The sequence below is a fragment of the Glandiceps talaboti genome, chromosome 2 (genome assembly GCF_964340395.1).
Source record: "Glandiceps talaboti chromosome 2, keGlaTala1.1, whole genome shotgun sequence".
Classification (NCBI taxonomy): domain Eukaryota; kingdom Metazoa; phylum Hemichordata; class Enteropneusta; family Spengelidae; genus Glandiceps; species Glandiceps talaboti.
Genome location: NC_135550.1, coordinates 32,763,104 through 32,882,544, shown reverse-complemented (window position 1 = coordinate 32,882,544; position 119,441 = coordinate 32,763,104). Strand labels below are relative to the sequence as shown.

Genomic DNA, 119,441 nt, shown 5'->3' with positions numbered 1-119,441 from the left:
CATCTGCTGTCTTTGTTCTTTGCCTTTATATTGTCTGCACGTTTTTTTAATCTGAAACATTCTATGCAAACCCTGACAAATCTCTGACTGACCAGTCAGAGTATCAGGTACAAATCCTGCATTTACCGGTATTAATCTTAGGAACAAAAGATGATTATTATGACAGCCAATGGAGTATAAAATTTGAGTTGCCACTATATTTATACTTTGTGTTATGCCATAGTTAACCTATTACTGTGGAAAGCAAGATACAAGCTATTACTAAGATAGACACAAACTAAAACTATTGTTGTTCAATGTGGTAGATTACATTGGGTGATAATAGTGTCCTGGTCATGTGGATATAATCACCCCATAATCAAGATGTATAGTGTTGAATGTGTGACCTCTTGCCATCAGAGATGACATATTAAAGAGCATATCTGACATTAATGTTCATTTCCTAGCTTGTTTCAATATGTTGTAAAAATTAATAGTTTGTGTTAGCTTTCCAATATCTGTCGACATCACTACATATATTGACATTACATCATGTGTAAAACATACCAAAATCCAAAACACTGCTGCTACCAAAGTGGCAAAACTCATCAGATGTACCTTAACCATGTACCTGTATATTAGCTAGATTTAGATCTTAGGCACATTTTCAATAGATTTTAAAATTCCACAAACATGTTCATTGCTTTGAGGTAGGTTGTGATTTCACCCATATGTTTAGATACAAATGATGTTATGACAGTCGACCTTCATATTCTTACTTCATTTTCCATCAACCTGCTTTGTCAGATGACATCAATTAAGAGAGACAAGCTGTGTATGACAGGTGTTTGTACCATCCCTATCCTATAACTAAACAATATCCTAGTAGGGGTTACAGCACTGAAAAGTGGGTGGCTTATTACTTGTAAATATGGTGAATGGTGTACATGAAACAGTAAACCTGAAACACAGCAGATAAAAATCTACCAAGTCATTTTTCTCCAGAAATGTTTAATCCTGTTATTTTTCCAACTCATAGCAATGGTATTTCACAATCACAATGCAAACTTGTACATGAAAGTATACACTCAAATCTTTGTGACTTGTACAAGGAGCTTATAGGAATAAGTTTATAAACTTATTACTGTTTTGAGTTGCGAGTAGAACTCTGCTACTTACTGGCCTGTAAAACAACAATCCACATTGCACTTTTAGTGATGGTAACATTGATTAGCATCAGTTTTTATGTCATCTCTAATTTCATCTCTACCATAAGGACTCCTTTCTTTGCACAGTCATAATTTTACCATGGAGATGGGAATTAGTTTCAAACATGTCACTCAAATCAAAGACAATGGAGGACGCCCTCTATTGTCTAATCGCAAATATGGTAATGATCACTCTACTCCAGTTTTGCATTTTGAATACCCTGACAAAACAGACTATTACAAACTAACTGCCATGAAATTTGTCCTACTCTCTGTAGAAGGAAAAATAATATTTAATATTAAAGGAAAAGTAATATTTAAATTGATATGAATAGAAATTTGTCTACAATTATTGCATAGAAGTATAGCACAGGTAAATTTTATGATGAAAACAAGATTTCACTGCACAATTTTTTTTACCATATTCACAAAATATTCACTCATAAAGTACAACACTATCAGTAAGATTCTGTTAGCTAGAGTATATGAATTCCAGGTATACCCAAATAGTTTTCTATATAGAAGTTTTACAATTACAAAAATAAACTAGATGGCCCTTAACCTTTGACCTGAGTTAATTCAGAGACTACATGTACTGGTATGGTATAACTTGTATTGTTGTGTTTTTTTCTTCAATTATTTAGTAACACTCTATGATCTGTACAGAAATGTACTAAATTACAATACTTCAAAATCCCACATAGTTACATTCAATAACACATCATTACATATTTTACATCAAAGACTTAGCACACTAAACCTTGATAAGACACCTCTATTGCAAAATACATTCCTAGATTTTTACTCAAATTTTTCAATTTTATTTATTTTGTAGAACTTTTTTCTGTGGTTACTTCAATCAAATATTCCTACCCAGCAAATTATCAAGTTTGTCATTGCTCATCTACTAATTATTGACACGTTTCGGTTTGTATCAAAAACTTACAATAACAATACCTTTCAACTATTTTGATGTTCAAATTCAATGACTTTGTTGACAACTCCCCTTTCCCCAACTTTCTCATCTGTCCACAACTCCTCCTCCCCCATTTCTCATCTGTCCACAACTCCTCCTCCCCCATTTCTCATCTGTCCACAACTCCTCCACTTTCTCCATCTGTCCACAACTACCCCTCCCTCATTTCTCATCTGTCTACAACTCCTCCCCCACTTTCTCATCTGTCCACAACTACACATCCACTTTATTTATTAAATATATTGTCCGTTATTCATGTATGTAACCACCAATAACACTGCTAGTAGATTAATTCTCTTTCCTCTGCCAAAAATTGACATGGCTGACAGTAAACTGATTTTTCCTTGCAGTTTCCATAATAAGAAATGGCATATCTGTCTCCTTAATCAAGTCAAAATTTGGTCCAAGTACATCCTTCAGTGTTTCAAAGGCAATTACTTCTCTGCCATCATCATCCACATAACCACCTACCCAGTTTTTCTATAAAAAAAGAAGACGAGTCGGGTTACAATTGATTACAATATGACGATAAATGTGCTCATGGTATTAAATAATGTTATGTTGGAACATGTCACTTTTAGATAAGTTGGCTATGTACATTAAAAGAGGGTTTAATATATTTCTCCACATCTTAATAAAGAAAATTTCATATTTTCCACTGTGTTCATGGATTCTTGTACTTTATGAATCAATAATGATGTCATATTAAAAATGTGTAATTCTTAGATAAGTCTGCTATGTAGAATTGAAAGAGTATTATTACTACCCTATATTTTAACCAAAGGAAAATATAAGTAATTGATGGTACTTTACCTTTGGAGTAAACTCTTCTAAGAAAGTATATGGTGAGGCAATGACTAGGAGCCCTCCTGGAGCAACTAGAGATTCAAGTCGACCCAGAAAGTCAAAGGGGTTTGGAAGTCTGCATATAAGATTAGAGGCAAGAACCAAACCAAACTGTCCAATATCCAGTGGTAGATTACAGGCGTCCCCTTGTTGAAATATACATCTACTTCTATCCTGCAATGTCAATAGCAAACTATTGTATCAATGTATTTGTTAAGGGTGGTGGTACTGAAGAAAGTAAACCTACCCAAATTCACCAGTCATTTTACCAGAGTTCCTACTAAAACTATCGTACAATGCGTGGATAAAATAACAGGCTTAGCTGATTTCCTTCTTCCTGTTACCATGGTTGACAAACATGAGCAAAAACACTAAGAACAAATGTGATTCAGATTTCTACAACAAGGTTAAACACAAACCATGTGCATACACTAAGAAGTATGATGAAGTATTCATATGAAATATATTTCTAAGTCTTTGTTAAAAAGTAAAATAGCACTGACTGTCAATATAATACAAAGTATGCACCATATGGCTGACTAATTGGAGAGAGAGAGAGAGAGAGAGAGAGAGAGAGAGAGAGAGAGAGAGAGAGAGAGAGAGAGAGAGAGAGAGAGAGAGAGGGGGGGGGGAGAGAGGGGGGAGGGAGGGAGGGGAGATAGAGAGAGAGGGGGAGGGAGGGGAGAGAGAGAGACAGAGTGTGTGTGTGTGTGTGTGTGATTTTTGTATGTATATGTATGTGAGATTTTCATGTGTGACATTTTGTGTATGTGTACGTAGTTGGTGTAACTGGATTTACAATGGCTTATCGAGTCTGCTAAAATGTGGAACATTCAGTTCAATTTGCAATCCAAACATATTTACTTTGCAGTCAATGTTCCATGGTGTATTTATAACTATGTTAATTATATAAAAAAAAGAAGCACTGGAGTTTATGTTAACTAAACAAATGAAATAAACTCACAATATCTGGGGCTACTTGTGCTTTCAACTGAGTGGTAAGGTGTCCTTGATCAACAACTTCATAGTCCATATGTCCATCTTCCCTGATCTGATTACAGGCATCAACAAAATTCTGACTAAAGTCAATGCCAACTACTCGTTGGAATTTACGAGCAAGTTCAAAGGTAGACCGCCCAACTCCACATCCAATATCCAGGGCAGAACTTGGAATACCTTCCTGCAAGACAATAGCATGAAATTATATAAAGTATGCTGCTTGTCCATACCTATGCTAGGTATGTCATATCTGTAACATCTAAACTAAAATGACATTCTAAGACTAACTACCACATTAATCAAAAGTTAATAACAGTAGGCAGAAAATGAAATGTTTTTTTTTTTTAATTTCAAACACTGTCAATAAATAGATATACTCAACAATGCAGAAAGTCAATTTACTTATCATAATCAACATAACATAATATTCACAAAAACAACAAATATTTGATGCATGATGTATACATGTAGATGTTTCAAACATTGTAAAAATTGCTGATTTGACTGATGCATACAAGTTTTAACACACTAGACATGAAGTTTGACGCAAACAAAAGAAAAAATAATTACTGAAGATTTATAATTTTGACACCAAGCCATAAACACACCAACATTCTGAAGTCTGCTCAGAGATTAGATTATTGATTTGTATCATTATATCCATTAGTGGACCTTCAACTGATGTTACAATTTACATGCTGAACAAAAATAAAAGAGGTTTTTGAGCTCTATTCTCAGTCTTAGTTTTTTTCTATTACATTTCAGACATTGAAGTGTATTTAAGATAGTGACAATTTTGTGTTTATTTCTGTAGCAAATTATAATTTATGGACACGATGAAGCATTATAGGTTGTGGTAAAGTTATGTTCTTTTCCAAATTGACACATTTCTGCATCTGATACCTCAACCCACATTCATTTAATTTACCAGCCATATTTATAGATCTTTTATTTATTTTTTGTTTGTTAAAATTGCAAGTGATTCTGGCATAATCACAAACATGGCAGATTGCCAAGGAATGCATATATTGGTTTGTTTCTTGCAGATTTATTTTTAATTTTTTAGTTTCCATGGATCCTAAAGAACAATAAAAACGTTAGCTGGACAAAGTTTGTCACTGACCCATCCTGTGTACTGTTGATAAATAATGTCCCTGAACAGCCATATGAGTGACACTGATATTACATGGTAAGGGCCTCTAGCCCACGGTACATGGGGTCATTCTAGCCGATAAAGTAAGGTGAATGTCCTGTGATGTAATAATCACTGATACGTTTTATGTTATTTCATGGGTAAAAATAAACCAAGTAAATATGACAATCCTAGTTCTTAAACTCCAAAATGCAAAAATATGCCATGGTGACACATAACCCATTCTCTCTGTCTTTAGCGAGAAATCATTTTAGCATTCACACGTGTGACAATTTTATGCGGTGTCATGCACATTTCCAAACTGGATATGTCAGGCAGGGGATCGGCCGCGACTGTATACTATGCTAAACTACATTTTGGTGTAGGGTCTAAAGCTAAACTTACTGTACCTTATCTTGAAATGTTGCTAGACATTCTTCTGCAACACGTCGTGGATAATCAAGTGCATCCTTCGGTGTAAATTCCCATCGAAAAACTCCGTCCGATTGTTGGAAGTGGAAAGCAAGGTATTCGTTCAGGATTTTCTGTGATTCGTACACATTTTCCCTCTGTTTTTTCTCTTTATCATAATTTAGCAGTTTATAAGTACTATATACCGAAACTCCTGCGCTCGCAGCAAATGCGGCAGCAACAAAAAAGTGACGATTGTCCCAAGTGAAGCTAGCTAATGCACTCATCATCATGAAATGCCGGTTGATGAACTTCGCCGGTATGGTCTCGTCGACTAGTAGTCTGTCTGTCGCAACGCGTGCTGTATGTGACCCGAATGACGCCCCCAAGAGGCAACCTGTCAAATGTGTCCTTCATTGGCCGTGAGATTATATATTAATCAGTATTGAACATCACAGTGTAACATGTATGTAGTACACGATTAGCTAGTACACTTTAATTCGACAAATCAGAAATATCAATGAGCTACACAGTTTTCTGCTAAGAAATCATAATACTAGTATCGATAATCATAAAGGTGACGTGATTGTAATTTATGCTATGCTTGAACAACACCAGGACCGTCAAACAAGAGTTATTTGACAAGGAAAGAAATCAACGGGTAAATTTATTGACAATGAATGGAGACTAGTATGGTCTTATTTAATTGAAGTGTAAGTTTGTCTTTTTTTCTACTAGATATTTCAATGAAACACTGGAAATCGATCATTGTACGTGTGATTTTTCCTTTAAAGTCCAAAACAAGAAAATAACATTAAACAATGCAACGGTAAGTATATACCAAAATGTTGTACGATTTATTTTCGCTCCTTAACTAGACTTTCGCACAGTCCCCGGCGCTTCGCATGATTAGCTAAAACTTGTGTTGTTTTGTATGTATCGATATCTACTACATAATTGTACTCGAACATTGTACTTATCCCTGTACTGTGCGCCCTCATCGATCAAATAGGGCTAACCTTTCGTTGACGTGTTAGTGCGACGCTCCGTGTTAACGCGAAGCCCTGGAGAGACGGTCTAGTTTCTTAACGTACTAATACCATGAAAACCATTTTAGGAATAATGTTCAGCGATGTCATATTTAATACTACATATGTAGATACCAATCATAATTGTATTTAGACATGGGTTTGGATTATAAAGGGAAAAGATGAAAAGGGGCCTTTGGCTGGGGGTAAGAATTTATTGCGGGGGGGGGGGGTCCTTGGGTGAAATGGGGGGGGGGGAGATAAAAATTAGGGTTCAAAGGAGGGGGGGGGGGCATGAAAATTCTGATGGTCTGAAAGGGGGTTGGGTCCAGAAATGTTTTGTTCACGATTCGAAAAGAAAATTTAAACCTCGGGAGCGGTCGTTTATCGAGTAAATTAAAAAAAAATTCTCTCCTTCTAAAACCTATATTCAGTGATGACTTGGGTGACAGCCATGCGAATGTATTTGTGTATGCCTTACTCTGTCGTCTGTCTGTCTGTCTGTCTGTCTGTCTGTCTGTCTGTCTGTCTGTCTCTCTCTCTCTCTCTCTCTCTCTCTCGCTCTCTCTCTATCTCTGCACACAGATTATAACAGGGTTTGAACATGAATAGATGTTTCCTTAAAGATAAAGGAGATGTAGCAAGTTTGATGACTCAAATCACATGGACATTAAACATTAAAAAGAAACCAAAGTTTTATTTTGTATGAAAATAAAGAGACATATACCAATTGTAAAATGCAATAACCTATACATGTAAGCCTCACATCATCACAGCCATTTATATTATTAATTCCCCCTCCGAGTCCTTTCATTCATCTCGTCAGTCAGTGTTTCGTATTGAAAAGCAAATTTAAAACACACACGAGACTGTGACCCCATGTGAAATCCAGATACAAACTAGGAGAAACATTAACTGCTTTCTTGATCGTACTTTATTTAAAAATAATATTTTTTATTGTAAAATCACAGACAAGGAAAGTCTGTGATAACAATAACATTATGATGGGTTTTCACACACCTGAGATGTCAAGGATGCATGTTTTTTTTGTGATGTTATGTCAGTGTGGGACAAGTTACATGCAAATGCGAGGGATAGGCCTGAATCATGCGCTTTCTCTCATATACTCACCTTTATTCGAACGATTTCCTGTTTGATTTATATTAAGGAGTGTGACCCTAAAACGTCGGCCCAAAGTGGCCCTACTACCACACCCCATACCTGACAACGCCCTCTATAAAGTGGCTAACTATGCTTGGTATGCATTGGTTTTTCGGCGGCCATATTGACAAAGCGCTACGATGACAAGGGACCGATGTCTTTTGCGATGTGGCGTTTCCCGCTTGAATAGGGACTGAATTCACAAGTATTTCGAGTGGAGGTTACCAGTCCCGCAACAGGACAGACTGGGACGAATGTCTGTGAGGTTTCTTAATGCACGAAAGACAAATTGTGGAGAAAGACTACTGAATTACGCAAAGTATTTTACCGCGACTCTCGAGTGCGTTCACCCGCCCAGCTTATCAGCCTGACGTGTGTACAGCGGCGTAGAACGGAAGGCAGGTGTTTCTCTCGCTATAACGGATAGCGCGTAACAGGTATGACTTTTTAAAGCCCTGATTTTAACGGCTTCATTTGGAAGATTAACATTCCTTTCTGTATTTCAGATATTTCTTATTTTTGTTCCTTAGAAGCTTCTTAAAGTATATGATGCACTTCCGGGTTGATGGCCAAGATGTCATCGAAGCAGAACTTCTCTTGGTCCTCTTTACACACATTCTTCCCTCCATTGTTATTTCAATGACTTCTAATGTTTTATGGATTTCCTTTTCAAGTAAACGCCAACTACTTTAAGAAGGTAAAACTTCAAGGATTTCAGTGGACGTGCGAATTCGTACGTGACATTTATCAGTGACACTCAATGTGGCCGGCATTTCGTACCTTCCACGTTTTGACGTAGTGCCGAGAAAATGGTTTTCTTCAAAACAGAAAAGAGCGGTGCCGTCACCACGCCTTTTGAACCTTCTATTTGCTAGGCTAAGTTGTGACAATAGACACACCTCTGAAAGACGTTTCGTTACACAACAAAAGAGTACATGTTGATCAATAGTGGATTCCATGCTGGCCCTGGCCATGTTGTCAATAATTGTGGTAAACTCGCTCAGTTCGCAAATAATGCATCTCCACCAGTATACCAGTTTTGTTGGTGTGGAATTAAGTGTTAACTTCAACCTAATGCAAATATATAAAGATAGGTACCTTGGTATCAAACCATTTTATCTCAGTCTCAAGTTTACATATCAACAAAACTATGTTGTAGAAATTCCAGCCAAACCATAAATGCTATAAATTCGTGTTTCATGCAACCCCTGCCCCCAACTTATTGATTGAGCTAATGAACCAGAATGTGTATGTTGGGGGATAAGTCAAAAACACTCAGCAGAGCAAAATTTTCAACAATCAAATTGATGATAGTTGCTGAATATTTTTGATAGGTTTTGATGAAAGGAAAAATAAAAGTAATGTAAACAGACTCTTGTATACATAATATCTTACAACCAATTCATGAACTGCACCCCCCCCCCCATAGAGAATGAAATCCTTTAAATTTTAATCCTTTTAAAGTCGACATCAGTAAGGCTATTTGATTATAGAAATACATTCACTTACAGAGTAAATTCAAAGAATAGAGTGGGACAGCTAAATTGATGGAAAATGGGTTTTAACAGGTTTCTGATATGACTGCATTTACAGTCTTTTTAATATGTGATTTAGGAGTGAGGTGATAATAGGTATAGCAAGGCTACTGTTAGGTAATGATTGAAGCAACATTCTTTGCATCTCAATTAACTCACAGGGATAAAATCTAAATGGCCTTGAAGTATTCACAAATGTAAAAGAAAAGTAAAATCAGCAAGTAGCTTTTGTAGGCAATCTACAATTTACTTGAACAGTTCTACTTCAACTTGTGTTCAAGTCAAGAACCATTTCTAGCTAAGGAAACAAATACATTTATATGTTGCAATTGTATGTGAAATTCCAAAGTTTTATGTTGTGAATTATTACGAACCACTACTGAAGAGCGTACTCAATTTGAATTGTTAAATTCCAATGTGACAAGTTGCTAGTAATAATATTGTCAATCATTTGTATGAAGTTTAGTACAGTTGCATTATGATATGAGTAGTGTGAAACCCTTGGCATTGTCCACAGAAAGGTTCAACCACTTGTTTTGTATTGTTTGCCTTTGATAGTTAACATCAGCTTTTAGCCTCACCCCCAAATGTCAACAATAAACACCCAGTCAAGACTGCACATTACTTGAAATAGTAGACCTTCTAAACTACTTCACACCACTCAACTGCTGCTGAGTATGTCTGAAAAATTGGGTTGGGTATCAGCAGAATTTATTTGAACTACAATTTATGCCCATTGAAGTGAAACTAAACTGAGTGTATCTGTTTGGTTTAGAAGTTGATTTCAGTTCTCTATTTGATAACAATTTTTTTAAATCCAACTTTATGCTAAGCCAATAATTTTTATCCCACTATACGAACCTTGACTTGACAGACCAAATCTTAGAGAGTACCATTATCAGCTTTTTTAATGCTCCCTCTCATAGTTTTACGTACCATGGACTTTGCTAATGATTTTGAAATTCCAGTTCAGTGCACAGGTATTTGATGTTGGAGTGTTTGGTGTTCTTGAGGGTTTCACAAATCATAGGTCATATCAAGTAGACAGGTGATGTTGCCATAAACCTTGACACCCAAATACCATAAACTAATGAATACAGGAAGTATTCATTTCATGATAGGAAGTCACTGTCCTTCTCTATGTCTTTGTCTAGAAGACTGTCAACATGTGTACATCTATAGAAAATAAGGTGCTATGCTTTTTTATGATATCAGAAAATGTGTATTGATATCCGTCATTGCATTAGTGACATTCCTTTAACGCCATAGTTTGAAGGCCCAACCTAGTCAGATGCTAAACTGTACAAGGTAGAAAAACCAAGTGAAAAGTAAACAGAAAGTAAAATGTATACTGTAAAATTGTAGAGGCATGATGTTAGTGGTACTAGAAGTGTTAATGATTGCAGAATAGTGTGGTTGCTAGGATACTTGACTGGGACTCACCTGTGTGAAATGTGTGAGGGTTTAGAATGAACAGATGAGAGTAAGTACGTGGCATTCTTTCTATGATGAAGGATCTGACATCCAGTCAAACTTACCACAGTCACTACAGCTATAATGAACAATAGATAGTTCACTTTAAAAGTCCTTTTAGTCACCATCAACTCCTTGGCCAAGCCAGTCAACAATGTTGTTGCAAATTGCCAATGGGAAGCAGGACAAGACCTCTGTACTTTCAACAGTGCATTTGACTTATTTTAGGCAGTTTAATATGATAAATGTTAAGTAAATGAAGCAGAAGTTCATGCAGTCAAATTCTGAGATTTTATTGTTGGGTGTATCATAACTTGCAGTAACTGTAAGTATTAGTGCACAGGTACTCTGTGTCAAGTTCATGTTGGTACTCAGTGTTTTTGCTAATGTTTGGGAACCCCGGTAACAGAAAGGGGGAAAGAGGTAAAACTGGTAGTGCTTCCCATGCAATGTATCATAGTTTAGGTGGGGAACCCCGGTAAAATGATGTGGGAACCCCGGTAGATTTTACCTACTTACCGCCCTTAAATAAAACACTGGTACCGTACAGTACTTGTCAACTAATGAAATTGTATGAGATTATGAAATTCCAAAATGATAAGATAATGATTAGGAGAGATAACAGAAAACACACAGTATCAGGGACCTATGTAATAAGTTAGTCAGTGTCAGGGACTTTATATGAATGTTGGGTACAAGCCCAGGTTTATAATATGATTGGTGGGTACAAGCCCAGGTTTATAATATGAATGTTGGGTACAAGCCCAGGTTTATAATTTGAATGGTTGGTACAGGCCCAGGTTTATAATTTGAATGGTGGGTACAATTACAAGCCCAGGTTTATATTTTGATTGGTGGGTACAAGCCCAGGTTTATAATATGAATGGTTGGTACAAGCCCAGGATTATAATATGAATGGTGGGTACAATTACAAGCCCAGGTTTATAATATGAATGGAGGGTACAAGCCCAGGTTTATATTTTGATTGGTGGGTACAAGCCCAGGTTTATATTTTGATTGGTGGGTACAAGCCCAGGTTTATAATATGAATGGAGGGTACAAGCCCAGGTTTATAGTATGAATGGTTGGTACAAGCCCAGGTTTATAATTTGAATGGTGGGTACAAGCCCAGGTTTATAATATGAATTGTGGGTACAAGCCCAGGTTTATAATTTGAATGGTGGGTACAAGCCCAGGTTTATAATGTGAATGGTGGGTACAAGCCCAGGTTTATAATGTGAATGGTGGGTACAAGCCCAGGTTTATAATTTAAATGGTGGGTACAAGCCCAGGTTTATAATTTGAATGGTGGGTACAAGCCCAGGTTTATAATTTGAATGGTGGGTACAAGCCCAGGTTTATAATTTGAATGGTGGGTACAATTACAAGCCCAGGTTTGTAATTTGAATGGTGGGTACAGCCCGGTTTATCTCTAGGATAGAATAAATTCCAGACTGGTATATTATGACACATATCCAGGTCTGTACTGTAGTCTATTTTTTTCTGTATTAATGTCAGTTGCTATTTACAGCCACAATATATTGTATTCAGCCAGCTGGTCCCTAAAAATAGGAATGAGTTTATGCTATGACTGATTTATAAACTAGTCTCTTTAATTGCTGGAAGGTAATAGTATACCAGCATTGAGTATAGTACTGAGTGTATTAGAACAAGGGATGAAATTATTCATTGTCTTGAGCATATTTTGTAAATGTGTGATCTCGCTGTACTTTTACTGATGCAAACACCTGTAGGAGTTAACTAGAGTGGTAATGACTTTTCATGTGTGGATCAGTGAATGATCAATGATGGCTGTAAACTTGAACATTACACAGTTGTTAGGTCAAGGTCACACAGCATAGAAGTCAGAAATACCAGCTTTGCAGTCACTGTGTCAACATAGTGACTCAGTCTGCGACTCAGTCTGCCACATATCTACTAAGACACTGGGTGTCCAGACACCCTGTCCTGTAAAACTCATTTATGACTTCAGGGATTTGACTAGATCAGGTACTGTGGAGGTCAGGGAGCATGAGGAATAGTTGTAGGCATGTGCCATTTGTAATTTGGTTTATAACAGGTATATGTATCTTTGATAGTCTACTTTATATGAAGGACTTTGTAATGTAAACACCAATGAAAGTAAATTCTTTGGTGATGTCCTAACCTACAAATGTATTCTGTGTTTAATGACTGTTTCTTAGTGTACCTTATAGATAAACTGTGAAGCAAGGTCAAACTGCATTTACAAGTCAGGAATGTGTGTGTGTGTGTGCGTGTGTGCGTGCGTGCGTGCGTGTGTGTATTTTGAAAGCTTTGTGTTTTGAATGACCCTGCCAAGGCACACACTTTGTACAAGAACTTTTAATTTCTATTGTTTTGAAGTTTCTTGTGTCAATCAGTCTTTGTTAGATTTTGATCAGTCTAAACATGTTTACATATACAAATGTAGATTGAATAACCATACATAGCCTAGCATAGCCAGCATTTACATGAGTAATCTTTTACATGACTTTGACAGCGTATATTTTATATCATACAGTTTAGTGGTCTCTTACATGACTTTGACAGACTATATTTCCTTAGGAAATTCCACAAAGACCTAAAGTTGTGCTTAGTTTCGATATTATTTTGTCACTTTTCATTTTGATGTCAGACTTTGATTTGGTAAATTCACATCACAAGCAACTAACAAACCATACCCGACATTAATATTTAGGTCATCATATTGAAGTGTCCAGTACAGTACCCCAGAATGTCAGGGCTCTGAGAAAAGTATAGGGTTACAACTACTGTGTGACTCCCTATAGTATGTGCAGTTTCACTGTAGTCAGTGATCCATTGTCTGCTTACAGATTGCATCTACTATTATTGCCACATTGTATGGAAAAAATGAAAACAAATACTCCATATATCATGAGAAAAACTCATTAATCATCACATGTGTGACTTTATAATATAAAGTGATTTCATTTTTTTTGAAAGTTTGTCATCAGAACTAGGAATTTTATGGCCAAGAATTGGTCAAGCTCTTTAATTTACTTGAGTGCAGTGAGATTTTGCACACAGATGAAAGTAGACTTTGTGTTGTAACTGGGATATATGGAAGTGTATATTTACCTGTACAGCTGAAAAGTTTACAAAAGTTGTGAGCTGAAACATTTATCAATAGAGTGTACTTTAGATTGGACAAAAAAAAATCATGAAAGATATACAATGTAGAGACAGGGTAGTAGCTCCAATTTTTGATGTGACCTACCTCACAGTCAAAGGAATTAAACACAGACAAAAAACTTAGGTGAATACAGAGGTCAGAGGTTGAAAAAAATGGCAACCCCTGTCAAATTGATAGATGTGTATATAACCCATGGGACCACTTGTAATGCTCCAGGGTGTGAGAATGTAGGCATCAGGACACCAGTTTGAGGTCAGTTGATTCAAAGTATGTGCATGTACCATAGGGATATGTTTTAAACACTGACTGATATTTATAGGGGTGAATTTCCATACATTTTGACTCCAAATGACCATCATGGGAATGATCCACAGTATAAATGGCATATTGTAATAGATATAATTGAAAAACAAGAATTTCAGGTCAAGAGTAAGTTAGGTATGTCATTGACTTGTGTCTTGGTGACCTGATGAAGGTGAAGGTCAACTATACTGTCAGTGTCATGTTCAGCGTATTCAATACATTTCCTATTTCTATTGTTATCTTTGTCTTCTTGGACTCTGTCTGCACTGTCATAAGCACACGTTGTGATTAATGTAGTCAGACAGCATACAACAAATCATAACTATGATAAATATGTTTGAATAGGAATAGTAATCAAACATTGTGTAATTATTGAAATAAGTGAAAGTGAATTAATAATGCAACGTGATGTTGTCATGGTAGATCAGTATCATCCGTGTGTCTTTATGCCACCTCAGGGATATTGTGTTTTCTCTCACACACAAAATTAGTTCCCAATATAAAGTTAAATTTTCCAGTCCAGTTGTGCATGAAAGTACGTGGTGATTGATAGCTAAATACAAGAAACACCTCAAGTGAAAACTCAGATAAAGTTGTAACTGTTGGGACCATGGAAAGTTGCTTTGTTTTGAGGATTGTATAGCCTGGAGGGATAGCGGCATTCTGTTAGGTCAGGGCTGCTTTTTGTTCGCACTGTTAGGATAACTTTCAAAATGAGATTTGATATGTTTATCAAGATTGATCACATCATCTACTTAATATTGAGAAAATTTGATGAAATTAGACAGATGGCTTGATGTGATAAATGATAGTAATTTTCACAATTTTTATGGCTTTATATAGCAAGATGAATTCTTGGATTGTAAATTTCTAGTCAATATGTATAGTGACCCTTGAAACATGCACCTGCTACAATATTTATGTTCTAACTTTGATGTTATTTCATTTTACAGCATCACAGTAATCATTGTCAACAATTGCTTTAATGATGATGTGAAAAAAGCGCATATCTGTTGTATGGATGACATGCTTGAATTGTTACGACCACAATACAGAAACAGAATAAACCAAGTTTCACTTTATTTTTTTCAGTTCTTTGTCATTTAATTTCATCCATAATGGATTATATTCCAGATGTATTCATTAACAGTTAAAAAAATTCTTCCCGAACAGTTTCCAGTAGCTGTGGACTGAAGAAAGAGTTGAAACTTTGTTTTATTTCAATAGTGCATCTCAGCTACTAGGTTCATGGAGTCATTCCTACACACAATACATGCCCTATTTTGTAGTCTGTATGACATTCCGTTGTTGTGAAGTCAGTGAAAGTCTATATTCTGGTAGAGTGAGACTACAGTTGTAGAATGTCACGGTCCAGTAAATGTAAACAGTAACTTACATTAGCATTATACTTACAGACCTGACTGTACAAGTTATGGTATGGTGTACGCTGCTGGCAGTTGGCAAGGTTGCTGCTAGAATATTGACAGATATTACTAGTCTGAGGAACACATCTTTCCTATTACAAACTGTCACACCCACATGTACATTCAGACACAAATATGTCAACTATTTTAATGTGCTTTTGCATTTCTTTCAGATTTGATGATAACAATTGTAGAACCTGTCAGAACCTGATGTTTTGTTTTGTTTTGATACTGAATACAATAATTTGACTACTATAAAATATGCGTTATTCCATGAACAATTGTGTATATTATGTCTGTGTTTGTATACCTGTGGTCAAAGTGGCCTGTGAAAGTTAAGTATCATGTCCACAAATATGTAGTGCATTTATCAGAAAAAACTAATTTAACGCCTATTCTCAAAATCCCACTTTAATCATATCATACATAACTGCCTTCTGGCAATGAGTTGATATCACCAACTGTCACTACAGACACAGTAGATAAATGTACAGCTTTCCTCCAATCAAGTGGCAATATTCATTAGATCTTGTGTGTTATCTTTGTTTAATGTAATGCTCCTTTACATCACAATATCTTTTGTGTTTGTTTGAGTCAGATTGGTAATTTTATATAAGTATATAATGAATTGACAGTGTATCACTTGATTGGTTGCCTTACAGTGGGCAAGGGTGTTGCCTTTATAGTTGCTTCTGTTTCCGCGCATACGCTGTCTGGGAATAGGAAAAAGCCAAAATGGCTAATGAGATCAGGTATGTTGGTCTATATAGCATGAAATTTGTACTGACCCAAATCTAACTGCTACCACCACCACTACTACCAGTAACTGTAGATAAAAACTGTAAACATAATAAGTGTGTAACTGACTAATTGTATCAGATAGAGATAACACTTAGGTTCTTCCTGTAGTCCTAGATCATTGTTATAGTATTTATCTGTGTCTGAATCTATTTTAGATTGAAATTGTATGTACTTAATTCCTTTTAGTTGTGTGTATTCTAGCAACTCCAAATATGTTTTAAAAAATTGCATTCTAATTAACAACACAATAATTAGTACTAAGAACTCTTACATGTATTTAATGGGGTAGGCATGTTAACTTTGAAACCCAGTAGTTACAGTTAATTCTAGAACTAAAATTGTAAATGTAGAGATATGTACTAAGCTTTGTAACCTTACCTTAGTAAAACAATTGATGCCATGTTTATGTATGCAGAGCCTATACTTTCCCTTTTGCAATTGTCAATATTTGTCTGTTTCAAATTACGTGTAGAAATACTTGTTTTTTAATACTCTTAAGTTTTGTACCCAACTGTAACAGCAAAGATTGCATTCTGCAGAAACGGGTGTCGTACATAATAAAATGACTAAAATTGGGAAATTTTATTTCAAATATTAGTAAATGTATACATTGGCAGTGAGTTGGTAAGTCATTGGTATTTTGTTCAGAGAGTTAAAATTAAGGATGAAAGGGATGTTTAATTTAGGAATTTGCATGACAAAGATCAATTTACATGACAATAGTAACAACAATGCTTAGTAAAGCATGTTATGTTGTGGTTTGAAGAGCTCTATATCCCATGAATAATGCATTGCAGGGCATTGTTGTGGAATTTTTTGACAGGAAAGGCAATTTAGAGTGCTTTTCTCAGCACAGCATGTCAGTCTGTGAATATGTTTTTTTGGCAATCTCCACACCAGCCTTAATCATTATTCTCTCCCCTAAACTAACACTGAAAACTTCTAATTTGATTACTACTAAGTAAACATTCAGAGTTTTATAGCCGGAATTGAATTTTTTCTCTTTCAATTTAATTACTTGAAAATCTATAAAATATGAAAATGGTATTACCTTGAGTGACCTCACTTGATAATAAACTTATACTAATTGAAAATAATGTAGTTAATGAAAATTGGATTTTGTGCTCCCTTTTCATCAGATTATGCAGCTTTATTTATTATGCTATATTTGCCCTCAAACACCAGGATTTCGTATTGATTTGGAATGATTGTGCAGTCATTTATTTTGTATTTGTATTTGGAATAGTAGGCAAGGTATAATGATCATCAAATCCCCATGGCGTTTCATGGCATGGTACTTGTATTGTTAGGTCCTGACACACACACGTGTTCAATTCTCACAATCTGTCTGACATGAAGGCTTCAGTTATGATAGCTGCTAGTCTGATTGGTTTATGCTGTATACCATGGGAAGGGCTAGTAATAATTGCATGATGGCAAACAGTTAGTTTGGGAGGATTTGTGAAATATCAATCAAGATTTTACGGATTTAAATCTGACTGACTTCAGAAAAACTGTAGTCAGGATTTCTATTTTGTAGTACTAGTATACAAAGACAATGTATAATGCTTGCCACCATTCACATCTATTTACATAGTTTCCACAGCTTTGTCAATGAATGGAATTATGCACATACCATATCAGTATACAAAGCATCTAAACAGAATGAGAAAAATAGCTTGATTATCTAGTACTATTTTGGAATGTTTAAATGAGGCAGTAGGATTTAATATGATGCTGTAATGAGACAAAACGTCCACTGACATCCTGTCGCTTGTTGACAGCAAAAAACTGATTTAGTACAAATACCACCGTGAGAGATACAAGTAGTATAGTATCAGTTGATTGCAGTGAATACTTAGTTGGTGTACTTTTTGACCTCACAACATGAAAAGATACAAATTACAATGTCTTGATTATGGCAGACAGTTGTAATATTGTTGGATGTGTTGTATTAATATGGTGGACGTGTTTAGTACACTGTGTAGATTGTATTCACAGTAGTAGTGATACATATACCATTCTTGCAGGACGGCACATTTTGGATGGTGTTGTAAAAGAGGCTGTGGTTTTCAACGATGTGATATACCAGTATCTGATGTGGTACTGTTAGTACATGATTTGTGTATGTCCATTCCATGAGGGGTTGTTGTTATGTTTATGGAAGCCCTTCATCAATTCATCAGTTCTGGTGTATTTGATATTCTAATTTGATTGTAACTCCTCATATCTTAGCATAGTGCATCAACATGCAAACACAATATGAATAGCAAATGTCTGTTTGTTTGCATCATTGGTAATTGTAGAATGTATTGTTATTGTAGACCAGGACAGCAAGGATTCCATGCTATAGATAGCTTAATAGACTTTAATTTAGTGTAAAGATGCATTGTGTTGTTCAGCCCTAATTAACCCTTGCTTTGGCAGCATGACATGGCATACTGTACAGACAAGAGAGATTAATAGGGAAAAGAGTTCCTTACAACCTCAGACAACAATAAATGTGAGTAAAGGGTCAAAGAAAGGTGTCTTTACAGTTTTTGTAATATCTGTACAAAGTTGATGTAATCTATTCAGTATTTAATCTGTAAAGTGTACATGTAATGTTGACTTTAAAGATAAAGTAAACAGTTCCAGCATCAGTTATGTACTTCTAACAACTTCCCATCAAATCAGCTGTAGCTACTTTTATTCCTGGAAGTGAATACTGTGATATATTAAAATGTAGATACCATTATAAAATGTTATTAATAATTGAATGTCAGGAAGCAATGTACACCTCGTTGAAAGGAAGTGAAAAAGATTGCAAGTCACGATTTTACTTGCAGAAGATTTGTATTTTGTTGTTTTCATTTGTAACTTTGCTGAGAAGACTGGATTCCTAGTCCATGTTAGCATATAACAGTACAATGGGGATTAAAATGGTGTGTGTGTGTGTGTGTGTGTGTGTGTGTGTGTGTGTGTGTGAGTTGGGGGGGGGGGTGTTGGGTGAAATGTCCAGAATTTGGCCGAGAAAATGCACCCTGTCTTGCTGCAAAGTATTTTTGAAATTCCCTAAATTTAGCATAGGTTCAATTTAGAAAAGGGGAAATGAAATGTCTAGATCATAGGAATAGATTTAAGGCTACCTTGGGTAGGACGCCAGTAAATGATTCATTCAGTAACTTGATAATATGTTAGGTATTCCAGACTTTGCCTGTGTGGAAGCCAAAGATGATGTGACCTTTGGAAGTAAGGGTTAGTGATCTGTACCACCAATGTCCCCAAAAACCTCAGAATGCATTAAGTTTCAATATTTGCAATATGCCTCAAAGAGATAGGTCTGATGTAGATCATAAGTAAACCCCCCCCCCCCCCCCCCTACATAGACTATATATTAGTGAAAAAAAAATGGCACCCAAAACTGTCCTTTAATGGGGAGATTTTGCTGGACATGGCAAAATCCACCTTTCAACAAGGTGTGTCACAGGTTATGGTGCAAGTTATGACAAACTAATAACATGCTACAGAAAGCATTCTTTCCATAGCATTACACATCTACTACATGTATGATAAAAGTGTCTATCTAACACCATTATCTGATATAGCCAGCCTATAAGATATATGACATTAGATTGATAGATGTACTCATTATATCTGAGTATCAGCCCTCTTATATCATTTTAAATGTGTTAACAAACCTTTGTCTGATTGGCTGCTGATTGGCTGCACTTGCTGTAATTTTATCAACTGAAGCCCTACATGAGTGTACCTCTTCACTCATAAGAATTTATTATGACTCTGTAAGATTTCATAGTGATAAATCATTTCATAAAAACTATGACATGTGTAACTTAGTTTAACTTTGTAGAATTTTTTTATGTGCTTGGTTTAATTTATTCATCAGTGTAAATAAAGTGACAGACATACACTCAGTCAACTGCACTTTTTCCTTTGTTCGTTCCATTCTCAAGTGGCTGTAGGGGTGTTTCATTGTTGTGGTCAATTCTTTGTTGATACATTGGTTTCACTCTGTGAATTATGGTGAATAATTAAAAGTCATGAAAAAGATCAAGGTATTAGTAATTAAGAGAATAAAAATGTGAAGATACTGATAATAAAAAGTGAAGAGATATGCTGACCTGTTTTCATTGACAGTATATTGCAAACAGTGTATTTGTGTTTGTAACTACTTGCAGGTTGACCAGCTGCAGGCTATGGATATAGTGGAAACAATGTCAGTTTGCATTTACAGCCAGGCATACTATGTAATCGGGGACTCATAGATATTAATATCTCATAAATTATAGTGTTTGCCACATCACAATCCACCGTTTAGGTCACCGTTTTTTCTCAATTTTTGGCCGAAACCAGATAATGTAGAATAATAGCAGTAGAATGATACATCCTTTCATTTAGTCAGTGTTTTGAATAACACAATACAAATCAAAAGTAAATAGTTTTTAGTCAATGACGACAAAGGGTACCAGTTTTCCTGCTATTTGCCGTATAGATGGTATACAAATACTTAATGTGCCTGTATAAGCAAATAGTTCTGGTGGCTTTTGATGGAACTAGCAGTATAATACATTCCTATCACCATGGCAACACATGAGGGGTCTTTTGATCAATTGAATATCATATAATTTTATTTAGAATTTGTTTTCGTTGTGTTTTGAAATTCCATGGTGTACAGCTCTGAATGCCGGCAATGTATGTACCATTAAAAATGAATATTTAGAATGAATGTCCCACATGACGGAGTTCATGCTGTGATATGATTTGAATAACAATGAACTTTAATTTGCATTCATTTTTTATTGATGATAATTTATAAATTAAGAGCCACCCCTAGTAATCCTTGCAGCCCAAAACAGCAGAAGGTACAAGTGGATGTATGTATATATATATAGAAATGAAAGAAATACCACTTTGTGAACTGCTGGTCTGTTATAGTTCAAGTGGATTGTGTGTCATCAGTTTGTGAATCATGGTGGCCTACATTGTACACACCTAAGTACATTTATAACATAGAATGGTGAAATAGAATCAAGGTAGCAGTTGTTACTGGATATTGGACGTACTTAATTCACAGAGTTGCTCACTCACTTCATCCAGTAAAAATGCCGCGGTATGTACATTGTATATCATATATTAATTCATACATGATTAATAATTTTTTTAACCATTGAATAATTAACTATTTCAGATTAAAAAGTTACTGGGTGATATTTATTTGGTGTGTTTTGAGAGATAAAATGTCACATTTGGTGTCAGTACAGATGTTTTTTATTAACCTTGGTTGTTGTTGTGGTAGAATGTACGTTCTGTGGCTTACGCCATTTCCCGCCAAATTGCTCCACAGGCAAAGTGCTTTTTTTAATAGAATAATTACTGTAAATTTAATAATATTTTGGCAAATCACACTACATTTACTTTATAGAATTTCTATCAGATTATTTCAAATTATTGTCGTTATATAATAATTTTCACTATTTTTTTTCTCTGTTTTCATAGTAAATACTACTATTCAAACAAAGTTTCATGTCACAGAAAATTATTTGGCTGTCTATACCATCATGATAGACATGTCTTTTGTATAGTTATTTTCTAAATTCTTCAATTCATAGAGGTATCTAAATCTATCAAGTAGTCCGTGTTGAGAGTGAACCCAGTTTTTCTTCTTTAATACTGTTGTGATTCATAGAGGTATCTAAATCTATCAAGTAGTCCATGTTGAGAGTGAACCCAGTTTTTCTTCTTTAATACTGTTGTGATTTGAATATTTATGTCACTTGTATCCTACAATACACACCAACACACATCTGAGTACAACCAGACTAGGTAACCAAAGTGAGATGCAGTTTGTTACACCATGCTATTCAACCATGCACCCACCCTACTCATTTTCTGAAGAAACTTTTATATGATTTTGTTGTTGTTGAGTATTTCGATAAGTTCTACCGTACACAATGTCGTTCTTTCTCTGTTTATGTTTCTACCCACTTCTGATATAATGACATTTGTCATATACAAAACAAGCAATATTTTCAGTTCTAAGACTAAAGCTAATCCTTTATTACTCAGTCCTAATAATACAGTAGTATACATATAGAATTAACTTAGAGCATTTGAAAAGATTGCACGTTTCATAAACTGAATCTATTTCATTGGAGAACATGTCTACAAATTTAATTCAATTAGTTCCTTTTGAAGACCACCTGTTCAATAAATTGTGCTTGAAGAGCATATGGCCTCCATCTATTGAAGCATTCCGTGCAAAATAGTAATAATTCAGTATTATACGATATTTTGTGATGATGAAAGTATAATGATCTCAAATCGAGTTGTGTTTGAAAGATTTTGAACAAAGTGTTTTGAACAAATTTTGAGTATTCATCTCCTTGTATGGTGTAAACTGTGTAAAATATTGACTAGATACCATGCTGGCACATGTTTTCAAATTCTACTTATGTGATGATCCGGTTTCGTGAACTCTGTATGGATGGCAAATGTCAAACTGTAATCAAACACATTTTTCATATCTCTAGTAGCGTCTACTCTGTTAGAGTCTACTCAGTTGAAGCATGTGCAGGGCCAGGGCTGTGTACTGTAGACAGGAATATTATGTGTTGTGTTTTATTCTGGTATTTGGTTTATTCATCATTCAATGGATATACACCCTGTGCAAACATTAATATGTGGCAGTATACATATTATTTCATTCCATAGTTTAAGTCCATGTATTATATATTAAAACACTTAGTGAAAGTCCTGGATCCAAATTTGAAAAAAGTATTGTCCATGTCAAAATTGAAATATTTACATAAGGATGAAGGTATGTTTGATGTACCTCATAAGTTCCACAGACCAGTTTAGATCTAATGAAGATAATAAGGTCATATTTACATTATGAAATTAGGCTTCAGTAATTGTAGAGTACATTTTTTCACAACCAGGTTTCAGTTTTACTACTTTGTGTGATCCATGACAATTGTATGGTTACAACTCTAACAGATACGTATTGGCAAAACAAGAAAGTCGTGTGTAATATGCAAAAGTAGTTGCAAACACTTCTAATTTGATTACCTTACAAGAATAAAAAAAACATGGTAATCACTTTGTAAGCAAATGTAAATTTACATAAGACCATTTGATGTAGGCATAGATAAGTGAAGGAATGGAGATGTGTAAATTTCAATTGTCAGAAAACTTGTCCTGACAGTGCAGTCAAGTGGAGTGATGGGAGGAGCTACAACTTAGCGTGTGTTTATTAATTCAAACCAGAAGTATTTACCCTGTAATTCTGTGCTCTGAGCATGTTAGTTTCTATTTGGAGTAAACCACCCTTGTAATTATAGACAACATACTAATATTAGCATGCAGTTAAAACTTAACCAGGGAATCATTATCATGTGGAGTGTTACCTGTGTTGTGGCTGGAGGGAAATAGACAGGTATATGTTACAGTGTGAAATATTACATACCTTTGAAGGGAGTAATTAACATCAATACTATAAATTGTAAGTATATATACATTGTATTATTAAAATTAATCATGTTAATTTGTACTGTGAGTGTCATTTTGACATGTACATGTTGTAGTCAGCAGGTTTGAACACAATGGCCTTAACCCAAAACAGACTGGCAGGTGGATAGGAAAATGCTACACTGCTACCACTGATGTGGGTGTCTAGTGGTAGTAAATGTCTAAACTAGACTAGTAGTGTTTGTTGACTTGATATATTATTGCATTTACTGCCTGGATTAATGATTATTGTTGTAATATAGCTGCTATGCTATGTAAGGGCTTTTGAACAGTGTTCACTGTTATGTGTGCACACAGGCTACTGTGTACATAGCTACTTAGATGAAGCCATGGTGGTAGATACCTGTAGTGCATGTAGTGGTGATACAATACACTGCATGCTTGTGCCCTACCCACTACCTAGCCATTACACAGAACATGGAACTGTACACTGCATGCATATGCCCTACCCATTCCCGATGTCCCAGCCACAGAATATGCAAACTCAGGTGTTTCTGCTACAATGACTTTAGGAGTCAGTCTGAAAACTATGCAGTATGGTTGTAAAGGTCAAGTCAAACAATTGACAAGTTTGATAGATTTAGGTCAGTGTAAAGACATTGGTATGTCTGGTATGCCTGTTAAAGCATACAATAGCCATACATTGTGATTACCTACCTGCTATTCATAAATGGTAACAGCCCACCTGAAATACTTCATGTTAAAGGATGCAATTTAAGTTACCTCATTATCCCTGTCTTCTGTGATATCTTTCTGCTATCAGATATCTCTCCCTTTCACATTATTATAAATGTAGTATGTTTTTACTGTAGTTGATTTTTATTCAAAAAATCAGTGTTGGTGTGACCATAGACCCTCCACCTGGGTGGGGAGGGTCTATGGTGTGACTTTATGAACTTTGTTCACTTGGCATGTATATTATTAGTAATTTATGACTTGTTTAGCTTCAAAAGGGAGAAAAACAAAGTTGTCATGTAAAACTAAGACTGATGAGACTAAATAACTTTCATCATAAAACATTGGGTGGAATCTTAGTTTAGAATTGATGGTAGGATCTTGTTGTGTTATTTTGCGGTTCATTTGTCATTTATTCCGATGAAGACATATTACCTGTGTATATCACTTCATGAATATGATGTGTTGGAATGGTGGATATCAACAATGGACCTGTAAATAACACTTTAGGTGTCAAGAATAAGGTAAAATTGTAGACTACATACTAATCCAGTAATGTTTTCATTACAGGGAGCTCATCTCAACAACAACCCCCACCCCCCTCCCACCTGACCTACCCCCCCCCCCCCACCCGACCTACTCCCACCCGACCTCCCAACTAAAGACTCTGATCTCCTTTTAACATAGATCTGTCCAAGCATGTAATTTGACCACAGCTTATAAAACCCATTTCACTTTATTAACGCTTGACTTTTTTCCTAATACAGGATGTATGTTTTATCATTTAGCATTATTTTGTCATTTTTCGTAGTTTTACATTTAGAGTTTTACTTACATTTAAATTGTAATATACCATATTGCTTGTAGACCCAAATGAGAATTAATCATAACCACTATTCTTGCTTAATTTTATTGATCATAAATTTTGATATTCATGACGTCCAAAATCTGTCTGTACCAATGGAAAGTGATTTGAAAGATACATGGAAATTGAGATTAATGTTTCATGAAATGAATAGCTTGATTTTCTCATGTTGTTTTTCGTGTATTTTATGTTTGACTTCACAACAGTGACGATTGGGAAATGGCGGCCAAACAGACCAACGAGTTCGAGGTGAACCGTATCAAGGCTCTGAGGGAAGAGCGTATGGCCATACAGAAAAAGACTTTTACAAAATGGATGAATCAATTTTTAGAAAAGGTGAGGTTCTTTCTTACTCTCCCCTCTATCTCTGGGAATTGCACAACTCTGTGCAAGGCAAAATTGGTTATAATGTAAGTGTCCTTGTAAGAGTAATGTGGCATTGATTTGAAAGTTGTTTTATACTGAAATGCACACACTTGTACACTTCAAGATTAGCAGCAAATTCTTACACATTGCCAGTTGAAAGGCTTAATTCGTTCTTGCATTTCATTTTCTGATGCGAGATCTTGGTAAATGACCATTATCATTGACAATGGCAGCTGATACTAAATTATTACAACAAAGTTGGTAAACAGTGTAATCTAAGTTACTAATCCTCATACATTTGATATCAGGCCTAGAAAAAAATGGCTTGGTTCCGGGTTACCTGACCCCACCTAGTTTTGTACTACCGACCCTAAATTTGTTTACATATTCGAGAAAAAAATGATAAAATCCGCAAAAATTATGAAGTCTTGACAGAAATAGTGAATGCGGAAACTGACATCAACTTAAAAAGACAATAAAAAACTTTTTCCAATCTGTAATGGCTGTACATCTGATAGGAAGAAATAAACAACACAGAAACCATTTGGAAAACAATGGAAAACCTGACACTCACACACAAAAAAGATGTAATTAAATAAAATAAAAAATCTACCGACCTATTCTAAAATTGAATGTAATCGGAACCACACAATTTTTTTTACTAGGCCTCATTTCTGAAGTGAAAAAATAACAATATAATACAATACAAACAACATCTCACTCGTCTCAGCTAAGAATTTGAAGCGTAGCCCCTGTAGTATACTAGCTAATTCATTTAAGTTTGTACATGTACTTCTGGTTACATGCTATACAATGGTGACTGGAATTGCATCACAAATAGTACAAACTGTTTACAAACGGTACAATAGTACAAACTGTTTACAAACAGTACAATAGTACAAACTGTTTACAAACAGTACAATAGTACAAACTGTTTACAAACGGTACAATAGTACAAACTGTTTACAAACGGTACAATAGTACAAACTGTTTACAAACAGTACAATAGTACAAACTGTTTACAAACGGTACAATAGTACAAACTGTTTACAAACGGTACAATAGTACAAACTGTTTACAAACAGTACAATAGTACAAACTGTTTACAAACGGTACAATAGTACAAACTGTTTACAAACAGTACAATAGTACAAACTGTTTACAAATGGTACAATAGTACAAACTGTTTACAAATGGTACAATAGTACAAACTGTTTACAAACAGTGCAATAGTACAAACTGTTTACAAACGGTACAATAGTACAAACTGTTTACAAACGGTACAATAGTACAAACTGTTTACAAACGGTACAATAGTACAAACTGTTTACAAACGGTACAATAGTACAAACTGTTTACAAACGGTACAATAGTACAAACTGTTTACAAACGGTACAATAGTACAAACTGTTTACAAACAGTACAATAGTACAAACTGTTTACAAACGGTACAATAGTACAAACTGTTTACAAACGGTACAATAGTACAAACTGTTTACAAACGGTACAATAGTACAAACTGTTTACAAACGGTACAATAGTACAAACTGTTTACAAACGGTACAATAGTACAAACTGTTTACAAACGGTACAATAGTACAAACTGTTTACAAACGGTACAATAGTACAAACTGTTTACAAATGGTACAATAGTACAAACTGTTTAGAAACAGTACAATAGTACAAACTGTTTACAAACGGTACAATAGTACAAACTGTTTACAAACGGTACAATAGTACAAACTGTTTACAAACGGTAAAATAGTACAAACTTTAATAGTACAAACTGATTACAAACATAATTTATGCATGTGTCAAACTCAAATCGGCCCAGCTATATTTGATTTTCATAATGATATTCAGATATAAAGTTTCCCAAACTGTGAATTCACGGAAAGAGCAGACAATGGCATTGTGGAATTATCCTGCACAAGGAACACTTATCCCAGTTGCATATAGTCTAGTGCTATCCGTGGCATCAAATCTCTTTACGGATGAAGAGATGATTTGATAATAAGTTTCATACATCAGGATTCACTCTGCAATTTGACATGATTTGATTAAAATTAAGTGTATGACTAGTTTTCCTTGTGCACAGAATCTGATTAAGGTTATTGCTTTTGATAAAAAGATCTTGTGCATTTACAGAACAAAAATCTGCTATGATGAGTGAAGGGTCACAGGGATAGGATAGCAATTGTTTGGATGACAACATTGTACAGTGAGTTGTCATGACAAGCAACAAAAATGTCAACATCTCATACCAATGTACTACGATTCATCATGTAAACAACATTCAGAATGGCTTTTTCTGAGATTACCTACAGTACACTGTAAAGCAGCATATAAATAGGAACCTGTGCAAAAATATGCACAAATATGTGAAGTGTGACCTGTACATAAATGAAGGAGTTGTGTAGAATACCTGCACGTTCTCATAAAGGCAGGTGTATTGTTTACCAAGCTGATAAATATCTGTAAAGAATTTTTGAACAAATATAGTGTCATTCATTGTATTTTCACATTTGTTGTTTGATGACATAATTTGTCACCTATCTTGAGTTCCAGGTAAGAAAATGCTACCAAGTAGTTTGCTTTGTTTGATGGCAGCAGAATGCAAACATCTTATACGAGTTGACCTTTGACCTTGGAGTGTAGAAATAAAAAAATGTCCTTTTTTTTTGCTTTCTAGGCCAATCTTCATGTAAATGATCTTTACAAAGACCTAGAAGATGGCAAGATGTTAATGAAATTATTAGAAATCATATCTGGTGAAAAACTTGGAAAACCAAATAGGGGGATACTCAGAGTACAGAAAATAGAAAATCTCAACAGATGTTTAGCATTTCTTGCAACAAAGGTAAGTTTATTTTAGAAACTGATCGGAGTGAATCTAACTAAGCATTTGACAGTCACAGCTGAACTTAATTTAACAATAAAATCAGTGGTTACATTCCTACTAAAGAAAGGCCAAAAAGTCCCTTTTTCTATATTCCTAAATATTTGTACATGTAACATGTAATATATTAACTTGAAAATTTCAATTCCTCATTTGTTAGATTATGTGTAGTCCTATAACATTATCATATTCCTAGTCAGCTACAACTTACAAGGTAGAAAGATGCTGTTTCCTCAAGGAAGAGAAACAAAAGGACTGGGACTGATAAACATATCATTGGCCATTCGGCGAAGTTCTTTAACATACCTGAAAACAGGCACCTGTGACAGCCAAATTGTAATGCAAGGCTAGGAATCTTGTAGCCTAGAGGGCAATTGACTGGCATCTATTTTAGTATGTGTTGTAGTTTTATTTATAGTTACCTCTCCCTGATTGATGGAGGTACACATGCATTATGCAATGTTTAAGGCCTGTCTTACTGGTAGAACATAGAGAAAGATATGTGCAATAGCAGTGAAACTAGTGTCTACATCCACTTTATTGCTACATGATAAAATGTACCACTAAATGTCACAGGATATCTTAAGTGCAATACACATTCCACAGAGCACAGAATTAACTTCAAAATGAGATCCAATAAAACCAACACCCAACATTAGATTACAGTGGAACTTTGCCACCAATGTTTTTTAGTCCAGAGACATAGCTATCTGGCATGAAAATGCCATATACCATATGAAAATGCCATATACCATATGAAATTGCCATATACCATATGAAAATGCCATATACCATATGAAAATGCCATATACCATATGAAAATGCCATATACCATATGAAAATGCCATATACCGTATGAAAATGCCATATACCGTATGAAAATGCCATATACCATATGAAAATGTCATATACCGTATGAAAATGCCATATACCGTATGAAAATGCCATATACCACATGAAAATGCCATATACCATATGAAAATGCCATATACCATAGGAAAATGCCATATACCATAGGAAAATGCCATATACCATATGAAAATGCCATATACCACTTTAATGTATATAATGTATATTTTTATCTTGACATTGTGTGAGAAGAGCCTTTGGCTCAACATTCTATCGAGTTTAAAGAAAGTCAAATAATAAAATAATAAATAATAAGTATGTTGAGTCAGATAGCCAAGTCCCTGGGCTACCACTTTTCGGCATATTTTATTCTCCTTGATGTAAATAACTTGCAAATTTGAGGTGAAAAGGTGACTCTTATTAGAGATCCGTACTATTGCTATCCTAGCTATTTTTAAGTGTTTATTTGTTTACAACACATTGTATTATATTATTTTATGATTTGCTGTATAGATTGACGATTATTTAGAACTGACAAAGCTTAGGATATGATTGGATATAATGATTACTGAACTGATAAAAAAAGACAATGTTTAAAAACTGTTTGTATACATTTATATTATAATCTAATGAAATAGTTTTGTCACTAGTCTTGATCTGAATGTGGTACCATTTGTGTAAGCATAATAAAACAAGTAATCAAAGAAGTTGATTGTGTTACAGTACTTAGCCAAATAGTTTGAATTTTCATAATATTAAATGTAAGCACAATGTATTTAACTTGGCTACTGTACTCAACTATTAACTAAGTCCTGGTATCTTACAAATTTAACTTCAAAGCCTAATTAGCAAACCTGGGATTATTGGCATTAAAATGAGTAAGGTTTGGTTTTAGTCAATAAATAACTAAATACTGATATATCATATGGTATCTATCACAGCCTAACTACTCTGGTATACATAAGTCCTGATATATCAAATCTATCACAGCCTAACTACTCTGGTATACATAAGTCCTGATTTGTGGTATCTATCACAGCCTAACTACTCTGGTATACATAAGTCCTGATATATCAAATCTATCACAGCCTAACTACTCTGCTGTACATAAGTCCTGATATATGGTATCTATCACAGCCTAACTACTCTGGTATACATAAGTCCTGATATATCAAATCTATCACAGCCTAACTACTCTGGTATACATAAGTCCTGATTTGTGGTATCTATCACAGCCTAACTACTCTGGTATACATAAGTCCTGATATATCGAATCTATCACAGCCTAACTACTCTGGTATACATAAGTCCTGAAATATCGAAACTATCACAGCCTAACTACTCTGGTATACATAAGTCCTGATATATCGAAACTATCACAGCCTAACTACTCTGTTATACATAAGTCCTGATTTGTGGTATCTATCACAGCCTAACTACTCTGGTATACATAAGTCCTGATATATGGTATCTATCACAGCCTAACTACTCTGGTATACATAAGTCCTGATATATGGTATCTATCACAGCCTAACTACTCTGGTATACATAAGTCCTGATATGTGGTATCTATCACAGCCTAACTACTCTGCTGTACATAAGTCCTGATATGTGGTATCTATCACAGCCTAACTACTCTGTTATACATAAGTCTTGATATGTGGTATCTATCACAGCCTAACTACTCTGGTATACATAAGTCCTGATATGTGGTATCTATCACAGCCTAACTACTCTGACGTACATAAGTCCTGATATATGGTATCTATCACAGCCTAACTACTCTGCTGTACATAAGTCCTGATATATCGAATCTATCACAGCCTAACTACTCTGGTATACATAAGTCCTGATATATGGTATCTATCACAGCCTAACTACTCTGGTATACATAAGTCCTGATATATGGTATCTATCACAGCCTAACTACTCTGGTATACATAAGTCCTGATATATCGAATCTATCACAGCCTAACTACTCTGCTGTACATAAGTCCTGATATATCGAAACTATCACAGCCTAACTACTCTGGTATACATAAGTCTTGATATGTGGTATCTATCACAGCCTAACTACTCTGTTATACATAAGTCTTGATATGTGGTATCTATCACAGCCTAACTACTCTGTTATACATAAGTCCTGATATGTGGTATCTATCACAGCCTAACTACTCTGCTGTACATAAGTCCTGATATGTGGTATCTATCACAGCCTAACTACTCTGGTATACATAAGTCCTGATATATCAAATCTATCACAGCCTAACTACTCTGGTATACATAAGTCCTGATTTGTGGTATCTATCACAGCCTAACTACTCTGTTATACATAAGTCTTGATATGTGGTATCTATCACAGCCTAACTACTCTGTTATACATAAGTCCTGATATGTGGTATCTATCACAGTCTAACTACTCTGTTATACATAAGTCCTGATATATGGTATCTATCACAGCCTAACTACTCTGTTGTACATAAGTCCTGATATATGGTATCTATCACAGCCTAACTACTCTGGTATACATAAGTCCTGATATATGGTATCTATCACAGCCTAACTACTCTGGTGTACAGAAGTCTTGATATGTGGTATCTATCACAGCCTAACTACTCTGGTATACATAAGTCCTGATATATGGTATCTATCACAGCCTAACTACTCTGGTGTACAGAAGTCTTGATATGTGGTATCTATCACAGCCTAACTACTCTGGTATACATAAGTCCTGATATATGGTATCTATCACAGCCTAACTACTCTGGTATACATAAGTCTTGATATGTGGTATCTATCACAGCCTAACTACTCTGGTATACAGAAGTCTTGATATATGGTATCTATCACAGCCTAACTACTCTGTTATACATAAGTCCTGATATATCAAATCTATCACAGCCTAACTACTCTGTTATACATAAGTCCTGATATGTGGTATCTATCACAGCCTAACTACTCTGCTGTACATAAGTCCTGATATATGGTATCTATCACAGCCTAACTACTCTGGTGTACATAAGTCCTGATATATGGTATCTATCACAGCCTAACTACTCTGGTATACATAAGTCTTGATATATGGTATCTATCACAGCCTAACTACTCTGCTGTACATAAGTCCTGATATGTCGAATCTATCACAGCCTAACTACTCTGGTATACATAAGTCCTGATATATCGAATCTATCACAGCCTAACTACTCTGGTGTACATAAGTCCTGATATTTGGTATCTATCACAGCCTAACTACTCTGGTATACATAAGTCCTGATATGTGGTATCTATCACAGCCTAACTACTCTGGTATACATAAGTCCTGATATATGGTATCTATCACAGCCTAACTACTCTGGTATACATAAGTCCTGATATATGGTATCTATCACAGCCTAACTACTCTGGTGTACATAAGTCCTGATATGTGGTATCTATCACAGCCTAACTACTCTGTTATACATAAGTCCTGATATATGGTATCTATCACAGCCTAACTACTCTGGTATACATAAGTCCTGATATGTGGTATCTATCACAGCCTAACTACTCTGGTGTACATAAGTCTTGATATGTGGTATCTATCACAGCCTAACTACTCTGGTGTACATAAGTCAAGATATATCGAATCTATCACAGCCTAACTACTCTGTTATACATAAGTCCTGATATATGGTATCTATCACAGCCTAACTACTCTGGTGTACATAAGTCTTGATTTGTGGTATCTATCACAGCCTAACTACTCTGTTATACATAAGTCCTGATATATGGTATCTATCACAGCCTAACTACTCTGGTATACATAAGTCCTGATATATCGAATCTATCACAGCCTAACTACTCTGGTGTACATAAGTCTTGATATGTGGTATCTATCACAGCCTAACTACTCTGGTGTACATAAGTCCTGATATATGGTATCTATCACAGCCTAACTACTCTGGTATACATAAGTCCTGATATGTGGTATCTATCACAGCCTAACTACTCTGGTATACATAAGTCCTGATATATGGTATCTATCACAGCCTAACTACTCTGGTATACATAAGTCTTGATATATCGAATCTATCACAGCCTAACTACTCTGGTATACATAAGTCCTGATATATCGAATCTATCACAGCCTAACTACTCTGGTATACATAAGTCCTGATATATCGAATCTATCACAGCCTAACTACTCTGGTATACATAAGTCTTGATATGTGGTATCTATCACAGCCTAACTACTCTGGTATACATAAGTCTTGATATGTGGTATCTATCACAGCCTAACTACTCTGGTATACATAAGTCTTGATATGTGGTATCTATCACAGCCTAACTACTCTGGTATACATAAGTCCTGATATATGGTATCTATCACAGCCTAACTACTCTGGTATACATAAGTCCTGATATATGGTATCTATCACAGCCTAACTACTCTGGTATACATAAGTCTTGATATGTGGTATCTATCACAGCCTAACTACTCTGTTATACATAAGTCCTGATATATCGAATCTATCACAGCCTAACTACTCTGGTATACATAAGTCCTGATATATCGAATCTATCACAGCCTAACTACTCTGGTATACATAAGTCCTGATATATCGAATCTATCACAGCCTAACTACTCTGCTGTACATAAGTCTTGATATGTGGTATCTATCACAGCCTAACTACTCTGGTATACATAAGTCTTGATATGTGGTATCTATCACAGCCTAACTACTCTGTTATACATAAGTCCTGATTTGTGGTATCTATCACAGCCTAACTACTCTGTTATACATAAGTCTTGATATATCAAATCTATCACAGCCTAACTACTCTGCTGTACATAAGTCCTGATATATCGAATCTATCACAGCCTAACTACTCTGGTATACATAAGTCCTGATATATGGTATCTATCACAGCCTAACTACTCTGGTATACATAAGTCCTGATATGTGGTATCTATCACAGCCTAACTACTCTGGTATACATAAGTCCTGATATATTGCATTGCAATACAATAGACCATTGAAATCCAAAATACACTACAAGAATGTTATTCTCTATAGAAGTTCATTTTGATTAAATACAGGTGGACATGTGTAATAACTACTAAATTAGTCATTAGATGGTGGCAAAACAACAGGTGTCTTTGTAGCCATGGCCTGGCTAGCAAGAATGTGGTATCCTGGAATATACTGCTACTCCTAAAGATACATATTTTGCTGATGGCTGATCTATCATAGGTTATCAGAGTACATTTAATTCAGTCTGTGTTTTATTTGTATTTTAAAATGACATACCAGCCATCATTTTGTAACTGTGAAATATACTAAGTCAAAAAGTTAACTCCCTACTAAAGCAACGTCTACACTACAGGTATAATGCATTTTGAAACCTGTAAAAGAGAAGTCCACATGCATGGTGGGCCATTTGTGGCTTTACATTTTTGAAAACTGCCAAATATCTGTGTATTTAATACATTAGAGTGACTTCTTTGATGTATACAGTAACATAAGGGGGGGGGGGTTCCCTTAGAGAAGGTCAAATACATAGTGGCTGTTCAATGATCAATGTCACATGCACTCATGATATCATGGTTGCTATTTATAGATGCAAAGGTGAAGTGGTTGCTGTGCTGGTATCTTATCATTGTATTTGATAACCTAGTAAAATAATAAGTAACCATGACTTATGGTAACATTGAAATGCAAAGTAAAATCACCTAGACTAGGACCTTTAACCTGTGTAGTTCTCAAACTGGTCCTATGATATGATGACAGGTTAATAGAGGTTCAACTGAAGTACAAATTCAATAGTCCATGCAGTTGAAAAGTCATTACCATGCCATGTCATGACCTTTGTAAAACGTGTATCATACTAGTAAAGCACTATCTAAGCTATCTGATACAGACACTCTCCTACACCATCTGTTGTTGATTTTATAAACTCTCAAAACTGATGAACCACTGAGATAGGCTACCCTGGTCAACATGGATACCAAAAGCCAAACTCACAGGCCATGAGATGATCAAAGCATTCCTGCCAGTATCCTGTTGTATCATTTTTTACCCTGTGATAGAATGACTGTTGAAATGTTTGACCCCATCTCAAAGCAAAGTTAATAAACAGATTAAAGAAGACTCAATTTGATCAGCAAATGATAGGAAAATAATTAGCATAATAATCAACATATTAAGTAGTCAGTTGGCAAAAATAATCAACAAATTAAGTAGTCAGTTGGCAAAAATCAGTAGCAAGACAATTAACCTACTCTTGCCCTGTCTTGACAGCAAGTATAGAGGTCAGAGGTCATAATAAACTGTCTTTATGACTTTTTCTAGAAATGTACAATCTGACAAAAAAAAGAATATCAGTGACAAGTGACTTTAGACAAGTTTCATTTTAAATTGGATTATTATATCCTCGTTTTATTTGATTACACTTTAGGTACGATTAGAAAGTATCGGTGCTGAAGATATCTGTGATGGCAATCCTATACTTATACTAGGTTTGATTTGGACTATTATTCTAAGATTTCAAATTCAAGAAGTTGAACTTGATGATGATGTAAGTATCATATTTCTATTTATCTTACTTCTCACACTTCATAAACTTTTGAAAAATCACCAAATCACTTTTTTATTGCAGTTTGAATCGTAACTCTCCACTTTCAATCTTCTGCTGACATGCCAAAATTGTTGTTTATTTTACCTCAATCTGATTGAAATCCGATGTAGTGTATCTCTTTGGCTGTTGCGTTTACTGTCGTTTGTTCTTTTGTGAGCGCTCATTACATACATCTGACACAATACCATAGACTTTCTCGAACCCAATCTTATACTTTCAAGCCAACCAGAATCCGTCTTACGATATAACACACAGCATTTGAAATTGAAACAAAGAGAATGACCAAACAGTAACAATAACATCGTTGTCTGCACTCTGTGCTCATGTTCTTTTTGAACAGAGTGCTCCAAAGTACTGTACCTGTATGTTTTGGTGCATTACATGTTTTCATTCGTTGAGTGAATTCACTCGGTGCTCTCATGTAGCACGGGAAAACGTATGGTATTGTGTCAGATATATGTTATGAGCACTTACAAAAGAACAAACGACAGTAAACGTAACAGCCAAAAATAAATTGCACCATGTACACTACATCAGATTTTAATCAGATTGATAACTACCTTAAATGTAATGACTAATGGGTACAGCAAGAGAAAGAATTAAACTATCTGTTTCAATTACATGCAGTAAAATTAATCATAATGCATATTTTTGTCAAGTTTAGAAAAGACATCATCTTTAATTCTTAGTACATTTATTTGTATATTCAGAATAACATTGTGATGCTACAAATAAATAGTGATTGTTTGTTTACAGACTTGACTGTAATATTTGAATAAAAAAATCCTATTCTCAGCTGTTATTTTTCAGTACCATTAATGATACAAATATCTTTCTAATTGTAGGAGACAGCTGGCCAGAGATCTGCTAAGGACTCCCTGCTTATATGGTGCCAGAGGAAAACAGCTGGGTATGTATTTTGTTGTTCAAGTCCTCTGTATTATATGCTAATACTTTACTTTGCTATTAGTTGTCCTTGTTGTCAAGGTTACTTGGGTGTTGGTCACACACTGACTATGTTGACAATGGTTGTAAAATTCATTTCATAAAAAATATGTTAGTACTCTCTGTTTGCTTATAAAATGTACCCAGCCCAAAACTACCTAAATTTTACCTAAATGCAATAAATAATGAATTGTCTATTCTACAGGAGATAAATGTATAAATATTGAACCTGAAACTTCCATCCAGACAGAGAAATTCATCAAATTGTAATGTTTTCTGTTTTCCTTTGTTGTTTCTATGCAATGTTAGGTATCCTAATGTTGATGTCCACAACTTTACATCAAGTTGGCGAGATGGCCTGGCATTTAATGCTCTCATTCATTCTCACAGGTAAGAAACAGCCAGGTAGATTCTAAGAAATAATGGCATTAAGTTTGTAGATAATGGTGAAATATTGGCAGTTAGTTTGTAGATAATGGGTTAGGAGAGTAGATATGTCTGGAATTTTGAAGTGAAAGTCTGGTATAAGATTCTCTTGACTGTCATTCTAAAATTTACAATCAAAATAGTATACAGGGTTGATCCTGTCTTACAATAAACAAAAACATCAAATGTTGTACGATATCAAGTCAGTCTTTGTGTTATTAAATCTTTGCATAATTTGAACAAAAGTGAAGATTTTTCAATGATTTTTGAGATTTTTTCTTTCAATTTTTGTTTTAGGCCGGATCTGATCAGATTCAACAGACTCAACCCAAAAGATGCAATTGGAAATCTAAACAATGCATTTGATGTTGCTGAGGAAAAACTTGGCATTGCACGGCTCTTGGATGCTGAAGGTAATGAGATGTTTCTGTGTATAGTATTTAGGCTTGTACAAGTTAACATTTGAATTAGTTAACTACATCTAACTTGAAATGGGTTGAAGGTACATTATGAGGATTATTTTGCTCTTTTTTAGAATCATGTCTTGAGAAAAATGTCGATTATTAGACAATATGTACTAAAATGTGTGTAAGAAATTGTAGGTTTATGTTGTTGGGGGCAGGGTTGTGGAATGTATCAAAGAGTCTGGTGCCAGAAAGAGAGATGAACATTCAGTCATGCATACTTTTATGAAATTGTTTGGCAATTTTTTTGTGCATTTATAAAAATTAAGATATTCATATATGTTGAAAAAAGCCAGTCATAGTTAGGCTAACCAAGTTGATAAATGTACAAATTTTATTACAGATATTGCCGTGCCAAGACCTGATGAGAAATCAATCATGACATATGTAGTAGCATACTATCATTGCTTTGCCAAAATGAAAGAAGAACAGAAAGGAAGTAAAAGAATTGGAAAGGTATTGTCAATTGTTTGACCTACGGTTACCATTTTATGTCTGTGTTTACATCTTGTTTGACCTACGGTTACCATTTTATGTCTGTGCTTACATCTTGTTTGACCTACGGTTACCATTTTATGTCAGTGTTTACATCTTGTTTGACAACCTCACCATTTTATGTCTGTGTTTACATCTTGTTTGACCATTTTTGACCTTACCATTTTATATGTGTGTTTTTAGATTGTAGATGATTTGATGGATGTTGAAAACAAAGAAGATGAATATGAAGCATTGACCTCTGACCTCCTGACATGGATCCAGGGGAAAATCTTAGAATTAAATGATAGAAACTTTCCCAACTCTTTAGATGGCATTCAAGGTGAAATGTTGAAGTTTAAGGAATACAGAACAGAACAAAAACCACCGAAGTAAGTCAAAGTTACACTGTTGATAGACCATCTTAAACATCCAACTTTTCAAATAAATGAATATATGAGACTATACAAAAACATTCTCATCATAATCAGCTGAACATCTAAGAATTTCTGCCATAATGTTATTGCGTTTACCACAGATTTGACATGTTATTCAATTTCAACCTGTCTGTAGGTATGCAGAAAGGGCTGAAATTGAAGCCTTGTTCTTTGAGATTCAGACCAAAGTGAGAGCTAAGAATCTACAGAGAGGATATGTGCCTCCAGAGGGCAAACTTCTCAATGATATTGAGAAGGCTTGGGATGCACTGGAAGGTGCTGAACATGGCAGAGAAAGAGCTCTGAGGGAAGAACTCATGAGACAAGAAAGATTGGAGCAGCTAGCAGAAAAGTTTGAGAGAAAAGTAAGCCCAGAGAAATATTATATTTTAAATAACTTGTAGTTTTTAGACAATAAGTGATAATTTGTATGAATATGTCAGATTTTCTTCTGATATATTGTAGCATTGTAACTATGGTTACTGTATTGTAGAACTCAACTAATTTGTGGCTAATTTTGAGGAATTAATGAGTTTTGTTTGTTTTTCTCCAAGGCTATGCTTCGTAATTCCTGGTTATCAGATATGTGTCAAGTTGTAGATGAATCATCCAAGGAATTAGATGCTGAGTCTGTAGATGCTGCCACCAAGAAACATGAAGCCATCATAGCTGATGTTGATGCCAGGGTAAGCATCATTAGGATCAGTGAGACAACTCTAGTGATCAGATTTATATGTTATTACAACAACAACAACAACAACAACAACAACAACAACAACAACAACAACAACAACAACAACAGCAGCAGCTTTATATACTCAACAATAATTAAAAATAAGAATTAAACGAAGAGAAGTGTGTGCTCTAAAATTTATGTTTACTTTGTTACAATTGAAAGGATTGCAAGATAATAAGAGACTTCAAACTTTTGAATTATTTTAACCTCGTGGTTTTCTTTTTTTTTCCTTCATGCAGAAAGACAGATTTGAGAATTTATCAAAGATGGCTGATGAACTGGTGATGGAGAATTACCATGGTAAAGAAGACGTGATTAGCAGAGAACAACAAATAAATAATAAATGGGGAGACTTACTGATAGATCTAGACCAGAGAAAGAAACAACTACAGGGAATTGCTGATTTGATTGGTATGTTTAGAGAGGTTGATAACATTCATGCAGAAATCAAAGAAATTGAGGTAAGCACAATATTGAGTATGTGTCTGTTTTGTACAAGTACCTATCTTTGTATGTAGACTGTATAGTCTGTATTGTCTATGCCAGACTAGTAATTGGTGGTTTCTTACTTGTATTGCATTGCTGCATATTCTATCAGGTGGAGATATGAACTGTTGATAAATTTAACATTCGGAGCTATCTTGTTTTATCCTTTTACTGGCTTTTTTAAAGAGTTATTAGTTATTCTTGCTTCTTCATGTGTGTGTGTGTGTGTGTGTGTGTGTGTGTGTGTGTGTGTGTGTGTGTGTGTGTGTGTGTGTGTGTGTGTGTGTGTGTGTGTGTGTGTGTGTGTGTGTGTGTGTGTGTGTGTGTGTGTGTGTGTGTGTGTGTGCGCGTGTGCACGTGTGCTGGTGTGTGTGTGTGCATGAGTGAGTGCATATGTGTAGGCCATCTGTTTCTCTCTGTTTCATCTTAATGTTTATCTTAACATATTTATTAAAACCATTGTCTGTATGATGTGCTGATACAATAATACTACTTGCATAGTGGTGTTAACGCTAAGACAGTAATCCAGTTAAAGGTGATGGAGTCATATGGTAGTACATATTGTCCATACACTTACAAGTGACAGTTGGTGTTTTCCTCAGGACAGCCACATTGTACACCTTGTAATTTGATGTGACAACATTGTACACCTTGTAATTTGATGTGACAACATTGTGTTATGACAGTTAATTTATATTGATGTCATAAAATATTACCATAGGATCACTTTTAGTTTTATTCAGCAATGATCCTGAGACCAACACCCACTATCAACACAATGTCTTGTTATCTATGTATTCTCTTGTTCTGTGTATTATGTTTCAGTATTTAGTGACTCAGTCATAGTGTCATCTTTGTCTATGTTGTAGAGTTCATGTGTTTTAACAAGGATGTCTTTTCTTTCACTGATATATACCTCCCATTATTTAGGATAAGATGAAGGTTGGTTTAACTGCTTTCCCTATAAGTCTAGCCCGCAGGTCTTTTTATTTCTTTGTGAGTTTCTTCTGCTGTAAGTCTTGCATCTCATGCCTGCCTTGGTCATGATGTAGGCTAGTAATCAACTTGCAATGCCTCATAATACAAAGTCTGTTTGATGTCTGAAAAAAAGTACATAAATTATATACCAGGAACTTTATGATGTGACACAAAAAATACTTGCACTGATACACATAATCTATATACTTGTCATCAGTAGTGACTTTATCTACACTAATGTGAACATGTTGTCAAAGTTTAACAACTTTATCTACACCTAAGGGAACTTATCGTGACATTTTTACACTAATGTTCCCAAAGTTTAACAACTTTATCTACACCAAAGGGAACCTGTTGTCAAAATATAGTGACATTTTGTACACTAATTTGAACATGTTGTCAAAATGTAACGACTTTATCTAAACTAAAGGGAACTTGTCAAAATATAGTGACACTTTGTACACTAATGTGAAAGTTTATTTGAGCATAAATATGGAGGACATTGGACAATAATGATTGTGCATTGTTTATAACGCTACATTAGTAACCCTTTTATCAGTCTGACCCTGTCTGTTAATATCCAACCCTAATGCCACAGTCTTAGTCTCATTCAATTCTATTCAATATAGTTTATAGTAAACCATCAATGCAAAGGACCCCTGTTTCATAACCTTCCTTCAGGGCTAACAAACAGATAAAATATCTAATGTACACTATTTAGAAAAAAACACATAATTTGATCTGATCAGTTGTATTCTTCATATCTGGTTAACTAAATTTTGACAAAATGGAATTCAGAGAGTTCTTCTTTTGTAAAAAATTAAACCTATATAACAAACATCTCCAGTCTAACATTACAGATGTTATACTAATAAATATTGCCATACACAGTGATGAATAAATTTGGCATCAATAATCAATTCTGTCATTGACAAATATTATGTTCATTTTAATAGTTGACATGTCATTTGCAGTCTATTCAACAGTTGTGTATTTTTAAAAACAAAAGACAAACTTTTGTTGAAATTTGACAGTTAAACAGACTATTGTGTAAAAGGCATTGTTGTCCTCAGACTTATTTGTAGACCACAAATTGATTGGACTAACCCCATGTACATTGCTCTTGCATTTCAAAATTCCAGCCACAAACAATTCAATAATCAGTAATAAAAAAGGATGTCATGTCAATGTCTCATCAAATCACATACCTTTAAAATTCTTTATTCTTTCATCAACAAATTTTATACCAATATTTCTCTTTAAAGTAATTCATGGATTTTCAGTAAGAGCAGTGTCTAAAACTTAGATATTTTAGTTGCCATGGATACTGATGTACTTACATCACCCAAATTTACCCTGAAGTATTGTTGTAGTGACTGTATTGCACGCATACAGGTGTAGTGAATGTATTACACGCATACAGGTGTAGTGACTGTATAATACACAAACACAGCTGCAGTGAATGTAGTATTGGCAGACAGCTTGTATGTTTTACAAGTAAATGGTGTATGGGATCTTTATGCATTATTGTGTTGTTGCAGAATTTTGTTCAATTTATTTTCATGCTGTGACTTGCAGTATTTTGTATTCATTGCTTCACATGTACATTGTTGTAAAGGTCAAATATGTGACCTTTGACACGACATGAGAAGCAATATTTATGCCTCTGACAAAAAATGATAATGTTGGTTTCTATGGTGATATAGGCAATAAACTAAAGACACTATGATTTGACATATATTAGTATTTCTGAATTATGAAATTATGAACTAAAAGTGCCATGTTTATATTGTGTTCTGACTTTGTTCATTTTTATCAGAAAGTGAATTATGTACATGGTTACAGGTAGTAGACAAATATTGTTGATAATATATGACATTTTACTATTCAGGAAATAGCCTTATTTAGAAAACCAACAAATCATTTGTCTGTTGGTAAAATTTTATGTTTTGTACATGTATTACTAGTAGTTGCTGCTTGTCATCATTTACATGTACTCTACCCATTCCATTACAAGCCATTTCTCTATGATCAGTTCATAGTCTTAAGCAGTGTAATGTTTTATATAAGTGTTAAGTATACTTCCCCCCCCCCCCCCTCCCCACCTCACCTCTTCCCATCAACAAGACTAAAATATATCAAATTGGAATGAATATTTAAAAAATCAACCAATCTTGGGCAGTTGGCTTGTACTTGAATGGGTATGGTAGTTGTGAATTGCTTGATTCAATTCTGCTTACTTGGTAAGTTGTATATGTTAACCACAAATACCGATATGTTGGTAACTTAGAATTAACCATTATGTGTGGACATGACTGTATTTGATGCTAGCCTAGAATCAAGTTGTGTTGGGATTTGGATTATTGTCTCCCCTCTCGCCTAACATTTCGGTAACCACTGTGTATGAAACCTAAAATTAGACACAGCCACATTCATAATATGGTAATCATGTTTATCTGTACTGATCCTTTCTCCTCATTGGTTCAAATCACATCACATGGTAAATACGATGACATCAACCCACTGAAAGCAAATTAAAAACCCAACACAAATTCAAATGAATGCCAGCTTTAAAAGAAACTAGGTGAAAAAGGAGACAATAGTCAAAAATCCCCATATGACTTGACTCAAGGCTAATATAAAGTTGATGTCAGCTGAATGTGAACACTAATATGCCATCACCATTGACAACGAACACTGCAGACAGAATTGAGACTGATGTACTTGTATATCCATAATAGACCATTGAAAGATAGCTTAGGGGTATAATTGCCCAGAGGGAAAAGTTGAGGAGATATTGATGGGGAGAAGTTTGCCTCCTCTCAACATCATCAAATCTATTTATATTACAGATAGATTATTTGAACTTTTGTTTCAAGGCTTTGGAAAGATTGAACCTGAAATAACTACAAAAGTCTCAATTTATCGTCAGCAATGACCCGTTGTTTTCACTTGATATTCCTAATATGGCAGATTTAAGTCTGACCTATGTGAAAGATATACATATAAAAACTATTTTGGATCGGTTCATACACACCAGGTTGGTTTGAAATCTGAAGATTATGGAAAACACTTGTTTGGTGTAGAAGATCTTCTTCAGAGACACAGTCTTGTGGAAACATTGATTGGGTCATTGGGTCATAGGTTAAAGAAGGTCAATGACACAGCAGAGAAGTTCCTAGATGATGATCACAGTGAGGCAGACACAATACGAGTCAAAGTTGAGGAGTTGAACAATGCCTACAAAATGTGAGTAGTTTTGATAAACACAATCTAGTATACTATTTGTAGAAGTGACTTAGTCTACTTTGAATATTTGATATACTGTAGTTGGAGCTTGATGGCAAGAACAGGCAACTCCGAATTGTACTACAAAAACTAAACAATCTGAGCATGAAAAGAATTATTCTCTTCTCTTACCTTATTGCTTTTGGAATGCTGAAAATATTATTTACTTTGCTCAAAAGATTTTTTCCCTATATATGATTTATATTTCATTATAATAATTTTAATTTTTGATTGTTTTTATTTTTTGTACCTGTGTAAGTCTTTTATTAATGTGTTTATATCATAATATTATAATGCCATTGTTTGACAACAAATTGATGTACTTTTATAATATTTATCCCATTTAATATATTTCTGTATTAATTTGTGTATCCCAAGTTCCCCCAAATAGAACTAACCAGCAATAAACTTTGTTAATATATTTGTTGTAATAAAATTAACAAGCCTTTCCTACTTTCACAGTAATGACTAAACTAACTGTATCTTACAGAGTCTTTTGTGATTACTGGAACTTAGATGATTATGACCCACAAGCGTGAGTTGTATTAACAACTGTGGCAGATTCAAATTCCCAATTTTGAAGTTGCTTTTTTATTCTGTTAGAAGTGCAGAGGCATAGACATATAAATTTGCTGTGTCATAAACAATCAATCCCATAAATCGACATTATTAAAGATAAAACTGCTGGCTTTCACTTTCTCAAAAGCTTTCTAATTGCGTTAAAAGTTAACTTTTCATATTTATCCTTCATACGTCATATTGAGAGCTTGATCAAGTGAGGGCGCTGTCTGCAGATAGTAATTTGCATGTGACTGAGTCATTACCCTTATCCCATCAGGATTCATATAGAGCTGCTTTGTCCAATCAGAATGTTCCGTTTTCTTGTCCCATCCAATCAAAATGTGTTGTTGTACCTTCCAATTTCCAAAGTACAGTGAATTCATTATTATTATTTGACTGTTTCTTTGTCTGAAAAATTGTCTTTTGGTATACTAGGAGTAGATAGTGAATGCTGTCATAGAATTGTAACCTGCTTGATGTTCACAAAAAAAGGGTTCATTGTAGTCAGTGAATAAAGGGTTGTACTCAGTCATGTGACAAAGTGGAATTTTGCTGATAGTCCTACCTGGAGGTGTATTACAGTAAGCTGATAATGTTACCATGACAACCACAGCACTATCATACCATTGTGTGTTTAGCTGCTACACTCAGTACTAACCATTGTTTTATATTATACAAGTGATTTTATTTTGAAATGAAAGAAATTAGGATAATAACGGCATGAAATGAGTTGTCATGCTGAAAGACATTTGAGGGTTTTATAAAACACATTTTTATAAAACACATTTTTATAAAACACATTAGATCATAGATGTAAACAGTTTGTCAATAATGACAGCTGAGAATGTATGCCTGAAGAATAAAAAAAGATCACTGTTATGTTTCTTTTCTTTAAACTCTAAAACCATCAACATCATGGAATAAATCTCCACATTTAGAAAGAAAAGTCTTGTATCTCTCCACTTTTGCTCTATTGATGTCACACAAGATGTTCAATCTACTTCTAAAATCCCTTCCTTAGTTTGAATTCTATTCAATTTTTGCACCTTACTCTTATTGCCATGTGTCAGTTTGGTGTAAGTGACATATTTTACCAAATTGAAGAAAGTTCAGGAGAATTTATTTTTCTCAAAGGTCACAGGTGCCCCTGTATATACTTTGGGAGGTGGATGGGGAGGAGGGATGGGGGTGGTTGGTTGGTTGGTGGGGTTAGACTGAGTAGGCAGCTTTTTCCATAGTAATGAATCACGTATTAATATTCATCCATGTTCATTCATTTTGAATTTCCATTTCAGAGATTGATAAAGAACACAGATGTATGTCTGTATTGCCCATGGTCAACACAGAAAACATTACATATATATATATATATCATGCAGTAAAAGCAGCTTTGTTTTGACAGTTTGCTCAGCGACAGATTCTGGAAATTAAGTTTTTTTCAACAGAAATATTCTATTATTGTCTTAATAGGCTGACTGATCTGAGTAATGCAAGGAAAGCCAGGTTAGAAGAATCCATGAAATTCTATCAGTTCCTCAGAGATAGTGAGGAAGAGGAAGCCTGGTTGATGGAAAAACAACGGATTGCCAAATCTATGGTGACTGGAAAGGATCTGCGTAGTGTAATCTCTATGCAACAGAAGCATCAGGTGAGGCTAGACTCATTGAAATAAGGCATTTTGAGACTACTATGTTGGCAGAGTTGGATTTGGGCAGGTCTGCAATGAAGTGAAAGACATGGTAATATGACACTGTGGATATGAACCAGCTGTGCCAGGGAACTAATTCACTATTAAATGGGTGTTGACGATAGAATACAAAAGATTATGTACATCATGTAGTCATCAGAAAGCTGTGATTCACATGTCTTTGTTGGAGATAAACAGAACTATTCATATTACAGAAAATAAAACGACTCTTTTCAAAATGTAATCAGAGTAAGCTATATCAATGATTTGTACCAGATTGTCATGAACTGTTTTTGTCTTCTGGCCCTTCATTTCTGTGACATTAATAACAGTATGTTATAATGTAAGGCCTATGTCTACATTGATAACATAAAATAAAATAATGAGAGCTGTATTTTTTTAAACTTGTCTTTATTACAAGTTCAAAGAAAGAAAGTGAATACATTTACCAAGAAAAAAGCAGAAAAAAGCATCCGGTAAATAAAAAAAGGAAAAAAAAGAACCAGACATTGAGAGCTATTTACAGAAGATGAATTTTGCATTTCATTATTGTACAATGAAATATGGTAATATAGAATGTATCAACAATGACAACTTGTTTGATATATGCTATCATGAAATAGGAAATGTACTTATGTTAAATCTATATGACTAGAAAACCAAGCTGATGAATCTGTTTGGATATATGAATACATTCTTTTGTTTTCAAGTCTCACTGTCATCTTTAAAATTCAAATCATTGCTTTGTGCACAGGCTCTAGAAGCAGAAATGGTTGCTAGGGAACGAATCTGTGATGCTGTGTGTGACACTGGTACAGAGTTGATAGATGCAAATCACTATGCTAGTAAAGATATACATCTAAGAATTGACAGTCTCAAAGAAAAATGGTGCAAACTCAAAGAATATGCTGAGAAGAGGAGATTTAGGCTGGAAGATGCTATCCAAGCACATCAGGTAAATATAAAAAGCTGCGTTTTTTATGCATTCATATGAATTTATGATAACATCTTTTTAAGTAAACAGTCACATTCTAAAGTCAATGAAAAATTCTCTATTTTAGAAAATGTCAGTAACTTGTGCTGTATTGGAATTTGAAATTTATGGAATTTTATATAATGCCTCATCCTTGTCCATATGACAAGTGAACAACCATGACAATACAGCATTACTGTATTCTAATATTATGATATCAGGGGTGTGACTTCCATTGTTACTACTTACAGTATTCTAGTATTATGATATCAGGGGTGTGACTTCCATTGTTACTACTTAGTATTATGATATCAGGGGTGTGACTTCCATTGTTACTACTTAGTATTATGATATTAGGGGTGTGACTTCCATTGTTACTACTTAGTATTATGATATCAGGGGTGTGACTTCCATTGTTACTACTTACAGTATTATGATATCAGGGGTGTGACTTCCATTGTTACTACTTAGTATTATGATATCAGGGGTGTGACTTCCATTGTTACTACTTAGTATTATGATATCAGGGGTGGGACTTCCATTGTTACTACTTAGTATTATGATATCAGGGGTGTGACTTCCATTGTTACTACATACAGTATTCTAGTATTATGATATGAGGGGTGTGACTTCCATTGTTACTACTTACCAAGTATTTGTTAAACAGCAAGCATGTTTTCAATATTTGTACATAGTCAAGTAAATATCAATTTGTTTTTCAAACATCAATAACTGAAATATCCTATTATTTGCAGTATTATACTGATGCCAATGAAGCGGAGTCATGGATGAGAGAAAAAATGCCACTGGTATGTAGTGATGACTACGGCAAAAGTACAGGAGGTGCCAAGGCTTTGTTGGTCAAACATGAACGATTGGAAGAAGAGATAGCAGCATATGAGGATGACATCAAACGACTTGGTGAACAGGCACAGTTAATGATTTCAGCTGATGCTGCCAATGTAAGTAACATTTGACAGTAACATGAGAACTGAGTATGTACTTGTATGTGGGGGTGGGGAGGGGTGGGGGTTATGTTTTTAAAAAAAGTGATTGTTTCATCTCTAATCCAATACACAAATAATTACTGCTCTGAAGGCTTTAGCAGATATGCTCTAGGTGTTGTATCTTTCACTGATTTTACAGTGTTTATACCTTCATATCAATATATAAACCCCTGGTCAATTGCAATCTCTTTCATACATTAAATTGTGTATGATTAGTGGTATTTCTTCACTGTGTTGTACAGTTATTCAAATAGGTTTAATCCATCTGTGTCATAATCTCTCTTGTCCTGGGTGCTTATAAACAAATACCAGACATAGTACTCCCAGGTGTCAACAACCAACTTTACATTAAATCTGTAGTTACTACACACAACTTATTGTTTCACCATGCTATTAGTATGTACATGTAATAAGAATTTTTGACAGTAGTCAAAGTAGCCATTAGTCTAAAACGATTTGTAAAGAGTTCTTTGAAAACTGAATTCACTTATTGTTTCAGGCTAAACTTATGTCCCCAACCAAAGATGATGATGAATATGTAACAGAATTAGTGGATATTCCATATGATGTTGAGGAAACACATATCATTGAAAAAGAGGTAATGAAAGAGTTCATTGAAGAAAAGAAGTTCCCTCAAGTGAAGGCTATGTATGCGTACAAAGGACAAGGCATGGAGGTACCTAAAGGAGAGGTAAGGAACAATGAAACAATGAAAATGTTCAGTGTTCTGAATTATGTGTAACAGATAGAAATCTTTTTAGAGTACAGTTAATCTCTTTAGGGTATATATTGGTTGTATCATTGACATTATGAAGTCTTTGACTAAAGTTCACAGGGTTCATGAAAGAGTTTGGCATAGTAGGAACAATGCAATACATATAGATGATTTGTAGGTCAGTGAAGCATTTACAATGATGAGGTCAGGATTTGAACCCTGTTTTAGTTCAGTATTCAAAAAAACGCTATTGGCAATCTGAGGAGCCAGTAGCAATGTCCAAAGGGTACTACTTTGTTGTATTCCTGCTTTTGTTTACATGTACATCTGTGCAAGTATGATAATGCTCTAGATTCATATCCAGTGTAATTTTTGGGTTTGCAATAGTGGGAAAGAGAGATGAATATTATGATAAAACTAGAAACCTGGGGAGATGTTGTTTGTGGTTGCCAATCAGTTAGATCATATGCCCATTGCCACTGTCTCTGTCTGTCTCTGTCTGTCTGTCTGTCTGTCTCTATGTCTCTGTCTGTCTGGCTGTCTCTGTCTCTATCTCTGTCTCTGTCTCTGTCTCTGTCTGTCTGTCTGTCTGTCTCTCTGTCTCTCTGCCTGTCTGTATGTCTGTACCATACATGTACATACATACTTATGAAGGCTATTATTCAATTAAAACAGTGAAGTATTGTCCTGTGTAGGGTTCTTGGTTTCTTTCTGATTTAACCCTAGTTAAAGTGCTGCTGAGTACGCATGCGTACTCATTGCACCGCAATGCATCCTTGGGTAAAACCACCCAAAAGAAATTGCGTAGTATATAGGACGTGCATGTGTACTAGTCATTGAGCTGGAAGCAGCCATAGTGCGAGCTATTAATCAGAAGATATGCTAAGAGGTGATAAGCTTGGATGGAGTAAGAGGAACATGTCTTCACAAAAAGCTTACTCTGCATAATTTTTAAAAAAACTAGAAGCCCATACCTATGTCACTTGTTTCATTCCAATTTATTAGGTAATGTTGCTGGTTTCAAAGACTAACAAAGACTGGTGGAATGTAAGAAGAGTCAATGGCCAAGAAGGATTTGTACCTGCCAATTATATCAAAATTATTGAACCTAAAGTCATTCAGAAGAAAGTGCAAAGAAAAATAAAAGTTCCAGAGAAAGTGAAAGTTAAGAAAACTAAATTCAAGCAGGAATTGGTGAAGAAGAGGAAAGCAGGAACCTCTCTTGCTAGATCATCAAGTTGTAAGTGGAATTTACTGTTACTGTAGTAGGCATATGAATAATGTATATGTTTAGTACATGAATAAACTCAGTGATCAGTTAGTCAAAATTATTAATGATGTCACATTTACCAAATATGGAGATGTTGCATTACCCACCAAACATGGAGGTGTTATATTTACCAAATATGGAAGTGCCACATTTACCAAATATGGAGGATTTGTGGATACAGGTTTAGTTCATATTAACAACCTATTCAGATTACCAAACAGTTTGTCTAAGCAAAGAGTACAGAGAATTGTGTTTACATCAAATATGATATGTTTTCAAAATCACCACATTATTGCATTGTCAGTTTATCCAACTACCAGTGCTAGCCAATTTAGAATAGTGCAACTATCAAACTTTTGCCATTTCCTCATCAAATCTGTAGAAAACAAATATTAAGTAACCACCATGTTTTGTTTTCAGTCCGCAGAGAGAAGGCAGCTCACTTTGACAAAGACAATGTTGAGATGAGACAACTGACCATCAACAACACATACAAGAGATTATGCAAATTAAGTAAAGCCAGACACCGATATTTGGAGGATGCCATTAAACTATACTCCTTCTACAGAGAGTGTGATGAGTTTGAGGATTGGATGAAAGAAAAGGTAAACACAATTCAAATATAACACTGCATTTCTTGTAAAAATCACAACTAAAAATACTAATCAAGCAGAAACTTTGCCAAAGCTCAGCAAACACTAGCAAATAGCTGCCATTACATCAATTTTCATCAAATTTTAATTATTTCTGTTATAGGATGATATTAAAGGCAAAAAGTGAATGAATAATTGTTAGAGTGTAGATTATATAAATCGTAGTGTAAAAAATAGTAGTTGGTGATGGGTAATCACAGTAGTAGAATTTAATAGTATAGTAAAGGTAGCATTAGCATATAATAAATATTAATAGATATTAATAAACTAATAACATAAAAGTTAAAATGTGCACGTTAACCACTAATGTGTGTTTGTGTTGTTTTTAGCAAACCTTTAAAGTTGCCATGAAAATGAAGGTAAATCCAGATGTAGTAAGACAGTCATGGTTCATCTTGTATCATGTTATGCATTGTTCTACAAAACCCACTTAATCTCAGCAAAAGATCCCTTTCATTTCATTAAAATCATGTACTCATGAAAATGGGCAATGGTGTAGGTGACGTCAGGAAATCTATTAAATGATTATGATATTAATGCCTTGCCAACTGCTTGCCAATCGTACTTCTATCTCTGACTAATCACTTTTTCTATCTTTTAAATTAATTGTCTATAGTATAATTAATTTTTTGGTATTTTCACTCAGTTCTCTTTCAGTAGTGATCTAAGTTCAATGTATTTTATGTCAAACACAAACTTCATTTAGTTTTGGTATTTTGATAATTGGTAGTCTGTGTCATTTAAGTTTATGTTTAATATCTTCAGTTTTGTTGTAATTTTATGTTTAATACCTTCAGTTTTGTTGTAATTTTATGTTTAATACCTTCAGTTTTGTTGTAATTTTATGTTTTAATACCTTCCGTTTTGTTGTAATTTTGTTTCTAATGTGTCACATGATATGAAATCTGTTATTGTTGTTTCATTTATTCCCCCTTCCCTCATTTTTACGTCACAAACCTAATATTGTAATTTGTATAAATATGTTTATAACATTGTATTGCCTGATGGGTGACATATTTCATATTTCTGACAACTCTGGTACTTCTTTAATGACTACCCAATACCTGCACATAAAATATGGTAGGCATTGTCGTTTCTTTTACTTTTCAAATTAACATATGTATATCTTATGACTGTTCTATCTATGATGACACCCGCTCCCCAACCCTCCTTGCCCCAGGTAGGAAATGCAGGTGACGGTATACAGAATGCATTCTAAGCATGAAAGTAAGAACATAATGCATTGGAATTCCTGGACTGTGTAGAAAGATGATACATGCATGTTAAATAATTATTGAAAGTCATTTGCCTAACTTTCTAACAACTTGGGACTTTCAGGAGAAAGCTCTTAAAAAGGATGAATCTTTCTCTGAGAAAATGGAGACAACAAAGAGGAAATTTGCATATCTGTTGACTGACCTGGCAGCTAACACTCCAAGGATGGAGAAAATCAACAACATGGCTGACGAGTTTGTGGAAACCAGGCATAGTAAGCAACAAGAAGTCAGGGATAGGCAGAAGGAAATACAGGAAAGATGGGAAAAATTAAACCAGCTGAAGGATAGTAAGGAAAGGATGATGGAAGGTGCCTCAAGGTAAGCATGAATAAAAAATACTTGTATCTTACACAGATAGTATTGTGAGTGTGAATGGGGGAGAGGTTTACCAAAAGCAGCAAACCTTCTAGGGGGAACACTGTTGCCTTCCTTTATTTTAAATATTGCCATCAGTATTGATGAGACTATACACTGATCAAGATTTTCTATGTGCAAGGAACTAGTAAGGTAGGAAATGTTTTCTGTTAATAAACTAAAAACCCAAAACTATAAAAGTTGTATCAAAATAAATGCTTTAATATTGTAGCAAATATTGTGTCTATACGTTATGGAAGTGTATTTGACTAATGTGTAATTTGTGTTGTAGCATTGAGCTGTACAATCAGACATGGGATGAAACTAAAGACTGGATATTGGAGAAAATGGCAGGACTTTCTAGCAACGATGACATTGACATGGTCAAAGAACAAAGTGCTGTAGAAGCATTACTCAGAAAACATCAGAATTTAGAAAGAGAGTTAGCTCCAGTGGAAGATAAGATGAGTAAACTTGGAGTCCTGGCTACAGCGTGAGTTGTTTAGTTTAATACTTCAGATATTCCACCCACAGGCAAATATATGTTATCATGAATGAGTTAACAAGGAAGACTATTTTTGGTTATACAGAGATATCCACAGATTTGTCCATCATCAATTAATGCCCTGTGTACTTAACACTATCAACTATAGCCAACTTTGTTTTCAAATATACACATATACATAGACTTTTCAATTTATCCAGAGCAACAAAAATCAAATGTGTATTAAGATTTTTTCAAACAAATTCTTTGATAACCCTATGGATGTAGATGACACTTCACATAGGCTGTCATTGCCTCTCCAGTTACTAACTACATAGAACTTACTTTGTTTACAAATATACACATACATAAATTTGTCAGTGACTTTTTCGTATATCTAGAGCAACAAGAATTTACTGTATATTTGAAATTTTCCAGACTGATTCTCTAACAACCTGATGTACTCAGTCATTACCTCTCAACTTTACTGTGGTACACTTTTACAAGTGATGCCATGCTATTTATGATAAGATTGTCTATGTAGTAGTAGTAGTAGTAGTAGTAGTAGTGGTAGTGGTAGTAGTAGTAGTAGTAGTAGTAGTAGTAGTAGTAGTAGTAGCAGTAGCAGTAGCAGTAGCAGTAGCGGTAGCGGTAGCGGTAGCGGTAGTAGTAGCAGTAGTAGTAGTTGTAGTTGTAGTTGTAGTTGTTGTTGTTGTTGTTGTTGTTGTTGTTGTTGTTGTTGTTGTTGTTGTTGTTGATAGTGACCAAATATTTGTCTTGTCTCTATCTTTGCTCAGTGTGAGGACTTCTTATCCAAGGGAATCTGACATCATAGCTACCAAACAGAAGGAAATCAATGAATTATGGGAAGCCTTGCAAGACAGAGTGGCAGATAGGAAGGCTAGACTAGATGCAGCACATGACATCAGTAAATTTCATGCAGATGCCAAGGATCTGGTAAGTTATTGAATTGACTAAATGTTTGGTTGTTGAATAAACTTTATTTCACCAGATACAGATTTATACGTGATGCTGATTTTATAGTTACTATTCAAGTTCTGGTGAGGACCATTGATAAATATAGTTGACAGCAAACTAATTCATAGATTTTCAACATGTTGATAATATAGAAGAGATGCTATTATTTTTTTGCATTTTGTTATGTCTGAATCTAGATACTAAATAGTTAATCCTAGTTATCACTTTTGTCTTGAAAAGCCTTAAAGTGCAGGTCAAGAGTCATAGCGCCACCACTGGCAAAACTGTGATAACTTTCGTTTGTAGACGCCATTGCAGACTATGATATTATGTGGTAGAATATCATCTGGTTACATTCAGATTATAGATATTTATGAAAAAAAGTCCACTGAACTAGTTGAGGATGCAACCTATATTTGTACTTATTTACTGCTGAAATTTACATTTTCCAAAATTAGTTTGTAAATTTTTGGTTCAGTCTTGAAATAATTTTGATGATATCACATTCAGAGCATTCAAAGTTTAAAGGTAGGCAAGAATTTGTAGTCTGCAGAATCATATGAGGTTTTCATTCTGAAGTTATTGATCTGCCCTGTTTGACATCACACAGGTGAAGATTTACACGTATTTATGTGATAATATGGCTAATACTGTGAATGTCTGATGTTACTTTACAGCAAATGTGGTGTAATAACAATGCCATCAAGTTATCAAACACAGAACTTGCCAGAGACATACCAACAACGGAGGACTTGATCCAACAACACAGTGAAATCAAAGATGATATGAATGCCCATGAAGATAAGTAAGTAAACATTTTAATAAGTGTAGAGTTTGTCGACAAAAAGTAGTGAACTTTGATTTTAAAAGGAAAAGTTGTGATTGTCGAGTGGTGAGTTTCATTGAACAGACTCAACACTGTTTTGTCGGTATTATTAGTACAAGTCCCAAGTAATACCCTTATCATGTCTTCTACTACTGTGCAAAACACCTCAAGTGGTTATCAATGTTCATTCCATTATGCATGACATGACTATGTGAAGTTATAACATATTTATTCTGTGTGTTCTTTCAGTTTCCACAATCTGAATGAGTTGGGATATAGAGTTCTCAAAGTTTCTCCAGAGTCTGCCACAGTGAGGCATAAAATGAACAAATTACATGATGACAAACGCAAGATGGAGGAAGATTGGAACAGGAGAAATAAACAGTTACAGGACAGTCTTGAACTTGCTGTAAGTTGTATTCTGTTACATTACCATGGCTATATGACCTAAAAGTAATGAGGTTCAGACGTAGGTTTGTGGAATTTTTCTCAGATGAAGCCCAGCACTAGAATAAAATGATTTAAAATTTTTTTCCAATCTAATTAGATTAGAATTCAGTTTCACCATAGCAAGTCCCAAGGTAAATTTCAACTAAGATTTGATGTTACAAATATGTAAGGTATAGTACTAATGAAATAACTATGGATACATGACAATTGAAGAGATCATGTGTTCTAATACTGTTCTTGTGTAACTATGGTAACTCTTCTGCGTCTGGTTATACATGTAATTCAAAAACATGATTACCATAAGCAAGATGCTGGTCTCCTAAAAGCCTTACCACTGAATGTCCTGATAGTAAACTTGACACTTGACACAGTACATGTAGACTCAACAGGTAAATGTACTGTAAGATACTGACTGGTTATCTGTGTCAGTTTCAGTGGACAAGAAGTTTGAAGGGGTTTTAGCTAAATCCACATTATTTTCCATTTCTAGCAATTCAACAGAGAAGCAGATCATATTGATGCTATCACAAGTGGACATGAAGCATTCCTGGAATACAATGATCTTGGTGTAAGTCTCAAATTTTGCAAGCTATTGAAAACTTTTATACATGTACTTTTAGTCTGAGTGGTACTAGAATTATTTCTCTATTTACCACAACACTCAATAATGTCATGTTTTGGATAAGTATACTGAGTTTACATTTACTTGGCAAATCTTGTCCATCTTATTTCTTCAATCTAACAGTGTAAAGTGATTTTGAAGTAAGTACTAAAAATTAAACCAATACACACAACATAATATGATAAGCTGAGAGCTTTTGATTTTAAACCGTAAGGCTTGTTCACTTTGTGATAGGTGGTGCTGTTTATTATGATCCTGTCACAAAGTGATTTTGTTCTACTTGCCCACCTGTTGAAGTGTATTCCATTGAAGTAGTGTGTTCGATTACAATAAAGAAAGCATGATATAATATAATTAATTATGTTTTGTAGAGTACTGTTGAAGATGTAGAAGGCCTTCTCAAGAGACATGATGGTTTTGAAAACACATTAGCTGTACAAGATGAGAGAATCAATTCCTTGAAAGACATGGCAGACAAATTACAGAAAGCTGACCATTATGCTGCACCACGGTAAGTTTTATCAGAGTAGATCACAGCAAGCAACTTCAGAAAGTGCTTTGCTGTTGCTGCACCACGGTAAGTTTTATCAGAGTAGATCACAGCAAGCAACTTCAGAAAGTGCTTTGCTGTTGCTGCACCACGGTAAGTTTTATCAGAGTAGATCACAGCAAGCAACTTCAGAGAGTGCTTTGCTGTTGCTGCACCACGGTAAGTTTTATCAGAGTAGATCACAGCAAGCAACTTCAGAGAGTGCTTTGCTGTTGCTACACCACGGTAAGTTTTATCAGAGTAGATCACAGCAAGCAACTTCAGAGAGTGCTTTGCTGTTGCTGCACCACGGTAAGTTTTATCAGAGTAGATCACAGCAAGCTACTTCAGAGAGTGCTTTGCTGTTGCTGCACCACAGTAAGTTTTATCAGAGTAGATCACAGCAAGCAACTTCAGAGAGTGCTTTGCTGTTGAAGACAATAATGATTGGTCAAAGGAAGATTCTGTGTGATTGGTCAAAGGAAGATTCTGTATGATTGGTCAAAGGAAGATTCTGTATGATTGGTCAAAGGAAGATTCTGTATGATTGGTCAAAGGAAGATTCTGTATGATTGGTCAAAGGAAGATTCTGTATGATTGGTCAAAGGAAGATTCTGTATGATTGGTCAAAGGAAGATTCTGTATGATTGGTCAAAGGAAGATTCTGTGTGATTGGTCAAAGGAAGATTCTGTATGATTGGTCAAAGGAAGATTCTGTATGATTGGTCAAAGGAAGATTCTGTATGATTGGTCAAAGGAAGATTCTGTGTGATTGGTCAAAGGGATTTGTAATAAAAGTATACTATATTGATATGGCTGTCAGTGAAGTATGATTTATTGGGTGCCTGATTTTCAATCAGGAATTTCATCAAAACTATTTTACATCATTACTTTGTTCATGTTTTGTGGCCAGTAAGCTGCATTATTAGAACACGGTTATTATACACAAACTTAAGACTTTTATGGAATGATTTGAATGGCATAATAATTTTGTATTACTTTTCAACAGCATTGCCAGTAGAACTGATGAAGTGGTGACCAGAAGACAGAAAGTGAAAGATAAAAGTAAACAAAGACGAAATATGTTGGACAAATCATTGGCCTACCATGAATTTTGTCGTGATGCTGAGGAGGTATGCTAATTTTTATAATATATGAATTTGTTCTTTGTGTATAACATGTATTTGTATGTTATAAAAAATTTTATTCAATAAATAATATTGTGCTCCATAGTATAATGAATATGTTTAAACAGTTTGCATTCCAGATTTCACAATCTGATAGACAATATTGTAGACTTAGAACATGAATGGTCTTTAAAATATCAACAGATGGAAGGAGTCCATTAACAATTGTTGACAACATACCAGTTTGCTACCAATAGGAAGGACACTGATAGCCATTGAAGAAATCACTTTCCCAATTCTACAAATATTTCTTGGATTCTTTATTTTAACAACAGCTGAATATTCACATAATCTTGTTTGTTTCATAGCTTGTATCCTGGATGGAGGAAAAGAAGCAGTTAGCCACGGATGAATCGTTCAAAGATCTGAGTAATCTACAAAGTCAGTTACAAAGACACCAAGCTTTGGAAGCTGAAATAGCTGCTAATAAAGATGAAGTAGCTAAGATTAATAAGGTCAGTGACCTCTTCACAGGAATTGTCAATTCAGCTGATCATAATGCTAATGTATAGAGTATCTGATTTGTAGTTGTCATGAATGTTTAGATGAATTTCAATTCACAGCAGTTACAGAAGTCTTGGGCTATAAGACACAGTGTGGTAGTAATGATATGTGTTTCTATTCATTCCTTGTCTTTTGAAAGAATGGACTAACACTCACGCATTGTCCATGATTGATATCATCCAAGGTTTTCAAATGTAAAGGTGGCAACTGTTAGCTATATGCTGCCTACTCACACACTGTCAATGATTTACATTTACAGGAAGGACAACAACTGATAGATGACAAACATTATGCATCAGATGACATCCAGAGACGCCTTGATGAAATTAATGAGAAATGGGCAGCCTTGTATTCAGACTCCTCTGACAAGAGTGAGAAGCTGGACCAAGCCACTAAACAAGATTTACTCAATAAATTGTTAGAAGATACAGGACTTAGTCTGGAAGAATTAGAAGCCTTGCTGGCATCTGATGATTTGGGTCATGATTTAAGAAGTGTGAAAAATCTACTCAAGAAGCATCATGTAAGTAGTTATAGTTACTGCACTTTTGTCATTTTATCACCACTACAATTCCTACACAGTTTTATGATTGGTTTACTCTAAATTTGTAAATAGTTGATGAACAAACAAGAGTATAAAAAAACCCCACTTTTTAGTATCAAATCTAAACATGAACGCTTGTGGAATACCTTCCCACTGTGAGTGAACATAAGTCAAATCACCAATCAAAACTTTTACTGCTAGGGACAGCTATCATTTATCATAAAAGTTGAAATGTGAATCCAGTGTTGGTTCCTTATAGCAAAGTATATGAAATACAAAATATTTGTAAAGGTTCTTTTTGCTGTCATTTTTGAAAATGTTCACTTTGTGATTTGTTGTGTAGATGTTAGAAGGTGACATGGCAATCCAGAAACAGAAAATTGATGATCTGAATGCCCAAGCACACAACCTGGCTGATGAAGGCCATTATGATGCTGACAGAATTCTACAGAATACTGCTGAGCTCTCTGACAGGTATGACAAGTCATATCAATTCATATCAATGCCAAGTTATCATGTGATAGAATCATGTATAAGTTTTGATGCAATGTGTAGAATTGTTTCATTATATTGTACAAGTTTGTTTTTTGTCTCAATGTAGATGAATTAATTGTAATTCAAGTAGATCTACAGACTTTATCCCTAACATTCACATCTTACATTGAATACAGTAAGATAAAGAAGATAGACAGAGATAAATTGATCTCTTTTTAAAACAAAGCAGACTATATTTTAATATAAACAATGAGTGCATCGTCAATATTTCTCAGTCTGGTGATTTACCATCTCCACCGTCCAGGGGTATTCATTGAATGTAGCATTGTACTAAGGCTATCTTTGTATTTCATTCGACAGATACGATAACTTACTGGATCCTGCTGCCAGACGTAAAGCACAGTTAGAGGATGCACTCAAACTACAACAGTTTTATCATGATATAGATGCTGAGAAACAATGGATCAAGGAACATGTGCCGTTTGCATCAGCAACTGACCATGGTAAAACATTACATGCTGCAGAGACTCTACACAAAAAACACCAGGTATGTTTTCTTAGTTTCTGATAACATTAATACCTGGGGTATTACTTGGTAGATCCAAACACTTGTATCAATATCTTATATTAATACTATCTATTTTAATGATCAAAAAGTCATAACAAGTTTTTAATTACTAACATGAAAACTTTGAAGAGTTTATTTATTTTGAAGATCACAGAATGTGGTGGAAAAAAGTTGCAATGCAGCCCAATGTATTGTGATGGATCTATACATTGTATTTCAGAAACTGGAGTTGGAAATGGTTGGCCATCAACCTATGATTGATAAGACTTTGGCAGCTGGTCAAGGTTTGGTTGATGGTGATCACTTTGCCAAGGAAGACATCAAACAACAATGTGCTGAACTATCTGATGACTGGGACAATCTTTTTGGTCTAGCTAGAGCAAGAAGAAATAGTCTGGATCAATCTCTTGAGGCACAAAGAGTTAGTAATATATATTGACTTCTACATAATTCTGATGTTTATTACATACAATAGCCTATCTACTGTTTACAGCTGTTTATAAACGTTCTTGTCATTATGGTCAGAAAAGAATTCAAATATGGAATATGCATAACTGAATGTAGAATAACCCACACAAAGATAAAAACAAAAACACCAAACTGAATATTATTTAAAGCATGGAAATGTTCACTATTTCATTTGCATAGTCACATAATAATAATAGTAATAATAATAATAATAAAGCAAATTTATAATGCGCCTATCCTCCGAAGAGCTCCAGGCACAGATACAGAACTATTAACCAAAACGAGAGGATACAGAGAAAGAATTTGAAAACATAGGAAGGATGCAGAGAGAATCAATGGTTCAATGACATCAATGGCTACAGTGCTACGAGATATTTCACTTGCAATGTTCTTCTAAGACTATTGAAGTGTTCTGGTAATGTTTTTATTCATTGTTCACTCGTACATCTTTTTCTGCAGTACTTTGCCAATGCTAATGATATAGAAGCCTTGATGGCAGAGAAAGCTGACTTGGCTGCCAACACAGACTATGGTAAAGATGAAGATGCTGCTGAAAAGGCACTTGCTAAACAAAAGGTAATGTCATAAATTTAGTTTATGTTTTAAATCGCATGTTTCTTTGTCATTCTGGAAAATTGAAGACAATGGATATTTTGAAGGAGTCAGTACAGAAATAAATGATCAACACCAAAATATTCAAAATGTTCAAAAGATTCATGTAAAAATAATCATTGGTCACTAGCCTGAGACAGTGGAAATGAAAACCAGTGCACTTGATTTTTAGAGTTTAACTTGTTTTCTGTTCAGTTTGGTAGTTTGATAGTTGACATCTAAATCTTGTACTTCTATCTGCAGGCCTTGGAACATGACATTGACACGTACTATGCTACAGTGAGTGATTTGAATGCAGAAGCACAGAAGATGATTGAAAATGGTAATAATGATGCTAAAGCCATTGCAGAAAGACAGGTATGTGTTATTGTAAATTGTCATGACTTTGCTATTGCAGAAAGACAGGTATGTGTTATTCTAAATTGTCATGACTTTGCTATTGCAGAAAGCCAGGTATGTGTTATTCTAAATTGTCATGACTTTGCTATTGCAGAAAGCCAGGTATGTGTTATTCTAAATTGTCATGGATGGTTTTCTGATCAATATTACCTGAGGTGAACTGTTGTTTTAATCACAAGTGTTGCTTTGTACTTTGAACTCATCTTTGTCTTGAAGAGTAGATTCATGTACATCAAAGTCAACAATCCATCACTTACTTCCAATGTAGGAAAATATGACATTCCACCAATCTGCAGTGACATCATCACAGAAGGTTGACAGTTAGATGTACATAAACTGACAATTACTTTGACACCTCAATTTACATATATTGAAGCTAACCTTTTCACACCTCTGGTTACTCAACACCTCAATCAAATTTGGATCATTCTGTCAGATCCAGTTAGACACCAAAGAAGGACAAGTGATTTGTTCAAAACATGTATGTTTCTCAATCAATAGTGGAAGAAGCAAACTTGTGTATGGATGAACAGTAGAGTTGTACAGTTTTACATTAATGATTTATTGACATTGTAAATAAGCTAATGGCATCTTGTGTGATTTTGATATTCAATTTCTACAAAATATTTTATCATTTACTACCATCTTGGCTCAATGGAATAACTTTTATTTACTTTACAAATATATGGAAAGGGACAGTATAGTTTACAAAGTTTGAAGAAAAGAATTCCTGTATAGGAGGGAAACTATTCACATTGAAAGAATGACACCATTTCAACTGTTTTTTTCAATTAACCCATACAGGAGGAACTACAGAAACAGCTTGCTGACTTGGCCAAGGCTGCTGCTATCAGGAGAGCTAAGTTGGAAGAATCCAAGAGGTTTCATGAATATGCCAGGGAAAGTGATGACTTGGCAGAATGGATTGCTGACCAAGATCAAATTGCAACTGCTGAAGACTTTGGACAAGACTATGAGCATTTGCTGGTAGGTTTTCATATACATATGATTACCATTAGAAAAGAAGGGAGAAGGGAGTGAAAATAGTTGTTGAGAAATACTAGAATTTCAAGATGTAATGCACAGCTGTATGGTTGCCTTTACATAATGCATTAAGTTTTTATAAGATCTTTGATTAAAATGTGAACTGTGTAAATATAATTAAAATAATGTAAATCTAAGTGTTATTTCTATCAAAAGAAATATCTGAAAATAAATCAAAGCTTAATTTTAGTTATGGCAATATTTTGTGGTATTATTTTGCCCATTTTTAGTGGCAGTTCATGAAATGTTCATTTTGATTGGCTTTCTAGGCTCTGGAAAAGAAATTTGATGATTTCAAGAGGAACGTTGATGCTGGATCAGAGAGATATGCCCAATGTGAAGAGCTAGCAAGACAGCTGATAGAAGACCAACATCCTGAGACTCCAATTATTGCTGAGAAACAAGATGCCCTCAAGTAAGCATAATGTCTACAGTTGCTGTGTCTGCACAGGAATGTATTCTACTCAACTTTCATATGGAGAAAATCAAGTGATGTCTCTACTAAATAGTTTCAAAATATTTTGTTACAATTTCCACAGTGTGTCCTTTTTGTAATAGATTCTAGGAAAAGATAGTCAATTTGACAAACATTATATCCAATACATTGGTAAGGAATTTGATTTAATATATGACATTTTAGGTTTCATTCATGACAATTATTAATCATGTCTTAATGTAGTATTTCGTTTATGATATTATTGTGTGTGTACAGGGCTGGTTATCAGACTTTATTGTCTATGTACAGGGCTGGTTATCAGACTTTATTTTAACATGATATGATATTATTGTCTATGTACAGGGCTGGTTATCAGACTTTGTTGGAGCATATTGACAGTAGAGACGGAGGATTACAGGCTGCTGCTGAAATCCACCGATTCAATAGAGATGTAGCTGATGCTTTGGCTAGAATACAGGTACATGTCACCATCAATCATTTACTTTTATCCTGTCATTCTTATTATCAAGACTATTACATGTAGGATGTGGGTGTCATTTCTCACAACTTTTGATTGACACTGCATTGACTGTTTTCTTTATAATTTCTGTTTTGATATTTAAACACCTGGCAATAACCAGCACAACAGGTGGTTAAAATCATATAGCTGCTACCAATTAGTGACTGCTCTCCAGATAACAACATTCACTTAGGCTATCGGATTTAGGATGTACAGAGTTGGAATTCTCTGATTGGTCAAGAGTCTAACATGTCCAAATAAAGCTATTTCTACTGTAGAATTGTTCAGATCCCCAAATAACTGATTAATGTTTTTTATTTTTATGACAACAGGAGAAAGAAGCTGCAATCCCTGAGGATCTCGGCAAAGACTTGAACAGTGTGAATGGATTGATAAAGAAACATGAAGTGTATGAAAGTGATTTGGTGGCTCTAGAGGGACAGGTAGGCTGTAGTTGTTGAAAAAAGCCAAGCAATACAATGTAGTCATGCAAGATAGTGAGAAATCATTTCTAAGTACCATTATTAGTGTGCAATATTAGCAAGACATTATGTAAATGTGAAGATGAATATTGAAATAATAGAGTAATTTACAATATAAAGGTTATCAGACCATACTTATATTGTCTCAGATCAGAAGCAATCATGTATAGTTTGAGGAAACATTTCCTTCTTTGTGCCTTTATAAATTATGAGAGGCGTCATCATAGTCAGGAAGGGATGTGATTTCATAGCTGTTGTTTTATGTTTCTTGTAGTTACAAGTTCTGCTTGATGACTCAGCCAGACTACAGGAGGCTTATCCCGGTGAACATGCTGAACATATAGCAGAACAGCAGGAAGCAGTGTTAGCTGCCTGGAATGACTTACAAGACAAGGCACAGAAAAGAAAAGATTTACTGATGGCTTCACAGGATTTCCAGAAATTCCTTGCTGCGGTAAGTGTTTTATTGAGATAATACTTTCCTATCTATTTATCTATCTAACAAACTTATATGGTGACAAATATCAAAACTTACACAATGTTCCGTGGTGCTTAGAGTTAGAGTTCTACCACTTATCAATAGCTAAGTTTGGAGGAGGAAGGACAAGCCAAGTACAATGATAACTACTCAATAGAGAAACTTGAAGAGTGTGTTGATGTAATCAACAGTGATAAAGAAAGGAGACACATACTGATTTTACTTCAAAAACAGAATCAAGAAAAATGATCAACAAAAACATGGAGAGAAGTTATGGAATAGGAAATTATGTAAATCACTTGACTTTTATAATTTCCATTTCAGTGTCGTGACCTAAGTGCATGGTGTGAGGAGATCAACAGAGAAATCATGACAGAGGAACCAGTCAGAGATGTGACCAGTGTTAAAGATTTGGTCAACAATAATGACCAACTGAAAGCTGAGATTGATGCCAGAGAAGACAGTTTTGGTGCAGTAGTGCAGACTGGTGAAATGTTGATAGACCAACAACATTATGCAAGTGATGAGGTAAACTGGTCAACATTGTTTAGATGTAATAATAGTTAACATTCTGTCTGTTAGCAGACACATCTCAACTAGTGGTTGTAACTTTGTTGCTACATTTAGAGATATGACAGCATATAGTAAATAGTATGTAGTGCACATTATGTATGTTGGAGAATGGACTCGGTGTATGTTAAATCTAGACCTATTTCATATTCATGTGTTGATGACACCTAGTATGAAATATATCAAACTTCTTTTCAGTAAGTCAGATCAGTAATTGTCTGAATAGTATCAGCTACATGTTTAATTACATGATCTTGATATTTTGAAAAATCAGTGTTTAACTCTGTTGATAAATATATATCAAAAAACCATATTTCTTCAAATCTTGGATATATTTTGTGTAGCTGCATGTGTATCAGATGACATGAAGTTTGAAAATACAGCTGAGCAATTACTGTGTTTTGATATATGTGCCATGTTCTCATGTATTCCAAGTTATTTCTAGCTCCTTGCATTCACTATCTGTACTTCATCAACAGATCAAAGAGAAGCTAGATGCTGTCTTACAAGACCGTGAGCAGCTACATGCTAATTGGCAGCAAAAGAAAGATGACTTGGATCAAATGTATGACTATCAATTATTCATGAGAGATGCCAAACAGTTAGACACACTCAGTAGTCAACAGGAGGTGAGATGACATATATGTTATAGTATACTAGACTATGGTACAATATAAGGGGCACTGTCTTCACATTTCAACTCCTTTGACTGTAGATTAAATTCAAATCCAAGCATTGACTGTTATAAATCAGGTTGGATAAGGCGCTGACAAAAGTTTCATGATGCTGATAGCTGATAGTGCACATGATGTGTTGGCTAAACGTTGTCCAGTTTCCATCAACCAGTAGTTGACTAACTGTTTGCCGAGTGAAAAGGTGATTGGCTAAACATCATTTCTGTATATTGCGACCACAGACAAAATGTACATATTTACAAAAACAGGACTGGATATGTGAATCTAGTATACATGTTGATTTATTGAATAATGATAGGTATTCTTTTAGATTGTATTTAGAATTATTGCATTTCTTTTCCCATATTGAATCCATTGACTTATTTTTAGGTGTATCTTGCAAGCAGTGACTTTAATAATAATCATCATTATTTTTTAGGTGTATCTTGCAAGCAGTGACTTCGGTAATACAGTTGACCAAGTGGAAGCTTTACAAAGGAAACATGAAGCTTTTGAGAAGTTACTCGTCACTCAGGATGAAAAGGTACATAAATAATACAGAAACTTTGATGCCATCAGGTTGATATTTTCAACATGTTTGGAGGATGTCTCCCAAGTTATGAAACATTTCTCCATTTACTATATTGATGTCAACACTACTGTCAATCAAAAGTTAAGTAATTCATATATGTATAGTTATTAGTAAAAACGTTGATGGTATTTCTTTTTTTGATTTTTGTAAGTTTTTATAAAAACAAGGATTGTAAAAGTTACACAAGGAAACAGTGATTGTATCTGATTTTTGTCTTTTTATGTAATTGATTATACAGCTAGCAGCACTGGAGGATACAGCTTACAAACTAACAGTTGAGAATCACATGCAGGCACCAGCTATCAATGACAGACTACAAGAAGTTAAAGACAGGTATGACTTTGTCAGAATTTGTATGTTTTTAGTTTCAATAAAAAAACATATAAAAATTGCACAATGCTACCCTCATTTCATGAAGGTTACAGCATTTATTGTTTCTACACTCTCGTACTAGTTTGCATTTATGTGACAATATTTGTGATTTGTATTTTGTAGGCGAGAAAAAATCAAAGAGGATAGTGCCAAAAGGAAGCAGAAACTTGAAGATAATATGCTGTATGCACAGTTTAATATTGATGTGATTGAGGTAAGGTTTATAGGTTTATTGCTGGAAATACTTACAATATATGCAGCACTTTAATGTTAGTATTGTATGTCAGAAAAACAAAGTCGGAAAAACAGAAAGAAATTACTTGATACTGGAACATAATATTATGTAAATTATATAATAATAATAATATGATATGGTATAATTCATAAAGTATATACTAAGAATCACTCAGCTTAACAGTAATATTTGTCTGTCTATCCTTTTACAGATGAAGTCATGGATAGATGACAAACTGAAAATTGCCAAGGATGAGTCTTACAAGGATGTCACTGATATTCAAGAGAAGATGAAGAGACTACAGCGCCACCAAGCACTGGAAGCAGAAATTGTGGCTAATAAGAACAAAATTAAAGAAATTAAGGAGGTAGGTATTATCTTTACCACCACCCCCCACCCCCGCCATAGTTATTGAGTCTAATCATAGCTGTTTGTTTTCTCGATTGCATTATTACCTGTGTGTAAAATATACAGAAATGAAAGAAGCATTATGTTGACATAAGTTTGTGGTTACACTGTGTGAGATAAGGGGGTGGTGTGTGTGTGGGGGGGGGGGTGGGGGGGTGGGGGGTAATTGATGGAAAATGTTGAGTGTATATGTCACATGATTTGATGGCCAATATTTGGTGTAGTGCTATGGCCACTTCTACTTCTACGTTTTAAGTGAAATGTTGGTTTGTTTTTATTAATTGGTGACTACATGTAATTCATTAAATGAGGAAAACAGTCTTTAATAGTCGTATTGAGTGTATATCTGTTTGGTCCTAAGGCTGGTGATGCACTTATTGAAAAGGAACATGAGAACTCAGAAGACATTCTACACAGAATGCAGGAATTGCTAAAACACTGGAATGAGTTGGTGAAGGCATCAGCCAACAGAGGAAAATTCCTGGAAGAAGCTAAAGATATCCTGGAATTTAACAGACAAGTTGATATTGTAGAAACATGGATGAGAGAAAAGGTATGTAGTCAGATTGTAGTTGGATTCATAGTTGAGTGTGATGTCACAAATAAGGACATGATAGGGGTCAGACATCTTCCCACAGAACTGATTATTTGTAGATGTAGATAAAATGATCAATATCTTTATTTTCTTACTGCAAATATTGTGAAATTAGGTGTCCAGAGTTTAAAATACATTTATTATTGATGTTTGGCAATCCAATCTTCTCTTTGTTGAAGGTTTCTTTGAATTAGTGAACTGAGGGTGCAATGTTTTGTTTACTCAAAACTTTTGAAATGGAAGCAAAATGAAGGAAACATTGACTTCAACAATACAGAGGTTGGAAAACAAATCAAGGTTGCTAATAATGGTCAATTATGCATTTTTGGTGTTATAATACTTTGAAGGTTGGGCACATTGACTTAACACATGATAGATATTACAGTACCATCCAACCAGTACTACGTGAATTTAGTCTTTCTAAATGAAGCCAATCTCCTTGGTATGACCGCTATTATTCAGGTATATCATCACTACACATTACATGTAAGATTTTATATGTCTGATACCCAGCCTCTACATCACAACTTAGAGTATAGACTTTTCACACATTCATTTAGTAGTAATACATTTGTTCACTAGGTGTGGCCAATTTACGCAGTCCGTATGTATGCAAATAAGGTGGGTTAGGCTGACATGACGTATTGTCATCAGGCTGACAATTCAAAATAAAAGAACTGCATGATTCAAAATCAGGCTTTCTATGCCATCAGGTTGAATGGGTTGCTATGGAAACTCTATAACAGATTTTTTTATTTCAGGTTGTCTGATTCAGAACTATCAATCTCTTTACTGTTATGTCATGCATCTTGGCAAATATTTTGTTTGCAATAGTATTGAGTTATTAGTTATGATTTCTATTTTTAATGAGTGAGTCTAAAAAGTTGATTAAACCATGCAATTGTACTTGCATCTTTCTAAAAAGTAATGATTGAAATATATTTTGTTTATATATATCATTACAAAAGTCGTAGAATGCACAAAAAAACATTGTATAGCTTAATCAACTCTCTACTTGAAGCTCAGTGTGGATGTAATATCTCCCCTTGTATCTCTCTAGTATGTGAATGTTGTAGAAAGTTTTACAGTATGGTTATTCTGGTAAACTCTGTATGGTAACAGTTAGAATATTGTACTGGTGAAATCAATGCATTCACTCCACTTTTGAAATGAAACTTTGCTACCATTAGCCAAGAAATGACTTCAGAACTTTACCAAGTCTATGCTTTTGTGGTTTCTTACTGTCATCAAATCTGATTGTTTTTTTTTGTATCCATATATTAAGTATTCTCTATGTCAAGATATTTACATATATTTAGATATCGGTATTATTGAAATGTAATGTCTAATGTGTCAATGAATGTAATCATAACTAGAATTACTACAATGGTAAAAATGATTGTATTTTATTTTGTATTGAATCCTGAAGTAAAGGTGATTGGATTCTTTATAGCTCAATTCCCAATTGAAGCAGTGCATGTTTCTTTGAATGCTTAGAACTTATAATCAAATGCAGAGACCAAGACCAATATGTTTGTGTTCTTATTGATTGTCAGGAAATGATGATAGCTGCTGGTGAACTTGGACGTGACTATGAACATTGTATGGAGTTACACAAGAAATTAGATGACTTTGGAACTGTACGTACCTCCATTTGTGTATACTAAGATTAGACAGTTGTATGGAAAACCTTTGATATTTTAGCAATATGTTGTTGTAATGCTAACTTTTGATATCATACTGTGTAATGAAGGAGACGGTCTTTGAAAACATCAAATGTGTATTTGAATTATACCTATGATGTTAGGTATTTTGTTACATGTTGGTATATGTTGTTGTAAGAAAACTATTAAAGACATTTGCCTGTGAGAAAGTTTAAGATCAAGGTCATTGTGTATTTATCAAATTTCTGCAGTGATGAGTCATTGGTAAATTTTGAACAAAGTCAAGGTGATCACGAAATACTTGTGTTTTGTATAACAGAGTATGACAGTGGATGAGTCTAGAATCCAACTCATCAATGATCTAGCTGATAAATTAGTCAGAGATAGAAGTACTGATGCTGATGCTGATGCTGTGGAGGAGAAGAGACAAGAAATTAATGACAGGTGTGTGTCTTCACTTTGTTTTCTATCCTTGCTATTGTAAGTTTAGAGACAAAATAAGCACTGAGATGATAAATACTAGTAACTTGATAGAACTGATAATAGTAATAAATGTTAAAGTAGCAATACTCGTGTTTATTACTCAAAATATAATCCAAACTTACACATATATAGAGTTTATTACCCATATAGAAAGAAAATTATAGTTCGTGCTATGAAGTAAACAAAAGTTGGTTATTAGGTAATGGGAGTCAGAAAAATAGCATAATGCTAGTCGAGTCTGACCCCCACAGACACTGGAATGTTACCCAGTATAGTTATATATTTCAAAGAATGGCATCTTCGTGTTGGCCAACACATATTTTTAACAATACATGCTAACTTTATGTTTTATGTTTGAATAGACACAAACATGTGAATTTATTGTCAGCCCCAGGCAATTGAACAGGTATGCTGAGAATGTTACTCTAACCCAAAGTTATGTACATTAGATATCTTTACTGCACACATACCATTGGTAATGTTGAAGTTTATTTGAATGAGGATTTCTGTTCTTGTAGTGGAGTACATATTTCTGCTTGAAAGTGTACAGACAATATATAAATAACAAAAACAAAATGAATAACAAAATCTGTAGTACAGAGAAGCATAGAGTCATGCCTATGTGATGTGTGTGATAATACAGTGATAGACTACAGCTGATAGTTGATGAGTGTTCATGTTGTTGACTGTTGATAGATGGTACAAGATACAAGATGGTTTACAAGACTACAGAGCTAGGCTGGCTGTGGCACAAGAGATCCATTCATTCAATAGAGATGTGGATGAAACCAATGATAGAATCAATGAAAAGGTAACCAACACATTGTGACTTCGTAAAGTCATGGTACCTACTCCATGACACAACATTACTTTAGTTCATACATAGTGTAAAGTCATGGTACCTACTACATGACACAGCATCAAAGGTGTGCTTACCTTTTTAGTTTTCGGACATTGATGAGTATGTTAGTAGAAAATGTTATTGCAAACTTAGAATTGGTAACTGTAATTTGAAAAGTTGTTGTACCCACTGTATACAATATATAGTTGCCTTTCAATTTTAGTGTATGGCTGTGTCCATTGATGACTATGGTAAGGACTTACCGGCTGTGGAATCTCTACAGAGGAGACACGATGACTTGGAAAGAGATATGATTGCTATTGCACACAAAATACAGGTAAGAAAGATTTGTTGCCAAATAGTTGTATTTGTTGATTATGTTCATCAAGCTGGTGCTTTCATCTATGCACCAAAGAAGGTTACAGTACTTAAATAGTAGAAAATTATTTTATTATTTTTTGTTATTTTCTTTATTATATGTTCCCAGTGATATAACGTCTTATAAGGTTTATTGTATGAAATGAAATCTCAATAGTGTATTTATCATCTTTTCTACTCAGGATCTAGACAAGACTGGTACTGACCTTAAGAGGAGATACCCACAGAATGCTACAGCTATTCAAGGCAAGCAACATGAAGTCCATGACAACTGGGATAGACTGAATGAACAAGCTAATGCCAGGAAGGGAAAACTTGGTGATTCTTATAACCTACAGAAATTCTACAAGGAAGATAGAGACTTGGTAGGGCCACAGACAATCGTTATTCTGTTCCTTAATAATGTTATGGCTGATTTCTTAGTGCCATTTTTGTTAGCAATTATGATGTAGAAAGTATTTAGAGGAAGATATTCATATTGACTACAAGGTAACCAATTCAGTTTTTGTAGAACGCATTTAAGGACTGCTGTGAAACAGATCATAAATTTTGAATGTAACATTTATACAAATGTTAATTTCAGAGGGAGGGGAGAGAGAGAGATGGGGGAGGGAGAGGGGGTCATAGATGATGTTATCTATGGTTAAACTAATTAACTATTGCTTTCTTTGTACATTTCAGATTACATGGGTCAATGACATGATTACCAAAATGACCTCTACTGAACTTTCCACAAATACCTCAGGAGCTGAGAATATGGTGGAACTACACAAAGAAAGAAAGGTGAGAAATCTAAGACTTGTGTATATGTGTGTGTGTGTGTGTGTGTGTGTGTCTGTCTGTCTGTCTGTCTGTCTGTCTGTCTGTCTGTCTGTCTGTCTGTCTGTCTGTCTGCCTGTCTGTCTGTCTGCCTGCCTGTCTGTCTCTGTCTGTCTGTGTTTGTGCACATGCAGAGATATGAATCTCTGTCTCAGTGTCTGCCTGTCTGTGTATGCATTAATTGCATGGACACTTATTTTATACAGCCATTTACTGAGATACATTGACTATATCTTTTGTTTGTTTTTACTATGATTAATTACCCTATTTTCTTTAACCCATTAGGTTGAGATTGATAGTCGAGATTCATCATTCAAGGCAGTGACAGAGTTTGGTGAAAACCTGATAAACTCCGACCACTATGCATCAGAAGATATCAAACAAACACTACAGCATCTTGCACTAGCCAGACAGAATCTGTACGACACTTGGGAAGAACAAAAACAATTACTAGCACAATGTTATGATCTTATGGTAAGTACTCGTGACAGTTTGGGTCAGTGAAAGAAAAAAGAATGAATGTTAAAGATCATGAATGTAGTTCTGTGGGTGTATGTATGTATGTATGTATGTGTGTGTGTGTGTGTGTGTGTGTGTGTGTGTGTGTGTGTGTGTGTGTGTGTGTGTACATGGTTTGGATGGCTATGCATATGTTGTCTACAATAATTTTTGTCATATTTCTGATGGTTTGATATTTTAATATTTTTTTAACACAGGTGTTCAATGAGTACGTTGAACAAGCTGAAGCCTGGCTTGCAACAAAAGAGGCCTTCCTAAACAATGATGATGTTGGGGTAAGACACACTTTTGTTACTTACATTTAAATCAATGCAGGCATTGAAGTATCAGTTAGGTTTTGTATATAACCAGATTGTGGTATGATTGTACCAATGGACAAATATTATATAGAGTGAATGAATAGGTTGAAGATAGGAGCAAGAAGTTTTTTAGTCAGCTTGGGTGAAGACTTTACTCTAGGACTCCTTCGCTATATATTGTATTTTACTACAGGACTCCTTAGCTGGTGTAGAGTCATTTGTATTTTATTATCACAGAACTCCTTATCTATGTGTTATATTTGATTCCTACATGACTCCTTAGCTGTGTATGTTATTTTATTACTACAGGACTCCTTATCTATGTATTGTATTTGATTCCTACAGGACTCCCTAGCTGTGTATGTTATTTTATTACTACAGGACTCCTTATCTATGTATTGTATTTGATTACAGGACTCCTTAGCTGGTGTAGAATCGTTGATCAGGAAACATGATGGTTTTGAGAAGACATTAGATACTCAGGTAGAAAAGATAGATGAATTACAGACCTTTGCTAAAGAACTGATAGAGGCTGGTCACTATGATTCTGATGCTGTTAATAAGAGATGTAAAGCAGTTGCTGACAGGTGAGATTTCATGCAATTCAGACTTGGAATGTACATGTACATGGTCATTTTATATATTTGATGATTCATCATTTTCCACTGTCACAGTTCATTGGTGTTTTACATATGGATTGGCTAATGGTAATGATGTATGATGATATGATCAATATTTCCTTATTTTGCTTTAATTTGATCTATGTTTGATGCATACTTTTAAATTGAGTGGGCCAAAGACAAGAAAACTTAGACAAAAGAACAGATCTGGATATTATAAAGAGTGATATTAGACAGTGCAATAGAGTCCAAGGTGGTATTCAGTTTGTATTCACTATACACATGATAGACGATAGACTGTAAGATACACAGTGTCATACTGCCATCACTGGCCGGCTCTAAGGGGTTAACTGATGTGTGAGGGCGCTATGTCATGGTGTATGTTACAGACTATATACACATGACCATTGAAGTGTATACATGGGTGTATTTTACACTCTAAGAAAGCTGCAAACTATATTACTTGCGCTTGACATATTGGCCGACAGGAATAGAAGAAAAAAATTGATGTTTTTTCTGCAATATTTGTATTTGACAGGAGAGACAAGTTGTTTGAATCATCATCAATCAGGAAAAGGAGACTGGAAGAATCCAGGCAGTTACAACAGTTCCTAATGAATATGTATGAAGTAGAGGGTTGGATAGCAGAGAAGTTACAGATAGCATGTGATGAGAACTATCGAGATCCAACTAACTTACAAGGCAAATTACAGAAACACTCAGCATTTGAAGCAGAATTGACTGCCAATAAAGGAAGATTGGAAAGTGTTGGTGATGTAAGTGATTCAAGAAAATATCATGGGGGATGTGAAACATAAGTCAATCTGGATAGTCAAATATAGTCACTTTGGAAGAATACATTTCAAATGATTGCGACTTTTTACTATGATTGACCATGTTGACACAATAATGTTAATTTTCATTTTTATTGTTTCCAAAACTACCAGAATAATATGAATCTATCAACATTTGGGTTGATAAAAGTGTCTTGATTATTCTGATAATTCTCACTTTGTTCAGTTTGATATATTGTGTATTTCTATGATGTACCTGTAATTTGTCTCTTCTTCTACCAATTGTTATCACAGGAGGGATCACAACTCATTGCAAATGAGCATTTTGCTTCCGAAGAAATCCAAAACAAACTAGCTGAACTTGAACTTTCCTGGGAACAATTAGTTGACAAATCTACCGAGAAGAAAGAAAGATTACAAGAATCATATCATGTGAGTTGACATACATTCATACTGGATGGGTTTATCACAGAATGGGTGTCTGTTGTGATATATTTCATATGACAGATTTCATACTAATATATCACATAACAGATGAATAATAATCTTTACGGACCAGATATGGGTTTGTGGACCGAGGTTGTGTGGCGGAAGGGCCTGACTTTAGGAAGGCCCCATGACCTGTAAGACCTAGGTCCACAAAACCCATATTTGGGCCATATTATATACCTCTTGAAGTGCTAAAAGATGTTTGCAATAAATAATGTGGACATTTTTAGAGACAGTAAGGGACATTATACTGAAAATAAATTGCTGTTTGTTGTAAGTTGAGGCCTCATCACATGTATGGCGTGGTGGACTGATTTCAGTATGTTCATATCCCGAGCTCCTTGTATTGCATGTACGTACATACGCATCATTCTAGTCACAGGAAACACACAAATACAGCTGCCAATGCATGAAAAAATGGAAAACATGCAACTCAAAATTACTGTTAACAAGGTTCAGAACACAAACATCGTTATCGTTGGCTTCATTATTTGTACATCTTTGATCGAATCCAAAATTTCCTTTCATATTGGCTTCTGCCATGATGGATGTGATAGCGTACACATACAGCTACAGGATGCCAACAAGTTTTGCAACATGCATAGCTACACGTATAGCAACAAAAGAAAGTAGTCCAAAATTCCCGCACCTGGCCTTATTTGGGCAAAGTGTGCCACACGTGATGTGGAAAATTACTGCCTGGGTAGAGATCGTGATTTCTCCATACCAATACATAGGGACTTGATTATAGGTATATGATAATAACTGTCACATATTTCATCAGACATGTCAATCATATTCACATGTTATAGAAAATTCATGTTGATAAAGTGATTGATAAAGATATGCAATGTTCCAAGTTTGTTCATCCTGTTTACTTCAGCTTCATTTACTTCATCAGCAACTAATTCAATGTGACTGATCTTTTCTAACTAGGCATTATTATTTCACCGAAACCTTGATGACTTGGAATGCTGGATTGATGATGTAGAAACACAGTTAGCATCAGAAGATCTTGGCAAAGACCTGACCAGTACTAATAATCTTGTCAAGAAACACCAGGTAAGTCACTACATAGAGGAAATACCATAACTATAGATTAAATATAGCGTAAGTGTAAATAACATAGCATAGAAATGGGAGAAATACTTTTTATTTGTGTCAGGGTTTTTTGGCTCAGATATGCCGAAATAGATTTGGTTTGGTGCAGTGGAAGAATGGAACATAGTTTTCCTGTATGAATTATTCAAATTCTTGCCATCAAATTTACCAAAAGTGACAATTTTTTCAACACAAAGATCAATGTAGCTTCAAAGAATATAGAGAAGCTTGTTTCTAATAAACAATGTACTTTAAGTGAACACATCGTACAAAAAAAAGTGAAATATGTATTGATCTATATCTTACAGCTCCTTGAAAGCCAGGTTGCCAACCATCAACAAAGGACAGACGAAGTGCAAGCACAAATCAAAGAATTTCAACAAAATGATCACTTCTTATCGGAGGAAATGACAGCAAGAGCCAATAAGTTCACTGATAGATACCTTGCACTTAAAAGTCCAATGGCTAAAAGGAAGGCCAACCTAGAAGAAGCACAACTACTGTACCAGTTTTACAGAGATGTGGAAGACGAAGTGTCTTGGATCAGAGAAAAACAACCACTGGCAACATCTAAAGAACTAGGAGAGAATTTGAACACTGTACAGAGGCTTATGAAGAAACACCAGGTGAGTGTCACTTGTCACTTTGTTTGTGTAGAAAAGGGAGTGTGTGTGTGTGTGTGTGTGTGTGTGTGTGTGTGTGTGTGTGTGTGTGTGTGTGTGTGTGTGTGTGTGTGTGTGTGTCTGTGTCTGTGTCTGTGTCTGTGTCTGTGTTTGTCTGTGTGTGTGTGCATGTGCATGTGTGTGTGTGCGTGCTTGTGTGAGCATGTGCATTTGTTATGTAAACTATATAACTTTCTGTGTCTGCTGTCTATGTCTGTCTGTTTGTTACAGCATACACATGTATACTCTACTACATTGCTGTGATGTATTTTCACATTAAAAAATTAACTCTGTGTTTTAGGAGAATATGCTCAATATGCATGTTATCATTTTGATTTGACAGGCATTAGAAGCAGAGATGAAGACACATGAACCATTGGTTGAATCAGTGGCCAACAAAGGAGAACTGTTAGTATCTCAACAACACTATGCAAGTGAAGACATTGAAACCAGTGTTAATGAATTAAATCAACTACTAGCTGAGTTGAAACATAATGCAGCTGAAAGAAAGAAGATTCTGACAGATGCATTGGAGTCACAGCTGGTAAGTTATACTGTATATAGTCACAGACAAGGAAGTCCTTGTATGTGATATAGGTACTACTACTCAGAAACTGAGATGACAGCTAATACTATGATAGCAACATAATGTTGCTCAATGTGGTAGATTACACGAGTGAATGATTGTGCTTTTATTGTGTGGCTAAAATCACCCTATAATCAAGATAGTGTAAACACTGGAAGTCCCAAACTGTACTGTATCAGAAATGCCAACCCTACTGTGATTAAAAACCAAACAACATTCATTCAATAGTTTATTATATCAACATGCCATAATAGTAGTTTTAGTTTGTGTCTATCTAAAGGTCAGTTTCTTCTGTGGTACATTTCTATCTTGGGTGTTGTCCTGTTTGCTAGATATTTACAACACTATATATGTACGGTCCTAATCTAACAATATAATGTAACAGCAGAACAAAACTGTATCATCAAAATAGACTTTCAGAATTGTAAGGTATATTTTGAAGAAACCATGATTGCATTTCTATTTTAAAGTGCAATACATAGATTTTATGTCACTTGTATCTGTCCATTGTGAAAGTATTCATCCAGGTATGGATGGTGAGTATAAATACTTGTAAAATTCTTACACTTTTAATGATTTTATTCTTTGCAGTTCTATACAGAGGTTCAGGAAGCTGAATCATTGATGCAGGAAAAGAGACCAGCACTGACAAGTACAGACTATGGCAAGGATGAAGACTCAGTTCAAGCACTTCTTAAGAAACTTGAAGCTTTAGACCTAGATCTTGAGAGTTTCAGAGACACTGTTGTACACCTAACACAACTTGGTAGTGGGCTCATTGAAAGAGGACACTTTGAAAGTAAAGATATCGAACAGAAACAGGTAAGTTGGACCAGTGATGTTGATTGAAAGTAAAGATATTGAACAGATACTGGTAAGTTGGACCATAGTGGGTGGAGGGTCTATGGTTGGACCAATGTTTGAATACCATGGTCTTGGATTCCTGTGATCAATGGAGCCACAGGCATTTAATATAGGATAGTTCTTTTGTTCTGGACCATCTGAAAGATTTGTTCTAGTTTAGCTCTCCTGTTTATTATATAGTGAAAAAATGAAATATTAACTGTTGTTAGCACGCCTTGTCTTTTTGTAATATAACAAACAAAAATGAATACTCACAATTACAAACCTTCCATTCTATAATTTCTTCAACTTTTTAGTTTTCCTACTTCTAATTTTAATTGTACTCAGTCTCCACTTTGAGTGATTTCAAACACCATATTTGTATATCAGACATTCTCGTAATCTCTTCATTTTGGATCATCTATGTACAGAATGAAGTGGAAGCAAGTTATGCTGAGTTGATTGCATTATCGACCACAAGGAGGGCAATGTTGATGGAACATAGAAAGTTGTATGTGTTCTATAGAGAAGTGGATGAAGTGGAGGGTTGGATGAAAGAAAAAGAAACCATTGCATCATCAGAAGATTATGGAAAGGATTTGGAACATGTGGAAATCTTACAGAAGAAATTTGAAGACTTTGCTCAAGATTTAGATTCTAATGAAAGTCGAATTATTGGTGTCAATGAAATGGGTAGTGCTATGATACAAGAAGGTCATAACAGTTCAGATGATGTACATAGCAAGTGTGATGATGTCAATAAACAGTGGGCACAGTTAAAAGAACTCACCAACACAAGGATTGAGGTATGGATAAAGTCTGTCTTGTAATATCAGTGCTCTCATCATGCTTCACATTTCAAAAATAATATTTTATATTTTTATCAGATTACACATTTCAATAACACATACTGAGTGCTATGTACCTTTGTCAGTGGAATCAACTTTACAAATGTTCCAGATATACAAGTGAAAGGGGTTTGTTTATTTGTCTATTCAGGCACTAGCAGGAGCTAAGATGGTTCACCAATTTGACCATGATGCTGATGAGACTAGGGAATGGATACTAGAGAAAGATTCTGCAGTGTCCAGTGAGGACTATGGTCATGATTTAGCCAGTGTACAGGCATTACTGAGAAGACATGAAGGTATAGAGGTAAGGAAATCTAAATTTAGTAACAGAAACAGTGTATGTATACTTTGACTGAGTGTTTGTGATGGCAGTGTAAATTAGTGGTGTCGGATACAGGTAAGTTACTGTAAGTGAAAGGAAACCCAACAATTGCGTTGACTCAAAAGTACCACCATTATTACAACTTGACTATGGTGAATAAAATAGGAACACACATTGATCTCAGGCTGAAAGCAATAAGTCTAAGTTACTGTAAGTGAAAGGAAACCCAACAATTGCGTTGACTCAAAAGTACCACCATTATTACAACTTGACTATGGTGAATAAAATAGGAACACACATTTATCTCAGGCTGAAAGCAATAAGTCATAAATCATGACAAGTGTTATGAAGATAAGTATTGTACAATAATAGTAAGTGACAAAATAAGTCATTGCATGGTTTATCAAAAAGTCACCTTCACAGTACAGTGGTAATAAATGTATTGTGTTCGTTACAGAGGGATCTTGCTGCTCTTGGTGACCAAGTTGAATCACTTTGTAACAATGCCGAACAACTTACTGAAGTGTATCCGGAGTCCAGTGACAGAATCCTAGGGAAAAGGGAAGAAGTGGTGCAATGCTGGAATCTACTCCTGGAGAAAGCTGATCAAAGGAAAGATAAATTGAGCCAATCTGAGCAACTTCAGTCTTATTTTGATAATTACAGAGAACTCAGGTAAAGAAAATATAACAAGTTATTGTTTCTCAAATTTATGATGTAATTGTCATGTACGGTATATCATATTTGTTGATATGACAGCAATCTGATGTGGTGAAAGCGGTTAGATGTCATTATTTACCACTATTTCCATTGCTTTGTGTCGTTTGTTTTGTTCCGAGTGATCGCCACCTTACCCGGAACAAAACAAACGACACAAAACAATGGAAATAGAGGTAAATAAAGACATATAGCCACTTTCACCACATCAGATTTTAATCAGATTTTAATGACTGCAGATGATGCCCATATATTTCAATGATTGTACATGTGTATGTATGTAAACTTATATTCTTTACTTATTATGTAAAACAACATTAGGGACTTGCCACTAAGAACATGAAAGCCGACTGTACAAATGTTGGTGATGAAAAAGTATGATGAGAAAATGAGTTACTTAGTATGACTTTGTTTGTAACCATTTCAATGTTTTCTCACAGTGCCTGGGTGTCTGAAATGATGGCGTTGATAACTTCTGATGAGTTAGCCAAGGATGTTACTGGAGCTGAAGCATTGATAGCCAGACACATGGAAAACAAAGCTGAGATAGATGCCAGGACCAGTAGTATCAAAGAATTCACTCAGACAGGACAAAGTCTTATTGATAATGGACATTTCCTTGCTGATGAGGTATGATATAGTGTTGGTGAAGTGTGATATAGTGCTGATGAGGTATGATATAGTGCTGATGAGGTATGATATAGTGCTGATGAGGTATGATATAGTGTTGATGAGGTATGATACAGTGTTGATGAGGTATGATATAGTGCTGAGGGGTATGATATAGTGTTGATGAGGTATGATGTAGTGTTGATGAAGTATGATATAGTGCTGATGAGGTATGATATAGTGTTGATAGGGTATGATATAGTGCTGAGTGTTGATGAGGTATGATATAGTGTTGATGAGGTATGATATAGTGCTGAGGGGTATGATAGTGTTGATGAGGTATGATATAGTGCTGATGAGGTATGATGTAGTGTTGATGAGGTATGATGTAGTGCTGATGAAGTATGATATAGTGTTGATGAGGTATGATATAGTGCTGATGAAGTACAGGTCTTTCAAAGTTTTAGGTTTTTTCATCAAATTGTATCCAGAGTAAGAGTAGAATTGGTAGATGGTGGCGTGACGTGTAAGAGTAGAATTGGTAGATGGTGCTGTGATGTGTAAGAGTAGAATTGGTAGATGGTGCTGTGATGTGTAAGAGTAGAATTGGTAGATGGTGCTGTGATGTGTAAGAGTAGAATTGGTAGATGGTGCCGTGATGTGTAAGAGTAGAATTGGTAGATGGTACTGTGATGTGTAAGAGTAGAATTGGTAGATGGTACTGTGATGTGTAAGAGTAGAATTGGTAGATGGTGCTGTGATGTGTAAGAGTAGAATTGGTAGATGGTGCCATGATGTGTAAGAGTAGAATTGGTAGATCGTGCTGTGATGTGTAATGAAGTTTCTTCATACAGTAAGAAATATGTAACACAATTATGTGAATTTCACAGATCAAAGATAAAGTACAAAGACTAAATGATGCCTTCCAAACATTACTGAATGTATGGGACCAGCGTAAACTATTGTATGACATGAATTTAGATACTCAACTATTCAAACGTGATGCTGATATGGCAGAATCTTGGTTGACTGCAAGAGATCCATTACTACGAGATGAATCGTTTATGGTATGTAACATGTGGTGTATTTTATGGTTTTCATTATGAACACAAATCAAAACCATGAACACATATCTGGTTTATTGTATATAATAATTATGTGATGTGTTTGATGGTTTTCACTATGAACATAAAAGCTATTAAAACTATTGTTCGGATTTAAATTCAAAATATTCAAATTTATCCATATATGGTGCCTTAACCTGAACAAATCCTAATACTTTGATCTGCATGGTTTATAACTGTTGCACCAAGTACAATGAAAACTTTCTCTCCAGTTCTTTGCTTTGCCTTACTAAAAATTGAAGAATACACATCTATAAGGACTTTACACACACAACACCTTCATAAGACATGCTTTATTTCATATTTCATTTCGTAGGAGGAGGGTAGTAATATTGAAGAACTGATCAAAAGCCATGAAGATTTTGAAAAGACCATTGAAGCACAGAGTGACAGATTCAAACAACTGGAGAGGATGACTATGGTAAGTACAATACATATAAATTGAAGTATGCATTCTTAAGATATAGCCTAATTACCAAAAATAACTAATTATGCAAATTATTCATTAACGCTGTAAGGTACATCAACAAATTTTATAGGACAAATGTGTTTTGTTATGTTTAACGTATGTATTAAATTATATTGAAATTGAAGTATGCAGTCTTAAGATATTACTTAATTAGTTGATTTCATTGATATGCAAATTTCCCTAATTAACATGAACAGATCTCGCTCAAAAACTAATCAGGTCTTGCCATTACCCCAAACATATGTACTAAATTTCATTATAATTGAGCCAGCTGTTTTTAAGAAAATGATCACACACACACACACACACACACACACACACACACACACACACACACACACACACACACACAGGCGGACATATGACAGACACACACACAGACATCCCCCGTTTAATACCTCCCGTACCCTTATGGGAGGTAAAAATCAGTAATATTTGACAAAGTGTATGTCATATGTTAGTTCTGAGTCATATATTGTCCATTTTAGCTTGAAGAAGATTTCCAGAAACAGAGAGACCATGAACTTCAAAGAATACAGGAAGAGAAGGAGAAGAAGGAACAGGAGAGGCTGGAAGAAATCAAGAAACGAGAACAGACAAGGATCCTGGAAGAAAGGAGAAGAGAACAGGAAAGGAAGAAAGCTGCTGAGGAAATGGCAAGGAAACAAAGGGAGGAAGAACAGAGGAAAATCGCTGCCAAAATTGAAGAAGAAAGGAGGAAAAAAGAATTGGAAGCTAAGGAAAGGGAAGAAAAACAGGCTGAATTAGATCGGAAAATGGAGGAAGAACAGGTAGAGATGGATAGATATTGGATTAACATGCCATGCTTTAGCATTGGATACTAACTTTAAGAGTTTGTCTTCAAAGATAGTATTCTCTTTAAAAAAAAACCTCAGTTCCCAACTGAACCCTTTTAGTTATACCAGATTCTCCTCAAAAAACCCCAGTTATCCACTAAACCCTTATACCAAATTCTCCTTAAAAAAAACCCAGTTATCCACTAAACCCTTATACCAGAAAACATCATATACACACTCAGAATTTCCATTTATACACATTTATTGACATGTTATTTGCAACTTAGATGTAGTCAACAGCATTATTCCACAGTTCCATTCTTTCACTGGTTCATTTAGAATTTTTTTCTGAACTGAATCCTCTTTTGTGAGTTTTCATAACAATTACCAATGTACAATGTAAGTTAAGTACTAGTATGTCATTTATGTACAGTGCAGGTGTGCAAAGTCTTGTTTACATCGTGAACTAGAATTCTAAATGGACCAATAACAAGATGGGTACTAGGAACTAAGCTACAATTAATACATGAGATTGTATGCCACCTTTCCATTTAAATGAACCCCCATAACCCATATCAGTTTTATATAGTAGTTACAGTTCTTAGCATGTCCCCCTTTTGTTAGAATAGTCTTTTCTAAAAATTTAGTTCTGAGTGTGAGCATGACTAGGCAATCTAGCCCGAACAGCATGTACAGTAAGTATTGCATGAATTTTGCAGCGTGTGAAGCATAGAGTAGAAACTGACTTGTGTAGAATTGATATCATAGTCACCATCACTTTCATCTCATTAACATTTAGCATTCTACCCTTCAATCTAGCCTTATCATACTAATCACTGTATGTCACCATGCTTATTGTGCTTGCATGCTCACCTTTTGAGTTATTTGTGTCTTTATTTTTCTGTGTTTTGGAACCAGTGAGTTTTACTCATCTGGGCTTCACTCTGTCTCTCTTTGTCTTGTGTCTTTTCTCTGTATTCTGCATATGTTGGCACATCTCTCTCTACAGAAGAAATTGAAGTTTGAGGTTAAGGCTTATAAAAAGGAAGACAACACCAAGTCCCGCAGCAGCAGTAGCAACGTTGCTGTTGTTGCTGCCGGTAGTGGTGGTGGTAGCAAAAAAGCTTTCAAGCCACAAAAATTCAAGCTGGTGAGTTGTAGACAGCAGCAAATATGATATCATCATCGTAGGGTTAAAAAGCTGTGCAAAGGTAGGATGAAACCAGCAAAGCAGAGTGAGGAGAATAATAAAGAGCCAATAGCCAGCCATGCTGAGTTATCATAAAGCCAGCCATATGAAGAACCATGCCTCAAAGAAATGCTGCTAAACTTAGCTGGCAAAATCACTCTTATGCAATGATCTGATTCTTCATGTATATTATGTGACTTCTCTTTGTTGATATTCTCTACTCGTCTACCCATACTGGTGCACTTCAAGTATTGTAGAGCACAAAATCACCCTTTGAATAAATCGTTCATGTCCATTTGTCTGTTTCATTCTTACTTTGGGGTTCTTGGGATCATCATCAGGTTGTAGATTCTTAACAGATCAAGATTTCAAGTCATTGTAGTTACATTGGATGTCACTGGATTACTGTAACACAAACTGCAGTGAGGACTGAGAGAAGGTACTGTACATTACCACAATGTGCTCCAAGAGTCTTTTGTCAATGTACTGACTGTCTGATCTTGTTATTTTTGTAGTCTGGAGAACCCCCACCGTTGGATAAGGAGGGTTTCTTGGATAGAAAACAAGACCTTATGGTTGGTGGTAAACGGGTAAGAAAAACAATCAGTTTTGAAATGGATTTCCTCAAAACTTGTGAATTGCACTTATTTTGTTGTTTTTGTGTTTCCTTTACTTACTGTAATTAGAAACTTAATAGTGTAGAAATTAGAATGTGGGTTGCAGTAATTTTGTTTTGTTATAAAACTAAATTCATTTTCTGTTTGTTGCTTCAGTTTGTAGACTGAATAAGTAGCCTTGTATATAAAATGAAAAGAATTATGGAAAACTGTGAAGTCTGGACTACATTTCATTCTGAACTTACTTCTAATATTTAATAAAGACACTGTTTGAATTACCTTCTTTTTTTGGTACTAGTCTACACACAGGTCCTGGAAATCCTTCTACACAGCATTATGTGGCCAACTCTTGTGTTTCTTCAAAGATAAAAAGGATTTCACTTTGGTATGTAGTAACACCACTCAGCACAACCCAGAGATTTATTCATGTCTTTGTGCTTGTTTTATTATTTGTTTGTCAATCTACACCACCCAGTACATCTCAAGAATGTTGTAATTTCACACACCACCAAGCACATCTCAGAATGGTCTACACTACACTACACTACACTACACTACCCTACTCTACACTACTATACTGCTTGAAACATCAGAGGATGTTTTTGCAATTGGTCACTTCATCAAACAGGTGTTTTTTGTGTTGTAACTGATAGTCCTTTGACAGTCTCTTTGGGATTTTAAAAAACTGGAGGGAAACTTGAAGATTTTATTTTTGTGTGATTTCAGAGCAATGCAGCCACATCTCCTGTTAACCTACAACAAGCCAACTGTTCAGTTGCCTCCGACTATACAAAGAGAAAGAACGTCTTTAGACTCAAGTAAGTAACCAGGTTATGTTAGTACACACTGACTTTAGACTCAAGTAAGTAACCAGGTTATGTTAGTACACACTGACTTTAGACTCAAGTAAGTAACCAAGTTATGTTAGTACACACTGACTTTAGACTCAAGTAAGTAACCAAGTTATGTTAGTACACACTGACTTTAGACTCAAGTAAGTAACCAAGTTATGTTAGTACACACTGACTTTAGACTCAAGTAAGTAACCAAGTTATGTTAGTACACAATGTCTTTAGACTCAAGTAAGTAACCAAGTTATGTTAGTACACAATGTCTTTAGACTCAAGTAAGTAACCAAGTTATGTTAGTACACAATGTCTTTAGACTCAAGTAAGTAACCAAGTTATGTTAGTACACAATGTCTTTAGACTCAAGTAAGTAACCAAGTTATGTTAGTACACACTGACTTTAGACTCAAGTAAGTAACCAAGTTATGTTATCACACATACTGACTGCATTATCAATATCAAATGAATTGATACTTACAAAATATTAATAATATTGTTAAATTTGTAATCATACAATATTGATATCAGATGAATTGATACAAGTAAAATATAGATGATGTTAATTAATAATAACTACCATACTTCAGAATTATTGATATCAATTTATTCTCACCTTTATGTGTTTATTTGTGAGTGTTTGTATTTGACTGTAACTGTTTGTTGGATGTTGTATTTAACTGCCATTTATTTTTAGCGTAAGTGCCAACAGGATTTCTGATGTGTTTTTTATATATACATTAGTGAATAAACTATGAATGAACCTATAGTTTAGAAAATAAGAGTTTGCAATCATTTTGCTTCCAGCTTGTCTTGTAGTCATTGTAGAATTCCATATTATAGTAGAATATTGACTAAGTACAGGAATAGATGTAAACAGGTCATAAATGTATCAAATATTTATTTTACAGGGGTAGTGATGGGTCGGAGTACTTGTTTGGTTGTAAAACAACTGAAGAAATGACAGACTGGATATCTAAAATTAATTTCCACGCCTGTGAGTTTATGACGCCTTGATTTGAATTTGTCATAATCAGGATGTCTTTTCTTATCATCTTTGTTGGATCAATTTTTGTGTGTACCACCATGCATTAGTTATTTAGATTTAATAGTATGCAGTATATACTCCCTACCCTGCATGTTTGGTGCATTTCTTTTGTTTGAAAATATTTGTAGCTGTATTAATGAAACCTCATTAGACAGTCTATATACTTCTCAAATTTCTCACCTAATATGTAATCAAAAATTTTCAAAATTTCAAATTTTCTGACATGAGTTATAAAAAGTTAATGAGGTTTTATTGTAGTTTGTTTGGGTTGTTGTGGTGTGCAGTGCTTAGTAATTCCTTGTTGTGCATTGTTGTATATTTTTTTTGTTATTATTTTACCTTCCAGCTTTGCCTCCTGCTAAGCAATTGACAGAGTATGACTCAGTCCACCCCAGTCTTGGAAGTGGTTCTTCCGGCAAGAATACACCAGTGACCTCAAAGCCTCCCTCCAGGTCCTCTTCTATATCTTCTGCTCATTCCTCATTGCCTTCTCCTAGAGGAGAGTTTGTAGAATCTGTTCCCATGGCAATACATTACAGAACAATGCCTAGCAGTGAAATAGCCACAATTGATAGACCACTTCAATACTCTCCCCAGGAGAATGGCAATCATAGTCTAGAGTCACCATCACCACCCCCATTACCTGATGACTTTCCTCCAGTAATCGCTGATTTACCACCACCACCACCACCACCACCAGAAACAACCTACCTTGGTGAAATACCCCCACCCTTACCCTTAAATGACATTGAAATTGATACCAACATTGATTTTGATAACCGTGGCAGCATCAGTTCTGGCAGTCCCATTTCACCATCAGGTCAGACACAACCTGAGTACGACATGTCTTTGAAACGGAAACCAAGTTATGGATCAGATCGATCCAACGTGTCTGAGCTTAGTGGACCACTTTCCCATGATAATGTCTCACTAACAGGATCTGATCACAGTGAACCTAGTGGTGGGGAACATAATATTGCTAGATATTCATACTCTATGCAACCTACAAATTTCATGGAAACTGAATTTATTAGTGGAGAGATAGCCGAGGAAGAGGACATCCCAGGTAGGTTTTAACAAAGACAAAGTTTTATGACTAATTAGTCTTCTGTTTCAGACCACAAACCAAGTGTAATTTTATTTATTATATATTGCAGTAGTAGTGATATTGTGTTTATATGATGAAATCAGTGCAATTTGCAATAATAGTGATATTGTGTTGTAAATTGATTGTGACATTTGAAATTACATCTGTACGTGAAAATGTAGTTATATAAAATGAGTGTATTATGTAATATTTTGATTTTCCAATTAAGTTATAAACATAGTTAGCTTAAATATGGTGCTGTGTTATAGCGCTGGCAATAATTACGTAATCAAAATGGTGTGTTGTTGCTATTGTTACATGTTAAATGAGTTTGTGTCATTTAAATAGTAGTAATAGAATATTGTTATGGTAATAAATCATATTTATATCATAATTAATAATTATAGATTGGTGGCACTATTACCGAGATAAATCAGTTTTCTACAATTTCATAAACTTCAGATTTTCTTCAACCAAAAACACTTAATTGATAATAATGGAAGAATTTAAAAATTATATCCCAAAATTGTGAATTCTATTTTGAGTAGTGTCATAGGAGAGCTTAAAGTTTAAATCAATATCAAATGGAGAAGATGAAATGTTTTTATTTCAGTATTGTATGTATCAAATTTAGCACCTTAATATATGTTGTATGGTTTATGTAATCCAAAGATATCTTGCTGTGACATCAAAGCCAGTGACAACCAAATCAAGGAAAGATGATTAGAGATATACAACACAGAATTTTAACAACCATCAGTGATCAATGGTTATATTACACGTCAGTGACCAATGGTTATATTACACGTCAGTGACCAATGGTTATATTACACGTCAGTGACCAATGGTTATATTACACGTCAGTGACCAATGGTTATATTACACGTCAGTGACCAATGGTTATATTACACGTCAGTGACCAATGGTTATATTACACGTCAGTGACCAATGGTTATATTACACGTCAGTGACCAATGGTTATATTACATGTCAGTGACCAATGGTTATATTACACGTCAGTGACCAATGGTTATATTACACGTCAGTGACCAATGGTTATATTACACGTCAGTGACCAATGGTTATATTACACGTCAGTGACCAATGGTTATATTACACGTCAGTGACCAATGGTTATATTACACGTCAGTGACCAATGGTTATATTACATGTCAGTGACCAATGGTTATATTACACATCAGTGACCAATGGTTATATTACACGTCAGTGACCAATGGTTATATTACTCGTCAAGTGTTTGTTAGATGCATTACTAAATATTATTACACATTTATGATTCAAGATGAGAAAGTTATAAACTGTGTTATTGAATCAGATCATGAAAGAAATATGATAACTTGTGAAAAATGTTTGATGTAGTAATTTTGTTATTTATTACAGTTAGGGATAATTTTATCTAACTTTGCACGTTTTTTTTTTTATCCTGCAAACTGAATGCCTAAAATCATGGTTTCTTTCTAAACTGCAGTCTGTCAGTAACCATAGGTTGGTTGCCGTGGGGACAATGCTTTGCCCATCAAATCATCTCTACTTTTATATCATCTGGTAGAAGGTCATGAACTTTGCAGACTGACTCTGTATGCACTTCCATCATGTTGGAATTTTTTCTCATCATATTGGGGGTACTTTTCATCGTGTATGTGTATCGTGTTATATTTCTTATTTTCCGTTCAATTTCCTACAGAAGTGCCAGCACAAGAGCCCTTTTCCTTTCCTACTGAAACCCCTCAACCTACTGCAAGTGATGAGCCTGATACCGAGGCTTTTGTTGAAAATGGACATCCAGCACAGGTATCTTTCCAAACGCACCGAAGACCCTTGACTTACTCTCACCAACAGAGAGGGTCGTACATTAACCCTCACAACATCCGATATTCCCATTACTGACCAAACACAAACTGAAAACATTACATTTCCCCCTTTTATAAAACTGTCCTATTTCATTCTTTCATCTTTTCATAAATTCATTTTCTAAATCTTTGATCTGGTGGTGGTTAAAAAAACTCGCACTATATGCAAACTAAAATACTGAACTAAGTAAATAAAATAAATACACTGTAATGCTGGTGGTATATATATATATACATAATTATATATAATGGTGGTGGTGATGGTAGCTTATGATTTTATTAATGATAATATTTTGTTGTATTAAATTGTACTAACCAACCTATTCAATCCCCCCAGATAGAATTAATCTAAATTCCTATAAATATGATGTAATTTCATTCCTCCCTGCTAAGATTCATGTTTTGCTGTAAATCTGTCTTTAATGCTGTTAGATTTTAAGTCTTGAATTTTTTTTTTTTGCTGACTGCTTTTGTCTACAGCTTCCTGGGTCTGAGATCGAAGACCAAAACAATGTAGATAGTGATTCTTCTACACCAGCTGTCACTGTAGCTGTTCCTTTCTCATCTTATGATACTTTAAGCACACCACCGCAGCCTAGAAGGCCAGCTCCTGCACCTCTTGAGGCAAAACCATTACATGACACATCTACACTTTTGCCCCAAACTGCTACTGCTGAATATATCCCGCCAACTGATGACAAGAAGGCAGCTACATTGCCAGTGCGAAGTCAGAGTAGCAAACATGAAGAGAAAGAAAAGGAAAAGAAGAAGAAAAAGAAGGGCGTTTTTGGTTTAAAGTTTCACAAAAAGAAGGACAAATCGTGAAGACGCTTTCCTGTAGAATATACCCTTTAAAAAATGCGCCAAATATACTGCTGGTGAAGGGCATTATAATTTACATATTTGTATTTATATCTTTCAAAAGATAATTTTTTGCACAAAATAAGCATTATGTTCCAAACAAGAATTTTCTTACATTATGTATGGCAATCAGTGATTTGTTGATGTTTAGAAGACATAGCAATAATCTTGAAATGAAATACATGGTTATTGTACCCTCGTAGTGTAATTACACAAACTAGTCTAGTAGAAATAATGACGGTAATAACAGATATAGTACAAGACATCCCAAAAATGTTCCTTTGTGCTTTTGAAAGCTGTAAGATTATTTTTAGCTTGCTTTGCATGCAGCTCTGTCTGAAATACATTGAAAGTGCTTCAATCAATGATGGTGTTACTTCTATTTTGTAGTGGATTTGTCCATCTCTTCCATTGAGGGCAATGGGGAGAGACCACAATGTCAGGAAGAATAGGTAGAATTTGTTCATTATTTCTGATTTAAACTGGGATTGGATGTATTAACAGTATTAATATTAGTATACTGTATGTCAGCACTTTTGAAATGACTACTGTTATTCTTTTGTACATATTCATATTTACATATTTGTTTTGCAGCGTTGTCAATTTAGAAGTTAGAATCCAGTATTTCAGTTAATAAATCTTAGCTATGTAATGTTGTAGACAACCATAAGGTCTAGAAGTTTAACCATTGAAAAAAAGGTTTTCAAAAAAAACCCCATTGTTAGTATTTACTGGGAAACACACACTCTACCCAACCAAATGAATTGATGTATTTACCAAATATCTACTTATCTAATACCAATGGATAACCCTGCTAACCAACCAACAAACAAACAAACCATATATCTGTCACATGTCTTCCCATTTTCAGATTAGTATTTGCTGAAAGCTTTAACCCAGTTTATGTTACAGGACTTTGATCAGAATTTGACAATGCAGAATTTCAGTTTGATATTTTGGAATATAATCTTATATATTCGGTGCTGTGTTGTTATAAATATAGAAGAATTCTTCCATTTTGTAACAGTGGTTCTGTAATTTGTTTTCCAAAATTTAATTATTTCAGGTGTAACAGAAATAAGAGGGATTTCATTCCATACACATATACTTTCACTTGTTTTGTATTTGGTCAAATACAACTACTGGTATATTCATGTTGTTTATCTAACAATTGGATATCTCTGTGTAGCAATAGAAAACATTCCATTTTGGTCAGATCTAGAATTAACAAATATATCAATTTATACTACTGGAGAATTTTGATGGAGAAAGTTTTGCTGTGACTCAAGTAGCTAAACAGAGGGGATATATATTTCACCTCCCTAATATGTATTTTGAGGTTTTTGTTTTTTTTGTAGATGTCTAACATCTACCCTGAAAAGATCACATCTCTATTTTGCAATACCATTTATTATGCAGGCAAGATAAGTCAATATTCAAACTTGGCATGAATGTGAATTCTATATTAACATATTTTACTTTTGAGAGTAACAGAGAGAGTCGTGACAGTCTTAGAGCTACACAGTCAGTCAAAATAAACTATACCATCATAATACTATGTATGAAGAGCTGCACAATCTTGAAATTATTCATCAAATGGAGCCACTTTTATGATGTTTAAACCGTGTTCAAAAACTTGTATACTGCTGCCTTGAACATAACATAACATAACATATATATAAAATACAAGACTATTCCAATCTTTAAATTTGATACATCATTACCATGTATGTATATTTTTGGTGGTGGTAAGAATATATATATATATATTTTAGTTACTGGACTAAATGAATTTGTCATTTTGTGATAGATTTGATGGGTCTACTAGTTTGGAGTTGATGTATGGGTAGTATATAATGTTAGTTACATATGTATCACTGTTTGCAATCCCATATCTGGGGGAAATTCATTTATAAAGACATTTTTTCAGTGTGAATGATTCTTGTTATTTTTTACCAGCTCAGATTTTGATTACCTTCACCACTGTTTCTTAAGTGTTGCCCCAAATGTCATTTCTATTCCACTCACAAAATGTTTCAAGGGAAGGTGTTTGTTTCAGACTGAATTGTTGCATCATTTTGTATTTTTAATTTTTCAACCCTGATATTATTTGTGTTATTAATGTATGTACTCGTATATTGCACTTCATTTAACAGATTCATGCAATATTCATACAAATTATTAATGTGAATAAAATATTACGTCATACATGGTATGTGTCAGTGTCCAATTGTTTTGAACTTGAAATGGACATGCGTCAAGTCTTGTTTTATGTAAATAATAATTGATATTCAATATATTGTAACATGTCAAATCATTGTTACCATAGTAATCTTAAGAAGGTAACATTAACAATCGGGACCTTAGAGAAAAAAATGTGGAAATTTGTCAACAATGTAAATAAATATGATACTGATTTGAAGGCACTGGTCAACGTATATATACAATGCTAGTAAAGTTGTAAGTGTTTATTGTTCAGGAAACAACAGTTGGCCCATATCACACTATAATAATTCTATTATCTAAGATGATAAAAACAATAGTTGGCCCATATCACACTATAATAATTCTATTATCTAAGATGATAACAACAGTAAATATTACAGTACTGTAGATTTCATACCTAATACATTGTGTGTATAATAAAGTGATGATGCTTAGAACATTCAAATGTCAAGCTACAGAAAATTCATGCATTAAAACACTACTGTCTAAGTAGTTTACATAAACACACATATTGCTGTGTCCCCATTTTGTTGTTTATTGCACAATAAAAGTAAATAACCATAGCATAGTTGCAGTGGCAAACAGAGTATCCAGAAATTGAAGACTTTGTTTTTAGTAGTTCCAATACGTTTTCAGGTGAATGCTTGAATAAACGTTAAAGCAATTGTTTCAATAATCAATAAATAAAAAAACTTGTCAAAATAGGCCCTGAAAAGTGGATCAAAACAATTGTTGCCAATAGTTCAAAAGTGCAGAAGTTATGAAAGTCATTGAGAATGTTATAAACACTGGTAGAAAATTCTTGTCTAATTCACTCTAAATGAGAGACAGTAAGGTCTGTTGATACATATATATATATATATATATATATATTTGAAATGGAAATGCACGGTTTCATCATGAGACTGACTGACTCTGACACCATTGATGAACCTCTAGTTTAAGTAGGGCTGAAACCACTACACACGTATACAATGTAATACCATTTTGCTTGTGTCATCAGACAAGACCTCCTTTGGTCTACTTTGATCCATAGTCTGTTTTGTCTTTAGTTATGTTTTGTCGCTCTTCATCGTCGTCATCTTCGTCTGGATTACTAACTACCCATTTCACTAATCTCCATGGTAATCTTGTCAACCATAATAGTGCCGACTGTAGACCTGCTATACATGGTTTGCAAGCAATGCAACAACAACAACGAACTGCAAAGAATAGAAAGCACTAATTTTGGTAACATTAACTATGGTGAAGGGCCTGGACCCATTGGTCTTAACCAATGTCATTGTAATTCTGTGAATCTAAAATCAAACCAGGCGAAACCTTGAAACTTATTATAGTTACATTAGTGTTCATATTTCTCATACCTTCATCTTGTCGCCATCACTCTATTCTAGGCCACGTGTAATAAATATGGATGGTAACCATCAATCGTAAATGAAATGACACAATATGTCCATCATTTCTATTTGATGTCATATTTTTTTATTCATTAAATTAATTATTTTATTCGTCCAGTCACTTTATACAGTAATATTAGTGTCCATACATAATTAAAATATAACGTGTATCCGATGTATATGCATTGCCTAGAACACGCAGCATTCAAAATACAGATATGTACACTTACCGAAAAGTAAAATTAGCCATATGACAAGGCCACATATAGTTAATACCAAGCCCACAGGCAGACACAGTAGCAAGACGAGGAATTTAAGGAAGCCAGTACAACACCGAGAACAACTGCAGCCTGATGACTGAGTTCCATCACTAGTAGGTTTACTGTCTAACAAAGAGTTTTCTAGTCCTGTAGGATATGATAGAAGAACAGTCACTTGTCATATCTTTGTAAAGTGTTAATTCAATGCTGTGATTTTAATATTATCGCGTAGTGGACTTCCAGAATATTAGCGTATATTGAAGAGTAAAAAAAATTTAAAGTTTATTTATTTTCTAAAGCGCCTTTTCTATTTATTAATATTCAAAAGCGCTGTACATAAAAGCATGGTAAAACAATATAATAAAGCTAAAAACAACAAATTGGTTACAATAATTACAAAAAGGCTAAAATGACTACTTAGTAAAAGACACGTGGTAATAAATTAATACAGCTTATAATATTATAACTAATACAAAGGTCTCATAATTGTTCATAATATTTTATATAATGTTACTCATTATAACTCGTCACAAGTTGTATAATTGATGCAAAACAACAGATGTGCTGTGTCTGTAGTTAAAGTATACACTTCTCTCATTCTCGCAAACCAGAGCTATTATTTCAGTAGGGACGATATTACTTCAGTAGGGACGGTATTATTTCAGTAGGGACGGTACCGTAAAACGGTCGTGGTTTGCGACGATGACTTCTCTCCCTTTACTTTATATATATACAATCAGCGACGTGGTAATTGTATCATTTAGACGCACTAGTGAGGTTTTCAAATGTAAAAGTAGCTCAAAGAGTGTAGATAATGTTAAGATGTTTTCTGTATACGGTGTCCATCATTCATTTAGATGTAATGTGTCCTAAAAAATCTTGATATGTGATGACAATTATTTATACAGGTACAGATAATGGTTAGTTTATCATTTGAGAATTATTTAATATATTAAACTTGAAGTAAATCATTTGTAGATTTAGTGACCTAGGCTTAGTTCTAGGATAAATAGTGGGTTGAACTGTTTAGTACCATCTGTGCAGATGTTTCTTTTACTATAGTACTTTGTAGCACAACAATGAGAGCCGATCAAACTGAGATAACATCGAATCGGACAGTTTGAAACTTTGACCATTAGTTAACCTCTATGATTTCTAACATGTAGCATTGTATAGGTACACAGCTAACTCGTCACCTTTCGGCTGGTTTATAATCAGCCAATAGATGCAATCGAATCGCTTTGTCTTTTGGGTTGTTTTTCCTTTATTTTTTGTACACGTAAAATGATTGGATGAACGTACCAAAATAGCAGTATGACATAAAACTATATTATCATGAACTTACTGTACTGCGTTACTCTACACTTTAGTTAGTAAGCTTATTGTTCTGATTAACTTTACTCTTTATGTATCAAATCTTGAAAAAATGAGTAGATAATATTAATTATAACATTGTAAGATTTCATACATACCTGGTTGTTCTTTGGCAGCCATTTTCAACGACACGTAATCATAGCGGCAATTCACTCCTTATAGTGCATAGTACGTCTGGCATATGACGAGATAAACCTTTACCATAAAATGACTAACTTGTCACCAATTAGTCGAGTGTATTTAACAAAGGTTAGTCAACCATTTAACGAAGTACTTATTAACAGTCCTGTCTCTGAGTTCTGTCATGTAGCCATCATGTAAAGTAAATATATACGTTTATTTTTCAAGACACAATAAAATATGTCATTCATGACAGCACAATAAACGATAGCGTTGTAACACAACTGTGGAGTTTGGGTAGTGATTGATGGTGTAATTTTCAGAAGGTTTGATTGGTAGAACATTACTCTGAATTGGCAAGATCGTTCAAACCCATCCCTGTTGTCATCTGTGCACAAGATACTCTTGGTTGTTGCTATGGTGTGCCCATGGTTGCCATGCACATTTGTGTTTATGTTCCAGTGCTTGGCTCATTTATGAATTTATCTAGTATTTGGTTGCCTTAGTTGCTAGGCATATATGTATTCAGTTTTTAAAATCTCTATCCATTAATTGCTTATCCATCATCCATGTTGTTATCTTCAATAACAGACACTGTCATCTGGATGTTGTTATGGACCTGGTCTTGTTACTAGGCATATATGTGTTTGCTATATATACCATTATTTAAATTTCGCTATGGACGTGGTCTTGTTGTAGGCAAATGTGTTCATGAGTTTGTTGAATAAACAGTGATCAGTCCAACTACATCGAATGCACGCATGGTGGGAAGTGAAGATGTGTATACGAGTGTTCGATCTGAAATGACAAGAACTTGCTCCTGATGAGGTCGAATTTTAAACCTTTTATATCAACGTTTTGTAGTTCATTTTTTTGGATGTTTATCCATCCCTGTTGTTATCTTTACAACATGAACCATCATGTGGCTGTTGCTATGGGCGTGGCCTTGCTCCTAGACATATATGCGTTCATGTTTTGGATGTTTATCCACATGCCTAACCATCCTGTTTTATCCAGAGGTTTTATCTTTGCAATAAACACATCATGCGACTGATGTTGTATGTGTGGTCTTGTTGCTAGGCACGTGACGTGTGTTATCATTATTACAATCTTATCCACTGGCCTATCTATCCCTGTTGCTATCTTTTAAACAATTTCCTATCTATACACCCTACGACAAATACCAAGGCAATCGGTCTACACACACACATAAAGAGAGAGAGACAGACAGACAGACAATACACAAGTTTGATTCAGCTCCATTTGTGAACTAGCGCCCTCTATTGGCTATATGTGCAAATTGTATCGCTACTCAGAAATTATGTATTAGGTAATACTTATCGAAATGTGTACAGCATCCTGTTCTTCTTGTATTAAAGAATATCCACAATAAACTCACTATCTGTACATTCGAAACTAATAAATGTTTTACGCCGCAAAACTCAACGAAGAGTGAATCCTACCTTACCCTTTGAAGAATTTGATTTCATTTAAATCTTTGTCTTAACAATGATCATGAAAAGAACACTTTAAATTATACGTGTTCACTATTAAAAAGCAATGCCATACTTAAAATAAAAATTCGATTAAGTGTAAGGCACAGGGGACAGGTGACAGTCTAGGTGAGTATATTTAAACATACAAAGGGGACTGCAGAAATTCGTAGGACAACAGCGCCATCAACGAAAGAAATTCCCAACATGCGAGTGATCGTATCTTACACACCATATATATTTTCTTATTGTGATATTTGACTTTCAAATACATAACATATAGAAATACGTAAAAAGCTATTAAAGTTATAGGTAGACAGAAGGACAAGTACAAGCACACACACACACACACGCACACACACACACACACACACGACACATTTTATGAAACATGTATATATCATCATTTTGAACTAGTATGGGTTTCTGTAATATATTGTTTTATATTTTTGCATAATTTGAGTAGTTTGCAAGAATCATTGCCATGATCATTCTCGCCAGCCAGAGTAACATTTTTTTGCGCTGACGTAACGAAATAATAACCACTGGGCGGGGGCAATGGATTTTTTATAGTAGAAAAGTCGTTTACGTTTTTAGGCCAATAAAAGCTGCAAAAGGTCATAAGAAAGGCGACATCCACCCAGTATATAATCAGTGGTACTAAAGCAACATTTCTAGCACGGATGTCATATTGTACTGTTGTCAATATTTTGTCACCCCACTAATAAAACATAATTTTAAAAAAATTGCCATCCGACTAACAATTTAAAAACATAATTAAAGTAAATATTTTGCGATCCACTAATAAAACATAATTAAAATAAAGATTGTGCCACCCTACTAATAAAATACAATTAAAAAGCAAGAGTCGGAAGATCTGCGAAGGATTTACAAAACAAAAAGCAATGTAAACCAGTCATAATCTTTCCGCTAGATGAAGATACTATTATTTCAAACGTAATATTACCCCAAAACAGTAATCTGACAGTGCACGTTGTAAGCCGACATACTATGTTAAAGTATTATTGCAAGCATTGTGTCGGGAATTAGATCATATCCTCTCACACATGTATGCAGTACACGAACTCGGAGGTTCATTGACTGCCAAGACGCCACGCCAATGAATATGTCAAAACAGTGTGGGCAGTCAGCCTGAGTGCCATGCCAGTGAACACGACTCCGGGCGATCACTGCACGTAAAAGTAGTCACGTGTGGGCAGTGAGGACGGACCCGGGGTGATACGATGCCCGTAATTCAATCAGGATGTGTGTATATTATTAGTTTATACATGCATGTACTTCAAGAAGTATATATCGTCTAGAATGATGAACCTCAACATATGTAGACAAAATAATTATACATCATTTTGCTCTACTTCTTGATCTTACATCCGGGTTCGATGATCTTCGAATTCACTTCAGTATAGTGTTACTTTTACAAGTAAATGCAACTTGTGATTCAATGCAAAGCTTAGTTGAAAAGAGAAATTTTAGACAAAATCTTAAGCCATATATGGAAGTGTCAGTTGTCATCCATAAATCTCTAGTGTTCGGGTTTAGGAAATTTGTTAATACCAATGCATTACGCCCTATACAATATATATACAATACAATACAATACAATACAATACAATACAATACAATACAATACAATACAATACAATACAATACAATACAATACAATGCAATATTAACTAAATACAATAGTATCTCCTTACTCAAGAATACAGTACGTGTACCAATATACTTGATGATATATCATGTCACTGTTTCATAAAAAGGTAGCCAAAGTGACGTAATAACCTTTCTTGTGACGTTGACGACCGTTCATGTATTGTTACAATCCGACCCTTACATCTGTGTACGTGTTCTCAACTTTACAAAGTAAACATGTGAAGACCCATTGGGTTTATGATGTAATCATATCAATGTGTTCGTTTCCACCGTGTGTACGTGACAAATGCGCTACTGTACACTGAATAACTAGGGTTCTCTGTTTTCATGATCTAACTCCACGACGGGCTTTTCATAAAACACTGTGACATCAGATTATTACAACAATTGACAGCAAGTCGAACTTACAGAGTATTGTAAAGATTGCAAACACGTATGAGACAAGTTTAATCGAATATTCTAGACTAATCCTGTCGAACAGCGTTGTGTGAAGAACGTGTACGTGTGAATATCACCATATTTGGACTGGTCTTTTTAATCGACAGGTGAGGGGAGGGGAGTTTCAAGTCATTTTTGGAAAACATCACTTGAAGTGTGTCAGGTTATCACAGAGAAAAGAACAACTATATCAAATAAAAATGTATAAATAGCAATATCCAACGGCATTCGATATAATAACAGCATATTATAGCAAACCATGGCATATATTTCGGCTGATATAGTGAAAGACAACACTTTTCGGACTGTGTCGTAAAAAGGCCATTAGTTTTACGACGATTTACAGCAATTATACCATGTAACTTTACACAAGGTGATTGATATGTAAAAACAATATGCTTGGGTTGGGGGATCGTGTTGAAAAATATGGTCTTTACTAAGGGGGGGGGGGGGGGTCACTGGCTTTGGTCATCGAAGCTGGGTTTGAAAACACCGGCCCAGAAGTTGGACAATATGAGAAATGGCAATGTTGTCCCTAATCATTGATACAATAGCATACTTTGTGTTGTATTATCAGAATGGTTTTTAAGAATTATGAATTATTTAAGTTTCGATTTTAATGTAGGAATTATTTTAATTACAGTCTAATTCATCAGTTTTACCATTCGATGTTTTAATAGCACATCACATCACATCACATCACATCACATCACATCACATCACATCACATCACATCACATCACATCACATTTGTGTCAGTGGTCAGTATGTTGCAATATGTTGAGACATATCGACTGACAGTACTGACTAGTACAAAGTCCGTCTATTGTCCACGACTTGTTTACTACTGCGTAATTGGTCAGTTTATAAATAGTACCAAGTAGGTTCACACAGTTTGCCTAGTTGATCTTGAAATGACCCTTCAATTCGGTGAGGTGTCGTGACAATCTATGGACGTGCCGATACGAATAGAAAGGTATGTGATGACTCAAAAGCTGTTGACGCACATCAAGGTATAACTTGGACAGAGGTGAGCTGAATCCGGGACATGACACGAATGTCCTACTAACATGGTCAGTCAACCCTGTATTTGATGTTATTTTATCGGCAATAAAGATGACAAATCACACGTCAAATGTAAATCAAAGAATATGAAAATACGTAAATGTGTCTTTGCCAAGATACTTATATGTTCCGACAGTGGATGACTTGGCGTAATATTCGCTTTTACTTTTAGTTATATAAATATATTCTTTATCACGTATGTCTTTTTACTACCAGATAATGCCAGCGAGTAGTTCATGCTATATTTGATAAAAATTGTCTGTTACTATTAGAAATATAGGTACATAATATCATGGAGTATGCTGGTTACTTATGCTAAAGTTTGCCGAAGTACTAGTATTAAAGTAGAAGACACGTGTGGAACGTGTCAGCTTGAAAAAAAAGTAAGTTTGTAATAACAAAGAGTGTGGACGTGGCCGGGGTGGCCGGGGGGGGGTTATCTAGTACAGTCGACAAAAAGACTTAGTGTTACATTTCAAATTACGAAGATAAATTAAATTTTTACATTTACGATGAACAACAAAATTTACGAATTACAAAGTCTAGTGTTTATATTTTAGTGTAGGCATTTACTGCATTCATCTACCACAGTGACACCTTGTACTCATGACAAATATAAAGATGGTGGGAAAAAAATTAAAACAGTTATTACTTTTACTTCAATTCAGAATTGTAGACGGACGAACTCTGCTTCCTATGAGAATGTCTTCATCTCCCTACATTACTGATACAGTGTTTCAGTGCTCGTCTGTTGAATATAATGTTTTCCCTTTAAAAAAAATAAATGGGCTTGCAAAATAAAACAAAGACGAAATAACTACATGTAAAACCTACAAAAGTCGGATAACTTATAGAAAGGAAAAAAGTATGATTCACGTTCAGGATATGCCTCAATGGATGATTTAAGGAGAGTATAATCGGCTCCTAGGCAGTGACGGCATCTCCTTGCAGAGTATTGCCTAACTCTACTCTAGGCAGTGACTGTATCCGGTCCTTGCAGAGCGTTGCCTAACTCTACTTTAGGCAGTGACTGTGTATCCGGTCCTTGCAGAGCGTTGCCTAACTCCACTTTAGACAGTGACGGCGCGGCATGCAGCTCCTTGCAGAGCGTTGCCTAACTCCACTTTAGGCAGTGACTGCATCTCCATCGGTAATATTTACATTAGTGAACACTTCATATTTTTAATTGTATATTGTGAACACTTCATATTTTTAATTACATATTGTGAACACTTCATATTTTTAATTGTATATTGTGAACACTTCATATTTTTAATTACATATTGTGAACACTTCATATTTTTAATTGCATATTGTGAACACTTCATATATTTAATTGCATATTGTGAACACTTCATATTTTTAATTACATATTGTGAACACTTCATATTTTTAATTGTATATTGTGAACACTTCATAAATTTAATTGCATATTGTGAACACTTCATATTTTAATTGCATATTGTGAACACTTCATATTTTTAATTACGTTTTGTGAACATTTCATATTTTTAATTGCATATTGTAATTGATAATGTTCATTAAAGTTTTTAAAAACCTCACTCAACTTTTTTTCTTAAAGAGTGGTCTGGTCGCACACGCAAACGTTATTTGACTGTATTTTGTTTGTTCGTTTGTCGTGTTGTTCGTTATATTCATCAAAATCGTCATTGCCAATTGACAGCAAATCAAACAGCAGGACTTCGGTTTAATCTTGCTCGTAGTGAATCGGTGAATCCATCCGACAGCAGTTCGGACGACTTCAGTTGAATCTTGCTCGTAGTGAATCCACCAAACGTCGTACAAGTGTGCATTTTTCTTTTGCATGTACGAAAAAAGTGGCGCTCTTACAGATTATAGTGCAAAAAACAAACCAGTTGACAAGCGCAGTATGTCGAGCACTGAATTACGATTTGACAGGCTTTATTGCAACGTTTTACAAGTTACGTAAAATAAAATGGTCCAATTACGATGTATGAAAATACCCCTTGTCCACACTCAACAAACAACAATACAGTATTACAATTGTTTTATGGTTGAATACGTGTAATAGTCAGGTGAGGGCGACTTCCAATCGCAAATCCAGAGATCGAATTCTGAAGCATTAGACAGTGATTAGTAAACTCAGGGTTTGCACTTTCAAATTTTGATGGTGTATAACCTCTAGCATTGATCGTTACATTTTGAAAACAGAAAGGTTTGACACCCCACCCGTATGACTAGAACGGGGTAAATGTATTTTATATTTTTTGTGTTTTGGGGTAATTGAAGATGACATTTCTATAATGACATGACCATATCTGACTGAACTGAGGTTATATTTTCTTGTATTCATTTCTTACCTAGGTTCTTTCATTAATTCACCTAGAATGACGTTGAAACACTGTTTAACAACGTCTATACATACATTATCTATCATACTAATTACTGTACATGCCAAGTATATACTGTTAAACTTTGGCTTTCGAAGTTATGATATATATATATATATATTGTTGTTGTCTGATGATCGCACTATGCGTGAAACTCCGAGTTACAACCAAGAAAGAGTTCCAGTACTACCAAAACTATTACGCTCTGCCACTGCGGTATAGAGCACTGTCTTAGCAGATTGATACTCACCGAGTTATATATATATATATATATATATATATATATATATATATATATATATATATATATATATATATATATATATATATATATATATATATATATATATATATATACATAAGGGATAAGTGTGTGTCTTTGTGTGTCTGTGTCTGTATGTCTGTGTCTGTGTCTGTGTCTGTGTGTCTGTGTGTTTGTGTATCGCATCGACATCGAAAGAAGGAAGTCGATCAGTTAAAATCAAAGGAGGTCGTACGTAAATCTTGTAGTCAGGCATACCATAAATTGTTATTGATTTGTTTGGTTTGGTCCCTACAACATAAAAAGTTGTTTCATGTATTATCTCGATGACTATAACTAACTATAGTGGTCTGATTTTGTACAGACACGGTACCACCATGTGTCACAAACACAAACAAAGCTTTATAGAATTGAATGTTCTTTAAAAAGTCCAATGGCATCACTACAGTATGTCAACGTATACACCTAACATTTACTGTTATGATGTTATCAAACTTTTCTTGAACATTTAATCCTATATGTAATAAGTATAAAAATCATCTTAGATGGCATTCTGTTTTAAGTTGCGAAATTACTGAAAGGCTATGGACAGCCTACAAAAAAATCTCCAAATCCCCACTGCCAACGACACAGTCATATATATATATATATATATATATATATATATATATATATATATATATATATATATATATATATATATATATATATATATATATATATATATATATATATATATATATATATATATATACACACTTGTTCATGAGTAATCTGAGTGTATATATACACTATATATACACTATATATATATTATATACTATATACTATATATAACACGTATTAAACAATGATATAGGAGCTTTCTAAACATCAACAACCTATTGTCACATAGGTGAAAGTTACGGCTGAAAAAGTAGTTAATGGGTGGAACTATGGTTATCAGTCAATGGGTGGAACTATGGTTATCAGTCAATGGGTGGAACTATGGTTATCAGTCAATATGTGGAACTATGGTTATCAGTCAATGGGTGGAACTATGGTTAGCAGTCAATGGGTGAAACTATGGTTATCAGTCAATGGGTGGAACTATGGTTATCAGTCAATGGGTGAAACTATGGTTATCAGTCAATGGGTGAAACTATGGTTATCAGTCAATGGGTGGAACTATGGTTATCAGTCAATGGGTGGAACTATGGTTATCAGTCAATGGGTGGAACTATAGTTATCAGTCAATGGGTAAAACTATGGTTATCAGTCAATGGGTGGAACTATGGTTATCAGTCAATGGGTGAAACTATGGTTATCAGTCAATGGGTGGAACTATGGTTATCAGTCAATGGGTGGAACTATGGTTATCAGTCAATGGGTGGAACTATGGTTATCAGTCAATGGGTGGAACTATGGTTATCAGTCAATGGGTGGAACTATGGTTATCAGTCAATGGGTGGAACTATGGTTATCAGTCAATGGGTGGAACTATGGTTATCAGTCAATGGGTGGAACTATGGTTATCAGTCAATGGGTGGAACTATGGTTATCAGTCAATGGGTGGAACTATGGTTATCAGTCAATGGGTGAAACTATGGTTATCAGTCAATGGGTGGAACTATGGTTATCAGTCAATGGGTGGAACTATGGTTATCAGTCAATGGGTGGAACTATGGTTATCAGTCAATGGGTGAAACTATGGTTATCAGTCAATGGGTGGAACTATGGTTATCAGTCAATGGGTGGAACTATGGATATCAGTCATTGAGTGGAACTATGGTTATCAGTCAATGGGTGGAACTATGGTTATCAGTCAATGGGTGGAACTATGGTTATCAGTCAATGGGTGGAACTATGGTTATCAGTCAATGGGTGAAACTATGGTTATCAGTCAATGGGTGGAACTATGGTTATCAGTCAATGGGTGAAACTATGGTTATCAGTCCTGCCCGAAATAAGAGGGTGAGAATAAGAGGTGTCCCGATGGAATCCTTGGTAATGTTGGTAAATTGTGGAACGCTCTCTAGCTTTCCTTAATTTGTGTAAGCCATAATGTGTAAGTCTGTTGATATGTGAACTGTCAATCCTTTGTATCACAAGTCTATAGCACCAGCGGAGTAGCAAAGTCCATTGTTTCCATGGAGACAGCTAATCAATGAAGTTTAATCTATTGCTCGGGCCATCGGAGCTAATTCTTCGCTATTGATTAAACTTGGCGACTCTATCAGATACATGTTTTTCTTTCAAAGTAAACTATATTGGTAGTTTTGTTTATGTATCACTGATCATATTTCTTGGTTGTAAAGAGTTTCTCTCAGTTTACGACAGATCATGTATACTACACGCAGTATGGTAAATCAATCAATAACCATACACAGCAGTGGTTATAACTCACTTGTCAGACGAACGTGCATCATGCACTTATTGTTTTAAATTGATATCCGTTTCTAAATTTAGCCCAGAAGTGTGTCACACCAGAGACCTCTCGACTCTTTGCTACCAGTGTTGGCATATTCGAGCGTGGGAGCCCGGATGTTAATGGTGCTAATGATTGATAACAGGATGTATTATAGTGAATGAAATGACAGTTCTTGACCAATTAACACACATTGTAATACTGGTCTCAACCGGTTTAATTTGGAATTCGATATCTGGGCTGAAATACAAAGATCATATGGCGGTTTGGCTGAAACATGAACTCTGTATGAAGAACAGAAAATAAAGTATAATACTAAAGTATACACCAATAAAAATGTGTCTGTAGTCTTGTGATGGTTTGACAATGAGAAAATAGCAATGAAAACATTGTTAAATCTATAACGACACAGCACACTATCGCATTCCATATGGTATATGATCCATGGCACGTGCATGCTGTGACAGATTCTCGCCAAACCCCGGATACGACCGCCTGACAAAACATGGCATGGTACATATAGTTGTGTATAATATGCTCCTCGCATCCAATTTCCACAAACGTTGACTTTCGATAAAAGTAGACATTCCTTGGGAACTTTACACTGTGTAATAACTACATTGTAGAAGTATATGGTACGATATAAAAAGTGGTGTATATGTATGTAGCAGTAATAGATAGTACGGATTTTGTACACCCTCGGGGTTATCTGAACTTGTACATTGCGGGAAGGGTATTTTCCGTGTGATGGGTCGTTTCCGCAAAAATGTTTCCTGGAGTAGGAAGGTCGTTTTGGCTTATAGTTCCCTGAGTGAGATTCACACAGGAGGAGAAGGTTCATGGTCGTGCTGAGTATTCAATTTGTTCATGAAGACTTTACATACAGTGAGTGGCATTTCAATATAATAATATATTGGAGGTACTTCTGTTTTGGAATCGAATCTGAATGAGAAGTTGTTTCAAGAAGACCAATCTTAACCTGAAGCCCCCCCCCCCCTCCCCCCCCCCCCAAGTTACGTAAAATGACTAGCCCCATTTAATATGTTTGCGTTCAGTTTAGATGGTTTTTAATGAATGGAAAGGATAAACAATTAGTTGGTAAACGTTGCTTTACAATTATGAATGGGAAAGGTGAATCTCTGATACCCGGAAGTCAAAAACGCGGAAAAAATTCATTTTCTGTATACCCCTTACAATGATTAGTCCAGATATAAATAGAAACTTACCATTGTTTATAGATTCTTTGGCACTACTTAGACGTAATTTGGTGGAGGTGTATCTCCTATTTACAAAATATCGCTATTTAAGACATCTTGTATCCATAGAATATACCTAATTTTAGATCATATTTTAAATGAATGTGTAACAAATCTCCTTATTTGAGTAGAACATCCACATGTTTGCTTTGTAGCTTCAGAAAATTAATTCTAGCAAACCATATTACCAGAGCTGTTATTTCATCCGCGTTTAATGTTAGTATCATGTAGAAGTTCAATAGAATCTAAAGGTATCAGAACAATCAACAAACATATTATGGCAAAACTTATGTAAACGTCCACTGTACTTTCATGAATACATTATATTCTATTGTTACACCACACTTTTGAGTTTTCTGTAGGATGGTTTCGAATCAAGGGTTCTGTGCAAAAATTCTTTCCGAATTTCCACCTGCCACTTCCAGCTTAGCCATACATGCGAATAGGGTTTTGAATTCGTTATTTCCTCAACAACGAAATCCCCAATCGCCTTCAGTGGATTCTAGGCTACGTCCAGCTGCATTTTGATCCGAAACCCATCGATATTTACGCTCCTGTAAATGTCAAAGTGTACTACAGGTAGGGAAGAGTATTAAATTTTGTTGACAACAAAGTGTGTCATGTTTCATCATGACCACAATATCCTAGCTAGTTAGGCCCAATGACATCACTACTGTAATACCCATCATCGACAGCTCGCACGTACGTGTACAAGGAACCTGTTCTCAACCTTGAAAACAGGTTATTTTATGTTCTATGAGCAATTTGGACACACTCACTGAAGTAGTAAAACATTAGCACATAAAAGTATGCGTAATAAAATGTAGCAACATACGTGTATAAAGTTCACAGTAGGTGAGTTGGAAATGAAATGTACTCTATAAGCATTGAATCACAGATACGATCCAAATCAACAAATCTTCACCTTCAAAACGAAACTTATAATAGATTGTCTGTAATCTATTCTGATAAGAAATATAATTTCTTATCAGAATGTCAGACGGTTTGGATCGATAAGAGTGATTTTTCCATAACACCTATAAGATTATACAAAATGCAATCTAGACATCAGTGCTCATCCAGGCACCACCGCTATAATGTTCGTACGTGACAGACTTAAGACTTTGAAGGACGTGCTTTGTTCTGTATACTGCATGGAAAACATGTTAATACAACGTGTATTACATAATATGTGTATATTATAATGCCCGTGATTTTACAAAGGTTTAATTTGTTGTCGTGTAATTTTCATTTATCTTCGTACAGTATTGTAAAGTTGGAAAGTGAAAGTCCAAACATTATCAAACACACGATTTGGCAATGTAGATGTATACATAACGGATTTTTATGGTGGAGGCAAGTGAATCACTACTTTTGGCATTTGAACGTAAAACCTTGTCCCAGGTGTCCGAAGCCTGACCACTAAGAAAAGGACAATGACCAGTCAAATGTCAATGACCAGCAGGCGGTCACTAAATCACAAACATTCCCATGGTTCCATTGGCATTTGCATTTTTCCGTGTGTCCCATTTTTGACGACAAGGCCATACATTACCTCGATTATCCTGGAAAAGATTTCGATAGATAAACGTGCATGTCTTTGCAAAGTTGACACTTTTAGCAATCGAATATGATAATTTGTAAGCCCTTTAGTCACACCGTCGAAAGTTACTCAACAGTGTACAATCGGAATACATGATGTTGACAGTTGATTTTAATTACTGTTTCTAAATGCCATTCTTATGCTTTAACTAGTGATACGACGTGTATACGAAACTATAACTATTATTGAAGATCTTGGCTGGGTCATGGTTTCCTTTGCTATCTTGGCTGGGTTATTTGCAGAATTAGGACGGGATATCTTTGCTATCTTGGCTGGGTTATTTACAGGGTTATGGACGGGATATCTTTGCTATCTTGGCTGGGTTATTTACAGGGTTATGGACGGGATATCTTTGCTATCTTGGCTGGGTTATTTACAGGGTTATGGACGGGATATCTTTGCTATCTTGGCTGGGTTATTTACAGGGTTATGGACGGGATATCTTTGCTATCTTGGCTGGGATATTTGCAGGGTTATGGACGGGATATCTTTGCTATCTTGGCTGGGTTATTTACGGGGTTATGGACGGGATATCTTTGCTATCTTGGCTGGGTTATTTGCAGGGTTATGGACGGGATATCTTTGCTATCTTGGCTGGGTTATTTACAGGGTTATGGACGGGATATCTTTGCTATCTTGGCTGGGTTATTTACAGGGTTATGGACGGGATATCTTTGCTATCTTGGCTGGGTTATTTACAGGGTTATGGACGGGATATCTTTGCTATCTTGGCTGGGTTATTTACAGGGTTATGGACGGGATATCTTTGCTATCTTGGCTGGGTTATTTACGGGGTTATGGACGGGATATCTTTGCTATCTTGGCTGGGTTATTTACAGAATTATGGACGGGATATCTTTGCTATCTTGGCTGGGTTATTTACAGGGTTATGGACGGGATATCTTTGCTATCTTGGCTGGGTTATTTACAGGGTTATGGACGGGATATCTTTGCTATCTTGACTGGGTTATTTACAGGGTTATGGACGGGATATGTTTGCTATCTTGGCTGGGTTATTTACAGGGTTATGGACGGGATATCTTTGCTATCTTGACTGGGTTATTTACAGGGTTATGGACGGGATATCTTTGCTATCTTGGCTGGGTTATTTACAGGGTTATGGACGGGATATCTTTGCTATCTTGGCTGGGTTATTTACGGGGTTATGGACGGGATATGTTTGCTATCTTGGCTGGGTTATTTACAGGGTTATGGACGGGATATCTTTGCTATCTTGGCTGGGTTATTTACAGGGTTATGGACGGGATATCTTTGCTATCTTGGCTGGGTTATTTACAGGGTTATGGACGGGATATGTTTGCTATCTTGGCTGGGTTATTTACAGGGTTATGGACGGGATATGTTTGCTATCTTGGCTGGGTTATTTACAGGGTTATGGACGGGATATGTTTGCTATCTTGGCTGGGATATTTACAGGGTTATGGACGGGATATGTTTGCTATCTTGGCTGGGATATTTACAGGGTTATGCACGGGATATCTTTGCTATCTTGGCTGGGTTATTTACAGGGTTATGGACGGGATATCTTTGCTATCTTGGCTGGGTTATTTACAGGGTTATGGACGGGATATGTTTGCTATCTTGGCTGGGATATTTACAGGGTTATGGACGGGATATGTTTGCTATCTTGGCTGGGATATTTACAGGGTTATGGACGGGATATCTTTGCTATCTTGGCTGGGTTATTTACAGGGTTATGGACGGGATATCTTTGCTATCTTGGCTGGGTTATTTACAGAATTAGGACGGGATATCTTTGCTATCTTGGCTGAGTTATTTACAGGGTTATGGACGGGATATCTTTGCTATCTTGGCTGGGTTATTTACAGGGTTATGGACGGGATATCTTTGCTATCTTGGCTGGGTTATTTACAGGGTTATGGACGGGATATCTTTGCTATCTTGGCTGGGTTATTTACAGGGTTATGGACGGGATATCTTTGCTATCTTGGCTGGGTTATTTACAGGGTTATGGACGGGATATGTTTGCTATCTTGGCTGGGTTATTTACAGGGTTATGGACGGGATATCTTTGCTATCTTGGCTGGGTTATTTACAGGGTTATGGACGGGATATCTTTGCTATCTTGGCTGGGTTATTTACAGGGTTATGGACGGGATATCTTTGCTATCTTGGCTGGGTTATTTACAGGGTTATGGACGGGATATCTTTGCTATCTTGGCTGGGTTATTTACAGGGTTATGGACGGGATATCTTTGCTATCTTGGCTGGGTTATTTACAGGGTTATGGACGGGATATCTTTGCTATCTTGGCTGGGTTATTTACAGGGTTATGGATCACTTTGCGTCGGTGTCGTTAGTCCCATGAATCATGTCAATACAACAACATGTCACATATACCACTTCAGCACTATATCAGATTGGACTGTATAACCACACCAGGCACTTTCACAATCTTCAATGTTTCTTTGTTTTGTCTTCATTGCTGTAATCCACCATATGCAATAGATGTACTTATGGAAACAACAATATAGCAGATATAACGAAATGTGTACAGTGTGCCAATATCCCGTGTACAGAATGATGAGTTCTATTGCTAGCTCAGGCAATCCTTATTGGAAATAGGATGTTCACATTGTATAGGGATTTTAGTTCGCTATGAGCCTTGCATAAAGTAAAATACTAGTATGCCCTGGTCTACAGTCTTACGAACAGGCCGGGTGTGAACATGGAAAGTTTTAACTTATATTCGAAGTCGGGAGAAGTCTTGAGGTGCAGGCAGGTGAAACTCCATTTGGAATAGGGGAATATGGTCACCAAATGTAGGTTGTTCGTGTGTAGCATGGAATGAGCGCTGTCCTATTGCAAATGCGTGCACTCCATGCCGTCAGTATGGAATGAACGCTGTCCTATTGCAAATGCGTGCACTCCATGCCGTCAGTATGGAATGAACGCTGTCCTATTGTAAATGCACTCAATGTTTCTAAGGACAGGTAACTTGACTATGTTCGCTAACTTGACTTCTGTATAAACCGTTACACATTCACGAAATGACAACAGTTTTTACTGACATCTAAGATAGTAATTTGTGATGGTATTAAATGGACAGACATACACACAAGAATTCAAAAGTTTCAGTAACAATTTAAAACCAAATTTAAACAGAATGCCTTCCGTAAGGGCAAAGTCTTTAGATTTTCGTTCCTAACTCATATGCGAATAGTTATGTTTGAAGTATGTACCAAATTCTATTTAATTTGAAGAGCGCATTTGTAAGATATAGCCTAATTACTGGAAATCATTAATTATGCAAATGAGTCATTAAAACTAAAAGTTACATCAAGCATTTCAGAACATGTGCGATTAGTTATGTTTGAAGGGTATACCAAAATTATACTGAATTTGAAGTATGCATTTGAAGATATAGCCTAATTTCTGGAAATCATTAATTATGCAAATGAGTCACCAAATTAAAAGCTATATCACAAAGCTGTTTAGAAGCTATGCACTTTGTTATGGTTGATGTATGTAGCAAAATCATATTGAATTGAGACGTGCATTCTTAAGATTGAGCTTAATTACTGAAAATAATTAATTATGCAAATGAGTCATTAAAACTAAAAGCTATATTATCAAACTTCATATGGTACATGAACTTTGTTACCATCGATGTATGTACCAAAATATTTTAGATTTGAAGGGTGCTTTCTTAATCATTAATTATGCAAATGACTCATTAAAACTAAGTGTTACATCAGTAAGCTTTATGAAACATGTGCACCCTGGTATCATAAATGTACTTACCAAATTATACGGAACTTGAAGCTTGCACTCTTCATGTATAGCCTAATTACTGAAAATCATTAATTATGCAAATGACTCATTAAAACTACAAGCTATATTATAAAACTTTTATATGACACATGCAATTTGTTATCATCAATGTATGTACCAAATTATATTGAATTTGCATTCTTAAGATATCACCTAATTACCGAAAACCGTTAATTATGTAAATATCTCATTAATATTCATGAATGTTTACAAAACCTAATCAATCAATTCTAGCCATTACCCTAAAGAATATATGCACCAAATTTCGTTTGAATTTAGCCAGCCGTTTTGGAGAAAACGATGTCACAGATAAACAGACACAGACAGACAGACAGACAGACAGACAGACAGACAGACTTTTCATCCCTGATATATAACCTTCTTTTAATACGGAAAGTAAAAACTAACTAGAACTAACTGTATGGGCGTTCTGGCCAAGAAACAACAAAGAAGGCCCGAGTTCAGGATAACATTTAGTGGGATGTGTTGTGGCCATTTCTGTCATGTCACGTCATGACATACGACATACAGCTTTGTCTAATTTGTCTAACATTTTGGTTGTCACTCCACTAAATTTAAATAGACTGGAGCATGCATGACTGACAAAGCGTAAGAACACACAAGCATTATGAAGATGGTGACATCTGAAACAGGGTATCTATTACGAATCACAGAACTATGACAATTGAGTATTAATAAGTATGGCTCTTGTTTTAAATCCTAAAAAGGCTTCATCTGTTGAAACGACACAGATGCGACATACTCAGTAGTCAACTCGTCTGTGAAAGAATGAAATGTGCACGTCAGCAAAAGTCAAGGTGACACTGTACTTCGACCCAACAAAGTCATTCATTCTCGGAACATATCGTACTTTGGAGAGATTACAGCAAACCTACGGTCATTTATCCCGGCCGGCTTTACAATTATTTCTAATGTTGAAAAGGCTACATTCAAAGGAGAACTATTTGCAACGAAGCTCATTTCTCATGGACCATCTTTACAATTGTAATATGACACTATGAAAACTTTTAAGATTAGTTGAGCGGTGTCAACTTTATCGAACATGTTCCACAGATAGCTTAGGTGTTGCAAGTTTATGTAGTTGTTGCGAAGAACATATCGAGGTAATAAAAAGATGGAATTGATTAAATACTATAATTGTATTCTTTGATTTGAAGTGCAACTTCAAGAAAGAATTCAAAAGACACCTTCAATCAACTGACTACATAAGTATTGTGGCTTATACTCCACACACACACACACACACACACACACACACACACGCACACACACACACACACACACACACACACACACACACGCACACACACACACACACGCACGCACACACACACACGCACAGACACACACGCATACACACACGCACGCACGCACACACACATGCACGCACACACATGCACGCACGCACTCTCTCTCATATGTATTTGTACAGCACCTCTGAACTTTGCTATGTAAAGAAGACTGACACGCTATAAATGTACTGACTAATTAATTGATTAATATACAGGTTTTGCTAATGTTATTGTTCGTGTGTTTGTTCTTCTTCCCTTCTTCTTTGTATCTGAGTGTTATAAATGTGTCAATATCACGTTATTCTTTCAAGATTTTCAAGGTTTTATCAAACATTGAATTTTGAGACTGTTAATTTATATCAGAAAGGGTGGACTCGACTGTAGTCGTTTGACAACCGATTTTCACCACCCTTTCCAAAATTGATAATAGATTAGCAGAATGGGTTCAAAATAGTATCGTAAATGTATATCTGGCCATGGTGAGGAAAATCTCCTTAGTATTCAAGTACTATCCATTCTGGGTGTTCTACTAATGAGTACAAGTTCTTCTAGAAGGCAGACAGAATAATTGTAGCGTTCTTTAATCGTGTCTTTGAATCAGTCCTACACATGCTATAGTTAGCTCACACACGTCATTCAGAATGCAGCTTATTTCTATTACGAAGTACCTTTCACTAATTGCGCCTTTGTGCCATGCATCGTCACAACAATTTAATATAGCAGTGGTCTGAGAATCTATCTATATTTAGCTCACATAGCATTATAATTTATATTTCAGACTACGACTAATTTCTCTCAACCTGATCCACGTTTTCACCCCTATGAGAAAACTATGGAAAATGTCAAAATAAATGCTTTCATTCTGTCTAGATTCTTTCTGATATTTTTTTCCACGTTTAGATTTAAACTAAAGTAGGTTAAACTTCGTAGGCAAGTGTGAGTAGTTAGGAAACCCGTCAACATTATTGTCTGTTTTTGACCTAATTCTGTACAGTTAACGCACAGCTAGAATGTGTACCAAGGACTACCAGAAATGGAGCAACTGTATTTGTTTGATCTAAAATTGAAACTTGACACGCTGTCCTGGGTTAAAAATAGATTAAATGACCATGAGTTCAAACTCGTCAAAACTCAAACCAGTTAAACCAGAGTTTAAACATAGCATGATCTTAGTGGAACAGAAAGTGGGTCAATCTTCACCCACACATCCTGTGATAGGTGTGCTGGTATTTCATACACCGTAAAATAAGGATGGGTGGGGCAAGTGGTATGAGGAAATTGGACAACGAAAAAAAATACTTGTGAGGGGTACAAAGTTAACATGAAAAGAAATGTCTACATTACTTGACCATATTAATGTTAAATTTCCAGGCTATCAGATTTCAACACATGAAGTTCTCCAAAAGAATTTCTTTAAACTATTTACTACCAAGTTTTAAAACTTTGACGTTTTGTCTGTTTTTGTTAAAAAACCAAACAAAGGGAGCTTTAAAAAAGAGAGAACTTGTTATTGATAGAGGCTGTACCAAATTACGTAATCAGAAATCTGTACAGAATCTTGACGTCATTTGAGATGCAAATTGTTCAAGTTTCTTGTCAGGGACTAGAAAGCTGGCTTTGTGACAAACACTTTGCATCAAGGTACCACTTTATTCAAATGCATACCTTGAAAGTGTTTTGCCCCCGTAGCCTGAGCTGAACTAGTTGACATTCTCACAGGATAATCGTAAACATAAAAAAAAAACACAGCTAGGCTGTAGAGTGTCAGTAGCGAGGAATTGGTGACAACACCTATAGCACGGTGATTTAAACCTCTACTGTGTTAATAAACAGAGCATACACAAGAAGGGGTCGGAGGTCACTTTAATGTTTCCATTATTTTATTTGTATGTAGCGGATTCGTTTGAGGTGTGACAATTTAGTGGTTAACCACAAATTATCCAGTGTTACAATAACTAATCAAAGTGTCATTAAGCTATGGCTTCTGGCAGCTCGTCTTCATCAACAGTTGTAAAGTGTACTCAAGTGTTAAAGGGTCCAGACACAAACTCAACTGTGAATGTCAGGGTTAGTTCACTCCCAAGGTCACCCAACTTCGAATTTTGTGGGGTTGGCTTAATGGTGTGGTCGGTCACTTGGTCAATTGCATCATAGTTTGCGAGAACGTGAGAAAAGGACTGCACTACGCATGCACTGCGAGCATAAAGGGAAGAAACGTGATGACAAGGGTGCTAGTACGCATGTGTTTTGGACCCAGTGATGTAGGGAATAAATATTATGCGTGGAGACGCGATTAAGTCTGGGGTTTCCCTAACCTAAAACAATAGTTTGTTTACTCAGTTGCAATTAGGTATCGAAAAAATGCAAAGGTTCGTAGAATTTAAAAGAAAGATAAAGAACCCAATCTGGTGCTGATGCTGATATATAAGATGCAAAGAGAGGTGTGAGTAACATTCAAACCCTGAACAACTAGCAAGCCTACAAGATCTAGTGAGCGGAGTACCTGAGTGACACGCAATGTCAGAATACACTCTGCATTATTTTGACGTCCCTGCACGTGGTGAGGCCATACGCCTCGCCATGTATATCGGCGGCATCGACTTCGAAGATCACGTAGTATCATTTTTCGATGATCAACAAGAATGGAAACAAATGAAGAAAAGTAAGCATTTTAGCACATGGGTAGTTTTCTTTGCAAGATGCATTTTTCCTGTGTCATTATATCATGCAAAGAAAATGAGTATGCATGAGGTAGCTTAACGTGCAGGCAGACGTGCAATGAATACGCGACATTTATTGACAACTTTTTTTTTAGCAGTACGGCAGAAAAAAAGTGTGCAACGAATTAACAACGAAGTGCTTCAAAAATCTTGCAATTTTACTTTGCACAAAGGAGAAGACACGTTCTTTTTCGGTTGTGTTGCTTTTAATGTATGCATGTTTGCAGTTTGCTTGCGAATGTCGCTAACTGAGCGTGCTGACCAAATGAACACCGGCACTCGGTCCGTGTTTACGCTAGCAGTGAGGAACACGTCAATTTGCAAGCCTTCTCATTTGCTTTGTCGCCGCACGAAAACCGCAAAATCGCGAAGACAACGCCACAAAAACCACAAAAATGCTCAGTTTGAATAGATGCACCGACCTAAAGTTCACTGAGTAGAACAGTGAGTTGAAGTGCCATGATGACTTTTGTGTGTGCCAGTGGTTAAAGGTTGATTGCAAGTGTTAACAAAACGTGTTTTTTTTTTGCACCAATCTTATACAACACAGTAATATTCAATTGGAAAATAACACATTTCTTTCCATTTTCTCCAAAAGATGTCCTGAATGGGAGGGATGCCAACTTAGGAAAATTGCCCGTTCTTCCTTGGTTAGAAAAGGACGGAGAGTTTCTTTCGCAGAGTGGTGCTATCATACGCTACATTGGACGTGAAACAGGTGAGGATTCTTTTGTTTCCCATCCATTAACTGAGCCTATTGTATTTCACAATATGTACATATTACAGACTTTGAACAACATTACTTATTATTTTTGCGACAGTAAGAACTGGTTTCGATTTTTTTTGTCTCAATAAATTGTTGCAATGATTTGTCACCATAATACATGGTGACAAACGTTTATCATACACAGGATATAATCTACACTTGGATTTGGTATACAATATGTAAAGTGTACTTTCCCCGGTTAGTATTCAAAAACTTGACATTCTTTGTGCACTGTATGGATTTCTTATAGGATTAGGTGGTACAAATAGCTGGGAGACTGCACGAGCTGACATGGTATATGATTCAGTTGATGATCTTATTACACTTGGTGTGAGTAAAGTCTACCGAGCACCTTTGATTGACAAGGTAAGCCCTGTAAAGTTGCATCGTGTAATGCAGTTATCACTTCAAACTTACCTGCCTTATGACACCCTAGTTTTAAAAAACTGAGTACCGTTCATTTGAATATAATTGGATATTTGTGCAAATTGCACAGGTATAGGTGAATGGTGAACTATGTTACCTTCAAGGGTTATTTTTTTTAAAACGATAAATTTGCAACATTGCATGCAATGTGATTTTTGTACAGAACTTAAGCAACTAATGTACAATAATTTGGGATGCACTTGACTTGAAAGGAAAGTTCTTAAACGTAATATCAATTTTGGAATAATTATCTTAAAGGATTCAACACATCGTCCTAGATGACTTTAAAATTGTGTCAATGTTTAAAGGAAACGTTGAACTATCTATTGTAAGTCATGTAATTATGCAACGTGTACATTTCTGGAAGTGATTCTATTTTAAATTCCTCAACGATTTGCTAAAAGTTTACAACATTTCATGCTATAAAATCATCCAAGATTGACAGCAATTCGGTTTGATGCCGGCAAAAAGTAACTTTACATGAAAAATGTGGTTATAAATTTAGGAAACTGCCTTAAAAATTATTCATACATTGGTCACAGTTTAGGTCACATGATTAAATATAGTGCAAGTATAAATGAAGTATAATGAGTAAAATGTTTAAAAATCCTTTACAAATATCAAAGTCTTCAATAGAAATATATATGAATACCATCACCAAGTGTACAATGTATATTTCCCTGTTAAGAAAAGAAATCACTTCAAGACGAAAAGAAAAAATGCACAGCTTTTCATTTTATCGATTAGTCTGTATCTTTTTTGTCAGATAATCTAATCCAAATTCACAATCATGTCTATTACAGCCTAAGGTAGCCATAGACTTTGTTGAAAACGATTTCAAAGGCTACTTTGGCGCCATAGAGAAGATCCTTGAGAGCAATAATGGTGGGAAAGGTTTCATCGTTGGAAAAGGGGTAAGTTCATTCACTTTAATGCTGTTTTCATGTGGTCTTCATTTTAGTTTGCATCAAAGTTGTCAGAAAATGCGTGGGAACTACGAAGACAGATCGGGTGTAGGCGTTGTTTGCGAATTAGTAGAACCCCGGATACAGTGTTGGCTGGTAGCCAATATGTATGACAAAGATTTGGTGTTTAGCATACATTCTTATCATCTGATGTAAAGAGGACAAATCTTAAATTTTATTGTCGTGTCGTGTCGTGTCGTGTTGTTGTTGTTGTTGTTGTTGTTGTTGTTGTTGTTGTTGTTGTTGTTGTTTGAGAAACGATTTAAGTTTCCCGTGGTGATTTTGACGCGCCATCGGCCAAACAGCTAAATAGCTCAGGAAAATCCACCCTGAAAATCGTTTTCTTTTTTCCCCCACTATTTCCATATATGTATAGCTGACGTATGCAGATTTGATGGTGTTTGTATATCTGAACATGTTTGACCAATTGGTTGGACCACATCTCAAAGGAAAGGACCCATACAAGACCATTCCCCTTGTGAAAAAATTGAGAGAACGAGTAGCCAAGTACCCAAAAGTCAAAGAATATTACTTCGAACGAGAAAATAACAACAAGGAATTCATTGCTTGAATGGAAGGCGGAGTCTAAGAAAACACTGCGTCGCAGCCTTGAACTTTTTCTGTGTCTCGGAAGAAACGGGTCGACACGAGTTGTCAATCAAATTAAACCTCTGCATATACCTGTAATGAGTCATGTACCCCACCTTTACATAAATCAGTATTTAGTAATGACGTATTATACATGTATTTAATCCAGTCAGGAGCCGTAAGCCAAAGTTAATTCATACGGGTTATTTTGTGTACATTTCATATGCAGCTGTACGTATAGACCAACATACTGGTAGTTCTCCACACAACAATTTATAAGAGAATAATGTACAAAAAACATCCAGTCTTTTTTAATCTATCGCTACCTTAGAAATTTTATAC

General features: G+C 35.1%; 3 protein-coding genes across 10 annotated transcripts in view; 2 read left to right on the top strand and 1 right to left on the bottom strand.

Moving 5' to 3' along the window:
• Window positions 1-2,343: 2,343 nt before the first annotated feature.
• On the bottom strand, window positions 2,344-5,861 carry LOC144453801 (uncharacterized). The gene is made up of 4 exons (XM_078145163.1): window positions 5,551-5,861; window positions 3,974-4,189; window positions 2,977-3,183; window positions 2,344-2,643 (listed from the first exon to the last, which is right to left on the bottom strand). Exons 1-4 carry the CDS (start codon window positions 5,842-5,844, stop codon window positions 2,452-2,454), a joined length of 909 nt encoding a protein of 302 aa, XP_078001289.1. The 5' UTR covers window positions 5,845-5,861; the 3' UTR covers window positions 2,344-2,451.
• Window positions 5,862-8,029: 2,168 nt separating this feature from the next.
• Window positions 8,030-92,766, top strand: LOC144453445 (spectrin beta chain-like). 8 transcript variants are annotated; one of them, XM_078144740.1, is made up of 78 exons: window positions 8,030-8,177; window positions 25,725-25,854; window positions 28,577-28,744; window positions 36,071-36,190; window positions 37,096-37,160; window positions 37,505-37,585; window positions 37,919-38,034; window positions 38,429-38,541; window positions 38,764-38,951; window positions 39,133-39,361; window positions 39,551-39,682; window positions 39,972-40,193; window positions 41,149-41,160; window positions 44,237-44,445; window positions 46,516-46,693; window positions 47,487-47,687; window positions 48,461-48,667; window positions 49,212-49,403; window positions 50,433-50,667; window positions 51,118-51,302; window positions 51,680-51,709; window positions 52,689-52,945; window positions 53,274-53,474; window positions 54,263-54,422; window positions 55,121-55,248; window positions 55,519-55,678; window positions 56,210-56,287; window positions 56,713-56,852; window positions 57,880-58,003; window positions 58,366-58,512; window positions 58,821-59,084; window positions 59,449-59,579; window positions 59,961-60,147; window positions 60,389-60,589; window positions 61,096-61,212; window positions 61,492-61,605; window positions 62,452-62,634; window positions 62,961-63,106; window positions 63,491-63,605; window positions 63,980-64,090; window positions 64,404-64,583; window positions 64,932-65,135; window positions 65,657-65,806; window positions 66,291-66,395; window positions 66,682-66,776; window positions 66,939-67,029; window positions 67,262-67,417; window positions 67,820-68,011; window positions 68,636-68,674; window positions 69,610-69,693; window positions 70,037-70,161; window positions 70,897-71,011; window positions 71,265-71,378; window positions 71,602-71,784; window positions 72,101-72,202; window positions 72,524-72,712; window positions 72,955-73,032; window positions 73,471-73,643; window positions 74,215-74,452; window positions 74,765-74,902; window positions 75,896-76,021; window positions 76,369-76,686; window positions 77,066-77,266; window positions 77,900-78,130; window positions 78,583-78,957; window positions 79,151-79,306; window positions 79,782-79,999; window positions 80,482-80,671; window positions 81,541-81,717; window positions 82,091-82,195; window positions 82,732-83,034; window positions 84,745-84,819; window positions 85,145-85,231; window positions 85,573-85,664; window positions 86,603-86,688; window positions 87,086-87,805; window positions 89,532-89,638; window positions 90,178-92,766. In XM_078144740.1, the coding sequence occupies exons 2-78, from the start codon at window positions 25,738-25,740 to the stop codon at window positions 90,520-90,522; spliced, it is 12,627 nt and encodes a 4,208-aa protein (XP_078000866.1). In that variant the 5' UTR covers window positions 8,030-8,177; window positions 25,725-25,737; the 3' UTR covers window positions 90,523-92,766. The 8 variants fall into 8 exon arrangements, with proteins under 8 accessions (XP_078000866.1, XP_078000868.1, XP_078000869.1 ...); XM_078144741.1 differs by lacking the exon at window positions 8,030-8,177 and adding an exon at window positions 23,825-23,952; XM_078144742.1 differs by lacking the exon at window positions 41,149-41,160.
• Window positions 92,767-116,035: 23,269 nt separating this feature from the next.
• Window positions 116,036-119,441, top strand: part of LOC144453417 (glutathione S-transferase-like) — a 3,992-nt gene continuing 586 nt past the window's right edge. Inside the window, exons 1-5 of the mRNA XM_078144704.1 lie at window positions 116,036-116,296; window positions 116,953-117,072; window positions 117,371-117,486; window positions 118,350-118,460; window positions 118,888-119,441. The exon at window positions 118,888-119,441 is cut by the window's right edge and continues 586 nt beyond it. Coding sequence (XP_078000830.1) covers window positions 116,152-116,296; window positions 116,953-117,072; window positions 117,371-117,486; window positions 118,350-118,460; window positions 118,888-119,082 — 687 coding nt within the window. The 5' untranslated portion in view covers window positions 116,036-116,151 and the 3' untranslated portion in view covers window positions 119,083-119,441. The remainder of the gene's footprint in view (window positions 116,297-116,952; window positions 117,073-117,370; window positions 117,487-118,349; window positions 118,461-118,887) is intronic.

Coding starts and splice junctions, on each gene's coding strand:
- LOC144453801 (XM_078145163.1), bottom strand. CDS start 5,844: ATGATGATGAGTGCATTAGCTAGCTTCACTTGGGACAATCGTCACTTT. Junction 4,190..5,550: donor TAGCAACATTTCAAGATAAG/GTACAGTAAGTT, acceptor ATTGTCTTGCAG/GAAGGTATTCCAAGTTCTGC. Junction 2,644..2,976: donor TAGAAGAGTTTACTCCAAAG/GTAAAGTACCAT, acceptor CTTTTTTTATAG/AAAAACTGGGTAGGTGGTTA.
- LOC144453445 (XM_078144740.1), top strand. CDS start 25,738: ATGGCGGCCAAACAGACCAACGAGTTCGAGGTGAACCGTATCAAGGCT. Junction 61,213..61,491: donor AGGCACTTGCTAAACAAAAG/GTAATGTCATAA, acceptor TTCTATCTGCAG/GCCTTGGAACATGACATTGA. Junction 64,091..64,403: donor TGGTGGCTCTAGAGGGACAG/GTAGGCTGTAGT, acceptor TGTTTCTTGTAG/TTACAAGTTCTGCTTGATGA.